The 122,947-nt window shown below is 45.9% G+C and overlaps 1 protein-coding gene across 4 annotated transcripts; it reads left to right on the forward strand.

Annotated features, from left to right (window-relative positions):
• Nucleotides 1-60,444: 60,444 nt before the first annotated feature.
• RPH3A (rabphilin 3A) lies at nt 60,445-121,690 on the forward strand (the record flags this gene model as incomplete). Of its 4 annotated transcripts, none has more annotated exons than XM_082852483.1 (20): nt 60,445-60,515; nt 64,557-64,568; nt 72,921-73,067; nt 90,026-90,155; nt 91,554-91,640; nt 94,023-94,188; nt 97,418-97,456; nt 97,556-97,708; nt 98,993-99,079; nt 100,786-100,848; nt 101,903-102,142; nt 104,324-104,403; nt 107,116-107,190; nt 108,759-108,868; nt 112,728-112,854; nt 114,877-114,933; nt 115,633-115,787; nt 119,005-119,086; nt 120,422-120,518; nt 121,560-121,690. In XM_082852483.1, 20 exons carry the CDS (start codon nt 60,445-60,447, stop codon nt 121,688-121,690), a joined length of 2,109 nt encoding a protein of 702 aa, XP_082708609.1. The 4 variants fall into 4 exon arrangements, with proteins under 4 accessions (XP_082708609.1, XP_082708610.1, XP_082708611.1 ...); XM_082852484.1 differs by having other exon boundaries at nt 97,556-97,684; nt 98,972-99,079; XM_082852485.1 differs by lacking the exon at nt 64,557-64,568.
• Nucleotides 121,691-122,947: the final 1,257 nt, after the last annotated feature.

A 122,947-nucleotide genomic window follows, 5' to 3' on the forward strand; every position in this document is an offset into this window, starting at 1 on the left:
CCACTTCCCCAGTCCAATGAGGGGCCTTGCTAAGGTCCTTGTTCATGCCACCATTCAGAAATGCAGTTAACGACGTGGTCAAATGGTCAGTGTTGGAGAAAGGCTTCTGAGGTCAAGGCCAGCTCTTCCACTCTCTGGTTTGCCTTTGGGCTAGTTACTTCACCTTTCAGTACTGCAGTTTCTCATTAGAAAACTGGCATGGTTAATGACAGCTCTTCCTTGTGGGGCTTTTGTGGGGATTGGATAAGATGTTACAATATTCTTCAGCCATAATGGACTGATGCAGGCTGCAACATGGAGGAACCTTGAAAACAGGATGCTGAGTGGAAGAAGCCAGAGCTGAAAGGTCACATACTTTGTGATCCCACTTATGGAAAATGTCCAGAATGGGCAAATCTATAGAGGCAGAAAGTAATTAGTGGTTGCCAGAGGCTGGGAGCAGGGAGAATGAGAAGTGAATTTCTGACAGGTACAGGGTTTCTTTTGGGGGTGATGAAAATGCTCAGGAATTAGATAGCGTTAATGGCTGCACAACCTAGTGAACATTTAAAAACTACTGAACTGTACAATTTTATTTTTTATTATTTTTATTGAAGTATGGTTGATTTACAATGTTGTGTTAGTTTCAGGTGTACGGCAAAGTGATTCAAATCTATCTATCAAAATCCATATATGTATCCTTTTTCAGATTCTTTTCACTTACAGGTTATAACAAAAGATTAGGTATAGTTCCCTGTGCTATACAGTAGGTCCTTGTTATTTATCTACTTTATATATAATGGTGTGTATATGTTAATCCCAAACTCCTGATTTATCCCTCCCCACCCCGACTTTTCCCCTTTGGTAACCATAAGTTTATTTTCTATGTCTGTGGGTCTATGAACTGTACAATTTTAAATAGTGAGTTTTATGGTGTGGGGATTATCTCTCAATTCAAACAAGCAAACAAAAAGATGTGGTTTATAAAGTCCCTAGCTCACAGCAAGTACTCGATGAATTATCTTTCCCCTGGGTTATTGCCGTGACCTCCTAACTGGTCTTTGCACCTCTCCCCTTGCTCCCCATCAGTGCACTCAGTGGTTTGTAAGTTCATGTCACTCTGGCTCTCTAAACTCTTCTGTGGCACCTGTCTTTCTGAGTAGAAGCCCAGGTCATTACAATGACCTATAAGACCCTACACCATCAGGCTCCTGGCTTCCTCTCTCATAATATCTCCTGGAATTCTTCCCTTGGTCTCTCTGTTCTGGCAGTATTAGCCTCTTGCTGCTCCACAAACACATGCTAGGTATGTCCCTACCTCAGGACCTTTGCACTTGCCATACCCTCTGCCTGAACAAATGTCCCTTAGATGTCTGCTGGGCTTGCTCTTCTGCCTCCTTCAGGTGATTGCTCAAACATTACCTTCTCAGTGGGACCTTCCCTGACCACTCACTGTATTTAAAATAGAAACCTCTTACCTGGGTGCTCCCTATTCACCTGCCCAGATTATAGTAGCACTTAAACATTTATTGCCAGAATGTCATGAGGGCAGGATTTCTGTGTGTCTTGTACACTGCTATCTCCCCAGCACCTGGCACCATCAGTACTCAATATTTTTTGACTGAGCAAATAAGTGTTAGTGCCTACTATAATTGCTAATAAACTTTCTGAGACTTTTGATCTTTTTATTTTCCTCTCACGAATGTGTCTTGCAGATTTCAACCTGCCACCGTTTTGAGGCTTCTTTCTTCCTTCCAGCGTAGTCCTACTGGGTGTTGGTTTTAGAGGTGTTTTAGAGGTAAACATTGTCCTTGTGGTATAATTATGAAGTTGCTCTAGAAAATAGTTTCATCTCCCTTTGAAGTGAATCCTCTTCTTCTTGAAAAGGCATTGGAACCCCCTACCGAATTCTTCACCGCAGCGAAATTAGTTTCCTAAAGCTGATGGGGAAGCTGATTTGTGTATTGCTGTCAGTTGGAAGGCTTTGAAATTAATTGTCTTAGCTAACCTTGTTGAGATCTAACCATGTTATGTTTAGTGTGTAAAAAGCATTATCTCCTCATTGGTGTCTGGTGGGATGTGGGTTCTGCCTTATTCTCTCTTCAGCAGCAGAATGTAATTTTTGTTGGTTTCAGAATTAAGATGGAGAGCTAAGTGGTTGTGGGAAGAACTCTCAGATTGGGAGGCAGATTTTAGAATTTCAATTCTAGAAGTATCCCTGAAGTAGACTGATCATATGGCTTGGGGTCAGGCTATCCCTTCTGGACCTTTTGGAGGGGGTACATCCTGAAATAATTTTAAATTACATAAGTTACAGTGAATACATTTTTATAAAAAATTAAAATTTACAAGTAAAGCCAGTATCGCCTTTGACCATGACTCTCCCATGTTCCTAAAGTATCCTATTTGTTAGATGTTTATATTTCCAGATAATCTTCTATGCATCTGTGCATTAATATGTATAGTATTGTTATATGAATGTGTTTTACATAAATGTACAATACTGTAAGATTGTAATCACAACTGGCTTATTCCACCCAACATGTGTCTTAAAGTTCTTTCCATGTCAGTACATATATGTGTGTTATATTTTTAAATAGCTTCACGGTATATCTACTGGTCAGCTCAGGCTACACAACAAAATGCCACAGACTGGGTGGCTTAAACAATAGACATTTATTCCTCACATTTTTGGAGGCTGGGAAGTCCAAGATCAAGGTGCCAGATGAGTTGGTTTCTGCAGAAGCCCTCTTCTTGGCTCACAGCTGGCCTCCTTCTCTCTGTGTCGTCACATGGCAGAGAGAGAGCAAAGTTTTGGTGTCTCTTCCTCATCTTACAAGAATGTTAATCCCACCATGGCGTCTCCACCCTCATGCCTCATCTAAACCTAATTACCTCCCAAAGGACCCACCTCCTAATACCATCACCCTGGGGGTTAGGGACCCAGCATATGCATGTTAGTGGGGGGGAGGGCAACAAACATTCAGTCCATAACAGTATTCCATCATACAGATATGTCATTACTTGCTTAGCCATTTTCTTTTCTTTTTTTTTTTACATCTTTATTGGAGTATAATTGCTTTACAATGTTGTGTTAGTTTCCGCTGTACAACAAAGTAAATCAGCTGTATGTATACATATATCCCCATATCTCCTCCCTCTTTTTTCTCCCTCCCACCCTCCATATCTCACCCCTCTGGGTGGTCACAAAGCACCGAGCTGATCTCCCTGTGCTATGCACTGCTTCCCACTAGCTATCTATTTTACATTTGGTAGTGTATGTATGTCCATGCCACTCTCTCACTTCATCCCATTAACCATTTTCTTATTGATGAATGCTGTACTGTAGTTCTGTCATTCTTAAAGTGAGGAAACTGAACAAGTTAAACTTTAAATCATTTCCATTATAACGTGGGTATAATTGGCATCCCATGTGGCCCAGGCTTTGTTCTGTGTCAGTTCAAAGAAATAACAGTTTGACCCACAAATACAGTTGAACACTATTTCATTTATTACTAGGTTGTCCAGGAAATCCCCAAAGGTAGTGGTGTGGTGTGGTATGGGCGAGGGTCAAAGTTAGAAGTACATTCTTTTTAGTGTATTGGTATGTTTGTTGTTTTCAGGTATTATTTTATTTTGGCTGCATCGGTTCTTCGTTGTTGCGCATGGCTTTTTCTCTAGTTGCGAGCTGGGGCTACTCTTCATTGCCGTGCGCGGGCTTCTCTTGTTGCGGAGACAGGCTCTAGGTGCGCGGGCTTCAGTAGTTGTAGCTTGTGGGCTCTAGAGCACAGGCTCAGTGGTTGTGGCACACGGGCTTAGTTGCTCCGCGGCATGTGGGATCTTCCCAGACCAGGGCTTGAACGCGTGTCATCTGCGTTGGCAGGCGGATTCTTAACCACTGCACCACCAGGGAAGTCCCAAGTATTATTTTGATTCTTTTGATTTCAGGTAGAATTGTGTTTATCCTTATGGAGGTTGGCAAACCAGTTTTCTTTCCATTTGAATGATAAATGCGCACGTAGATAAGAGGTATACATGGTTACAAATTAAAAGACAGAAAAGGATATGAGGTTAAAATCCTCCCTCCCACGTCTGTTCCCTAGTTCTCTTGCCAGAGACATGCACTCATTCCGGTCTCTTATATATCCTCTTGTCTATGAAAGCAAATTGGCTTAAACACAAATGGTGCCGTACTGAACATAGTTCGGACACTTGTCTTTTTAATTTTTTACCTATGGAAAAATTCAAACATAAACAGAAGTAAAGAGAACGATATGCTAAATCCCTCTGTACTCATCATTCAGCTGAACAATTACCAGCACGTTGCCCTTGCTTTTTCAACTATATTATACATCTTGGACCTGATTCCATTTCAGTTTGTGCAAACTTGCCTCATTTATTTTCATGGTTGCTTAGGATTCTATAGCAAGACATCCCATAATTCACTTTACCAGTGTCCTATTGATGGACATTTATATAGTTTCTAATCTTATGTCACTACAAACAACGCAGCAGTGAATATTCTTTTACATCCCTCTTTGCGCACATATGGGAAAAAAATCTGTAAGAAATTCCTCGAAGTGAAATTGCGGAGTCAAAGGCGAATGCATTTAGACTATTGATACAGATTGCCAAATGGCCCACTAATGGAATTGCATTAATTCTTGCTCTCACTTGTAGTATATGAGAGTGTTCATTTCCCCCCATGCTCATCAACATGATGTATTATCACATTTTTTATCTTTAAAATACTCCCTGGTTATGTCTTCAGCCGTGTTTTTCAAACCGAGAAGTGAGATCTGTTTAGTAGGTTGTGAAGTCAATTTAGTGGGTAGAAGTCAGCATAGGATAGAATAGAACATAAGAGAGAACATCCTTTTTTTTTTTTTTAAATGTTGAGCCTTCTTTTAATTAATTTATTTTATTTTTTATTTTTGGCTGTGTTGGGTCTTCGTTTCTATGCGAGGTCTTTCTCTAGTTGTGGCAAGCGGGGTCCACTCTTCATCGCGGTGCGCAGGCCTCTCACTGTCGTGGCCTCTCTTGTTGCGGAGCACAGGCTCCAGACGCGCAGGCTCAGTAGTTGTGGTTCACGGGCCCAGTTGCTCCGCGACATGTGGGATCCTCCCAGACCAGGGCTCGAACCCGTGTCCCCTGCATTGGCAGGCAGATTCTCAACCGCTGCGCCACCAGGGAAGCCCCGAGAACATCCTTTTTGATAAGGGGAAGTGTTGTTTTGTGAAACTTCTGCTTTGGTCACACATCTGGGTATATGTGTGTGTGTGTATATGAACTGGGTTGTGATGTAAAACATAGTTTTTACCATGGGTCTTCATCTAAAGAGTTTGAAAAAGATTGCTCTACAGTGATGGCGGCTACTTTCTAGAACAATCTTCTCTCATTCTCAACTCTCACTCTAAACTTAAAAAAAAGAAAATCTCCCAAATCCTCTCTTCCTTGCAGTTTCCCTTTCCCTTTCTTCTCTCATCCTGTCCTTTGAGAAAAATATCCTGATGCAAATTCACTTCAGCCCGTCTCCCTTCTGTCACCAGAGCCCACCTCACCTCATGTCAGGTGTGAGTTGATTTGTTTCACAAAAAGGAAGCTATTTACATTCAGAGTACATCAGCCTTTCTGGTGAGGAACTGTCCTGTACATTACAGGGCGTTTAGAATCCTTGGCCCCAGACACTAAATGCCAGGCACATCCTCCTAGCCCCTGCAATTAAAAAAATGCCCCTTCTCTACATTTCTGAGTTCCCCCTAGGAGACTGTACCATCCCCAATGGAAAGTCTTGCTGCCGGTTCTGGGGTGGTGGAAACAATGGCTGTAGCTGTACTTGAACAAATTTTCTCAGTCACCTTTGCTTTAAAGTCCTTCCTGCCTTAGAGCCTTCAGATGTGCTGTTTCCTCTGTTTGCAACACTCTAGGCCCCCAATTCCCGCCCCCACCCCCACCCCGCCATCTTGGCCATTTCCTCTATTTATCCTTCAGGTCTAAGTGCCACTCATTTCAGGAGGTCTCCCCTGTTAGAAGCTCTTTCCCTTCATCTCACTCTGCACAATTGCAGTGCTATTCTATTTCTCATTTATTCGGTATATGACCTGAATCTCCCTTTAGTGTTTATGCTCCTCCACTAGGGCAGGGACCCCGGTTGTCCCATCCACAGATGTATCCCCAGTGTGGTGTCTAATATCTAGAAGGCAATCCGTAGATATTTCTAGAAAGAATGAATTATATATGTTCTCGTTTAGTATCAGTGGAGGTACTGATGGACCAATGACCATATCCTAAGGGTATTGAATGACTCTGCCTCCTTTGGTGAGAGGCTCTTTGCCGTCTGCGAAATGATAGCTTGAGGAAATTCTGGTGAATTGTCCTAGGCAGGCGTATCAGCCAGGGGCATGGCAGGAACAGGCCAGAAACAGAGGCACATTCAACCCAGGAGATAAACCCAGGAGATCTATGGAAGGCAGGGTTTAGGGAATCTTCCAAATATTGTGCAGCAACTAGGGGGCTTGAACCAGCAGGAGGTTACAGCTCTAGGTATTAAGGGACGAGGGGAGGGACAAGTTACCTGAAGCTTGAGAGAGAAAGTTGTGGAGAGCTCCACCTGACAGGGGCAGGGTGGCATTTGGCTAAGGGACTTGGCCAACCCATGGTGACTCCACCAGAGGGGGGCATGGGAATAAATACGCCAGCTCTCTCTCCTCCTGTCCCCTGACCTCCTGCCAGGGCCTCCCCTTAGCCGAACCCAATGGGCAAGGGAGCCCAATGATGCAGTCTATATAGGTCAGCCTCCTGTATGCTCAGTCCGTACAGAGCAGGGTGGACAGGGGTGGAGAGTGCTCTGAAGGAGAAACAGAGTTGACTGGGACAGGGATTTTTCTTAGGGGACAGTAATGGTGTAGCCTTGAGAGGCCATGGAATAGAGTGGTTAAGAACATGGGTGCCAGGGAGATCAGCTCGATGGGATAGTGAAGGTGGGAGGGAGACGCAAGAGGGAGGAGATATGGGGATATGTGTATACGTATAGCTGATTCACTTTGTTATATAGCAGAAACTAACACACCATTGTAAAGCAATTATACTCCAATAAAGATGTTTAAAAAAACCCATATGATCATTAAAAAAAAAAAAAAAAGAAGACCATGGGTGCCAGAGGCAATGTTCCTGGGTTTAGATCCTGCTCTTCCACCTCCTAAGTGTGTCATTTCTCTCTGCCTCAGTTTCCTCATCTATAAAGTGGGAATAATAATGGTGCCCAGTTGTTGTGTGGGCCATCGAATGTGTTATATATAGCATGTCAAGTACTTAGACTAGTGATTGACACATGGCGAGTGCTCAGTAATTGCTAGCTCTTATTAGTACTGTCATTAGGACGTTGTTCTCCTAGGCTTGTACAGAAATTTGAAGAGGAGGAGAAAATAAATAAGACCTTTCTTTGAGGGATGGGGCTTTGCAGAAGCAAAACGAGGTAAAATATAATGATGGTGGAATTGGTTCCCTGGTGTGGAAAAGATCTTTCATTTCTTTTCCATTATGAGGCTTGACCCCAGCTTTGAAATTTTGATTGCTAGTACAAATTGAGTTTATTTATTTTTCTCACTTTCAACACTATCATCTTTTTTTCAGAAAAATAATCTATAGGCCGATGGAACATACTTGAATGGAGAGATTAAATTAGTTTTCATTTGCTACTTTGAAATGTTTTAATCCCCTGACGAGAAAGATTAAAGCTCTTTACAGAGGGGAGGGGTGTATTTTTTAAAAATTAATGTTGATGTTCAGCATTCCACAGAATCTTCCTTCATTTCCTGGTGTCAGTGGATAGAATCATTTTGTTTCCCACATTACTGCCAGGCCATAGTGAAAGGAGAAGCAGGGGTTGGGGGAGGACTGAGAGTACTGGAAAGGAAAATCAAATAACAAGTTTGCTTCATAAAGAAAGGCACAAGGGAAGGGAAGGATACCAAGAAGATGTACCAAAGCACGTCCTAACAAAGGAACCAACCATGCTGTGAAAAAATATATATCTTCTCTATCTTTAGATATCTATGGATTAATTAAACTATAGGGACAGATCTCTATAGAGATAGACATAGATATACAGATATATATATATAAATAGGTATTTTGGATTAACAAATTTTTAATAAGGGCAAAGAGTTTGGCATGAATGGAGAACTCTCTCAAGCATGAGAGTCAAGGTTTCAGACTGTCACTGCGTACAAAGTGTTATGATTATTAAATGTGAATAAAATATTTATGATGAGGGAACACTAAACCTTGCCCAGTTGCCAGTGCCCTGGAGACTTCTGAGACCACTGAGTTGAGAGTCCAGAGAACTGGCTTCACCCTTTGGAAATTCCTCTTTTGTTTGTCACCCTTTCAAAACATTGCGTCTTCTCAGCCTCGTATCTTGATTATACTGTGTCTACTGCTTCCCTTGCAAGGTTTGGGTTAATGAGTATGAAGATCCTTTGACGAGTATAAAAGTTGTATAAAGAACATAGTATATGTTTAAAGCATAATAATAAGCAAATTCATACAGGAAGATTTATTGTCTAGGTACAGTGTGCCAGGCATTGTGCTAGGCCCTGGGGATACAGGGGTAACTGACTACTTTGAGGGAGAGAGAGAAACAGTGCTTGATGTGTAAGACAGTTGATAGAGATTAAAATTTATTCTAAGATACTGTCTTGGAGGAGGATAGAGAAATGGATTCATTTTAGATTAAGTCCCATATGCATGTTAAAAGGGGAAGGTAGCCACTGAAAGAATAGAAAGAGTATATAACTTTCCTATTAGCAGTGGGGGAAATAGGAGGCAGGAGAGGCAGAGGGAGGACCATGCAAAAAGCAGGGTAAACAGAAAGCACAAAATAAGATGGTAGAGAAAAATTCAAATATCTCAGTAATCATAATAAATATAAATTGTCTAAACTTGCTAGTTACAAGATAGAGATCAGGGAATTCCCTAGTGGTCCAGTGGTTAGGACTCGGCGCTTTCACTACTGTGGCTCAGGTTCAATCCCTGGTCAGGAAACTAAGATCCTACAAGCCATGTGGCATGGCCAAAAAAAAAAAAAAGATTAAAAAAAAAGATAGAGATCAGAGATGGAGAGTGGGGAGAATCCAGTATATCTAACACATAAAAACAGAGAAAGGTTGAGTTGAGATATGTTTTTCCTCCTGGGGGTGGATTATAATTGTGTCCAACATCTTTTATCACTACTTTCATTTCCCACTTTCTCTAGGGACTTCATAATAAAGCTGGGATTGAGTTAAATTGGCTGGAGAGAAATCAAGGGTGGCAGAGAAAAGAAATGAGAGGGCATCTATTGAGTCAGGTCTGGGCTGGGTGGTTTTGAAAGGGAACAAACTTGTTTAGGATAGAAATGTTCATTCTGGTATAGACTATTAGTCAAACACTGAGACTGTGGTGTCAGACAGACCTGGACTGGGATTCCAATTCATTTAGTCATTCATTCACTCACTTAACTAATATTTATTGAATACCAGCTATGTGCTAAGAAATTTGCTGGGAAGTTGCTTTAATCTCTCCATGACTTAGTTTCCTCATTGTATCAGTTATCTCTTCCTATGCTAATGTTATGTAAGAAACAGTCACAAAACCCCAGTGGCACATAACAATAAACATTTATTACTGCTCACTATTCTGTAGGTAGCCTGGGTGGAAATGCCAATCAGGACAGGGCTTGGCTAGTCTTTCTGGGCTTGCATAGGGGCTATGGGTCTCGGGGAGCCGGCTGGTCACAGATAGCCTAAGCTGGGCTTAGTTGTGTCTCATGTGACCTCTCTCATCTTCCAGCAGGACAGTTTGCGTTTATTACTGGGCAGGAGTTCAAGAGACGAAGTAGAAGTTGCAAGGCTCCCTGATGTCTAGGCTCCTGGCATTCTATTGGTCAAAGTAAGACACAGGGCAAGCTGATTCAAGGAGTAGAGAAATTGTTCCATCTCTTGATGGACAGAGATGCAAAACATCATTGCCATGTGAAGTCACATTGCAAGGGCTGTGGGTACAGGGAAAGGAAGAATTAGGGCCATTTTTGCAACCAGTCTGCTACAAGCTTCTTGTTATGCTGAGGTAATATTAACACCTACTTCTTAGAGTTATTGTGAGAATTCGGTGAGACCATGCATACAAAGCAGCGATTTTGAGCCAGACTTGCTGGAAGGGCTCAGCAAATAATAGCCATTTCTGCTGCCGTTGTTGTTGGGATCATTAATGTTATTATTATTATTGATCTGAGTCCTCCTCATCCCCGGGCAATCTGCTCAGTGCAGTTCAGAGGTTCAGATCCCCGAGCCAAGCTTTGCTCCTGCATACCTGATTGCATTTCCGCTTAATAAAGGAGCAAGTCAGTTGATGGAAAATTTCCTTGATTTTGCGAACACAGACGCCACTGTGTGTTAGCATCCTTTGGCCATTAGCTGTCAAGGCAGCCAGGGCAGAGATCTATTTAAAGAACACGTAGGTGCCTTTGCTTTTTGCCATCAGGGAAAGAGACACATCTAAAACAGGGGCAGAAGGGTCCTGATATAAGACAGACCTTCGTTTGCCATCTGCATTTACTCAAGAAAGTGGAATTAATTGCCTAATGAGGTTTGGTCTCCTCATGTTAATTAATGATGCTGCAGCCAAATGTTAGTGGTTTGTTATTTGCTTTTATTTGCAAAGGAGAGAGATTGAGCCCCCAGTTAGAAATGCCTCACAGGCTGCAGTTTTGCTAAATTCTATAGTCCTGCTCACAATGCCTCAAGCAGGCTGGGTGCTCCTAGTTGAGGTAAGAGAAAAGGGATCATTGAGTCTTGGCTTTGTTGGGGCTCTTGTTTATTGCCAAGGAAAGAATGGCCAAGATGCTTTTCACCATGTGGGATAAACCTCAACGTGGTTGATATTATGGGCCTGACATCAGCCTCCTTTCCAAATGGGAGGCACCCGCATTTGCAAAAAAGAATCTACATGTAGGGAGAAGAGCAGAACAAATTTATTGATATAAACCTCCACATATTTTAATTTTTTTAAAGAAGGGAAACACCTTCTTTTGAGGTCTACCCCAAAACAGAAGAGCCAGAGATGAAATGTGTTTGTGATTCATCAGAAAACAGACAGGTTTTATTTCTCTTACTTTTAGAAGTAGCTGTCTAGGTACTGGGTTCTGTCAAATGAGAGAGGAATTATATTTGGAAATCCTAATTGTGGAGAGGCTTTCTTTAAAAAGCAGCCTAAAGCCAAACTGGCTCCCACTGATGCTTCTTTGGTTGTTTCTTTTTTTTCTTTAATCCTTCTGACACTCTGAAAGTAGTTCACACATGGAATTAAAGGAATCCATTTTGTCCATCCTTGATGTTTACTTGACTTTGTAGTTCCTCTCTAGAAGCTCCAATCTCATCTTCTGGCCCTCACTTTGAAGAGTGATGTCGGGAAAATTATGAATTTAATTTTTTTAGTTGGAACACTTAAATAGGCTAAAGCAAAAAAAAAACCATCAAAACAAAAAACAAGAAAGGAATATATTGGCTTATATTATGGACAAGTGTAGGAGCTTCAGGCATGGCTGGATCCAGGCACTCAAATAATAGCATCAGGAATCAGTTTCTCACATCGCTCTCTCTTTTTTTATTTTTTATTTTTTTTGCGGTACGCGGGCCTCTCACTGTTGTGGCCTCTCCCATTGCGGAGCACAGGCTCCAGATGCGCAGGCTCAGTGGCCATGGCTCATGGGCCCAGCCGCTCCGCAGCATGTGGGATCCTCCCGGACCGGGAGTCCTGCGACCGAACCTGCGTCCCCTGCATCAGCAGGCGGACTCTCAACCACTGCGCCACCAGGGAAGCCCAACATTGCTCTCCCTTTTGTACAGACTTCAGTCTCAGGCTGGACGGAGGCAGAGATTCCCTTCAGCAGGTCCAGACTTACATTCTACCAGCTTAGCAATCCAATGTAGAAGGTATGCCTTCTTCCTAAGGGCACTAGCAAAATTTCAGATAGGAATCTCATTGGCTTGCATGGGGTCACATGCCCTTCTCTGTACCAAACACTGGCTATTATGGCCAATCCAATAGACAAATTGGTCAGGCTTGGGCATGTGCCAGCCCCTGGAGTAGAGGGAGGCATCAGCTCCACCCAGACCTCATGGACCAACTGTGGGCGAGAAGTGATTTACTTGAAAGGCAGTCAGGAGCAGGGAAACGTGTGCTGCTCGGGCAACGGTAACAGATGATTTTGGGATCATGTGCTAGTCTGGGTCCTTCAGGAAGCAGACACCAAGACGGGATTAAATATGCAAGGATTTAATTAAGGGAGACACCTATGGGAGAAAATAGAAAGGGAGCTGGGAAGGCTTGTAGAACCATCAGACCCTGAGTGAAGGGGAGAGGGAAGGAAGATTCAGTGGGAGTGTCCTAGACTCCCGTGCATTGTAATGAAGTTTCAGCAAGGCGTCAGGAGGCCTCTCCTGACAGTCTCTGTCAGAGGAGTCCCATGTCTCCCTGATTAGGCCTGTTTTAGTATTTCTGCTGTGTTCAGTTACTGGCTGGGAACAGCCCATGAGAAGCGTGGCCTTGTTTGCACCAATGGATTTGAGAGCACAGCAGCTGGGGCCCTCAATCAATTACGCTTCCTGTAGCTGAAGTTCTATAAGGCACGTTCTCATGGCTCTCACAGATAATAACTCATATTTATAAAGTATATCATAGATTAAAAGGTGCTATAATAGGTCTTGGCTTAGTTAATGCCTGTGATACAAATAATATTGTCATCACCTTCTCCCATTTTACAGATGGGGAAGGTAATACAGGAGAGGTGATGATTTGTCCAAGGCGCTCCACTAGTTAGTGAAGAGCTGGACTCAGATCCTGACCTGCCTCCTTACCTATCATAACCCCTCTGCACTCAGTTGAATTGCATCCCCCAAATTCATGTCCACCTGGAACCTCAGAATGTAACCTTATTTAGAAATAGAGTCTTTGCAGATATAATTAGTTACATTAAGATGAGGCCATGCTGGATTATGGTGGGCTCTCAATCCAGTGTGACTGGTGTCCTTCTAAGAAGAAGAGATGAGGACCCAGCCACAGAAGAGACAAAGGGGAGAAGGCCATGTGGTGACAGAGGTAGAGATTGGAGTGATGTAGCCACAAGCCAAGGATTACCAAGGATTGTCAGCAACCACCAAACGGTAGGAGAGAGTCATGGAACAGGTTCTTCTCTACAGCCTTCAAGAGAGAGCATGGCCTTGTTGACACCTTGATTTGGACTTTTAGCCTCCAGAACTGTGAGAGAATAAGTCTGTGGTTTTAGCCAACCAGTTAGTGGTAATTTGTTATGGTGGCCCTAGGACACTGACACACCCTCTTAAAAGAACCTGTCACCCCTCTGGTTCCCCTCTCTGTTCATGCTGTGTGACTCTGCCCCCCACCCAGCACCATGGGCGTTTCTGATTGGATAAATCCAAAGCCACAGAGTCTGTGGTTAATTAGTAGAGGCATAGAAATGCTGGGCCAAGAAGGTTTGCGTCATATGCAAGTCCAAGGATAGTGTCTGAAAAAGAGACATAGTCATGTTGATACCGTATACCCCCTGATGGGATGTGATAAGAAGGGATTCTTGCTCAAAGTCCATAACTGCAGTATAATCATGAGAATCATCAAAAAAAACCCAAATTGGAGAAATATTATACAGAATATCTGATCAGTACTCATCAAAAGTGTCATGGTCATGGAACAAGGAAAGACTGAGAAATTCACAGATTGGAGGAGTTTAAGAGATGAGATGACTAAATGCAATGTTGGATCCTAGAATGACCAAAAAAGACATAAGTAAAATCCAATGAAGTCAGTGTTGTACCAATGTTAATTTCTTAGTTTTGACAAAATTAAAAAGTTTATTTAAAAAAAGAGACAAGAGACAGAGAAGCAAAAGCAAAGAAATACTTTGGGGCCACTCAGAGATAGAGAGAAACCTTAGTTTATGATGTACCTCTTTCAAATCATATGAGATCTGTCTAAATTTCATATCCTGTCCCTGGATATATCTGTCCATCCATCCATCCACCCACCCATTCATCCATCTATCTATCCATCCAACAAATTCTTATTGATTATCTATTATATATCAGATACTATTCTAGGTTTTAGGGATATAGCTGTAAAGGCTCTTAGGTGTCTGATCTCATGAAACTTATATTCTTATAAGAAGAACAGACTATGTGTCTACACAGTTTAATAATAAACCATCAGATGGTGATAACTGCTATGCAGAAAACCAAAATAGGCAATGAGGGGGAGGTGATCAGAGAAGGCCTCTCTGAGGAAGTGACTTAAACTGTACCTGACGGACAAGGAAACCTGCCATGCAAAGAACAGGAGGAAGCGCAGTCCAGGCAGAAGGAATGGCTGGTGCAAAGGCCCTGGGGTGGGAACAAGTTTGGGTGTTCGATAAACAGAACAAAGGCCTGAGGCCGAAGCATAGTGAGAGAGGGAAGGGTAGTAGGAGGTGAGAGCAGAGAACCACAGAGTGGGAGTAGGGGGCAGATGATACAGGACCTATAGGGCAGGTAAAATCTTTTTTTAAAAAAAGTACAGTGGGGAGATACCAGAGGGGATTTTAGGAGAGGGAATGACATGTTCTGGTTTGATTTTGAAGATATGCCTTTGGTTGTATGCAGAGAATCCACTGTAAGGACATAGGCTTGGAGGAGGCAACTGAAGTTTGCTGGTGAGTTGATAATGGCTAAGAGGCTGGAGATTGGACTCAATGAGATCCGTCTTTACAATAAGCCTCTCTTTTCACTCCAGCTACTTGGAGGGGTTTCTGTTTCTTGCAGCCACATATGCACTGATTATAACTCAGGTCTTCTGATGCCACATCTCATGTTTCCCCACTGTGCTGTGAGGTCTTCTGTAAAGTTAGCAAAGCCTTTTCTGTTAATATGTCTTACTTTTCTTAGTCCTTGTCTCTCCCCCCTTTTCTCCTCTCTGTGTAGCTAGAACTCTCATAATATTTCTCTTCGTGGGGCTCACTTTGGCCTGACCTCTGAGAAAACACCTCACGATCCCTCATTTTTCTCTTCTTTATTTAAAACTTACCTGTCCTAGGGCTTCCCTGGTGGCGCAGTGGTTGAGAGTCCGCCTGCCGATGCAAGGGACACGGGTTCATGCCCCGGTCCGGGAAGATCCCACATGCCGCGGAGTGGCTGGGCCCGTGAGCCATGGCCGCTGAGCCTGTGCGTCCGGAGCCTGTGCTCCACAATGGGAGAGGCCACAACGGTGAGAGGTCCGCATACTGCAAAAAAAAAAAAAAAAAAAACTTACCTGCCCCGTGTCCATTCAATCAAGTCTCTTGAGAAGGATAGGGTGATAAATGTAATCTCAATACATTGGAAAGGAGTATTTTTCCAGATAACAGTGGCGTTTCTGTGGTGATTTTTACTGCCTTCAGACTGAACAGGCATTCTTTTTATTTATTTATTTATTTATATTTGGTTGTGCCCAGTCTTAGTTGCCACAGGCAGGCTCCTTAGTTGTGGCATGTGAACTCTTAGTTGCAGCATGCATGTGGGATCTAGTTCCCTGACCAGGGATCGAACCTAGGCCCCCTGCATTGGGAGCGTGGAGTCTTAACCACTGCGCCACCAGGGAAGTCCCTGAATAGGCATTCTTTGAACTCTTACTATTTGCTGAGCTTTTTACTGGGTCCTTTCATGTGTTTCAGTCCCCTTTGATCTTTATAAACATCTAGGAAGGTAGATACCCTTACTCCCATTTTACAGGTGAGGGTGGAGAGGCTCAGAATCTCCTCTCCTTTTCCCTGCAATGAATTATGGCAATATCAGAATGGGCCAAGGAGGAGAAATGATTTTGTGCTTTGATGCCCCTTAAGGTTGACTAGAGAATGACATATAAATTCTTATGAAAAGTACCCTCTGGAACTTATCTGGTTCCCCTGAAAAAACAGTAGGCATTTTCAAATGCAGCCAGACTCGTGTCCCCTGTGGCTTTCTCTCTCTTTGTTTCCTGTGCTAGAAAGGGTTGGCGTGAGGTTCCTGTGTTTGCTGTCTGAATGAGCAGGAATGTCCCATGTGGCTGCATCTTTAGAAGCATCAGCTCTGGGGCAGATCTGCAGCTGACCTCCTCCACAACCATCACTCCCCATCTTTCCTCCAGTCCTCCTCTTCAGTGTGTTCCAGGTCCATGAGAGGGGCCCTGGGTGAATGGGTGGACTGAATTTCTGCTCAATTTCTTTGCAGTTTCCTGGGTGTGGTGATGATCGTGGAAGGCTCAGTGAGCTGTAGGCATCCAGCCCAGGGGAAAATCCTTTTATCCAGGAAATAAATGGCTAGCAAAAATTATGCCCTTTTTCATTCATTCATTCAGCTGTTTATTTAGTATTTATCCTGTTAGGTACATAAGACAGGTATAGTCCCCTGTCCTCAAGGAACTGCTATCTGGATGTAGCTAGCAACTCTGGCATTGATTTTCTGGGATGATGATCTAGTCTAGGTTCTTTATTTTCCAGGGTTGCTGTAATCATTAAACAATATCCTGCATGTAAAGAACTTAGCTAAGGTCTTAGGAAATTGCTGTTATCAACCTTCATAAATTCTGGGGGGATGATCAGGGATCAGAAAAGAGGAACTATCAGAGGGGTCTCCCTGGAGGAAGTGACCTTTGAGTCTCTAAGCTTGGCAAGAGCAGGGATGGTATTACTTTTGCATCCTTCTGTATCCCCAGCGTCTGGCACATAAGTTGGTTCTCAGCATGCTTGTTGAATGAATAAATGAATGCCTGGCCAGGACTTTGAAGGAGGGATATAATGTGCACGTAGAAAGACCTTTCTAGCATTTCTCTCTTCCCAGGGACCATATTTATTAATGGGGTCAAACCATATATACCATTTTGCAGGGTTTTTTAAGAAATAGGGAGATTACATCTTTTTAGGGTTATACCAAGACTATCAAGGTATGGGGCTGCTTCACCTCCCCTGGTATGGAATATGCCACATTTATTTAAATGACCCTCCTATTGTTGGACATTTAGGTTGTTTCCAATTTGTCACCATTATAAGCATTGCCGTGATGATAATCTCTGTACATTCATCTAATTATTTCTTTAGGTTAAATTTGTCAAGAGAGTCTCATGGGTCAAAATGGTAGGTGTATATAATTTTTAAGGTTTTGGACACATAGAGCTAGATCACCCTCCAGGAAGGCTGTGCCAACGTATGTTGCCACCTGCCAATCAGCTAATCTGATCGCCAGTCTGCTTCCTGAGAGACGGCCTCTCACTATTTCCATAGCACTTTTCACTGCCTTGCCTGCTTGGCCAAATGGGATTGGTGGGGAGAGCTAGCCTCTTCCTTTTTCAAGCCCGCTGGATATCTGTCATGTCTCGTTAGGATTACATAAATGTGATGTTGAGAAATCTCCTTGGAGGAGAGATGCTCCCCAGATGTTGAAGCAAGTACTGGAGTAGGGAGGGAGGAAAGCTTGGGACACTGAGAGGTTGGTCATGTGGCATGCCCCCCCCCCCCCGCCACCCATCCACTTCCCTGGGTTCCTGTGGAGGTAACCTTGTTCTGCCTCTCCCCACTGCACACACAGAACAGAAATAAGTGTCCTCTCTGTAGTATGCCTCTCACGCCTCTTTTATAGTGCTTGTCACACACTATTTTGTAATTTGGGGGACTCTTTTCTATCTCTCTGGCTGGCCTGTAGGATGGAGGGGTAGAATCTTATTCATTTCAGTATCCCCAGCATCTGGCAGAAGGTAATGATAAAAAACAATAAAATGAGGACAGTACTAATAATAGCAACAACTAATGTGTTGAGCACTTACTATGTGCCAGGCACTTTACAGACTGTACCAGACCCTTTGCATATTTTATCTCATTGAATGATTCCCATAAACCTATGCTGTAGGTATTATTATTATCCCCATACAGATGAGGATGCTAAGGCTCAGAGAGGTGAAGTGACTTGCCCAAGGTCACATAGCCAGTGAGTGGAAAAGGTGGGACTCAAGGCCAACTCCCTCTCAGTCATTCTGCTAGGTGCTTGCTGAGTATATAAGTCACTTCATGAGGAGACAGCTTTCCCTTTGCTCCCTCCCTAATACTAGCTAATGACTGGGAGACGCCAAAAGATATCTGTTCCCAGCAGAAGTGAGGAATCTGGTTTATTTATTTCAAGGGAAAAGCCAGACTGGGGTTTTGAGAGGGTCTTCTTAGAGGTGTGCTTTGAAAGACCTAACGGGATATAGTTCTGCCTCTCCTGACCTCCCCACCTCCAGTCAGAGTGCCTGGGATCCCTCCATTATGGATTCATGTGTTTTTTTTAAGTCAGAGCTTAACGCTTCTTATGAAAGTATGGATTCTTCTAGCAAATGTCAGTCTCCTCCACCCTTCACACCTTGGTGGGCGTCAGGACAGCTGAGCTTTTTTTCTCAAGCTGCTCTTCCTCACTCTACTCTTTTCTTTCCACTTGTCTGAATTCAACCAGCTCAAATCTCACTCCTCAGGCGAGTTTCCTGGCCTCTTCTAGCTTGTTCTGCTTTCTCCCTGTAGCCAGCAACTCTGGCATTGATCAACTTGGATGATGATCTAGCCCAGGTCCTCCTAAAATTGTTCAAAGCTAGCAGCATCTTGAAGATATGGGGCTCCTTGCAGAATCCCACAAACTGCTGGCATATCCCATTTATGATGACGAAACATGCAATTTCAGGTGGTCAGATGCCCCCTTCCTGAGATTACGGTAAGATAAAAGATACAAACATTAAACATTCTAAGAATAACTCGCTTATTCAGCATCGACCAGACATCACATTGGTTCTGGGCCCTGAGAACTTAGAGATACACAAGACTGAACTGTGTTCTTGGAATATTCAGTCTGATGGGAGAACCGATTATAATGTAGGCTGGATCCAGGGAGAAGGTTAGGCTATATTTCGGGAGCTCAGACGAGGGACAAACAAATGGTTAGTCTTTGATAAGTGTTAGTTATTTATTTGTTGTAGACCAGGAGCAGATTCTGGAGGGGACTTGGGTGCGCAAAGATTCTGCACGCTTCCTTGATTTTCTTGGCATTAGACCATGCTTCTGGATTTCCTGGAGTAACTGGGAAACCACACCCCTGAGAGATACAGTTGCTAAGGGGGTGTGTGTGTGGAGGGGAGGTTGGGTAAATCCAGCATACCTAGAGGACAGACTCAGGGCAGATAATGCTCTTCAAGTGCTGGGAATAAAAGAGAAAATCAAACTTATTTTTGCCTTACATTACAGCAACTTAAGTATACTTGAATAGAAGAAAACATTATGTCACTATTGGAAATACAATATTTTTTTCTAATGCACTTTAAAATAAATAAGTAACATTAAAACCTTTAAAAAAATGTGTCTATAGGCCACCTAACATCATGTTTTGTTTCTCAGCACAGCATGTGTCACCCTTTGGAAAACAGCTCTCTTCAGTAATAATCATCATCACAATAGTAACGATAATAAACAAAGATGATACACATAGGGCTTCCTATATGCCAGGAACTCTTCTAAGTGATTTACATACGTTAGCTAATTTGATCCTCATGACAACCATATGAGCAAGTACTGTTATAATCTCCGCCTTACTTATGGGGATACTGAGGCACAGAGGGGGTTAGTATGTGGTAGAGCCAGATTGGAACCTAGGTAGCCTTACCATAAAACCTGGCTCTTTAACCATTTCATTATACTGTCTCTGCTGATGCTCCTTCCTCCAGCACCGGTGGTAGTTTGGGGCTGGATGCTTAACTACACTCCTTGAGGAAGAAAGCCTCGTTAAGCACCCAGCACACAGTAGGTGCTTAATAAATGGTAGCTGCTACTTGTTGTTTAGAGGATACAACACTCATCCACTCAATGAAACGTCCTAGCCACATTGGTAGGTAGGTGGGAAAGGTGTTGCAGTCCCACTTCACAGTTGACAAAACTGAGGTTCAGAACATGCAAGTGACATGCCCAAGGTCACACAGCTGGTGAGTGGGGGAGCCAAGGATCAAGCTCAGAGCACCAGAAGGCAAGTCCAAGTTTCTTTCCCCTAGAAGTACCTTGCCTGATAACACTGGATTGACTGATTAGTAAATAATCCTTGTTGACTTATCGTAAAAGCTTGTTTCGCCAAGTCCTGCAACATCTTCTCTGTAATTACCCTATTTTCTCCTAAGGGGGCTAATGGGCTTTCCCAAGACTTGCCCCTTTCCCGGTGAGATGGGATCTGTTGGGGCACAAAGGCCAACCTCAGGGACACAGCAGTTTGCTCTCTCTCTCTTTAGCTCATTCTCTTTCTTTTTCTTGCTCTCCTGTCTCTTTGCTCCATCTGCTTGTTTTGTCTTTGACTGATCCCCTGTGATGAGTTGTGCTCCTGGAAAGCTGCCCTGTGACATTTCTTCTCTTTTGTGTTCCTGATGATAACATTTCCCTGGAGGCTCTTAAAGAGAAGAAGGAAGTGAATAAAGCATGTTGTGCCCTGGCAGTGCCATCCAGCGACAGAGCTTGATGGTCAGGCTGAGGCTTTGAGTATGAATCTTTCCTCTTGTACGGTCTCTTTCTGTGTGCACACATGTGCAGGTGCGTGTGCACGTGCACACACGTGCACATACATGTACACTGTATTGTTTAGAACAGGCAGTGTTATGATTAAAGCACTGGATCCTCTGGCCAAAAGGGAGCTCAGTCGTGATTCCTAAGGTTGATGTGCTATGGGCTTCTCTTTGTAGGGTCCTCTGGCAAGCTTGCTGTTGGTTTCCTATGGCTTCTGTAACAAATAACAACAAACTTAGGGGCTTGCAACAACACGGATTTATTATCTTACAGTTTTGGAGGGCAGAAGTCCTAAAATCAAGGTGCTGGCAGGGCTGTGCTCCTTCTGGAGGCTCTAAGGGAGAATCTGTTTCCTTGCCTTTACTAGCTTTTAGAGGCTTCCCTCATTCCTTGGCTTGTGGCCTCTTCCTCCATCTTCAAGGCCAATAACATAGGTTCTCTCTCTCAATCCTACACTCCATTATCACTGCTCCTCTCTGACCCTCCTGCCTCCCTGTCCCCTTATAAGAATTTTTGTGATTACGTTGGGCCCACCCAGATAACTCAGGGTACTCTCTTTATCTCAAGATCCTTAACTTAATCATACCTGTAAAGTGCTGTTTGCCATGTAAGGTAACATGTTCACCACTTCTGAGGATGAGGTTGTGGACATCTTTGGGGGCCATTATTCTACCCCACTTGCCAAGTGAAATGGGAACATTCTTTCTTTCTGGGCAAATTCAACACCATTTCTTTGGGAGACAGTAGAGCACGTGGGCCCTGAGATAAACTGTGCAGATTTGCACCCTGCTCTACCCTCTCTTCTTAGCTGTATTACGTTAGGCACATCACCTGGCCTCTTTGTGTCTAATTTCCTCATCTCTAAGATAGGCAAATAATGTAATACAACTTCATTTCACTGTTATAAGTCATGAATAGTGCTGGGGTGATAAAACATGTCACCTGCTGAATCATAAGCACCCAAAATAAATGGAAGAGGCAATTATAACTAGGATGCCATATAGCATAATAGTTATAAACTTAGAGGACCTTCGTTCAAATCCCAGTGCCACCACTTATGAACTAATGGGCTAGTTGTTTTAGGCAACTGAGTCTCAGTTTTCTCATTTGTAAAATGGAAATAAAACGATTACCATCTTAACACATAGGATTCTTGTGAGGATGAAATAACAGCATGGTGCACACAAGTCACCCAGAACATAGTAGGCAGTTTTGTTATAGTTATTACCACCATCGTCACTGCTTGTCTACTCTGGGGGTGATGGAGAGTCTTAATGGGCTGCCTCTGGCCTCAGCAGAGCAAGGACCGGACAGGGCAGCTTGCTGAATCCAAGGCACTGAGAAATCCCTTTGCAGTGCTCCATCCTTGAGAGGACCAGAGCCTGGTTGGGCTCAGCCTTGGGGTGTCTGGTTTCCAGGCATCTCCCTGCGGCAGAGCTGTCAGAGCTTACAGCAGCAGCTGGTTCTTTGAATGAAGAGTTCTCCAGAAGCTCTCAGAACAGAAGAGGGGTTTGAAGATGGTGAACAGGGAGGTAGCAAGGCTGGAGGCAAGATTCCCTGAGAAGGCAGAGCTAGTTCCTAGATGGCATGGTCACCAGGGAAGGTGCAGAGCTCTGGTTTCAACCATATTATTACTTTTTAATTTTGCTGCAAAGCTCTGTTCCAGTGAAGGCTTGGGCAGCTGCCCAGTATGCAAAACATTTAAAAGCACAACTGCTCAGGTTGAAACCGGGGTGGGGGAGGGGGGAACTCAGGCCTCATTTACACTCCAACAGGGGCCTCTTGGGTGGGGGGTGTGGGTGTGGGGGGGGTGAGGGGGGCGGGCAGTCTGAGGAAAAAACTAGCAGGGTGGCAAAAACAGAGGCCTTGGAGTCAGACAGACCCAGGATTTGCATCCCTGCCTGTGCCTCTCCTTGCCTGTGTGAGTTTCAGGGCTTTCCTTCACGTGTCTGAGTCTCAGTCTCAACAACTGAAAATGGGACAATAATAGCACCCATCTCGTAGTTATGAAGACTGGAAGTGGCAACTGTAAGATGCTAAATACAGGTGGTAGGTGTCTAGACATTTAGCAGGTTGTAGCTATTTTCATTCCCTAAAGGCGATCTGAATTCATGACAGACCCTCCCAGAACACGTGCCTAATGCCAGGGAAGCTGTGAGGTACGGGTAGAGATTCCTTGGGACTGAGAGCCAAAAGGCCTGGAACTAATCGGATTCTGATTCCACCACCAGCATCCTGTGTGGGCTTCTTGAATCACCCTTCAGATGTTTATTGAGGGCCTACCATATTACCTGACATTATGCTAGACACTGGAACACAGGACCTGGCATCTGAAAAGCCTGAGTTCTAGACTCAACTCTGCCACTTTCTAGCTCTTTGGCTATGGGCAAGTCACTGTCCCTCTCTGGTCCCCAGTTTCTCCATGTGTACAGTGAGGGCATTGAACCTATGTCAGAGGATCTTCCTAGAAAAGATTCAATGAAGTCCTGCCAAAAAATTGTAGAATGCATTTGAACTTGACTCTGAGAGAGACATTCTGAAGCATGGGCTTTGGAATCATACAACCCTGGGTTTCAATCCTGTGTCTGCCACTTACTGTATAAACTTATGCAAGATAATTAATTTCTTGAGTCTCAGTTTCCTCATCTGTAAAGTGGAGATAATCATAGTTCCCTCAAAAGGTCATGGTGAGGATTCAAGGAGATGACACATGTAAAGTTCCTAGCAGAAGGGCTGGTGTGTAGTTGATTCTCGATAAATGATAGCTGCCATCATCATCACTACCACCAGCATCGCCACCACCATCACCACAAGACCATCACCACCACCATCATCATGATCATCTATAAAGTGAAGCTCTAAATGGTCCCTAAGATCCTGACATTTTAAGTTCTACTTTTCAAGGTGGGGAGGGGGATTAAGTGACAAATGTGGTGGCTCACCCTGGGCCATCTAAGTGGGACCGTTTAGAGGAGGGTCCCCAGTAAAGAGGGTTCTTATTTACTTTGCAGAGAAGTTCTAAACAGATCTTGACCTATTTGAGATTTCCTGCCCTTTCCTCACATTAAGCAGGAATAAGACCCTTGATATCTGGAACATTGGAAGCCATGGGAATCAATTTCTCTTTGTATATTTCTCCTTTTAATGATTTTATTTTCTTGTCCATATAGTGGTTTCACTTCAGAAGATGAATCTGGGTCTTTTGGGGATAGGTCTTTGGCTATGGCTCAACTGTCTGATTTAGACCTTCTGTAATCTCCCAACTTCATCCCACTCAAACCATAAGCTGAAAGGTGAGGCTGGCACATACCATTCTGGATTGGCTGTCATTTCCTTTCTCCTTTTGTCAAGACATTTGAATCACAGGACAGGTTATGGATCATGGGATTATACCAACCCACAACTTGGGTGTTCTTATTGTTGCTTTTTAACTTCTTGCTTCCTGTCTTGAGGAAAATCAGATAGTCATGTGCTCATTTTGCAGATAAGACTTGGAGACGTTCAGTGACTTTTCCAAGGTTGTATGGGGGCTAGACTTGGTTCCAGAAACCTGTAAAGTGCTATTTCAACTAAGCCATTCTGCCCCATAGAAATTTCCATTTCCTAAGCCTCATCTTCCTGCTCTGAATTCTGAGGCATCTGAGGTATAGGTCAGAAATCTGCAGCAGTGTGGGTGAAGACAGGTCAACTGGGCTGATTTGTGGGGTGGGGGGAGAAGCCACTTTGAGGCTCCCACACTGGGGTCAAACTCTTTTCTGAGCAGAGCTGAGCAGTGAAGGTCTGGGGGCGTGTGTGGGAAAGGGGCTGTGAAGTTACAGCTTCTTTGCACCGAGAGTGAGCGACAAGATTAGAACAAGTGTGTGGTAGGTAGGCTGTCACTGACTTCACTGTGTGATGTTGAGAAGTCCTGTCCCCCCCCCCACCTCCCCTGGACTCTCCCCCTTTTCTGCTCTTACCATCCAATAACTTGACTTCGAAGCCTAAGGGTTCGCTTCCCGCCCATCCCATCCGCCGCCGCGTTTTAGCGCTGTCCGCGGTGCTGATCGCCAATCTCCTGATTGCCGTTTCGACCAGCTAGGATCTCTGGTGCGCCCAATCTCTCCTCGCGGCCTCCTACCTCTCTTTCTCCAGGCACCTCACACTTAAATCACGGGTGGAAGGCAGGCTCGGTTCCCCTTGCGCCTGGAAGCTGCTGCCCCCTCCCTTGCTCACACCGGGTTTTGCAGCAGTGGCGGCAGCTGCCACTGATTCCGGCACTGGGGAAGCAATTGATACGTCTACTGCCAGCAGCGCGGAGTCGTCTACGCGGACGACAGAGAGAAACAGGAAGAGAGAGAGAAAGAGAGGAGAGAGAGAGAGAGAGATTGATTCACAGAGCAAAAACCTTCATCCATGTGGAGGGCAGTCTGAGGGAGCCACTGTGTCCACTGAGTGGTCTGAGTTTCCTCCTCTTCTGGCAGTGGTATTTCTTTTCATCATGGACCTGCATGATTTAGGGGTAGTTGGTGTGTGTGTGTGTGTGTGTGTGTGTGTGTGTGTGTGTGTGTGTGTGCGCGCGCAGTTGCTTCGATTTTATTTTGGGAAGAGTAGGAGAGTCAAATGAACAATTTTCTTTCAGGCATCTCTGCTGAGCTTTCAAACCAAGTCATCCGGAGTTAGCATTTTCCCACCCGGCAGGGAAGAGAGGAGTTGGCAAGAATTTGGCTCACCCATTCCCCCTGCAATCCTCTGGTGTCTCGGTAAGTGATATTCTTCTCAACTGTGCAAATGGGCTAGGGGTATTGGAATCCCAGTTGCGAGGAGATGTGTACATGAGCTTGTGGGATAGAGGGCTGGTGGGAGGGGAGGGATGTTGAGGAATGACCACATTTGTTTGCCCACATTCTGCAGTGTTTGATCGCCTAAGCAACACCCCAAAGCCAAATGAGATTTCTGCTCACTGCCCAGGGTGAGGGTAAAATATGCTAATGTTTTAGGTAATGCGATCAAAATCGTGGCTTCTGCCCAATTTGTCTTCTCCCTTGCAGCAGAAGCTGTTGGAAGTAGCTGGCAGTTCTCTGAGTGAGTTAACCCTTTGTGGGGCTGGCCAGCCTGGCATGGGGGGGGATCGCTGGGTGTTCTGATCTAGTGGGTGGGCACTTTGACTCTGGATGAGAAACGGTCACCTAAGGCTGAAGGGTTCACCCTTGCCTAGGGTAACCTAGGCATAGCAAGTGAGTCTTGCATAGGACTGGGCTCAGAGAGTACCATCTTCCAGGGAGAGCTGAATAATTTAATTGTGGTGGTTTTTTCTTTTGCAAGCTTGGCTATTATAAGCTTCCTGAAATGAGAGAACTGGGAGACATGAAAGGACCACATTTTGCTTGGAATGAGTGGTCAGGCAGGCCAGAGGGGAGCAGTCAGCTGTCTGCTGGGCAGACAATGTTTTATTTTCACAGGTGGTATAACCTGTAAGTGATTGTATAGAGGGTGCACCAGCCCAGGGGACTTTATCCTTGAGTCTGTCTCAGAGTAGGGAAAGAAGGGAACAATGTTTGTTCAGACTCTGGGGAAGGGCTTCAGGCTCCAGGCTCCAGCTTCAGATCTGTTCCAGGGCAGACCATACCCTGCTCTAGTTTCTTTATTCTGATGGAATAAGCCTCACCAACCTGTTAGTGAGTGGGAAGGGGAGGTCCCTTGTAACTGAATCCAAAGCTCACATTTAATTTTAAATGCCTTTGCTGCTAATCTGTGACCCATCAAAAGGGGATTTTCTTTGCTTCCTGCTTTGATTACATCTATCTTTCTGGAAATGAATGTCCTTATTTTTAGCATCTTCACTATTATCTCATGGGCCACTTCAGTGTTCTGCACCCCCAAGGATTTCCTCTTTCAGTTCTTGGTCTTGGAGGTGGGAGGAATAAAATATCAGCCCCAGGGCTTCCCTGGTGGCACAGTGGTTGCGAGTCCGCTTGCCGATGCAGGGGACATGGGTTCGTGTCCCGGTCCGGGAAGATCCCACATGCCGTGGAGTGGCTGGGCCCGTGAGCCATGGCCGCTGAGCATGCGCGTCCGGAGCCTGTGCTCCGCAACGGGAGAGGCCACAACAGTGAGAGGCCAACGTACTGCAAAAAAAAAAAATCAGCCCCAGAGACTGGCAAGTGTAAGCAGAGTCCACTCAGACATTTTCTCCAGCCCCAGAGCCAAGTGGGGACACCAAAATCCCAGGGCATATGACTGCTCAGGAAAGATATGTGAGGCAGAGGGGGAGGGATGCTTGGTGGTTAGTACCAAAGATTTGGTCCTCAAAATCCTAGGCTTTCCTCGTCGGGTGACCTTGAGGAGGAAGTTGCCTTCGTTTCCTCCCTGGGAAGCCTAAGTGTGAAGGATGAATGTGGGGAAATTTGGTTCAAATCAGGAGCCACGGATCTGTCCATGGGCGATATTTAAAATATTGAACTTTCTATTAACGGGTCAGACTGGACCATGGCTGGGGCCCTGGAGTGGGGGATCTTAGGGGTCCCCTGCTGTGCTGAGTGTTAACTCTTTAATTGCTGGATTATGGGGAGGTTTAGGGGGACAGGGGAGTATCAAGGGAACCACAGGGGCCTCAGTGCAATATAACCATACAGTGCAGGGATATTAATATATATATATAATACATTATAGAAGAATATTATATATTATATATTAGGATATGTAATATATATATCTAATATTCTAATATATAATATGTAGAATATATAGAGTATATAATATGTAGAATTTATATGTTTTTATATATCTATATATAGATAAGTATAGTTGACTTACAGTGCTGTGTGAGTTTCAGGTGTACAACAAAGTGATTCAGTTATACATATATATTATAACAACTGGTTCAGCCATGCAGTGCATGCCAGCCCACCTGAGGTAGCTGGGACTGGGCTGTCCACACGTGGGTGTTTTTGAACATCTACTTGCTGCCTCCCAGCCTTACTTCCTTGGGGGTGGTTAAGATCCAAGAGGCTGCCCTCCCTCCTCCCTCATCACATTTGAATTGGTGCATTATGGTGCACCAGGGAAAGGGAAACAGAATCTTCTGGAAGGAGCCTTGGACTTGGATCAGGAGACCTGGGTTCCAGCCCCAGCTCTGCCCCCCCTTTCTGGGCCTCAGTTTCTCCATCTTTGCAATGAGGTAGTTGGTCTATGTGACCCCAAGGCCCCTTCCAGCTCTGAGGTTCTATGACTATGTGATGAGTGTGCATGTGTGTGCACACACTCACGGTTCTAGGAATGGTTAGCACTGTGTTTGGGAATTTATCCTATGTGTTGAGGAGGTTTTATTTGGGTGAATCAGGATGGGGATCAACCCTCCGAGAACTTTGCTAGTTCCTAGAATCCTATGCTGAGCTGGAGAGGGGTCTTCTTTGTTTATGGCTTCAGTTGCGTAGACACCCAGGTTTGGCAGCACTTGCAGTCCTTATAGAGATTTATCCCAGGGAGACACCAAGGACCCCTTTGAGAACCTCCACTCTGAAAAGATGCATATACCCTATAGCCCACCTGAGCACCTCAATTTCGGAACGTCTGATCTAGTCTGACCCTTCACGGGCCCCAGAGAGGGAAAGCAACTTGCCCAAGACCACACAGTAAGTCATTCACAGCAACATAAAAGACAAGGCATTATGCTTTCATTCCTGGCTCCAGCAGCCCCCACTCCCCCCACCCAGCCAGGGTGCAGGGGGAGGACTTTCAGCAGCTCCTTTCCATCCTGTGCTGGTAATCAGGAAGCATAACCGTGGAGACAAATGTGGACATTTCCTTTCTCGCTGGTGGGAGGGAGGCAGCGGCCAGAGATTCTGCAGTCCAGAGCGGTGGCCTGGGAAGTCAGTCTCCCCAGCTTGCTCTGCCTTTTCTCTTTTCTTGCTGCCTGTACACATCCTGGCTGCCTGTCTAAGGCTGTGGGTCTGGTTAGGGTGGTTTATTTGTAGGCTGTGGTATTTACTTTTATTTAACCCTCTCTTTCTTTCTCTCTCTCTCTGTGGGTCATAGAGAGTTTGTGACTTTCTAACAAAAACCACCATGACATATGGACCTGTCTTCTGTTCTTTATCGCCTTCAAGAGGGGAGCTGATCATGAATGCAGACAAATCGGAGTTGATGTAAAGGCGATGAGAAGCGAACAGCATGGTTTATTTCTGTTAAGCACTGTGGCTGTAACCTGGGATAAAAATAAATCTGGGACCCAGTAGTGGTGGGCTGGAGCTGATGAGCTTAAATTATTCAGCTGCCACCCAGGATGGAGATCCTTGATGTGCTGGGAGAGTGAAGGAGGCACCACAGAAATAGCCCCCTCTCCTTCCTGTTCCCCACCCCTGTCTGCTTCATTAACAGCCTTTTTAGCCTCCAGGGGCTGCAGTGTGGGTCCCTGGGAGCAGCCAGACCTGAGTTTGAATCCTGGCTCCAATGCTTCCTTGCTGTGTGACTTCAGGCAAGACCCTAAACCTCTCTCAGCCTCGTTTTCCTCAGGTGCAGTATGGTGGTGAAGAGTATGGGCTCTGGAAATAGATCTCTTGGGTTTAGATCCTGGTTCTAACACTTTATAGTTATGTCGTATCATCGCTCTGGGCTTCAGTTTCTCCATCTTTAAAGTAAGGATAGTAAAGGAACTGTGAGAATTTTGAGTTAATGTTTGCAGTGTGCTTAGTACTGAGCCTGGCAAGGAGTAAGTGTCCAACAAATGTGAGTGATGGAGATGCTGTTGGTGATGGTAACAGTGAAATCACCCCGACCAAAGTAAGACTGGGCTAGGATAGAGGAAGGTGAATCCTTTGTGCCAGGCATACAGCTCTGGGACCCAGGAGAAAGAGGACGTGGCTTGGAGACAGTAGACTTCCAGTCCCACTATTCCGTATGTGGTCTTTGTGCGTTGCTGAGGGTCCCCAGACCTCATTTTATTCACCCATGAAATGGGCATAATGACCTCCTTTCTTTAAGCCTGTGAGACCCTGAGGAAACAGGGCAGTTGTGAGTGTGGTGGGTAGGCCCTGGAGGAAGGAGTTCAGGAGGAGAAGCCCTCCTGACTACTCTGAGTCTTTTGTTCCTCCAAATCCTTGGGAGGCTTTTGCTGAATCATCTCAACTCACCAGCTCGGAGCCCGAGGATTTTTCCTAGGAGACCTGAGCTTTCCCTCCCTTCCCTGCTATGGTGCTTTCCCTGCCACGATGCTCCTGCATACGGCTCCTGAGATGCTACAAGGCGAGATCCTTGCAGGCCAAGGCTGTGCCGTCTTCCTTTTTGGAGTCAGATTTAGCACACAGCAAATGCTCAGCAATGACTTGCATGAATGAATGAATGAATGAAACCTGGGTTGACTAGTGAACTGGTCAGTTTGGGGAGGTGCCTTTGGCCTATGGTCCAGCAAGAGAGCTGCATACAGTAGGTGCTTAGTTACTGTTTGTTGATTATGATGAGTCATTGGTGAAGAGTTTAAAAGGGCTTGGCTTTCATCTCAGATCTGCTACAGGCAAAGGACTGGCCTCTCTCTCCTCCTGTCAAGAGTGTTAATTGACATTTATTCATGTGTCATACATTTATGGAGTACTTACAGTATGCCTGGTACCATGGCGGGCATTGGCAAAAAATAGTGACAAAGACATAATCCCTTTGGGACTTAGATAAAGTAAGCAGCTGCCTACAAAATGTGATCTTTTGGGGGGCTGGTACAAAGAGGGCTTCCTTTGTCACCCTAAAGCACTCAGTTCACTGATATGTGAAATTCCATCATTAAAGTTTCATCCTTTGTCTTTAGGCTTTGCTCTTGGATAAAGATGCTTTTGGGTGGAATAATGCATCCAGCCTTATTAGTCATTTACACTTCAGTGAGGAGGAGTTGTAAAATCCTCTCTGAAAAGTGAGGGGAGTGCTTTTTTTTTTATTTTTATTTTTGCGGTACGTGGGCCTCTCACTGTTGTGGCCTCTTCCGTTGCAGAGGACGTGCAGGCTCAGCGGCCATGGCTCACGGGCCCAGCCGCTCCGCGGCATGTGGGATCTTCCCGGACCGGGGCACGAACCCGTGTCCCCTGCATCGGCAGGTGGACTCCCAACCACTGCGCCACCAGGGAAGTCCGAGGGGAGTGCTTTTTGGGAATGGGGAGTGGAGTTTGCACATACTAAGCTTGAGGTTTCACCTGAGAGGGCAAAATGCAAAGAAAGACAAACACTGCTGGATTCACATTCTGCTGTAAAAAGCTCTCAGTGCTCAAGACTGATTCGCCTGAATTGGGTGGTTCATCTAACACAGTGGTTCTCAGACTGTGGTCCTGGCCACCTCCCCGCCCCCGTCCCCCTCCCCTCCCCTCCCCCTCCCCCTCCCCTCCCCTCCCCCTCCCCTCCCCTCCCCCTCCCCCCCCCCACCCCGCGGTATCGGCATCACCTGAGAACTTGTTAGAAAGGCAAATTCTTGGGTTATATTCTGGACCTGTCCCATCAGAAACTCTGAGTGCAGGGCCCTGGGATCTGTTTTCCTAAGCCTCCAGTGCTATAAAGGAGTTTTTGAAATGCAAAACACTTTTACAGGTGTTAGTTATAACAGTTCTGGGTGTGTTGTGAGCTTCAGAATTTTTGCCAAGGTCCCCCACCCTCATCATCCCCCGAGGGGCTGAGGTCTGTTGCCTCCTCAGCACACATCATTTACTTTTTGCTACTGGATCCCTCTGTTTCGCACGGGAGCACGAGCTGGACCTACCAGGGTTGACCCCATTCCCTGCTAACCTGAGTGCTCCAGAGGGCTGCTTCTTTCTCAGGCAGCACCCAGGGATTCAGGTTATAGGATGGCTCATTGTCAAGGCGTCAAGGGTCAGCCCTCCAACCTGGCCAGGGAACAGACCTGGTTCTTCTTAGCCCAACACAGCTTCCCATTTGGGCCAGGGAAATGTGGGATACCACTGTGCAGTGCCGAGGCACCAGACTGCCATATGCAATGTGTCACTGTGGTTTCTTCAAAGTAATTGTCTTGCCGTCATTAGTTTTAATGACATATAATGCACACTTAAATCTCATTGCAATGGAGCTGTGTCAGACTGTCTTAGGAATCCAGCTAGTGAGCAAGATAACATGCCTCAAGAAGCTGGGGTTTTGCCCACCCCTCTGCAATTAATCACAAGGGGAAATTCATATGACAGCATCATTTTGGTGTTTGGTTTGTGAAGGATTTATTTGCAGAGTGGAAGAAAAAAAAATTTCTCCACATCTCTTAATATAATCTTCTAAGTTCATTCACCTGCCTTTTTCTTTCTTCTCTCTCTGTCTCTCTCTCTCTCTCTCCCTTCCTAACTTCCTTCCTCCCTCCCTCCCTCCCTCCCTCCCTCCCTTCCTTCCTTCTTTCCTTCCTTCCTTCTTTCCTTCCTCTCTCTCCCTTTCTCTCCTTCCTTTCCTCTTCTAATGCATCTACACCATGACAAGCGGCAACTTGTGAATGGAAGCAGCTTTCAGTAGAGAATAGATTTGGTAAGCAGGTTTGGTGCCAGCCATTGATGATGAGGCTGCATTCCGGGGCTGCTGAGAAGAGAGATGATTTCTTGAAGTTTGTTGGGAGGCCCTCCATGCGAGATGCTGCCAAAAGGCATCTGTGTGGTCCATTCTGTCCCATAGCCTGTGCCTGCCCCCATCCCCTCCCCCTCTACCTGTCAGTTTTTCCTCTGTCACCATAGCGCTGTGTCTCTAAGTCTGTCTTTGTCTTTCTCTCTCCCCTTTTCACACCCCCAACCCATCCCCTTCCCCGTCTTTCCCATCCTTTAAAAATTCCCTTTCTTTCTTCCTGTGGTTCATCTTTCCTCCCCTTTTTCCCCCCTCATCTGACCTCTCCTGTCTCCCTTCCACTGGCATTTTCTCCCAATCTTTTTATCTTCCTGTCCTAACCCCTGCCCTTCCCCATCCCTTCTTTAGTCTTGTCCATGCAGATATACCAAAGTGACTTGGGAAGGGAATGCATTTGTGAGTCCCAAGACCCCAAGTCAGGCCTCCAAGTAGGATGACCAGCTGTCCCAGTTAGCCTGGGACTGAGGGGATTCTTGGCAGGCAGGACTTTCTGTGTTCAAACTGGGAGAGACTCAGGCAGACCAGGACGAGGTGGTCATCTTACTGCAAAATCAAATGCTTGGGATTCTGTGGAGCTTTCAAAAGGCCAGAGATGTGGCTTTCTGGGCAAATTGCCGGCCCTTCTGCTCTGGGGAGGGACACAGTGGTCTCTGAAGCCCTTCCCAGCCTTGGTGTGCTCTGCATGGCTCTGGGGCCTGAAGACTACCTGGGCATGCAGAGGCCAGTTGTCAGTCAAGGGCACAGGGCTGACTCCTTCCTCCTTCCCTACTTCCTTCCCCGGACAAGACTGACCACCCAGTCAGTTAGTTATGCACTTTTAGTCACAAGAGGGGATCCAGTGAGAGACTGTAGGTGGTTCTATGGCAGAGATTTGCAAACCTAAGCCTGTGTCAGAATCCCTTAGAGGGCTGTTAAAACAGAGTTTCTGATTCAGTGGGTGGGGCCCAAGAATTTGCATGTCTAACACATCACTCGCAGGTGATATGGATTCTGCTGCTCCAGGAACCCCACTTTGAGAATCACTGCTTTCTGCAAACTCATTCCCTTTCATTTATTTGCTCCATCATTCATTCATTCTCAAATATTTATTGTATACTGCCATGTGCCAGGCACTGGGGACTCAGCAGTGAATGAGACAGAGTTCCCTGCCTTCCTAGAGCTTGCAGTCTAGTGGGGAACAAAGGCAATAAACAAGGAAACACACAAATAAGATGGTTTTAGACCATGTTAAGTGCTATGAAGGAAATGGTATGACATGATCGAGAGTGATAAATGGTGGGGGAAGAGAGAGAATTTAGTTATTACAATTTAGTTATAAAAAGGATGGCCAGGGGAGATGGTAACATTTGGATTGAGAGCTGAGTTTCTAGAAGGAGCCAGCAGGATCCAGGCTGGAGGAACAGCAAGTGCAAAGGCAGAGACACCTGTGGTGTCTTGAGGGAATAGCAAAAAGGCCAGTGTAGTGGGATGAGGGGAAAGTGAGGGGGATGAGGTCGGAGGGCCCTGGGGACTGCAGGACCTGCCAGGGTAGGCAAGGAGTCTGGATTTTATTTCACTGGGAAGGGGGATTTAATCGGGAGAGTGACATGACCTAATTTACAATTTTGGTAATGATCACTTTGGTTTCTGAGTGGAGAAAGGACTGCAGGAGGTGGGGTGGAAGCCAGGAGACCGGTGATGGGGAGCAACGATGGCGCCTGGGCCAAGCGGTGGAAGAAAGACGGTGGTAAGATCCGGGGTGGAGGGCTTCGGCAGTAGCTCAGTCAGGTCAGATATGGGGGAGAGGGAGGAACCAGGGCCCACACCAGGGGATGGGACCCTTCTTGGCAGTGGTTCAGCGGTTGTGATTCTGGGGATGTGGAGAGGGGCCAGTGGGTTAAGAGGCAAGACCAACAGGGTGTTCAGAGGGAGGGGCCTTTCAGTGAGGTCTGAAAATTCCCTTCCCACCCAGTTAACGTGCACCATCCCCCCCTCCCCAGAGGAAAAGGCAGCGACAAAGCCTAAAACCAACAGAATGTGACAAAATGCTGGAAAAAGCAGACAGTTAAAATTGTGCCCTCAGCATCCTTCCTGGTGGGGCCCCAGCAGCTGGGGCTGTGAGCGCTTCCAGGTGGGTGCTCCAAGTCACAGAACACCTGGCTACCGGCAGGTAGCTGATTCCCATGGGGAGCTGGGAGCCCCAGGGTAAACATACAGGGTTCTGTAGGCTACTTCTCATGCTTTGGGGGAAGTTGGGTATCTCCCTCTCCCTCAGCTTCTGTCTTCACCCCGCTGCATGTGCCATGAGCAAACCTCTGGGCTCTTTGTTCTTCAGCACCACCAGTTGGTTGGCTCAAGCCAGGGGTGTGTGTGTACCAGGCATTTGTAAAACCTGACTTGCTTGTGGGATAGCCCAGCAGTAAGGGCCCCGCAATGACAGCTAAGACTCCTTGGGTTCAAATCTGCACTTCATCCCTTTCTAACTGTACAGACTTGGCCAGTTACCAAAGCTCCCTGTACCTCAGGGTTTTTTTCCAACTATAAAATGGGAATGCTGTTAATGACAACATGTATTTTATAGGGTTCTCATAAGGATCAAATTGGTTCATATGGGCAGAGATCCCAGGACCCTATCGTCACCATTGTTGTTATTTCATAGTAGCCGATACAAACTCGTTCTAAGATCTTTGGATCTGCCTAGTTCAGGAAGGCTCTTGGAGATCACTTGCTTATGCTAGTGGTTTCCAAACATGGATCTGGCCTGTTATAAAGTTCCCACTGGCCTTGATGAAAGAAGGAAAATTAGGCCTTTATAGATAGGCAAAATATTACCAGCTAAATTTTCCTAGAACGGATTTTCCTTTAGTCTGACATTGTCTTTTCTGCTCATTTAATGTTAAAATATGTTCTTTAAAAATGAAACATTGGCAATAGTTGATGGTAGTTTCTTTCTTTAAAAAAATATTTTAGTGCCCTTCCTTGGAAAGTAACAACAACAGCAACAAAAGTTGACAACCCTAGGGAGGGCTCCCCTAAAATTTGGAAGAGAATTTTACTCACTTGAGAAATCCAAATGTCTGGGCGCTAATTTTGCCTAGTCATTAACTTCAGGGGTTATCAAATTTTACCGTATTCAAGAATCTCCTTGGGCTTCCCTGGTGGCGCAGAGGTTGAGAGTCCGCCTGCCGATGCAGGGGACACGGGTTCGTGCGCCCGTCCGGGAAGATCCCACATGCCGCGGAGCGGCTGGGCCCGTGAGCCATGGCCGCTGAGCCTGCGTGTCCAGAGCCTGTGCTCCGCAGTGGGAGAGGCCACAACAGTGAGAGGCCCGCGTACCGCAAAAAAAAAAAAGAATCTCCTGGGGTACTTTTTTTAATTCTCAAGGCCCATCCTTAGAAATTGTGATTCAGAAGATTCGGGGTTGTACCCAGGAACCTGCAGGGTAAAGAGTTTCCTGACCGATTTGGTTGCAGCCGGTCCTTGGGTCATTCTGGGAGGAACGCTGCTCTTTCCCGTGGGTGAATCCTCTTCATCACTCCTAGGCCAATGGGCTTGAATGCCTCCATGGTGGTTGGCTCAGCACCTACAAAGTCATTCCACACATTGCTGGACAGGTCTGATCAGCATGATTGTCCTTCCTGGTGTTAACTTTGATCTGGCTCCTGTCCCTCCTGATCATTTTACCTTCTGGAGCCAAACTGAAGAAATAAAAATCCTAAGACAGAACCTAAGACAGAACATGATCCGTAAGAGTTAAGTGCACATTAGGAGGTGATTGCATGAAGCTATAAATCTGAGTTCGTTTTTGTTAGGGGGATAATTCAGAAAAGAATGTCTGGTCTTCTCTGCATTGAAGTTAGGGGTCACCTCAGTCAACATACAATCATTTTATTCATTCAACATACAATCATCACTATTCAGTTAATAGATATTTATTGACTATCTACTACCATGTAGGTCAGATGGCCCCAAATACAAGGTTGACCTTCAATTTCCACATTTTTCCAGTAAAATCAGTCCCTCCGGGCTTCCCTGGTGGCGCAGTGGTTGAGAGTCCGCCTGCCGATGCAGGGGACACGGGTTCATGCCCTGGTCCGGGAAGATCCCACATGCCGCGGAGCAGCTAGGCCCGTGAGCCATGGCCGCTGAGCCTGCGCGTCCGGAGCCTGTGCTCCGCAGCGGGAGAGGCCACAACAGTGAGAGGCCCGCGTACCGCAAAAAAAAAAAAAAGCAGTCCCTCCTAACTTGCACAAAATGGTTAGCCAGACTTTAAAAAATAATCTGTTAGGAGCTGAAAGAAAGAAAACAAAACCTATTAGGGATGTAGATGAAATGGTCAAATGTCCATTTATAGTATTTGATTCATCAATCATATTATACAAACATACTTAAAATCACATATTATATAAAATAATTAATCCATAAAAACTATTTTTTCTGCCACCGACACGTATTTTAAAAATAATCAACAGGGCTTTGCTGGTGGCGCAGTGGTTGAGAGTCCGCCTGCCGATGCAGGGGACATGGGTTCGTGCCCTGGTCCGGGAGGATCCCACATGCCGCGGAGCGGCTGGGCCCGTGAGCCATGGCTGCTGCGCGTCTGGAGCCTGTGCTCTGCAACGGGAGAGGCCACAGCAGTGAGAGGCCCGCATACCGCAAAAAAAAAAGAAAAAAAAAAAACAACAAAGCAGAAAAGTGAGGAAAGTTTTATAACTTTAATAAAAGTCATCTACTGCAAAAACCTTTTGTTGAAGAATAGGAAAAGGAAGAGATACCATTTGGAGCCTGATGGATGAAAAGTTTAGAAAGAATTTACATAAACTATTCCATTATTCAAAAAAGTAAATTGAGAGAGATAATGAGAGACACTTGACAGTGTAAAAAAAAATTTTAAGGACCTGGATAGAAGGTGGATTTCTGTTTTCTGAGGGATATTTGGTTGGGGGATCCTTATCTTCTATCTGGTCATTAGTAGTATTTGTCAGGCACTGTGTTCACTGTTGGGATATAGTAGAAAACAATTTAGAGTTGGTACCTTCCCTCAAGGAGGTAGACATAAATCAGTCATGATACAAATGGATGTATAATTAGAACCTGAGGCAAGGGTTCTAAAGAGAGGAACACGGTCTGTGAGAGCATGTGACAAAGAAATCTGATGTAATCTGGGAGGACTTCCCTGAGGAAGTGACATTTGACCTGGGAGCTGAAGGATGAATAGGAGTTAACCAAGTAAAAAGAGGAGAAAAGAACATTCATGGCAGTGAGAACAGCATGTGCCAAGGCCCTGAGGTGGTGGTATTCCAGGATCAAAGAAGGCCAGCATGGCTGGAGCACAGGTTTGGGGGGAGCACAGTGTGAGATGAGGTTGATAGTACCTGCAGGGCCATGGTATGGCAACTTGTCTTTATCCCAAGAACAATGCAGTTTCACAAGCAAAAGGATGACCTGATCTGATCTGTTTTGAAAAGGGCTCCCTAGTTGCAGCACAGGATTCACAATCAGGGGAGGAAATACTCTAAACTGACCCAGAAGGAGTTTCATGTATTGGCCAATCCCCCTGCACCCCACCCTCTTTACAGCACTGACTCCCTAGAAAGGAGGAGGACAGTGGGACCCCAACCAGGGAGAGATTATGTTCTGCAATTAACCATGGTGTGGGGTCCCTTCTTGAAAATGAGGGTGGTGAGAGTGGAGGGAGGAGGTAGGGATAGTTGCCAGTCTGCCTAGGTTTGAATCCCAGCTCTGCTGCTGTGTGACTGAGCAAGTTACTAAATCTCCCTGTACCTCAGTTTCCTCATCTGGAAAATGTGGATGACAATAACATCTACCTTCTGGGGTTGTCTTGGGAATTTAACAAGTCAATATATATAGTCTCTGCTTGGAACAGGCATGAGAGGTGCTCAATAAACATTAGTTATTTTTATTTTGATGGTGGTGATGATGATGAAATCTCAGAGCTCAACATTCTAAAGAGGGTACTCTTAATCCTTTCCACTCTCTGCCCGCCACCTCACTTCCTTTTGGACTTTACTTAGACATCACCTTCACAGTGAGGCCTTTTCGGATCATCTTATTTAAAATTGCACCCCCCTCCAGAATTCTACTTCTTCCTTCTTTATTTTATTTTTCTCCCTAGCACTTAGCACCATGTGACACATGATTTTACTTATTTATTTCATTTGTTGTCTATCTCCCCTCACTAGAATGTCAGGAGGATTTGAGTGTTTTATTTATGACAGTAAGCTCAATACACTGTATCCCACAGTGTCGGCACACAGTAAGTGCTCAATAAGTAGTATTTGTTAGATAAATGAGCACTGACAGTGTCAAGCTAATGCTCCTTGCTCTTGTTCGAAACCTGACCCACTCCCCAGGCTGCTGTAACTCATCCTATGGTTCATTAAACAGCAAAAGCAGTAAAAGAAAAAACAATCCCCATATCTTGAAAGGGGTGGGGGACAGTCAGGGAAGGTGTTGAGCCACCAGAGATTTTGGTGATGGGGAAGAAAGTGAAGGTCTTTTATAAAACCAGCTCAGCAGCCTGAGCTTTGTAACCTGATTAGTCGTATTAAGCCTTTGTCGACATCGACATTACCTCAGCCCTGGCTGTGGCAGTTGGTGGAGCAGCAGACTTATTCAATATTTAAGAAGACCTGCATTGCAGGAGAAGGGTTTGGGCCATGTGTGGAAGAACAAGCAGCAAATGCTCAGTGACAGTCTCTTAAGTGGTGGATTATTTTTAAAAGGAGAGAAATAAGAGAAGAAAAAGCCCCAAAGTATTCAGCCTCGCCCCTGGCCTTCCTTGGTTTCTGGTAACATATGCCCTGACCCAGAACAAAGATAATGCTGTTGGCAGAAGGGAAACCATGGACCAGGAAATTTGGTCTCCTGGGTTCCGTTTTTCTAGCACTGCACACAGGGGTGGTCCCCAGAGTGTGTGTGGCCCCTAGACCAGCAGCATAACATCACCTGGAACTTAGAAATGCAACTTTTGGGGCTCTGTCCCAGGCTTCCTGAATCAGAAACTCTGGGGCTGGGAAGTGGGCATCGGTCTCCTTTCCTGAGCCCTCCAGGTGACTCTGACGTACATTCAAGTTGAAGGTGCTCTGGCTGGAGGAAAGGGAGGCTGGAGAAAAGGGAGGCTGGAGAGAGTGTGGATCGGGGCACATGGTTCTAAGCTAGTGGTTCTCAGCCCCAGCTGCACATTATAATCACCAGGTGGACTTTCAGAAAGTATGATGTAGGTACCCACCATGAGCATCTTCTTTAGTTGGTTTGGTTGGGGTTCTGGAATCAGCATTATTAATTCCTCTCATCCCCCACCATGATTCTAGGGTGCAGCCAGGGATGTGACACTTTGTTCTAAGGCAGTCCCTCTGTTTACCACTGATGTGCCTTTGGTGAGTCATCTTAACCTTATGTGCCCTCATTTTTGGCATCTTTAAAGTGGGCCCTAAAACTCCTATCTTACATGACTTGCAAGGAAATGGTGATGCTTAAGAGGGATGCTATTGTGAAATCTTTGCAGTGTGTTAAAGTGCTATGCAGATAGGAGAGTTGATGAGGGTCTCCCGGGTTCTGTCAGTGCCTTTTGACAGTTCTTGACCACTTCTTTCTGGTTGCCCCATCAGCCCCCCTCATCATCTTGGGGATCTAGGGCCACAGAATGCTCACCCCCCAAGCTTTCTAAAAGATCACTGAGGCTCCTCAGTATGGAGATTACTGTACCTGGGAGAGGAAGGGGCAGCACAAGGTGCAGAAGGCAGAAAAAACAAAAGGACATGAGTATAAGTTCAAACCTTACAGGCTATGGTTGGCAATGAGGACTTTGTATTAGAATTATCATTACTCTGGATTGAGAGCTGCCAGTTACTGAGCATTTAATGTAGGCCAGCACCATGCTGGGAGCACTACGTGTCTGGTTTCAACCAGTTCTTCCATCGGTCCTGAGTAGAAGGTACAATGATAAGCCCTATTTTCTGGACAGGAAAGCGAGGGGCCAAGGTCCCAGGCTAGCAAGGGATAGAGCCAGGACCAGCCCTAGTGAAGTGTCTAGATTTAAATACTTCATATCCAATGAGTCCCTAAACTGAACACAGGTTGGTTTCCTAGGAGAGGTGATTATTGAGGAGAGGTTCTGAAGCACCAGATGAAATGACAGTGGTAGGAGTTGAACATCACCTTCTTTCCTCTTGCCTCTAAATCCAGACCCTTAACACAATGCCTCCTGCTGGCTTCAGTTCTAAGTCACAAGAGCTTGGTTTTTCACTCAGGGTTTCTCTGTCCCCAGGTCCCATGAAGCCTTCTTGGGGACACTGTCGTTTCCTTTCTTGATTTTCCTTGCAGCTTGGCCATGCAAAAACCAGACCCAAAACTCAGAAATAACTGCAAAGCTTTAACTCCTCTTTTAGAGAGAAATCACCTTCAAGTTTGCCTTGCTTTCCTGAAGAAGGAGCTGGAAATCAGGGCCAAGGGGACTCAATCCTCACTTGTCCTCAGCTTTGAAAGATGAGGACCATCCTACTCCCTCAAATCAGCCCTCATCAGTGACTCATTTTATTGCAGAAACTGAGCTGGCAGCCTGGCTGGAGAGGAACCATTTGCAGCTACCCCTGGCTCACTGCAAACCTTCCGCCTCTGAGCATGCTCTGCAGAGGCTAGAGATTGAAAATATACTTACCAACCCATTTGCTCCCAGCCCTGGTTTGTTATCTGATTAGGCTCCAGAAGGACTGTGTACTAGATGATTCCTGCAAGTTTTCCATCCCCTGTGAATCCCCAAGTCAATTTGTTCACTCACTCCTGGCTGGTTTCTATTCTTCTGCTTCACCTCATTCTGCCCCAGAATGGTGATGGTGTAGGAATGGGGTTTGAAATGCACCTTTGGTTTTGCATGGGAGAAACTGGCCAGGAAACAAGCCATAATGACAGTACTTTGTATCTCCTTGGCAGTTTTCCTCCCTAATTACCTCTTTGCATCAATTATCTTATTATCTGCCCTTTGCCTCTACCACACTTGAAAAATACAATAGAAAACAGACCAAACTACTAAGCATTTGTCCCACTTAATAGTCCTTAGTGCAAGAGGAAAAGTGGAAATGTAGGAGTGCTTGCTGATTAGTCTAGTATTTTATATATATTTACATATAATACATATGTATGTATATATGATATATAACATCATTACATATTATGTATATATTATTTATTTTATATATACAAATAACTTGTATATATGTATGTATGTGTATGTATATATCAATATATACATATCTGTACATATATAGGGGGAGAGAGAGAGAGTTGATGATCATTATTTGTAGTAGTTATGTTCTGTGAAGCACCATGATCACTGAATTAGCAAATACTCAACCATTGCTCCCAGGGGAAATACAGGGTTAGGTTCCTGCAAGCTTCTGGTCACACTGCATCAACCAGTCCATACATATCCATGTTTTATGTGTTTCTGTAAAAAAAACCTTATGTAATACTGATGGCAAACCTAACTCAAACTAATTCAAGTGATACAAAGGGACATCTACTGGCCAATGTAATCAAAGAGTCCAAATCACAGCTGAGGCGTGACTGGATCCCATGGCTCTAGGACTGAGTTCTAACCATCTCTTAATTCTGCTTTCCTTTGGGTTAGCCTCACTAGCAGGCAGGCTTTCTCCACCTGGTTGAACCTCACCAAGTCCAAGTTTGTATTTTCCCATCTTCAGCCCAGTAAGGAAAAAAACAGAGAATCTCCCTCCTAAGATGTTCCAACAAAAGTTGCAGAATTGAGTCTAATTGTCTTGTATTGGGTAACTAAAACAACTTTGAACCAGAAGAGGGGAATATGCTGATTGCCCATACCAGGGTCACGTGACTGCCCCATAGCTGGTAGTTGAGGTCAGCTCCATCAGAACCCCATGGATAAGATAGGAAAAGGATGGTTCACTAAAAGAAAATTGGAGCATTGATAACAGGAGAAGTTCCATTCCTCCATGGAATTTTCTGTCTTGTGGATGATGATTTCTGTGAACTATGGGAGGCTAAGCCCTGAGTTTCTGAATTCCAAGTACATTAAAATTTCAGAGAAGAGAGAGCTCAGGTGACTGTAGAAGGCATTATGGGACGGTGAGGGTTGAACTGGGATTTGAGGTGTTAAGTGGAGGAGCAGGAACATTTCAGGGGATGAAAAAGGCTTCGCAACACCGTACCATCCTGGTAGCTTCTGCTGCATGAACCTCAGGGAGAAAAGTGTGAGTCATATCATAAGAGGATGGTGGATCCCGACTTTTAGGAAGTGCATCAATTACTGGTTTCATCCCTACACACACACACACACACACACACACACACACACACACACAGAGAGAGAGAGAGAGACAGACAGACAGAGAGAGAGAGACACACACACACTTCCATGTATTTACTAAAACGGGGAGTAAAGTACATGTGCCGCTGTCTATGGTCTTGAACCATAGCTGTGGCCAAATCTCTGCTGACATCTCCCCAACTTTTCTGAGGAATGAGGGCTTCTAGTTTGTTGCTGCTGTTGTTTTCTGTCTCCATGAAAAATATGTGCTGTTGACACTGCCTGTGTCAGTCAGGATCCCAGCAGGAAACAGATGGCAATTCAAACTGTAATTTGAGGACAGTTTTTAAGAGGAACAAAGCATGAGCAGGATTAAGGAAAACCAGCCATGGTTAGTGAAGTACCCTGGGGCTAAGAATAATGGGGAGCTGTTACCACCCCTAGTTCTGAAGGGGGAGATAAATAGAATTACCAGAATCATGTGAGAGCTAGAGATGTAGTTATAGGCCAGGGCCTTCTGACCAGAGATGTGACCTTTGTCAAGCGAGGCAGCCCTGACTGCCCATGACAACACTGCAGAAAGGGAGCCCTGACCTCACTCTCCGACCTCCATCCAGTCTCCCCTAGTGCTCTGCATGAGAAAAATCAGAATGGAAGCCAGAGGACAAGGGAGTTGTTTGAAGTAATATATACAAGTCAGCCTTCCACAGAGTAGAAAAGCGTGGGTAGTAGATGTGGAGGGGCAAGCAAAAGACATGGCACACTATCAGTATCAGTTAGCTATTGCTGCAAAACAAATCAGTCCCAAAGTTAGTGGATTAACACACAACCATTTATTTACTTGTAATTCTGCAATTTGGGCTAGAATCAGTTTGGTGGTACTTCTGTAGGTCTTGCCTGGGGTCACTCATATGGCTACAGTTATCTGGAGGCTTGATAGCTATATAGTACAAGATGGTCTCACTCACCTGTCTGTTGATTATCTGGGCTCTTAGCTGGGAGCCTTAGTTTTCTTCCATGTAAGTGGACTGGATTTCTAACATGGTGGTAGGAACACTCCAGAGGGTAAGTCCCAATAGGCAAGCACTTATCAAGCCTCTGTTTGTGTCATATTTATTGACTTCCCATTGGTGAAGGAAAGTCACATGCTAAACCCGGAGTTAATGTGGGAGGGACTACACAATGTGGAGGCATGTTCACTGAGGACATCATTCCAACAGGCTACCGTGCTGCCGCAGTACAGATAGAATCATCGCCAGTATTTTACATTTGTGCTGCTGGCTTCATATCCTTTTGCCAGCTCATGCAAGTTCCTATTAAAAAAATGATTCTGGAAAGTGGATGTTGAGAGGGTGTGTGTGTCCATGTCTGCCCCAGTGCAATATAGATATTTCACTTACTAGAGTGAGAAGAGAAACTAGACCAGCTTCAGATGTAGTTTTGATATAATGTCTCTTGAGAAGGTCTTAAATCAGGGAATAGACGGTGGCTTATCTGGTGTAGCTTAAGGTAGGGTGTATGTGTGTGTGGTGTAATACATGTATGGTGTATGTATATCTCTGACATCTGGAATTTGAATACTGGCTCATTGTTTGTGACTTTGGGCTAATACCTAACCTCTCTCTGCTTCAGTTTCTTGGTATAAAATGGGGCTAATGATTGAGCTGAGGATTAAGTTAGGTAATACTGTGTTAAGTACCAACATGTGGAAAGCACTTAGCACTGTGCCTGAAACAGGATGAAGGTTCTATATTTATTAAGGGTTCAGTGAAGAAGGATGGGGAGGAGGAAGAAGACGGTAGGGGGTGATTTAAAGTCAATCAGGACTGTGTTTAAAGAAACCCTACTTCTTACTGGTTCTGATTCAGTCTTGGGGAAAGCCAGTGAACCTTTATAAACATCAATTTTTCTATCTGTAAAACGGACTCAGTGGTGTCTCTTTGCAAGTGTTGTATGAGCCAATGTATGTAAATCACTTAGTGTGGTGCCTGGCACACAGTAGATGGTAAATACCATTATAGCTGTTATTCTCAGCCTTTATATCCTGGAGATGTGACAAGGGTAACGTACTTCTCTCTGTTTAATTCTAACCATGTACCAGACACTCTTCTAAGCACTTTACAAGTATTAACTCATTTAATCCTTTAACATCTCTATGAAGTAGATACTATTATCACTATTATTATGAAGTTTTTCATACGAGGAAACTGAGGCACAGAGAGGTTTAGTAATTGTCCTAACATCCTACGGCTAGAAAGAGGCAGAGCTGTAATTTGAACTCTGGCCGCTCAGCACTTTTCAGCCTCTGCACTCCCCTGCCTCCAGTGATGAGGGACATAGCGCCCACCTGCCTGGTCATTGTGAAGACCGAGGGCTTTGTAAATTGCAGAGTGCTCCATCCATACTTAATGTTCTGATGGCTGCTTTCATGGGGACATAGGGAGAGGAACAGGAACTTTCAGGTTCATTCATGTTCTCCAGCCAGCACTGACCAAGATTCATTTTTCTGCTGCTTTCCCCCACCTGGTGTCAGGAGGGCCTGGGCGGGAGAGAGGAAGGGATGGAGCCCAGTCTTCAAGATTTATTATTCATGGGAACTTCCTGATGTGGTCTCAGATTTCTTAGAATCCACATCCCAGGAAAGTAGCCATGGCTGGACTGTATGAGGCAAGAAGTATCCTTCCTGGCCAGAGACCCTGTAACCTATGTTATTTTGGAGGGTGGGGTTCTGCAAGAGCCCCTGGGTGACACCTAGTGAGGGTTTACCTTGCGCCAGAACTAGCCTTGATACTGTCGGATGCTGTATTTTCCACTCCAACCTCTCAACAACCCTATGAAGTAGGTGCTGTTACAGCCCCCATTTTACAGACAAGAAAATCGACGCTCTGAAATGTTAAGTATTTTGCCCAGGCTCACCCAGCTTGAGTTTAGCTGGGGGTTGAATCCAGGTGTATGTGACTCCAAAGCCTGAGCTCTTGACGGAAGATTCTGTCATGACATTTGTACCATGGGTGAAAGTGAGGGTGGTGTGCGTGTGTGTGTGTGTTTTGGAGCTGAAGGTGCTTGGGGTGTAGGTGAAGTGGGTATGGGAGTGACTGGCGTAGATGTGGGTGTGTTGTGGGTGGGATGGTGCTGGGGGAGAGGTGAGCAGAAGCATGTGGAGTGTGTGGCGGACGGCGTGTGGACGTGTAGTGTGAGTGTAGGTGGGAATGAGGGCATGAGGACGTGTTGTCAGTGGGAATGGGCAAGTGTAGGTGTGTGGTGTGGGTGGGTAGGAATGGGGCTGAAGCAGGTGTGTGTGTGTGTGTGTGTGTGTGTGTGTGTGTGTGTGTGTGTGTGTGTGTGTGTGTGTGTGTGTTGAGGTGAGAAGACAAAGCTCTTCCCTGGGCTCTAATTGCCTCTTCTTCCAAGGATGAAGTGAAATATGCATTTTCCCAGGATAGGGAGCATCTAAGGCCAAGGTACTTATTCTTTCTGTCTGGTAACCAGAAACTGGCTCTGCTTGCTTGGTAAGAGAGCCAGACCAAGTCAAAGATGAAGAGCTTTGCCTGCATATGAAAGGAGAGTCTGTGAGCTTGAACCATTCCTTTCCAAATGCAGAAAGAGGCCATCTCAGAAAAGCATATTGCCCTTTTTACAACAGCCCCAATGAGTAGTTTTTCTGTTCGTGCTTGATTACCTCCAGTGAATGGGAACGCATTACTTCTCAAAGTAGCATATCCTCCTTTTGATACCTCTGATGGTTAGAGAGCTGTTCTTTACCTTAAGCCAGACTTTCTCTTACTGTACCTTTCACATTTTGGTGCCGGGTCTGACCAGGCAGCTTATATGAGTGGCTGTCCAGAGTAGTGGTCAAGAGTGTTGGTATTAAGGGGAGATACACCGGGATTTATACCCTGGTTGGCTCCACCATTCCTGGCTGGGACCTTGGGCATATTAAGGCACCCTTCTGAGTCTCAGGAGTGGAAATAACCTCATAGGCTGGTGTTGAGGATGAAATGAGGTGGTATATGGAAATTGCGCACCTGAAGGCTTGTGATGTTAATTTCTGTGCTACCCTGCCTTTGCTAAGTATAGACCCTCAGGGCAGGAGAGTGAGTTGGTCAAGAGCACAGGCTCTGGAACCACACTGCCAGGATTCTAAATGTGGCCCCATCATTTACTAGCTGTGTGACCTGGGAGAAGCTACCCAACCTCTCTGTACTCCAGGTGTATCACCTGTGAAAAGGGAATAGTCATTGTTTATTAGATCATTGTGAGGGTTGGGTGATTCAGTAGCCAGAACAGTGCCTGGTATATAGAAAGCACTCAGAAATTGATCACATACCCAAAGGAGTAAATGAAGAGAGTTTAATTAAGAGACTATTTATAGTCATGTGAAGGAACCAACAAGGTCAAGGGAAACCAGGGTGCTGAAACACCCCAGCATCCATCAAAGGAAGCCATCACCATCTCCAGGCCTGGAGAGGCAGGAGAAGGAACAGTTATGGACCCAGAAGAGAAAGGGTTATATGAAGAGGTCCTCCTGATGAGAGTTACCACCTTTAGTGTAGGGCCCCAGCCACCCCGTGGTGAACACCACGAGGGGTCCAGGGAAGAAGTACCCCAGCCGCTTGCTCTTTCTTCCCTCCAATCATCTGCAATCCCTCCAATTAGACAAATCCAACCAGAAACCAGAGGGTAAGGGAACCACTGATGCTGTCCACACAGGCCAACCTCCCAGGGCACAGAGTAGAGTGGAAGGGTGAATAGATCTGGAGAGTGAATGGAAGATACTCAGCAAAGCTATTTTTTATTATTAGTTTGGCACGATGATGCCACTTTTTAAAACCATATTTGCCATATAAAACCAGCATATGCTTAACCAAATATTATATTATTTGCACCAACAGTCAAGATAGCAGGTGTCTCTCTCCCACCTGCAAGAGGGAGGGGATATGGGGGTATGTGTATACGTATAGCTGATTCACTTTGTTATACAGCAGAAACTAACACACCATTGTAAAGCAATTATACTCCAATAAAGATGTTAAAAAAAAAAAAAGATAGCAGGGTGGTCCGAAGGCTCATTTATATAAGACCCAGGTCCAGGAATATCTTTGGATATTCCACCTGCTACCAAGTGACCCTGGCAAGCCAGGGCCTCAGTTTCCTTATCTGTAAAATGGGAATGCTACATCTCCCATCTGTGATTTGTGAAAATGCTCCTCAGATGAGAGGATGCTGTTTTTTTAAGGGGTAAATGCCCCTCTCTACCCTGAGTATTTCATCCCTGAGGCAGAGAAGGGATCAGGGTGACACCTGTGGTCTCTGTGGCATGAGGATAGTTAGGGCTGCAGATAAGTCAGTTCCAACTGAGTTTTAATCAGAATGAGTGTCACTGCAACTTGACCCTGGGTGGCAGCTGGAGGCCATTAAGCTAAATGACTTGTTTTAATACTCAGACCTGTCTAATCACATTTTCTTGTTTGGAGCCGAGTGTGTCTGTGCATGGGTGCTCAAGTGCAGAAATAAACCTGAGCTTTTCCTCTTCTCCTTACTCACCACAATGTGGTTGGAGCAGAGATAAGCTCCATAAGCAGCACAACAAAGGCAAGCTTCCACTTTATCAAGGAATCAGGTAATTGGCTGGACTGTGCAGGGAGCCCTGAAGAGTGTTCTGTTAACAGTGTCTGCCTTTGCGTTTTTTTGTTCAGTAGTTGGGTCTGTAGACTCAGGGCTCAGAGGGATTCATAACCCAGGGGAAGAAGGAAATGTTGAGGGTACCCCTGTCCAGCAAGAGACGTTCTCCCCAGGAAGATCAATTCTAGATGCTCTGCCTTGCCTTCAGTGTGTGTCATGTGTTTTCCACTGTGGACTCATTTCGAATGCATGCACTGTTGTGACTTACTCGCTGTGTGTCCTTGGAAAAATGACCTTACCTCTCTGGGCTTCAGTTTCCTGATCTGTAAGGCTGGGTAATAAAAGGTCTTATTTTCTAGGATGGTTACGAAGATCCAACAAGATGTTGCACGTGAAACACTTAGTGCAGTTTCTGGCCCCTAATGAGCACAGACAGGATGGGTTAGGTTGTGCTGTGGTAACAAACAATTCTCAAAGTTTCAGGGACTGAAACAACAGAGATTTGTTGCTCACTCATGCTCCCTGGATATGGTGGGTTAGCAGGGGGTGTCTGCTCTGCATTTGTCCTCACACAGGGACCCAGACTGAGTGGGGATGGGGCTTCATCTTCATTCATCCATGATTGTCAAGACAGGAAAAAGGGGAAGTGCTAAAGTGGGCACCAGCTTTAGAGTTTCCACCTGGAAACTGTTATTGGCCAAACAGGTCATGTGACCACTCCCAGCTTTCCATGGAGAGGGAAGGGCAGTCCTATTACATGGTGGAAAGCCAGAAATATTTAGTTATCAGCACTAATGACAACCATAGCACTATCAAATGACCCTTGCTTTAGTACAATTATATTGTCATTATCATAATAACAGAATATGTTTTGTTGTTGTTTTTATTTCTGTCATTCATCATTATCATGCTTCATGTACTTAATCTAGCTTCAAGAATCCTGAAACATTTCCCTCTAGTGCCGAAGTTGGGTTCCCATCTCTTTAAGAAAACATACCTGAGATTATTATTAATAATAACATAAATTAATAATAGCTCCCACTTGGCCCCAGACCAAGGACTTCACATATATCATCTCATTTAATCCTCACAGTTCTCTTTAGAGATAGGTCCTATTATTGTCCCCACTCTACAGATGACGAAACTGAGGCTCAGGAAGGTGAATTCACTTGTTGGACTCATAAATGGCAGAATGGACTTGGCCCCCAAATCCATACCCTAAGTTGCCTTGCTGAACTGTCTGCTAAGAATATGTTGTCTTAGACTCTGGATCTTTAAATGGGGAAGCAGTGGTTGTCTGGGTGGAGAGTGCTGGAGATACTATGCATGATCATTGTTGAAACCCACAGAAACAGGGGTTCATCACTGGGACCCATCCACTCTTTTCTGTCCTGTTTTCCCCTCTTCTCAGCTCTGCAATCACCCCAGGCTCCATCCTCATGAATTTCTCCATTCCCTAAATATTCCACATCCATTGAAGCCTCTGAGCCTTTGCTCACTCAGTTCCCTCATCCTTTCCTCCATCCTTCATGTTTTGCACACCCCAGCTCATCCTTCAGGGACCAGCCCCAATATTCCCCTTTTTGGGAACACCCACCCCACCCCCACCCCCACCCCCAGGCAGAGCCAATCCCATAATCTGTCTGCTCCCATGGCATTTTGTACATTAATAAATCTAAACCTTTTCTACACACACACACACACACACACACACACACACACACACACACACACACACACACACACACACTCACACTCACAATACAGTCCTTTTAGAGGAGGGAAGAAATTATTCTTTGTTTTTTTTTTTTTTGCGGTATGCAGCCTCCCACTGCTGTGGCCTCTCCTGTTGCAGAGCACAGGCTCCGGACGCGCAGGCCCAGCGGCCATGGCTCACGGGCCCAGCCGCTCCGCGGCATGTGGGATCTTCCCGGACCGGGGCACGAACCCGCGTCCCCTGCATCGGCAGGCGGACTCTGAACCACTGTGCCACCAGGGAAGCCCTATTCTTTGTTTTTAATTAATGCCAGCTCTCTCATCCCAACTTTTTATACTGCCACCTCATTTGTCTTATTAAGTACTTAGTTTTGCTTTTAATAGTGCTGTTTATTTTCACTGAATTTTAATTGTCAGTGCAGGGTCTCAGCAGACCTTGGTGAGGGTGCTTTACAAATGTTTCTTGTCCTCCTGCACCACCTCAGCTTTGGTGGCAGTGTCTCTGAGGTAAAGTAGGCGGGGATTCTGGGGGTGGCTGAAGGCAGGTGTGTTTTTTTTCCATACCTCAGCCAGTTCTGGTTGCCTTTGAGATTCCTGTTTGCTTCAAGGTAGCTGGTCTATGAAGACACATAGAGCTTAGGAGCGTTGCAATGGCAGAAATTCAATTCAAATTTGACTTCAGGAGAAAAAATAGGAACATATTGGCTCGTATGTTCAACATATGGTACCAAAAAGACCAGGATTGATTCAGATGTGGCTGGATCCAGCATTGTCATCAGGAATCAGTCCCTCTCCATCTCTCAGCTCTACTTTCATCCCTTCACAGACCTTTGCCATTTGGTGGCAAAAGTGACCAGTAGCAGCTCCAGGCTTCTGTTCTACCAGTTTAGCAATCCCATTGGAAAAAGGGTGCTTCTTTCCATATAGTTCCAGCAAAAATCTTAGGGCATGCCTTCATTGGTCCACATTGGGACATGTGCCTATCCCTGAACCCATGGGGCATCATACATTGATTGATCAGAGGTGGATCATTGGCCCACCTCTAGGGACCAGGTTTGGGTGCCCCCTCATCTGAGTCACACAAATTGATACTGAGAGAGGGATGGTTTCCCAAAGGAAAATTGGGGTGCTGTTACTCAAAAAAAGAAGGGATAAGTGCTGGACAGGCAAAAAACAAGAAATATCTACCCCAGGTGTCCACTGCAGTGTCTCACTCAGGCCTAAACAAACACCTGGAATTTAGACATTTGTTTTCCTCCCCAGCCCCACCCTCAAATAACACTAACAGGGGGCTTCCCTGGTGGCGCAGTGGTTGAGAGTCTGCCTGCTGAAGCAGCGGACACTGGTTCATGCCCCGGTCCGGGAAGATCCCACATGCCGCGGAGCGGCTGGGTCCGTGAGCCATGGCCGCTGAGCCTGCACGTCCGGAGCCTGTGCTCCGCAACAGGAGAGGCCACAACAGTGAGAGGCCCGCATACCACAAAAAAACAAAACAAAACAAAACAAAACAACACTAACAGTGACCTCCTTGCATAATACTTAAAAAGCATTTTATATTACCAGGCCCCTGCACATGTGTTAACCCTTCAGCTCTTCCCAACAACCCTTTGAAGTTGGCATGACAAAGATGGGAATTTTTATGTCCTTATTTTACAGATGCAAAAACTGAGGCCCAGAATGACTAAGTGATGTGCCAGGAAATGAATAGTGGAGCTAAGGTTGGATCCCAGGACTCTGGGTCCAAGGCCAGCAGTTGTTCTACAACAATGGGCTGTACTATCAGCCAGCTTTTGCTGCATAACAAAGAAAGCACCCCACAGTGGTTTAGAACAACAGCCTTTTTTTTTTTTTTTTTTTGATGTGGACCATTTTTAAAGTCTTTATTGAATTTGTTACAACATTGCTTCTGTTTTATGTTTTGGTTTTTTGGCTACGAGGCATGTGGGATCTTAGCTCCCCGACCAGGGATCAAACCCGCACCCCCTGCATTGGAAGGCGAAGTCTTAACCACTGGACTGCCAGGGAAGTCTCATAAGCCATTTATTTATCTCAAGATTGTTTAAGTCAGTGACTGGGTTGAGTTCAGCTGGGCAGTTCTTCTGGTCTAGGCCGGACTTGGATGATCTTGGCTGGGCTTGTTCACATCTGTGGTCAGCCTGTATGTTGGCTGGGCCTGGCTAGTTTATGATGGGGCCCCCCGACAAATGTGGCCTCTGTAAACTGCCAAAGTTGCAGAGCAGTGTGGAATGAGCTCTGTGCCTCCCTTAAAAACCCATAAGATGGGGACTGTCCTATGGGATTTCTTGAAGGCTCATGGCAGGAACCATCTGTTATTGCTATATGGTGATGGGAGACCCATAGGGAGGTGACAGTAAATTTGCTCTGTTTCAAGGCCAGGAGCACAGAGGTGCCTTCATCTCGAGCATCTCTCAGACCTGTCTCTGTCCTTGTCTTGGATGCCTGCCAGCTCAGCATGGAAGGAGTCAGGCCTTGTCATTCTAGCTTTGGCCTGCTTCAGTGGAGGCTGGGGATGTCCCATCTGGCTCTCGGAGCAAAGAGAAGCTAGCAGCAGCCTGCACCCTCTGGATGTAGCTGGACCTGTAAGGGATGCTGGGGCTCTGAGAGAGGGAGCTGGAATGGCAAGGCTTGCAGGCGTGTGGAGGGGCACTCAGCTCTATCAGTAGTAGGCAAGGCAGGAGACCACCATCTTTCTCTTTGCTGAACCAAGTGTTCTTGCCATGGCAAATGTGTATAGGAACCCTTAGTGCCTGGCAAGTGGTCAAAGCTGGATGCATGGTTGAGGCAGAATAGAATATATTCAGTTCACTTCTCAAAGCCCTTCTGTGGCTCCTACATCACTCAGAGTAGAAGCTTAAATGGTCCTAATGATCTGATGTCCCTTACCACCCCCACTGCTGCTTCATCTCCCACTTACCTCCCCCTTGCTCACTCTACTCCAGCCACTCTGCACTCCTTGTCATTTCTTCAACTAACCAAGCACATACTCACCCCAGAGCCTTTGCACTTGCTTTCCCCCCCAACTTAGAATGCTCTGCCTCAGATATCCACGTGGCTCAGTCCCTTAACCCACTTCAGTCAGGTCTTTGCTCAAATATCATTACTCAGTGAGCCCCCATCTGACCACGACCAGCTTTTTTGTTTGTGTGTTTTGTTTTGTTTTGTGTTTGCCGAGGCTTGCAGCTTACGGGATCTTAGTTCCCCAACCAGGGATTGAACCCGGCCCCCCTGGTGGCGAGAGCTCCGAGTCCTAACCACTGGACCACCAGGGAATTCCTTGACCACCTACTTAAAATCAAACTTCCCTCTCAATCACTGATCCTCCTTCCCTGTTTTTCTCTAAAGCACTCATCACCAGCTAACATGCTTTATATTTGACTTACTGTTTCCCCACTAGAAGCTAAGCTCCCTGAGGACAACGATTTTCCTTTTTTATTTGTTTTAATGCTGTATCCCCAGTGTCTAGAACAGTGTCTGGCACATAGTAATAGATGTTCTATAAATATTTTTTTTATTCTTCCCATTTCTCAAGAGAAGCTGGTAAACTGTATTATTAATTAAATTCCGTGCTTTTAAAATATTGGCTTAATTTTCCTTTTAAAAAATACTGCTTGGGCCAAACAAAAACATAATTTCAGCCTGGATGCTGTTCGTGGAGGCCCCCCAACCCTACTCCACCCTTGTTTGGTGCCCTTGGCGTAAGCTGCATTTCTCACGCCGTCAGACAGTCCAGGTGATTTTTTTCCAGGTTCTTTTTTTTTTTTTTAAACATCTTTATTGGAGTATAATTACTTTACAATGGTGTGTTAGTTTCTGCTTTATAACAAAGTGAATCAGTTATACATATACATATGTTCCCATATCTCTTCCCTCTTGCGTCTCCCTCCCTCCCACCCTCCCTATCCCACCCCTCTAGGTGGTCACAAAGCACCGAGCTGATCTCCCTGTGCTATGCGGCTGCTTCCCACTAGCTATCTATTTTACATTTGGTAGTGTATATATGTCCATGCTACTCTCTCACTTTGTCACAGCTTACCCTTCCCCCTCCCCATATCCTCAAGTCCATTCTCTAGTAGGTCTGTGTTTTTATTCCCGTCTTACCCCTGGGTTCTTCATGACCTTTTTTTTTTCCCTTAGATTCCATATATATGTGTTAGCATACGGTATTTGTTTTTCTCTTTCTGACTTACTTCACTCTGTATGACAGACTCTAGGTCCATCCACCTCACTACAAATAACTCAATTTCATTTCTTTTATGGCTGAGTAATATTCCATTGTATATATGTGCCACATCTTCTTTTCCAGGTTCTTAATTGAGCAGAGGTAGGCTGGACTCAGGCGAGGAGGGAAGGGGCAGGAAAAAAGACAGAGGGACGGAACTGACAGGGCACCGTCCGAGCTGGTGGCTGCAGGCTCTGCTGTGAAGCATCTGGTTTAATTCCAACACTGTGGGGCTGGGAGGCTGACTGTGGCATTGAACTCTACGCAGACAGCTGCAGCTCACACTGGTTCCCTGCAGCGCCCTGAAGTACTGCGTATGGCCCCTGCCAGCCCAGCCCAGGCCCACCGTGTCACTCTTAGACACCTGCTGTGGCTCTGAAGCTAAATGGATTTTCAGGGTTGTTTTTTCAGTTCAACTAAAACCAGCAGAAGACCTTGGAGGTTCTGGGGGATGGAGGCACCGTTCCTTAACAAACTGTGCTAAAGGGAGTCAGGGGAGAAGTACGTAGAACAAAATGTAGAGGGAGAAAGGCAGGGTTCTGGAATCTGGCTTTTCTGGGCTTGGGACAGGGTCTTCGTGTTATTTTAAGATGCAAGTGGCATAAAGATTAGTACCAAGCTGTGGAGGTGGGCAGATCTGGGATAAGGCCTGGCTCTGTGACTTACATGCAGATTTATTGAGTGCCCACTGCACTCATGGAGCTCTGTGACTTGTGTGAAGATTTATTGAGCATCTACTATATACCACACTCAGGACTGGCTGCAAAGTGAAAAATGCAGGGCCCCTTGTTCAAATATTATAAAGAATTTCAAGATGATGACAGCAGAGCATTAAGCCAAGTGTGGGCCTATCTAAGTACAGGGAGGGTCCTTCTAAGCTTAGGGTCCTTCTATGCATGGGGCCCTGTGCACCAGTATAGGTCACAGGGCCATGAAGCTAGCCCTGCATGCACTGGAGTTACAACTGTTGAACAAATACAGACCCGGGCCCTGCTCTCATGGATCTTACAGAATAGGTGGGGAGACAAACAGCGAATAAGTAAAAAATAATAATTGCAAATCACAATAACTATTATAAAGGAAACAAACAGGATGCAGTGAGAGTAAGTAAGGGGTAAGAGGAGGTGACTTAGAGAGTATAGTCAGGGAAGGCTTCTTGGAGGAGGTGACGTTTGAGCAGAGACCAGCAGAGTGTGAGCAGAAACCAGCCATGAGAGAGTGAGAGGAAGATGCTATCAGTTCAGAGAAACAGCAGAGGCAAAAGCCTGGCAGCTGGAAAAGCCAGCGTGTCTGGAGCACGGTCCAAGATATACAAGAGTAGCAGACAGAGGGTCATGACAGCTTTTTGAGGTCACGGAGAGAGTCTTAAATCTTATATGCAATGGACAGCCATTGAAGCACTTTATTATTTATCTTTTAAATAAGTCACTTATTTTTGAATAGCCAACATATCCACATGGTTGCAAATACAAAGGGGTATCATGTGAAAATTCTTCCCATCTCAGTCCCAGCCTTCCAGTTTCCCTGCATAGAGGCAAACAATGTTGTCCATTTCTTGTGTGTTCTTTGCAGAGAACTTTATGCAGATACAACCCCAAATCACGTGCACATATCCTACTTGCCCTTGTGCACACAGATGGTGTTGTTCTGGAATATTGTTCTACATCTTGGCCTTTCCACTAGACAGTTAATCTTGGTGATCAATCCATATCCGTCATAAAGCATCTCATTATTCTTTACAGCTGTGCAGTCCTCCACCGTACAGATGCACCAACATCCAGCTAGCCAGTGCTTGTTATTTGGCATTTAGATTGCTTCATTGACTAAAGCAGGTCATTGGGAAGCCCACTTAAACTCTCTGTGATTCAGTTACTCATCTGTGAAATGGAATAAGAAGAACATCTACCTTCTAAGGCTATTGTGAGGATTAAATGAGATAAAACCTGAAAGGCACTTAGCAGGTACCAAGCCCTTGATATTTGAACTAGCGATTGTTGCTGTTGTTGCTTTCATTCCTAAAAGCAGACTGTTCCTTGGGGCTCACACCCAGGCTGTGGGGGACCCTGTGCCCAGGAAAGACCTGAGCCTCTGGCTTCCAGGGGAGGCAATTATTTTATGCTTTCTGAACTTGCAGCTGCAGCACTAGATTTAAGCCAGGACTTTGACTCTGGTGGAGCCGAAGCATGTGATCTCTCAGAGTCTCCAGGCAGGGGTCTGGGTGGGCAGGTCTCTGTTCGTTGCTGAGGCTGAGGTGGGAATGCAGCTAGGAGCCAATGGCCATCAAACACTTGTCAGAACCCGACAATCTGAAGTCCAGGGAGGAGTGTCCTACAGGTGTGAACACAGTGGTGCGTAAGCACCTGGGCTTTGGAGACAGAGTTCAAGGACTGGCTCTGCTACTTGGTAGCTGTGTGATTTTGAGCAGGTGGCTTAACCGCTCTGGGTCTCAGCTTTCTTGCCTGTAAAATGAGGATAACACCACTTACCTAGGAGTAAGAGTATAAGGATAAAAGTTTCATTATTTAATGAAGCTATGGAATTTGGCGCATAGTAGATGCCCAAGAAATGTTAGTCCTTACTGTCGGATAAACTATGATCTAGGAGAAGTAGGAAAAGGGAGTTACCACTCTACAAGTGCTTACTGTGCATCAGGGACCGTGGAGGTGCTTAAACTCATCATCTCAATGACCCCAAGTTTCTGCTGCGGTCCTAGGGCTGGAACACACATTTACCTCACACACACACCTCTACCTCTGCTCCTGGGACCAATGGTTGGTTTCCCTCTGCTGGTCCTCCCTGGCTTCCTGTCCATTATGGTGATGCTTTCTCTGTAGTGGGCAATGAGAAAGATGGGATGATCTGAAAATGTCAGGGGCTCACCATTGGGCTTCCTCCGTTTCTATTAACTCACCCTTAAACTTGAGATCTTGGCTGGACTTCATGGAGTATTATTTGCAGGCAGGCAGGGGATATGTTAGGATCCAGCTCTGTCAGATTGGAAATGGTTAAGCAGCTTGCCTGGGGTGACATAATGAGCTCCGGGACCAGAGCCCCGCTTTCCTAAGATTCTCCCCTGTACTTTCACATGAAGTCAAGTTCTCTGGAAGCAGAACCTGAGACAGGTTTTTTAAAAAAATTTTATTGAAGTATAGTTGATTTGCAATGTTGTGTTAATTTCTGCTGTAAAGTGACTCAGTTATACATATATGTATATTTTTTCATATTCTTTTCCATTATAGCTTATCACAGGATATTGAATATAGTTCCATGTACTATACAGTAGGACCTTGTTGTTTATCCAGTTCTATATATAATAGTTTGCATCTGCTAATCCCAAACTCCCAATACTTCCCTCCCCCACCCCGCTCCCCCTTGGCAACCACAAATCTGTTCTCTGTGAGTCTGTTTTTGTTCCTTAGATATGTTCATTTGTGTCATATTTTAGATTTCACATATAAGTGATATCATATGGTATTTCTCTTTCTCTTTCTGACTTATTCGCTTAGTATGATAATCTCTAGGTCCATCCATGATGCTGCAAATGGCATTATTTCATTCTTTCTTATGGCCGAGTGATATTCCATTGTATATATATACCACATCTTCTTTATCCATTCATCTGTCAGTGGACACTTAGGCTGTTTCCATGTCTTGGCTATTGTAAGTAGTGCTGCTGTGAACACTTGGGTGTATGTATCTTTTCAAATTAGAGGTTTGTCCGGATATATGCCCAGGAGTAGAATTGCTGGATCATATGGTAACTCTATTTTTAGTTTTTTGAGGAACCTCCATACTGTTTTCCATAGTGGCTGCACCAATTTATATTCCTGTCAACAGTGTAAGAGGGTCCCCCTGTCAGTTAGTCATGGCCCTGGGCTGCTCCCTGCGGTGGGGGTAGCTTCTTAGATATCTCTGGACAAGGCAGCTGCTCTCTTTGGCTGAGGGCAATGCTCTGTAAAATGGGGCTACCATAAGCCCCTAGTTGCTAACACTCCTAGAGGCTGGGGGTGGGGTGGGAGCACCACCTGTAAAGGGCATCAACAATTTCTGCTATACCCACTCACCTCCACCTGCATCTCCACCCCCAGCTGAGATGTGGACCCATGACCTTCTTTCTCTGGGCTGTTACTCCAGTTGTTCAAATAGCCTTGATTACTCAGGCTTCCCTCTCCAGGCCCAGGCTGCTTGACCGGGACAATGAGCCCATCCTGGGATGTTACACTCTGAGAGGCCTGGGTGGCAAAGCTGAAATAACCAATGCTGTCCAGGGTGGCTTCTGGCCTGGAGGGACAGAGCTGGGTGGTTTCCATGGGGCGGCCAGCCAGTGAGTTTGGACTTTGCAGGCAGAATTTTAACAGGAAATGAGCTCCCGGTATGCCTGGCTGAATGCAGGAGAGGGTGGGCAAGCCACATTCTGCCTTGAGGGCAACAGAATTTGGAGATCAGAGTTCCTGGGAGGGGACAGTGTATTCCTTGTCCCAGCTCCCCCCGCCAGCCGCCACCTCCTGGGATCCTCCAAGGTCAGTGCTGCCTCTCTGCCTCAAAGCAGGAGGCGAGGCAATCAAATGAACGTTCGCTGTCCAGACCAAGGGCAGCTGAGGATGCTCATTACCGGGAACTGAAGCTCTCAGTACCAGCAGGGGCCAGGGGTTCCCAGGGGGCCCAGGGCAGCCTCATTCAGCTCTTGGCACAGGCAATAATGAGACGTTAAGGTTCTCTTCAGCAGATTTCCTTCACAACAGGAGTCATCTCTCCTTTCTTTCTGTTTTCAAAATGGAAACAATGAAATGGTCATATTAATCTGGGAAGATTATGTTAACCACCCGGGAGCAGATGAAATGGCTTTTCTCTAAGGGGCCTTTCCTTCCCTGTGTCCAACCATCAGCCCCCCGATCCCCGGCTTCACCCACACGAAGATTTAATAATTGCACTGGCTGTAGAATAGGAAAGAGAGTTCTCTCCCTGTTCACCTCCCAACTGCTCATCTATTCAGCTTCCTAGGAAAAAACACTGTGTTGTACCAAGACCTTCAGGGAAATCAGAACCCACTGGACACAGTAACCTACCTTCTAAGGCTTTTTTAAAAAATAAATTAAATGTGATCTCCATGGTCTCTTTCCCCTTATTCTTTTTAGAGATTTATTTATTATTTACTTATCTTATTATTATTATTTTTGGCTGTGTTGGGTCTTAGTTGCGGCATGCGGGATCTTTTGTTGCACCGTGCGGGCTCTTCATCGTGGTGCACGGGCTTTTGTCTAGCTGTGGCGGTGAGTTTTCTCTTCTCTGGTTGTGGTGCTCAGGCTCCAGGGTGCGTGGGCTCTGTAGGTTGTGGCACACAGGTTCTCTAGTTGAGACGCGTGAGCTCAGTAGTTGTGGCACGTGGGCTTAGTTGCCCCACGGCATGTGGGATCTTAGTTCCCTGACCAGGGATCAAACCCACGTCCCCTGCATTGCAAGGCGGATTCTTTACCACGGGACCACCAGGGAAGTCCCTCTTTCCCCTTATTCTTTGCTTAGACCCGGGGGAGGGGGAAGGAGGGGAAGTTCAGAAAGGACATAAGCTTGGCTGAGTTCAACTAAGCTTAGTGTTGATGGAGACTCATTCACGCATTCAACAAATATTTATTAAGTGCCTTCTATGTGCCAGGTGCTATGCTGGGTATTGGACATTAAGCAGAGAACAAAACAAAGAGTTCTGCAAGAGGCTTACATTTTAGCAGGGAGAGTCTAACTGTGATGGTGCTGTTTTCACAAGCTGTGATTTAACTTTGTGATGATCTCCCTAGTCACTGTGTAGAGCATGGACTGAAGTGGGCTAAGGGCAGAGGCAGAGAGACCGGTGAAGAGGCTCCTGTAGTAAGCCAGGCCAGGATAGTAGTGGTTTGGATCAGCATAGTAGCAATTTAGGCACAGAACATTGGGAAGATTCTGGATCTATTATGACAGTGAAGCCAGCATGACTTTCTGATGGCTTGGGTGTAAAGTATTAAAAAGAAAGCAAGCCAGGGATGACTGTGGCATTTGGGACCTCAAAACTCTGAGACATGGGTTTGTTTTCTTTTTGACCTGACCAAGTCCAAGTTAACTAGTACATGAGTCAGATGACTTCCTCTAGTAGAAAGACCCTGGATTGGAGTTAAGAGCTCTGACCCTCCCTCCTGGATATGTGGTCTTGCATCAACAATGAATGGGACGAACACAGATTAAAGGGAGGAAGTTCTTCCCTCTGATCCATTTCTGCCACAAGGGAGCTGTGACAGTTTCCCTCTTGGGGCCTGAAAGTCCCCATCTGGAAAGCGGAGAAGCTGGGTGAAGTTCCATTTCTTCTCTGTATCCCCCAGAGTGCTTGGCATAGACCAGGAGGCTGAGAAATAAAGGGTGATTGAATGACTGTTTGCATGATGTCCTTTCTGGGCTGTTGTTTTCCAGGAGCACTGGGCTTCTACCATGACTGACACCGTGTTCAGCAACAGCTCTAGCCGTTGGATGTGTCCCAGTGACCGACCCCAGCAATCAAAGTAAGTTGCTGGGTGTTCCTGGGAGTTGTTTGCTTTGGGGCAATGAGGTCCTGATCTACACTTGAAGGAGGAGAGGAATAGCAAGGAAAGAAATTTCTCTCCCTGGGGTGGAGGAAAAAGAACCTAGTGGGAGTTTATCGTGGAAACTTCACTGATTTTACTTCTTTGCAAGGTTGGAGTAACAAGATTAAATTCTGAGCTCCATGCCCTAAATGAGAGGTGGCTTGGTGGAATGGAAACAGCACTGACCTGGTGGTTAGAATCAGACTTGGTTCTGGTTCTAGATCTGAGCTACTCTGGGTGAATCTCTTTCCCTTCTTTGGACCTTGGTTTCCTCATCAATTAAATAAGGAAGTTGGACTAGATCAGAGATTGCAAACTGGCAGGCCACCAGCTGACTCTGACTTGCAGAAATGTGTTTTTTTTATTTTTTATTTTTGGCCTGATCATTTAAAAATTGGGAAATTTCACATAAAATAACTTCACATACTCTTTCCAGTAACTATTATACCTGAATCAGTGGTGTGCTGGGTCTGTACCATGGTGGTTCCTTAGAGCTGATGTTAAATTTTCAGGAATTTTGCAAGTCAGTTGTTAAACATGGCCAGTATTAAAAATTAAGTTGTATAGTTTTACAATTAAATTATATTAAACACAAAGGTGGTGAATACTTAACTTTAATCACTTCTTAATTTTTTTTAACATCTTTATTGGAGTATAATTGCTTTACACTGGTGTGTTAGTTTCTGCTGTATAACAAAGTGAATCAGCTATGCATATATCCCCATATCTCCTCCCTCTTGCGTCTCCCTCCCATCCTCCCTATCCACCCCTCTGGGTGGTCACGAAGCACCGAGCTGATCTCCCTGTGCTGCTTCCCACTAGCTATCTATTTTACATTTGGTAGTGTATATATGTCCATGCCATTCTCTCATTTCGTCCCAGCTTACCCTTCCCCCTCCCCATGTCCTCAAGTCCATTCTCTATGTTTGCGTCTTTATTCCTGTTCTGCCCCATCACTTCTTAATTATTTTACTATGTTTTGTTAGTCTCCATGTTATTTGTGCCTATGATACCTGTATGGTGAAATACTATATAATAGTACATTACTGCATGTTTCCTCCCAGTTCTGCATTTAGTGACATCATATAGGTACTTGAAATCAGCCACAGTGGGGCTTTTTCTCCAGAGGTTCAACTGTTAAACATTTACCAGCACACCACTGCCTGAAGACCTTTACAGTCTAAGTCTATTGTTTATCATCCCTGCAGATTTTCACTCAAAGGTCTTATTTTTTAAACGCTTGGTAATCTTTATTGTTAGCTCAATCTGTGCGAATCCTGGGGATCTACCATGGGAATATTTTCCTCAGAGAGATTTGCACTTGCTTCTGCCAGGAATCAGGTGTGCTGCTCACCCAGGATGTGACCTGAGCTCCCTTAGAGGGTCCTAGCTCAAAGTGGGGGTCTCAGATTCAGCTTCCTCACCTTGTTAGGAGCTCAGAGTCAGCCTCTGGAACATAATGCTGCTTTTTACATTGGCTTACTGCTCACAGCTCCCTGTTCTGGATTCAGTTTGCTGGGTTTTCTTTTTCTTTTTTAAAAAATTGCCTCATAAAGGGGTATAATTGATTTACCTCTAATAGTACACATTTAAAGTACAGTTTGATCATTTTTACACATATGTGCATACTCATTCCCCTTTGCAGTCTCTCCTTTCTGCCCCTCCCTCTCCCCACCCATCCCTAAGTAATTACTAATCTTCTTTCTGTAACTATAAATTAGTTTGCATTTTTTAGAATTTCTATAAATGGAATCATTCAGTATGTACTCCCTTTTTGAGAGATGTCTTCTTTCACTTCGCATAATTATCTCATGATCCATCCATATTGTTTTTCATATCAATAGTTTATTCCTTTATATTGCTAAATAGTATTTCATTGTGTGGATATACCACAATTTGTTTATCCGTTCACCTATTGATGAACATTTGGGTTGTTTCCAGTTTGGGGCTAGTACAAATAAAATTTGTATAAACATATACTTTCATTTCTCTTGAGTAAATACCTAGGAGTAGAATGTCTCAGTGGTATGTATAGTAGGTGTATGTTTAACTTTTTAAAAAACTGCCCGTTTTCCAAATTGGTTGTACCACTTTAAGTTTCCACCAGAAGTGTACAAGAGTTCCATCTCTCTTCCTCCTCACCAACACTTGATATGATTAGTCTTTTCCATTTTAACCATTCTAATGTGTGCATAGTGGTATTAGTTTTGTGATTTTAATTTGCACTTCCCTAATGACTAATGATGTTGATTGTCTTCTTTTGTAATTTTGCCATTCGTATAACCTCTTTGTTAAAGTGTCTGTTCAAATACTTTGTCCATTTAAAAACTGGGTCATTTATCTTCCTGTTATTAAATTTTCTAAGCTTTTTTTCATGTGTTGTAGATAAAAGTCCTCTGCTGGAGACACGTTTTGCACATATGTTTCTTGGTCTATGACTTGCATTTTCTTTTTCATAACAGAGTCTTGAAGAGGAAAAGTTTTTTTATTTTGATGAAGTCTGTTTTGTTTATTTGTTTCGAAGTAGGAGGGTTGTTGGAGAATTCCCTTATTTTCTAACAATCCTAGGGTCTTTTGGAATATTTAGTGCCCTCATATTCTTGAAGCAAAAGTCCCTGTCTATTTACTACTTCTACCTAAAACCTCCTCTAGTTATACAAGTTTTATAGTTTTGAAGACATTATTGAACTCTGTTGGTTTCCTTTTTGAAAGGAAACTTCTAGTTTCCAAGCCCTCCCCATGATGTCCTCTTGAAGCCAACCTTACTTGGCAGACAATATTCCATCAGCCAAAAATTGTCTCTGTAAGATAAACAGTTGCCTGAAGGTGAATGGGGTAAAATATTTATTTTATTTAAGAAATGTCAGTTAATTAAAACCCCATACATAAGAGTTTACTTTAGTCAATATGAAGCCAAACAATTTGCCTTACAATTAAATTAGAATTATTCAAACAGTCTGGATGCAGTTTCATTAAAGTGCTTCTGGGCTCCTGTGAAACATCTTGGCATTCTGAATGCATCCGGCTGGCTTGATTGCTACTGCGTTTTCTTCAGATGTTAAAATTATTTTCCAATAAATGCTAATGGGTGAATTATAGTCATCACACATGCTATCTAGTCTGCAGCAGTGATGATGTGCTAATGCAGACGCTTCAAATGTCTTCAGTAAATTAAGAAATCTAGTCTTAATTAACTGCTGGCTAACCAGATACTCTTTACTCCCTTTGTGATTTCTCTCAGCCTCCTTGAATCTAACGATGGTGTTTGGAACGCAGTTGTGGTTGTGTTTGAAAGAAGTGAATGTATCTGTTTCTTGCATCGGTAGGACAGGGCTTCAGCTATCTATGTTGGGGATACATGCGGAGAAATGCTGGTCTCCAATAGTTGATACTTCTCTATAGTTTTCAAGTCTGCAAGCCTGAGAGTGCCAGAGATCAGAGGTGGAAACTGAGGCACAAAGAGGAGATGTGACCTGCCTATGGTAGCATGTCTAATAAGTGAAGAGCCTGGTCTCCTTTTTAGAGTGGAAGGACTTGCTTCCCCAAACTGGGGCACTGCGAGTTCTGCTTTCGGATGATCCAGTCACGGTTCAGGGCTCATTGCCTACCTCAGTGTGCTCCTTATCCCTCAGTGTTTGAAACAACAGAAACCAAGAATGTTATCATCATTAAGTGATTCCTTTTTAGTGCCAAAAAACATTATTCAAATACATAAATGATCAGATTGGTTAATTAATAAGCTGAACTGATTGGTCATTTTAATCAAGGCTGTGGCTCATACAACCCTACATTGCTGCAGCCTTGTTTTAGATGTGCTGGAATAAGATAATAATGACTGATAACAAATGGAAGTAGGTCATTGTGATTTAAACAGAACTGTGCGGTTGTGGCATCCAGGCAGTGTTGATATTGTTAAGAGATTTTTTCCCCTAACTTTATTCATTTTGTTCTTTCTCTCCTTTCTTTGCCTTCCTTCAGTGATAAAGAACAGTGAGTATTTTGTAATACTTTTATTTTTCTGCAGACTGAATTTTATCTCTTTTCTGATTAAAGTGGCTTTAAAGATAGATGAAGAGAGATGGTTCAAAAAGGAACTAGCATGTTTTACATATCTAAAAACAAATTCAAGTTGTTAAAAAAAACACATACCCCTCTTGATAAAGAAAAATATGAAATTTCAAAAAAAAATCTTGGTAAAAGGTTGGAAAATATTCCTTGGGAGAGCCCTCAATTTAATTTTTGTTAGCAATTAGTGGGATTCAGCAAGCTTATTAACCGCCCTGTGCCTCTGTTTCTGCAACATTTTGCCTGGGAACACTGTTTTTATTTAAAGAAAATATTAACTCAAATGACTACTATCATTAATCAAAGATGATGATGAGTAGAACAGAGCTTGTGGGAAGTTATGTGCTATACACATGGTCTCTGTCACATCATGGAAGGTCAGCCTGATTTCCCAGTGAAATGCCTTTGACTCAGAGGTCCTATCTTTGCTCATAACTTTTGTTTTAAATTGGATTCATTTCCTAAATATGCATGACAGATTGGATGCTGGGTCTAACAAATGAACAGTCAGGCTGCAAAGCAGATGGGACTTTGGTTGTGTGTACACATTGGGAAACTATGGGAGGTCATTTTTACCTTCCCCTTGATGGGGAAGTGTTCACAGAGCCACAGCCAGAGCACCGAGTCTAGCCTCAGAACACCCAGGTCTGAGTCCTGCTCTGGGACTCGATGTCAGTGTGGCCTTGGGGCACTGCCCTTCACCTCCTTGAGCCCTGGTCATAATGTGGGTATGTTAACTCTGCCCTTCCACCTTCACTGGGAGGTGGTACGGTCAAATGAGATGCATGGGAAAGCTTTGTAAACCGTAAAGCACCAAAATCAGAGGAAGGTGTGGATCACAACCTTGCTTTACCCTTGTGTGTATTTTATATATATATACCTTGTATGTATACATTGTGTGTGCATGCATATATGTATGGTGTGTGTTCTACAGTCTCTGTGTTGGCTGGTAAGATTTTGGTCTCTTTATGAATATTGTGAGCATATCATTCAGACATGCTAGGGAGAGATGCTGAGATGTTGTGCGATTATAAATATGAACATCACAAGAGAGAAGTTCAAGACTTCAGAGGGTCCCAAGTGCTTCAGGCTTCCTGAATGCTGAAAGCTGAAAGGTAGGGTGTGTGTCCATCCTCCTTCCCTCCCTCCTTCATCCTCTCCCTCCTCTCCTCTCCTCTCCCCTTTCTCCCTCCCTCCCTTCCTTCCTTCATTAACAAGCACATATCATGCACTGTGCTAAGCACCAAGAATACAAGGTTAGCCAAAGTCTGAGTGGGGATGTCTAGAAGGGTTTACAAACAAATAGTCAGTCACCAACAAATACACTTTATAGTGCAAGGAGCTATAATAGCAGAATCACAGCGGCCAAGGGAGCACAATGATGGGCACCTAACCAAACTTTGGGGTCATGATGGGAGAGCTTCCTGGAAGAAGTAATGTGTAAGCTGAGACCATGTAAAGGAGGTACAAGATAAAGAAGAGACAGAGGAGTTCCAGGTAAGGGAACAGCATGTGCAAAGTCCAAATAGGAGAGAGAGCATGGGATTTTAGAAAAGCTGAATGGCACTCAGTCTGGCTTAAAAGATTACCAGGAGCCCGAGATCCCCTTAGCTTTCTGAAGGGAGTCGGGGAACCACAGCATCCTTTTGGCACCCTCTTTAGTCTGTTAGGGGTAAATTTCATCAAAAAGGGCCTTTTTACCAACAGGGCTTATGTAAAGTGTTTTGTGGTGTGGATGCTCCTCCTTCCACACTCTCCCCTTCAGGATTCATTAAAATCTCATTCACTGAGCTGTAAAGAGACTTCCTGCTGACACCTGCTTCTGTCGGCATCCTGGGGGAAGGGAGGGGATAAGAAGAAAGGAAAGAAAAAGGATTAATTTTCTGCACAGCACCGCTGTTTAATGCTTCAGAGCCTTTGTGCCCTGACAGCATTTCCATCATCCCACTCCTTTTGGGAGTTATAATATATTAATAGAGACATCCAGTGGGTATTTATTATGTGACTGTTGTGTGCATGAAATGAAGAATCAAGGTGGGAGGCAGGAAGGAGCTGGGAATCTGCCTTTTGCAGTATTTTAGGGGGAAACATCTGTGAGGGGCTTCCACCTGCAGTCAGGACTAATTTCCTTTTGTGTTAGAGGCCACTGGTGCTAGTTTGTTGGGAGAGTTCCTTCTGACCATCTCTAGATGCACCTAAACAAGTACATTCAGGTCACAGATGAAGCACGTCCAGAATGCTGGTGTCTCGAGCCTCTGACCATATTCTCCCCACACAAGAGAATTTCTTGGCAATTCTCTTCCCTCTTCTGAGTGTCAAGCATCTGGAAGATGAGCAGGTCAACTGCAGTGATCTTTAGACTTCTATCAGCAGCAAAATTCTTTCTTTGAATACTGTTTTATTCAGAAGCTAAATATATAAGACAGATAAAGAGTGGCGATGGATAAAGACCTGTCATGGCTGAAAGCATTAAACATACCACCGTGCAACTGTAAGTTAAAATAATACCAAACTGTAAAGTAGGGAGTTTAACAAGCTTCACTTTTTTGTTGCCACAGTAGATAGTGTGTCAGTTATCTTTTGCTGTGTAACAAACCACCTTAAAACTCAGTGGGATAGAAAAACGATGATTTATTCTCAGGGACCTGGGCTCAGCTGGTGGCTCTGCTGATCTTGGCTGGGCTTTCTCATGTATCGAAGGGTTGTCTGATCTAGGATGGCTGTGGCTGGAGTGACTCAGCTCTGATCCACATGCCTCTCATCCTCCAACAGGCGGTCCTGAGCTTTTTGTCATGGTGATGACAGAGAGTCAGAGAGTAAGTAGAAACACACAAGGCTTTTGCAGGCTTAGCCCCAGATGGCACAACATCTCTCCCCTGTGTTTTATTGGCCAAAGTAAGCCATAGTCCAAGCAGGATTCAAGGGGTAGGGAGAAAGACCCAGACCTTTTGGTGAGATCAATTTCAAAGTCACATGGCAAAGGGCATGGATACTTAGAAGGGTGAAGTATTGAGGTCACCAATGTAATAAACTATATCTCATGATTTTATTAAATATCAAAGATTAAATTCTTAAAAAAATTTTTTCTCTCACTCTCTTTTTTTTAAAACTGGCATCCTTGCTTTGCTAGTGTTGGGAACCCAGCACTGCCATCTGGGCTGACATGAGGATGGAGGGCCTGGTTCCCTGCCCACTCTGTCCATCTACGACCCACTCACCTGCAGCCCTTTGAGATCCCTCCAGGGAACTACAGACAATAGTTTGAAAACCATGGCTTAGACAGTTTGGGGAAATAGGAGGCAGGTGCCCTTCAGTGATTCTCCAGGAAGCATTGTCCTAGGTATGTGAACGAGAGCAGAGATGGGCCAGCCCTCTTCGCCCTGTCTCAGCCAGTAAGCCAGGGGTCACTCCTCATGCAGCTACTGAGGGTCAGGAGTAGCCTCTGAAGGTCCCCGCAGGAAACAGACATGAAATCATTCCCACTTAGCAGATCTGGAAACTGACATTCAGAGTGTCTCAGGGCCCTAGTACACACTGCTAATAAGCCACAGGTCCAGGATTCCAATCTTAAACCCCGCCAGGTCAAGGAGGGCTCAAGTTGGTGCACAGTAGGCCCTCTGGGTATTTACTGGACTGGATACAATGCTCTGAGTAACTTGTCCAAGGAGGCAACACTTTAGTCTCCACCTTTGGTTTTTAACGAGGTCCCAACACTGGACTCTGGTCTTAAGGACGTGGAGCTGGAATCCTGTGCCCAGAGGCCCTTGGCAAGGGTGCCACCGTCCTGTCACAGGAGCATTCCTAAGGCCCCCATGCTCACAGTGTTCTCCAGCCCAGAGGAGGCCCAGACAAGCCCATTTTCTCCCTTGAGAGCAAAGGCTTTGGTTTGAAAAACCATCTCCTTTCCCTCTGTTTACTTTTGGGATTAAAACATGAAAATCCACAGGAGGCTTTCGAGTCCCCACTGAGACCAATCAGTGACATTTTCAAACACTAGATGAACTGTTTGTCAACTGCGTGTTTTTGAGCAGAGGATGGGGGTCTGCAGAGGTGCCGGCAGCCTCTAGCAGGCCTTCTGCTCATCTGCAGATGGAGACAATTATCCTAGGCAGGCCTCCTGTGGACCCCCATTCCTGCTTATCTTTCTGCAGCCGTGCATTTCCTGTGCATTCTGATTCCAGCGAGTTGTGTGGTGGGGTGAGAGGCATTGGCTTCAAGTCTGACCCATGGCTGACCATACCCATGACCAGACTGTGAGCTGTGGGAATGTGCCCTTGAAAGGGTCTCCACTGGGTCTGAGGCCCAGCATCTCACCTGTGCTCTGTCTTGGTCACTGAGCTACTTTGTAGAGGCAGGAAATAAATGGAGGTGGCGATCAGAAGAGAATGAAGGAAGAAAAGAAGGGATGAAGGAAGGAAGAATAGGGGCAGTTGAGGCATCCATTTCCACGGAAAACCAGAGGGACCTGGGGAGGTGGCTGGATGAGGTTATAACTAAGGCTCTTCGGGAAGGATGGGTGGTCTTCATTATGCAGGAGTCCAATGTATCCTTTACAGTTAATGGGATGAAACATCAGGCTGAGGGATATTAGCACACTGTAAGGAAGATCTTTCCAACAGAATGGCATAGACTCCTAATGAGAGAGTGAGGTCTTCATCACGGGGAGCATTCAAGCAAGGCTGAAAGACCCCTGTAGGGAGGCTGTGCCAGATGGGCTTTCAGGTGATCCTCAGTGGCCCTCATGCCTTTGTGTAACCTCCTCGCCTTGAGTGCGTGCAGGACCTGGGATGTGTTTCTAACCTATAGAATATGACAAACAGGATGGAACATCACCCTTGTGATTACATCATGTTATATAAGACCCTGTCTCATTTGACCGGAGCTTGAGAGTCACCTTGTATACTTGATGAAGGAAGTGGCCCACAGGATGAAGTTGGAGAAGTCTGCTTGGTTAGGAATTGCAGGCTGCCTCCAAGACATGGAGGTGACTTCCTCCTAATAGCCAACAAAAAGCTGGGGTCCTAGGTCACATGGCTGCCAGGAAATGAATTCTGCCAATAACTCAAATTTGCCTGGAAGCTGATTCTTCCCCAGAAAGGCTCAGGATGAGAACCCAACCCAGCTGACGACTGATTTCAGCCTTGTGAGATGCTGAGCAGAGGACCCAGTTAAGCCATGCCTGGACTTCTGACATGGAAACTGTGAGATAATAAATGTGTGATGTGTAAAGCCCCTAAGTTTGTAATAACGTGTTATGTAGCAGTCGAAAATGAACACAGACAATATCAATGGGGCTTTGTGCCACCCTGTCTCTATCCTCCAGCTGGACTGATTTTTCCAGTTATCTAATGCTGCAGAACAAATCATATCAAACGTAGTGGCTTAAACAACAGAAACTACTTACTACTTCTTGCAGTTTTTGTTGGTAGATATTTGAGAGTGGCTTGGCTGGGTGGGTCTGGCACAGTTGTAGTCTTAACGTCAGCTGGGGCTGCAGCCATATAAGGGCTCGACAAGGGCTAGAGGATCACACAGCTGGCACGTTAGGTGCTGGCTGTTGCCAGGGGCCTTAATTCCTCTCCACATGGGCCTCTCCACAGGGATGTTTGAGTGTCCTCATGACATGGCATCTGACTTCCCCTAGACTGCATGACCCAAGACACCAAGGCAGAAGTTGCAATGTCTCTTGTGACCTAGCCTTGGAAGTCACCCACGGTCACTCCCATTGTATTTAGCTGGTCACACAGGACCAGCTGGGATTCTGTGTGGGAGGGGATGGCACAGGGAGGGTGTGAATACCAGGGGGCAGAGATCCTTGGCGAGCATCTTGTAGGCTGGCTACCATATTGATCTTCCTTCACCTCCTCAAGCACACTGCCCACTCTCTCAACTCCAGGCCTTTGCAAAGACCATTTCTCTGTCAGGCTCAGTTTCTTCCTCTGCCTTCCTCTCGCCAACTCTAGTTTATCTCTGAGGTCTCAGTAGGAGCCAGCCATACCTTTCTGCAGCCTGCAGTTTATGTAATTTAGGAGAGCCCTCTTCAAAATAAAGAAGACAAAAATATCTCTCTTTTACAAAATTTTCAGGACAGATGATCATTACGAGAGCTCTTCCCAGGGCCTTGGAAGGTGCCTGTGCTAACAAAGGGTCCCAAATTTAAGCTCCACCAGCATCACAGTAAATCCTCTTCAGGGTCTCAGAGTAGATGTCACTCCCTCAGGGCGCACTCCTTGGTCCCCTAGAATAAGTGACTTCTGTTGCTTCAGTCTTGCTGTGGGTCACACTTATAATCAGACATTTATCATCCCTTTTGGCCATAAGATATTGTGTCTTATTCAAAAACTCTTTCTGTGCTTACCCTCAGACACTATTCTAAATGCCATTGAAATGATAGTGACCCAGACAGGGTCCCTGTCCTCCTGGAATCCTACGTTCAGGTGGGGCGAGAGAGGCAACAAACAGGTAAACAACAAACTTCTTTCAAAAGATAATTTCAGTTAGTGATGGATACAAGTGAACCTGGGCAATGAGAGCTCAAGGAAGACCTCTCTGAAAGGCTGACATTTGAGCTGAGACCTGAATGATGAGAAGGGGGAGATCTGGGGAGATAAGTCATCCTGGAAGCCGGGACAGCAAGTGCAAAGGCCCTGAAACAAAAACAAGGTTTCAGTGTTCAAGATTGAGCAGGGAGGCCAGTACAGCTGGAGTGTAGTGAGAGGGGGCGAAAAGGATGGAGAGTCAGGTAAAGCACAGATTGGGTAGGACTTTGCAGATAGGCAAGAAACTAAGTTTTACTTTTATTAAGGTAAAATTCACTTAACATGCAATTAACCATTTTAAAGTGCACACTTCAGTGGCATTTAAGCACATTCACCACATTGTGCAACCACAACCTCTATGTAGTCCTGGGTTTTATTCTAAATCAATGAGAAGCCATTGGAGGGTTCGGGGAAGGGGATTTGAGTATGTTTAGCGTTTGTTCATCCCCTGGATCAGAGGCCCCTGATCCAAGGCAAGATGTGTTTCCACCAGAATTTCCCCAGGCTACCCCCTCCTTCCCTTTCTCGCAACAAGACTTGCCCCCAAGACATCTGCTTCCATTGCTTTCAAACTCTTCCTTCTGTGCTCTTCTGAACAAACGAACTAAGGTGGGAGGATGGAAGAAGAGACGGGAGCAGGGAGGAAGATGGGGCCTTTAATTTCCAACTTTGAGTGTCAAAAGGGAATTTCATGCCTGCTGACGTGATTAGAGCAGTGGAAGTAATAGAGGCTGGCAGCTAATGGGGTGCTGGCTCCAGGGGATTCATAGTTACTGATTTTTGCCCCAACAGGGACAAGAATTTCTAGTGGTGTTGAACCCTGCATTCCACTTGGGCGATGCACCTCAGTGCCCTGGGGTGCATCGCCCAAGGAGATAAGGTCCAAGGTCTATACTTTACCATAGACCACAGCGTTAGCTCTCTACCCAGCAGCCTCTGATCCTCTGCAGCGTTCAGTTCTCTCCGTACTGTGGAGGTTAAGTGTGCAGGCTGCCCAGGTCCGAATTCCACCTCTGCCACTTCCAGCCATGTGACCTTGGGCAAGTGGTCTAATGTCTCCTCACCAGAAAATAGACAATAACAGTCCTGCCTTGTGGAAATGTTGTGAGGATTAAATGAGAAAATGTGGGCAGCCAGTAGGTGCTACATCAGTATTTGCTTTTTTTATTTTAAAAAAAAAGATCAAGGAGAGCACAGGATGGAACCCAAAATGCTATAGGAGCTTTGGAGGCAGGAGGGCTAGATGTTTATGTGAAATCAAGAGATTTTTATAAAACTAGTTGACCACTAGTTTAAACTTTTTTTTAAGGACTCTGTGGCCTACACCAAATGTATTTGTGCCAGACAGGGCCTGGCATCAACCTGGGATCCAGGGCCTCAGACCAGCCTCCCAGAATTGTTTCCGCTCCTGCTGTAGAAGTCTACTGTTGAGATTCTTTTCCTGAGAACACCATTATCCTCCAGGTTTCCATGAACTTCCTGCAAATGCTACTTCCAGAGTGTCTGCCATGTGCTAAGCACTTAATAAACTCATCAGAACCTTATGAGGGAGGAGGTATGTGTGTCCTGTTGTACAGATGAGCAAACTGAGGCTCTGAGAGATTGGATTCTTTTACCCAGGGTCTCCCAGCAGGGATTTGAACTGAAGTTTACCAGACTCCAGGAGCTAGAGCCCAACCACCACTCTGCAACTGCTGACTTTGTCTGCAGCCTCACACCTTCCTATATTGCCTTTCAGGCTCCAGACGGGATGGTCTGTTCACCCCAGTGGTCAGGCAGACAGAGGGAGGAAGCAGGAAGAGCTGACAGATGAGGAGAAGGAGATCATCAACAGGGTGATTGCTCGTGCTGAGAAGATGGAAGAGCTGGAGCAGGAGCGCATCGGGTGAGGCCTGACGCCGTGCATCCGGCCTGAGAGCCAGAGACGCCAGGAGGCTGTGCTGCTCAGGGCGGGTGCGCTGTGGTGGGGCAGGGCTGCCCTCGGGGTTTGTGACCTGTGATGTGCCAAGCCACCCGCTCAGGCAGAACTGGAATCCTTGGTGCATGAGCTGTGAGAGCTGGAAGACAGAAAAGAGAACAGGGGAGAGAGTGGGCTGGGGGCTGGCTGGGGAGGGGCTTCTGGGCTGGGGGTGCATTAAAGATGGAGAAGGGAGGATCTTCTGAGAGGGGGATGGGAGATTGTCTCTGAAGGCTGGAGACGCGTGTGTGAGCACAGGTGTCATACCCATTCCAGCTGCATAGGAATATGTTCTAGAGACATTGGCCATGCAGGTGCCAGAACGATAGCCGAGGGTGAAGTAAGGGGGAGGAAGTGTATGTCAACGAGACAGTGCGTGAAAGAGAGAGCACATCTGAAACGAATTATAGGAGAGAATTGGAGAAATCCATCCTGAAGGGAGGCCAGCATGAGAGCGAGGTAGCAGAGGTTGGGTCTGGACTCTAAGAACTCGGCTTCCATCACAGCTCCCCCACTTGCCGGCTGTGGATCCTGGGCCATGTTGCTTCACCCTCTGAGCCTCAGTTTGCTCACTTGTAGAATGGGAGAAATAAAAGGAATAGTCCCACAGGATTGTTGTAAGGAGTAAGTGAAATGATGCTTGTATGGTTCCTGGACCAGGCCTGGTCGTACTTCATGCTTAATGAATGGTAGGAGGAAGGGAAAAAGTGGGGTTTGGAGGGCAGAGGTAACAAAAAACATGTATGGGATGTAAGAAGGTGTGTGTGTCAGAGTATCAGTGAGCCAGGACAGTGTTAGAGAGAGAGGGAGGGCTCTGTGGGCTTGGGAAGGGTGGAGTGGGGAAGTGAGAGGGGAGGAGTGTCTGGGAGAAGAGGAGAGTGAGCGTATGTATGGGGGGGTGGGCTCTTGGCGTGGGTGGAAACTTCCACTGCTAGGATGCAGGGAGGCCACCAAGGCATCCTCTAAGACTGAACCTCAAATGGGAAATGGGAGGAGCTGCTGAGATGCCACCCCTTCCCCAGACCTTTCTTCCAAGGGGCAGCCTTTGCCAACTGCTTACAACTGGTTTGGGCACTGGGGTGCCCTTTCATCTCCCTACCCAGCCACTCAGTGGGAGGTTAACAAGATTCTTGGATGGAAAATGATGCTGTGAACACACAGGAAGTGGGTGCCTTTGATTTGAGCCTCTGCAGATCATTTTATTCAGAGTGGGCTGGGGAGATCAGAGGTGCCATTGACAAATGACAAATAACCTGGCACAGGCGGAGTCAGCTTTGTGCTCGGCCCTCCGTCAGGTTCCTCAGTAGGTTGCTAAAGGGATGGGTCTTGAGGGGTCTGCTTATAGGGTTGAGTTTTTATTTTGCTTTTTAAAAGATACATCAGGAGTGAGGAGTTGTCCAGGCGGGAGGTCTGTGAGCATGTGTGTAAGTGAGTGTGGGAGTGTGTGTGTGTGTGTGTGTGTGTGTGTGTGTGTGTGTGTGTGTGTTCACTTCAACCAACAAGGAGCCTCAGCCTTGCAGGAAGGAAGAATATAGATGTTAAATTCTTGCTTGGAAGCAAGAATTTCCAGCCTTTTTCCTGCGGAGCACTTTCCACTAGCTAACTTTGAATTTTATACATTGATTATCTCTCTCTCCCCGTTAGATTATAAGATTCCTGAGTGTAGAGATTTTTGCCTGTTTTGTTTGCCACAGAATCCCCAGTCCTAGTACACAGGAGGTGTTCAGTAAAATATTTGGTGAGTGAGTGAGTGAACATGGTAGACAATGCTGCCCCCCAATTTCTTTCTGCATCTCCTGTGAACAAGAGGCTGGAGAGCTTAGAATTTTGTAGTCCAGGGTCCATATTCCCAGGGAAGACACTATGATTGGCTGCCTTATGTTTATATCAGATTCTGTCCTTGTTAACTGTGGCCAGAGGTGCTGGCTACATTGTGCAAGCGTGGCCACTAGGCTGCCTTTGGGTGTAAAGTTAAGGGGATCTCTGTGGACTGAGCGGATTCTGGCTTGAACATTCTAGAACAGGGCTGATGGGTTCCCTGCCTTGTCCCCCATGTCCTGCCACATTGCCTGACCTGGTGACATGGTGGGAGAGCACAGTGGTTAATCCCTGGGACCCCAGAGTCAGAGAGACCTGGCTTCAAATTCCAGCTCTGCCACTTACTCCCTGTGTGACCTTAGATAAGGCACTTTACCTCCTCCTCAGCTGCAAAATGGGGATAACGTTAGCACACATGTCCCAGGGAATGTTTAATTCACATTCAACAGATTATCGTGGTACCTGGCACAGAGTGCATGCTCAGTTAATGGTGACAATCATTAATGACAAATTTGCTGAGGAAACTTATTTTTTTACACTGGCCAAGGTCTCCGTTCTAGAATCATGCCCGAGACTCCTGTTTGGCAAGCCCCTGGCTTCCCCTGAAGGAGATTTCAGAGCCTTCCAGGGAAGCTGGGGCCAAGCCCATGGTGACAGAGTGTCCCTTTGCTGAGAGAGTATGTTTTCTGCCGGAAAGGAGAGGATAGTCCTAGAAGATTCTGGCTGAGGCCCTTTCCCCTGCTCCCTTCCAGCTGCCAGCCCTTGCTGGTAGCATGGCCAGAGGCAAGCCCATGCTATTTGTGTCTTATGACCTTGAACCTGCCCTCATTCCTGTTCTACTCACACTTCCCTGGGAGAGGATCAGAGTGAAGTCAGATGAAAGGAGAGAGACATATCAGACACGGATCGAGACTGAAAATGGGGCGCCATCAGGGCTCCCCCTCCAGAACCTGAGGCTCAGTTGATGAGCCTTGGGGGCTTCAGTTCTCCACTTGTCCAGTGAGGCGGGTCAGTCTGAGTCTCAGGATCCTTCCTGATCCGACTCTACAGTATTTGGGGGTGTCTGGTGAAGGACCCTGTACCCTGTGGTTGGCTGCACCTCTCAGAGCAAATGAGCTCCTTCTGGCTCTTCTAAGTGTTAAAACTGCAGATGTAGCTGTGTCCCCTTCTGGGTCTAGACACCAGCTCTGTGATGCTGAGTTTTCTTTTCTATTACCGAACAGTCATCTGGGAGACACGTGAAGTCATCGTTTACATAGTAAACAACCATTATAAATGGGTACCATTTAGTGATTGAGCACTTACTATGTGCCAAACATCAAACCTAAAAACTTCATATGGATTTAACTCATTAACTGCTCCTCTCAACCCTATCAAGTAGGTGCTATTTTGCAGGTGAGGAAACAGGCTTAGAAAGGTTAGGTCACTTGTCCAAGGTCACACAGAGCTAAGATATATGTCCCTGTCTGTCTGGCTCTCAGAACGATGTTCTAAACTATTAGGTATCTTTCCTGAAGGTGTGGCCTCAAATTCTTAGACTTTGCAGGACATGGACATTTTTAAAGCTCAGGTTTGGAGGGGGCATTTGGGGAGCTACAAGCTAGAATCCCTTCTGTGCTGGCCCAGTGATTCCTTCCCAGTGATCTTATTAACCTGTTTGTACCTCCAAAGCTGCCAGAACTGGTCTCCATGGTCCTAAGGCCATGGAGAGTTCCCTGGGAGAATCACCCTAAGGCGTCCCAGGAGGTGCTGCCTCCCTGGGGCAGTTTTGCTAGAGTTTCTGCCCCAGGGAGCACCAGATGATACAGTGGACCAGAGTTGGTTCTCACCTTGGAGCCTCTGCTTTTGCCCAAGGTGGTGTCTAAACCTTCACTGAGTGGTAACTCAGCCCACAACCAAGCTCTGCTCTCTTCAGCACCCTCAGAAGGAAAGCTGATGGTCAGAAGGGAAACTCATTAAAGAGCCTCATTTTGCCCCACATCCCTTATTCAAGGCTAAGTGGGATCTCAGAATTTATTTTGCATGACCTGATTGCTGTAGATTTTCTATACTAGTGAGGACACATGGCTTGCAAGAAAAGGAATTAGTTCCAGCTAGGTGGTTTCGGTTATCTATCACTGCATAACAAACCACCCAAAACTTACTGACTACAAGCATCAGTAGTATACTCTTTTTCATAATTCTGTGGGTTAAGAATTTAGACAGGGCTCTGCTAGGTTGATTTTTGCTCCATGTGGCATAGCCTGGGGTCACTCACTCAACTGCATTCAGTGGGTGGCTGGGTTGGACTGGAAGGGCCAGGAAAGCTCCAATCCTTTGTCTGTGCCTCAGTGCACTCTGCATGGCCCCTCTCTCTCCACGGAATCTTTCCTTATTCAGTAGTCTGGCCCAAGCTCCTTTACATGGCAGCTGACTCCCAAGAGAGCAAGGATGGAAGTCTCCAGGATTCTTAACAGCTAGGCCTAGAACTGGTAAGGCATCGCTCCACTGCAATCTATTAGAGAGGAGAAATAGATCCCATCTCCTCCTGGAAGAATGACTTATGCATCCAGGGAAGGAAGATGTTAATGGTGGTCATCTTTGGAGACTGTACCCCATTAGGCAAAAGGGAAATTTAATATAAGGATTCAGAGGTATCTCAAGGGATCCAAGGGCAGGAACACAGCCTAGTCTCATGAAAGGTCTGCTTCTCATCCCACATCTTAGAAAATATAATCTCATACTATACCTTCCTAGTTGTTATATTTCTTCTTAGTCCTAATTCCAAATTCCCGGGGAAGGAACTCTGATTGGTCCAGGTCACCCTGAGTGCTGCCCCTCATCCAATCAGCTGTGGCCAGAGGTGCCAGGCTATACAAACAAGGCTGCTGAGTGCTACTCCAGAGAGTGCAAAGGGCCTTTGTAAATTGAACGGACACCCAGGGGGTGTCCACAGGACTTTTAAAACATATTAAATATGGAATTAAACATTTGGGGAAATTTGTGTGTGCGGGTTTTGTTTTTGTTTTGTTTCCCAGTGGTAGGTTCCTCCATGTCTTTATCATATTTCTTTCTATCCAGAGCCTCTCAAAGGCATTACTCATATATTCTGCCCGCAAGGGGACAGGCAGCTTGGTGGCTTCCATTTGAGGTCAACATCCCTCAACAGATGGGCCCAAAGAAGTAATTAGGATTTGGCATTAACCTTGGTGTCCAGACACTGTGATGGAGGAGGAAGTGAAAGAGACACAGAGAGACCTGTCGTTGACAGAATCTGTTGGATTGCTATCACCTCCCCATCCCAGTTCCACCATCCCCTATAGTTTTGGCACAGAATTTTTCCAAAATGTGGACAGGGGGAGAAGTGAGTAATAATGATTGGAATTTGCTACATCTAATTAGGTAGGCATCTTTCCTGTGGTTTGACAAGCTGACAGTAAACCAGATCATAGTCTCCTCTTTCCAAAGGAAGATTCCCCTACCGCCCCGCCCCTTTTTTTTGTTTTTTGACTTGGAGTCCTAGACATTCTGTGGGTAGAACTCCTGGGGTATCCTGATATTATAGACATAGTCATCCATGTGTCTGTGTGCTTTTTTTTTAAAATAAATTTATTTATTTTTTATTTTACTTTTGGCTGCGTTGGGTCTTCGTTGCTGCATGCGGGATTTTCTCTAGTGGCGAGTGGGGACTACTCTTCGTTGCAGTGCACAGGGTTCTCATTGCGGTGGCTTCTCTCGTTGCGGAGCACGGGCTCTAGGCACGCAGGCTTCAGTAGTTGTGGCACACGGGCTCAGTAGTTGTGGCTTGCGGGCTCTAGAGCACAGGCTCAGTAGTTGTGGTGCACGGGCTTAGTTGCTCCGTGGCATGTTGGATCTTCCCAGACCAGGGCTTGAACATGTGTCCCCTGCATTGGCAGGTGGATTCCTAACCACTGCGCCACCAGGGAAGTCCCTGTGTCCATTTTTAAGAAGAAATATTCATAGATTTCATCAGGTTTGGGGGGACTCTGAACCCCCCCCCACGTTGAGAACCACTGAGTAGTATCTCAGTTTTCTCAGGGATTGGGTCGATGGCCTTCTAATGTCCATCCAGCCTTAATAATTTATGGAATCTGTTTGCACAAAATGAAAATGAAGTCTTCCTAATTCCTTAAGCAGCCCAGTGCCTGGCATAAAAGAGAAAGCAAATGAATACATATTGGATGAATTCTTAACCCAACTGACTAAGCCTCTCATTGAATGTTTTTAACCTCAGGATTTCCCGGACCTTATCTATAAAATGGGGAGTTGGACCATGTGGTCTCCAAGTCCCTCTAGCCCAAGGTTCCTGAACCTTGGCACTGTTTACATTTGGGGACAGATAATTCTTTGTGGTGGGTGCTTTCCTGTGCACCATAGGATTTTTTAGCAGCATCTCCCACAAACTAGGTGCCTGTAGTAACCGGGGCTGTTACCAAGCTGTGACAACCCAAAATGTCTCCAGACATCGCCACGTGCTCCCTGAGGGGCAAAATCACCCCCTGTTGAGAACCACTGCTCTAGCCTTTTTGTTGAGTGGCTCAAGAAAGGAAGAAGAAACAAATGAGAATTTCCCTGCAACCACACTCAACTTCTAGAGAAATAATAATAGCCCACCCTTACAAAGCACCATGTGTTGGCACTGTACTCAAAGCTTTATGTAGATTCATCTATGTAACCCTCACAACAACCCTATGCATTAAGCCGCATTATTATCATTCCCATTTTACGGATGAGACAACTGAGGCACAGAGTGGTTAAGCAACTTGCCCAAGGTCACACAGTTAATAAGCAGTACAACTGGGATTACAAACCCAGGCTGGCTGGCTCCAGGATTAGAGTCCTATTCTGCTATTCTATAGAAAGATAAACATTTATAGCCAAGCATTGTATTAGGAACTTTCAAATATGTTGTATTTCCTATAATCTCTCAGAGAGACAGACTATTGTCTTTGCTTCACAGACGAGATTATTGAAGTTCATGGAGGTTAAGACACTTGCCCAGGGGCACACAGCTTTTACATGGCCAAACCAGACTTTGAATCTGTCTTTCCACATTATCCTATTGCCTTTTGGCAGTGCAGGTAGGGATGGCAATTGACAAATGACTTCAGAGTTTCAGGGAAGTCAATAATTTACAGGGTGTCTCACATATTCACTCAGGTTGATTGGTTCAGTCTCATACTTCTTCCTACCATAGGACAGTTCACCCCTCTCCACCACAATGACCCTTGTGCCCTGTGGGCCTCAGCAGCACATTCTCTCAACTCTGCTTTCCACAACAGAAAAGGGCAGGTGGAGGGGTTAGAAAGAGCCCCAATTATAAGCACTGAAATGAAACAAAGGCTTCATTCTTCCAAGGCGGGTAACAGCGTCTGGGTAGCTAGACCTAGCCTCCGATCCCATCTCTGCCACTTGCCAGCTGTGTGCCTTTGGTAAGTGACTCCCTGTCAGTGTGCCTCGGTTTCCCCATCTGTAAAATGGGAGTGAATAATAGAACTGACCTCACAGGTTGTATGACTTAAGGAAAACAATGCACATGGAATGCTTAGCACAGCTCCTGATAACTGTTGCTATTATTGGGTTTAAATGACCCAGCTCCTTGCCTGACTGACTGCATTAGCCCAGTGGAGCCCTCTAGCTGTCTTTCTCTCTTGGCTCCAACTCTGACCCAGGGTGACCCACTTCCCCAAAGTGCTGAGGTCCAGACAGGAATCCCATTCACCAATCCATCAAGGAGAGAGATTACGATCAACGGCTCCCCAGGTAGTGACGGTAATAAACAACGGTGGGAATTAATGAGTCTGAACTGCACACACCCTGCATGCCAGCCGTGTGGCTTCATGACAGAGCAACTTAGTCATTTAAGGACAGGTTCCTGAGAGACCCTGGCATTGGAGTTCAGACCACCCCCCTTCAGAGCAGCCATGTCCCTGTTCACAGCTGATGGCCCAATCTAGGCTTCAGAAAATGCCGAGTTTAATAAACTTAATGGTAACATCCACTTGGCAATTAGGGTGACGGGATAAGCGGCATGATTCTGGAATTAATGGTGTGTGTGTGTGTGTGAGAGAGAGAGAGAGAGAGAGAGAAAGAGAAGTTGAGAGACAGAGAGACAGAGATAGAGAGAGACAGAGAGACAACATGACATCCACTCTCCTACTTTGCTGCATTTTACAAACCATTGTGTAATCATGCTCAATCACAGCTCTAAAGGCAGCTGCTCTGGCTTCATACCATCAGTGATGGAACCCCAGCTTTTCACCATTTCCCTCACCAATTCAGGAACCGGCACATAAAGCCATCACACCTTCACAGGTAGGGTGTCCTCAACTCTGCAGCTCGCCACGTTAAGCCCACTTCCTGGAGCAATTGTACATGCATTAGCCTTCCCTTCGGCATTCGTCAAGACACTGCGGCAATACTGGTTTGAAAGCTCAAAAGCAGTTGCCTGAATGTTTCTGAGGCCAGTTTGAACTTTTTTGAGGGAGCCTGGGCTTAACAAGTAAGCACTGTCTGAGCTGCATTTGGCTTATATCCTTGTCTGCAGAAGGCAGCCAACTAGGGCTTGGCTCCCTGCAAGAGCAGAGTGTGTACAGCCGTGTGTATGAAAGTGTGTTCTGTACATGGGTGCTGATCATGCACCTGTTCCTGTGTGGGTATATGTGCCATCCGTGTGTGTATTTAGAGATGGGCACACGAGTCCTGTCAGTTTCTAGTCACTGCAGCCCCTTTAAAAGCTTTAGAAAGACGGGGCTTCCCTGGTGGCGCAGTGGTTGAGAGTCCGCCTGCCGATGCAGGGGACACGGGTTCATGCCCCGGTCCGGGAAGATCCCACATACCGCGGAGCGGCTGGGCCTGTGAGCCATGGCTGCTGAGCCTGCGCGTCCGGAGACTGTGCTCCGCAACTGGAGAGGCCACAACAGTGAGAGGCCCGCGTACTGAAAAAAAAAAAAAAAAAAGAGCTTTAGAAAGACGGATTTCATGGGCAGATTTTAGCACCCTCGTTATATAGGAAAAAGATGTGAGTATAGGGAGCTATAAACGCCACAGATTTCCAGAAGAAATAATTAGCAGCAATCATGACTGAGTAGTTACCATGTTCTGGGCATTTTACAAACACTCCCATTAAAAAAGAAATTTTTTTTAACATCTTTATTGGAGTATAATTGCTTTGCAGTGGTGTGTTAGTTTCTGCTCTATAACAAAGTGAATCAGCTATACATATACATATATCCCCATATCCCCTCCCTCTTGTGTCTCCCTCCCTCCCACCCTCCCTATCCCACCCCTCTAGGTGGTCACAAAGCACCACTGAGCTGATCTCCCTGTACTATGCGGCTGCTTCCCAGAGTAAAATAGCTATCTATTTTACATTTGGTAGTGTATGTATGTCCATGCCACTCCCTCACTTTGTCCCAGCTTACCCTTCCCCCTTCCCGTGTCCCCAAGTCCATTCTCTAGTAGGTCTACGTCTTTATTCCCATCTTGCCCCTAGGTTCTTCATGACCATTTAACTCTCATTTTATCTTTGCAACAATCCTAGGAAACAAGCACTTTGTTTTCCCTAATTTACACACGAAAAACAGAGGCTTAGAAAGGTTAAGTAACTTCCTTGAGGTCACAGAGCTAGGAAATAGCAAATATGGACCCAGGCAAGGTCACTCCAGAATGGACACCCCAACACCTGCATCATAAGTGCCTTGTGGGACTTCCCTGGCAGTCCAATAGTTAAGACACCATGCTTCCAATGCAGGGGGCGCAGGATCGATCCCTGGTTAGAGAACTAAGATCCCACATGCTGTGCGGTGCGGCCAAAAATTTAAAAAAAAAAAAAAGTGCCTCTTATTTCTAAATTCTGAAAGTGTGTGTGCGTGTAGGTGTGGATGTGTGTGTGTATGTGTGGAGAGTCTATGTTTTCCTGGGGTTGTACTTGGAGAGGGTGATTAGAACCTCACAGAGTCCAAAGTCTGATTTGTCTGACGTCCACAGCAAGGCATGGAGGAATTGCCCAACCCTTGCTCTGGAGAGGAGGACTGGAATCTGATCTGGACCTGAATCAGGTGGAAATAGAACCTAGATGGCAGATGGGGCGGGGAATGTGGGTGTGGTGGGTAGAATAATGCCCTCCCCCACCACAAATATGTTCACATCCTAATCCCTGGAACCTGTGAATATGTTATCTTACATGGCCAAAGGGACTCTGCAGGCATGACTAAGAATCTTGAGATGGGGAGATGATCCTGGATTACCCAATGTAATCACATGGGTCCTTATCGGAGGGAGGCGGGAGGGTCAGAGTCACAGCAAGACTGAAAAATGCTACACGGCTGGATTGAAGATGGAGGAAGGGGCCACAAGCCAAGGAATGTGGGGCAGCTTCTAGAAACTAGAAAAGGCAAGGGAACAGATTTTCCCCTCGAGCTTCCAGAAAGAACACAGCCCTGCCTGCCAACACCTCGACTAAGTGAAACCCATGTCAGATATCTAATCTCTAGAACTATTAAGATAGTAAATAATATATGTTGTCGTAAGCCACTAAGTTGTAATTTGTTACAGCAACACTAGGAAGCTAACACACAGAGTGACTCCTTGAAGCTGGCTAGCGTGCAATGGCATCTCTCACGGCCTTCCTGCTAGTGTACACTTTCACCACCACTGAGTTAGACCCACTTGGGGCAGTCTTGTAGTTTTAAGAGACCTGGTCCAGCCCCATGTGTAGACAAAGTCCAGGGACCTGCCTGCCTCATTCTACCTGGAACCACTGCGGCATTTGAAACTCTCACTGCTCCGAGCCTCCCAAGGACTCCATTCCTATGTCCATATGTTGTCTCAAAATGGGGAAAGTTGAGTCTCCTCTACTTAAAGCCCTTTCATGCTGTCCCATCACTCTTAGACTCAAGACCCTGCATGGAGTGGCCCCTGCCCACCCTCCAGCCTCATCTTCTACCATCCAGCCCACCAGCCCTGCTAAGCATCTCTCAAGTCCCTTGCACATGCTGTTCCCTCTTCTTCCAGTGCTTTTCCTCACCCTCTTTACTGGGCCAGCTCCTCTTTATCCTCAGGTCTCAGCTCAACAGTCACTTCCTCTGAGGCCCCATCTTACTGTTCATGTCCCTCTCTGTGAGTTCTCATAGCTTCCCATACTTGTCCTTCAGAGCACTTACTCCGAGTGTAGTTATGATGATCGATGTGATCATTTAAGTAACATCTGAGTCCCCCACTAGAATGCCAGCTCCATGATGGCAGGCACCTCATTTGTTTTGCTCCCCCTTGGGTCCTCACTGTCTGCTGTCACACGGTAGGTTCTCCATAAATATTTGTCGAATGAATGAGTAGACCGTCTGCATCTATTGGGACAGCAAGGTCAGAGCAACTTGGGAATCCACTTCCCACCCCCTCCAGAGGTCATCTGTTGGTGCTCAGAAGAGGGGACATATAACCTTTCTGGTGCCTCTGGGAGCATCCTGGGAAATGGGAGATGCCCACCCAGCTTCACTGAGTAACCGTCAGCTCCCCTAAGCACCCAGCCTGGTGATATATGGGTTTCCTGGATTGAGGTGCAAGTAGGAGCCATAAAGTTAATCAGACGTGTAAAGACTTAACTAGAGAGTGACAGCCACTTACAATGTCCAGCTAATTGGGCCCTTAATGTGGAGACATTAGACAGGCAAACAAAAGTATCCTGCCATTGCAGACAGGTCTTCTCTTAGTCATTGAAGGTCCTTCAGTTTCAAAACACAAGGGGAAATCTTGATGTTTCAGCCTCAGCATCTGAGAATCCCTGAATGTTGCCCATGGCAGGAAGCTTGAGGTGCGTCTCATCTAACCCCTCACATTATTGTCTGGGAAGAGGGCACGCAGAGAACAAAGCCTTTTCAAGGTCATTGACTGGATAAGAGGTAGGATTCAAAGCCATGACTTTTAACCCTTGGCTTACATGTTCTCTGTCTTCAGAAATGCACTTTATTGTCTAATGTAACGTAACGCATGTTTCTTGTAGAAAGTTAAGAAAGTATGAGGAGTCCAGGTAATTGGTGCTTTAGGAAAGGGGGTAGCAGAAGCTTTATAGAAGGAAATTAAAATTATTCATAATCCCACCACCTGGTGATAATCCCTGTGAATATTTCAGTGTGTTTCCTTTCTAATTTTTTTTTGTCCAGTGCACACCATGAAGATATTCAGATGAGCATGATCACAATTCTACATCCTGGGTTTGGGGGTTTTTTCCCCCACTTAACATAATAAGGAGAGGATTTTCTCATGTGATTTCTCCCACTGCTTCCTTCCTTACTGAAGCATTTCTCAAAGTGTGGCCAGGAATTCACCAGCATCAGGATCATATAGGGAGTCACTTCAAAATGCACACACTGTGGACACACCCCAGTCCCATAGAATCATTGTCTGAATGTTGAACACTCTCCCCAGGTGATCTAGATGGACCATACATTTTGGAAACATCCCCCCATGCCGTGGCTCTCAACAGGACTGCATGCTGAAATGCTGGTATCCGGGCGTAACCAGATCCATAGCTGAGAAGTTTTAGAGCTGGGGCCCCAGGCATTGGTATTTTAAAAAAATTCTTTCTGGGTCATTAACATGGGTTGAGGGTTGCCGGCATCTTTCGTAATGCACATAGGTCTCTCCTGCCAAGACTGGTAACAATAAACATTCCTTATGGGGTGAAGAAACTGAAATGTTTTATCACCAGTATAAAGACCCATCTGTGACTCATGGTCTGCCATGACGTAATTTGGACTTAACTTCCTGCAAAGTTTTATTTCCAAGTTTATGCTACTTGGCTGTTGGGGCCCTCCCTGTTGAGGCCCTAGTATTCGGGGCTGCAGAGAGGATGTCCAAAAGGGCGGGCTCCAGGAACCCCCCGCTCATCCTGATCTTTGAGCAGAGAAGGAAGGTCTGCCCATCCCCACTCCACTTCCTTCTCTCTTTATTGGTCTGGACTGAATTCACAAGTAACAAGGGTCTCTACGTTGAGAGATGTGAATAATGATCTTCAATCTGTTGTTTTTCCATGCCATTTGCTGCCACTGATAGAAGCTAATGAGACGCTCCCTGTACAATGCGTGTTAATGGGGGCTTTTGGAGTTGAGGATCGAATGGTGGAAGGAACAGGCATCTTGGTAGGGATGCTAGAGTGTGGGTTTGCAAGAGGTGGGTGACTCCACACCCTTATTTTCCAAGAGGAGACAAGTAAGCCTCGTAGGTTTCCTGAGCAAAGTACACTGCAGTTTATAATTGGGTCATCTATCCCATGCTGTCTTCCTGAGCTGGGTGGGCAAAGCTTGACTTGAGGCAGAAGGCCATGAGGGGACTCCAAGGAAAGCAAAGGTGGTTCACTGACACAGAGAATGAGATTCTAGCCCAGGCTGAGTGACCCAAGTGACTCTGTGCCTTGGGACCCCCATTGATAGAATGAGAAGAACAAAATCTAACCACTTTCTGGCTAGGTCAGTCCATGAAGGAGAAAATAGGTGAGAACAAAGGTGTGTGCCAAAAAAAGAAAGAAAAAGAAAATACATATCACTGTGCAATTTCCATCCCCTGCCCCCGTTAGCTTACCTCACTGTCTCATAATTCTGTGGCATTGAAAGGCAACCTGAAATTCATCTGCTCCAGATGACTTCAAACTGTTTCTTTAAACAATGGAACCAACTTTCCAAAGGAAATCTAATTCAACAACTCAAACAAATGAAAGAGATAAATGCAGACATGCTCTGGACGAAATGGGGTTTTTTGGTTCCTCAGAATCACTCCCACCATACCTCTATAGTGGGTGGCCCCAAAATGGTCTCTGAAGAACCCCTGGGGCGCCATAAAGCACAATTTGACAACCACCAATTTAGCCCAACACCTTCCCTTTTACAGATGAGGAAACTGAGGCCCAGAGAGGCAAAATTCAGGGCTAAAATCCAGATTTCTCAACCCTATGTTGAGGATTCTTTAGGGGAACAAGATGATGGCACAGCTGTTGGGTGTCTTGTCCCGACCTCTGAGAAGTCAGAGGCAGGTGAGATAGAAGCAGCTGGGGTGACTGCACGTGTGCAACTTGGTTCCTACCAATGATGGAGGGTCCCTTGGTATGGGCAAAGCAGGGGAATTGAGCAGGGTGGAGGTTGGACTGTTCAAGAAGGTCCCCATGGCTCTGCTTGGCAGTAGTGGCAGTGAGGTCTGATTAAGAACAGGAACTATAGCTGATTCATTTTGCTGTACAGTAGAAACTAACACAACATTGTAAAACAACTATATTCCAATAAAAATTAATTCTTTTAAAAGAAGAAGAAGAACAGGCACTCGAGAGCCAGACTGCCTGGGTCTGAGCCCAGGCTCTCTCCACCTCCCCGCTGTGTGACTTGGATACCTCACTTAACCTCTCTGTGCTTCACTTTTCTCATTTGGAAAATGGGGACAAGAATAGTCTTTAGCTTATAGTGCTGCTGGAAGGATTCATTAAGAAAATCCATGTGGAGTGCTTATCTCTGTGCCTGGCACATTGAAATTGCTCAGCAGACACTGGCTGCTGGTGTTCTGAGACTGAGGACTGGGCGCTCCTGGTTTGTGCTGCCTCCCATCATCCTATAAAAGCAATTTCTAGGGAAAATGTGGGGAGGGTTGGGGTAGAGGAAGAGGAGGAGGAGGAAGAGAAGAGCGTGCTGCCTTTGGTTCTGCACATCCTGCCTCTCAAAGCAGCTCTGTCCAATCTGGGTCACAGCAGGCGCTAGAGCCTACAGGCTGCTTTGGGCTCCTCTGTTGAATGGAACACAGAGGGAGAAGCTGCTGTTTATAACACAGCGAGTAGCATGCTTTGAGGGGATGGCAGGAGCGAGGAGGACCTGTGGGGAGAGTCAGCATCAGGTGGTGGCCAGCAGGTCTGCCAGGGACTTTCTGGAGCCTGTGATACCCACAGCTGATGTCCACAGCTGAGAGCCAGTGCGTGGAGGGGGTGGGCAGGGTCCGGCTCCATCTGGGTCCACTGGCTGTGGCTGGAACAGGAACAATAAGGTTCTGTTTGAGGAAAAAGCAAAGAGGTGACTTGAGGCTGGTGGGACGGGTCAAAAACAACCCACCTGAGATCGAAGGAGGATGCCCCCACAGGTGTAGTCATTATGTGTAGCCTTGCTATTCAGAGTGTGCCCTTGGGCCATCGTGTGGAATCACTTGGGAGTTTTCTAGGAATGTAGCACCTCAGGCCTCACCCCAGACATGATGCTTCAGAATCTGTTTTAACAAGATGCCAGTGTGACTTGTGTGCACATTAAGTTTGAGAAGTGCCAGTGTAATACACATGATACCTGGCTTCCAGTTTTAGCTCTGTTACTTCCTAGCTTTGTGACCTTGGACAAGTAATTTAACTTCCTTGTGCCTCACTTGCCTTAGTTGTAAAATGGCTTCTTAATAGTGCCTGTCTCTTAGGGTTGGGTGCCAAAGCACTTCATACCATGCCAGGCCCATAATAAACACTATGTAAGTATAAGCTGCTATTGTGTGTCACTTGACATTCAACTCAGCTTACTTTTGCTGGAGACAAATTTGGGAAGTGGCCTGCCTTCATTCATTCATTTGTTCATTCATTCATTGGTTCGACCATCATGTATGAGCACTCACTGTGGACCCCAGGTACCGTTCTGTTCCTGAGGACGCAGCAGGGAACAGGACAGACAAGATCCCCAGCCCAGGGGAGCTCAGAGTCTAGGAAGGCAGCCAGGTATGGACTCACAATTAACTAATTACTTAATGTAGACAATTCCACAATTACTTACAAATGTGACAAGTGCTATGCAGAAGGGTTGCCAAAAAAGTAAATAAAATGGATGGTTGGAGAAGGCTTCTAAGAGGAGGTGATATTTTAACCAGAATATGAAGGATAAGGAGAATCTAGGCAGGAAAAGTGTGTGTGTCTGTGTGTGTGTGTGTGAGAGAGAGGGAGATCACAAATATGTGTAATGAGGGAGTGCTGCGTTCCAGGCACAAGGACCAGAATGTGCAAAAGTGCTGAGGCAATTAGGAGAACTAGAACTCAAAGAAGGCCAGTGTAACCAGAGCAGTGGTTCTTAAACTTTTGTCAAAATCCCCTGGAAGGCTTGTTTAAACAGATTGCTGCCCCACTCCCGGAGTCTCTGATTAGGGTTGTTGTGGAATGGGGCCCAAGAATTTGCATTTCTAACAAGTTCCCAGGTGACACTGATGCTGATGGTCTGGTCATCACACTTAGTGAACCACTGAGCTAGAACATTTAAGCAAGACCAAGAGGGCGAAGAGGTTTGGGGTTTCATCTGGGGCCAGACCACGTAAGGTCATGGAAACCTCATGGAATGAGAACCAACTAAAGGTTTTAAAGGGAAGTGGGAGTGCCATGATCAGATTTATGTTTTAGGAATATCACCAAGGCTGTGATGGGGAGAACAGACGGTAGAAGGCATGAATGAAGAAAGCATGGAGACTCAGGGGTTAGTCATCCAGGGGAGAGATGTCAGTGGCTTGGTTGAGGTGAAGACGGAGAGAAATGGGTGGATTCCAGAAGTGTTAGAGCGTTAGACATGATAGGATTTGGTTGGGTCATTGAATGTCTGGGAGGAGGGGCTCAGGAAGACCCTGTAGGTTTCTGGTTCAAGCAAGTTAGCAGATAGTGGTGCCATTTCCTGAGAATGGGAGCAGGTTTGCTGGGGATGAGGATGAAGAGCAGCCAGGATGAAGAGTTCAGTTGAAAGCACAAGTTTGAGACCCAAGTGAAGACGTCATACAGACCATTAGATAAACAGATCTGGGCCTCCGAAGACAGTTTCTGGAGGAGGTGACATGAGAAAAGACTAGATAAGGTTCTTAATCTGAAGTTGGTAGAATAGATGGGCTTTGGGGATGTCGGAGGGGTTCCGTGATGTTCTGAAAATATATCAGAATGTATGTGCCTTTTTCTGGGGAGGGGTCCAGTAGTCATTATCAGATACTCAAGAGTCTGTGACTCAAAGAAGGTTAAGACCATCAGCCAGATAATGAGGGAGAAGCTGGTGGTCCCTGGTCCTTTGAGGTCCGTATAACCCTGACTCTGCTTCCAGGCGCCTGGTGGACCGTCTGGAGAACATGAGGAAGAACGTGGCTGGGGACGGGGTGAACTGCTGCATACTGTGTGGAGAACAGCTGGGGATGCTGGGCTCTGCCTGTGTAGTGTGTGAGGACTGTAAGAAGGTACCATCGCCCTCCCCTTCCCTGCTTCCCCGCTCATCACATGCATAGGGGCTAGGCCTGGGCTCCAGCCTTTGGGGGCCTTGGGTCTTGGGGATGGAGCTTGGATCGGGAAAGGTAGTTGCCAGAATATGATTCCTTCTGGGATGCTCCCGTGCCCAGCTGTATTCCGAGGTAACCCTGATCCTGGTTCCTCCCCTAGAAGTCACTCTGACCCTTCTGTCTCCTTGGAGCTTAGCTCCATCCAGGATGAACTTGGGAGACTGAAGTAGGACATGAACTATGGTTGAGCCTGCAAGTATCCTGGTTGTGGCTTAGCAAGTTATAGGTCAGGCTAAAGAGCATGCTGGGGGAATTCCCTGGCGGTCCAGTGGTTAAGACTCCACGCTTCCACTGCAGGGGACACGGGTTCAATCCCTGGTTGGGGAACTAAGATCCCGCATGCTGCACAGTGTGGCCAAAAAAAAAAAGCGTGCTGGGCTTGTGTCTACATGGAAGACACGTGTACATGGAAGCCCTACCCAGCATTCTCTACCCTGGGGTACAGTTCAAGCCACTTAGAAAGCCCCTCTCTAGCCAAGTTAGGCCAAGTTAGACTTTGGTCTTCTTAAGCATTCACTTTTGAAGGGGAGTCTCCCTGTGCTCTCTCCACCCTGCACCCTCTCCTCAAGCTGTTAGAACTTGACAATTCCAGGACAGAAATACAACTGTCCTTGGGTCTGTCTGATTCCCAGGAAAGGAGTTCAGGGGAGTGACCCAGCTGGAGATATCCATAATGTCACTTGGCATCTCCTACTTGGGGTCCCATTTAGCATTTAGAATGGAATATTGGGGAAAGGTTATCTACTCCAAAAAACTTGCCTTCTGTAGTTGACTAGATAGTGAGAATTTTGTGACCTATTTGTTTTGACTTCCAGAAAACTCAGCCAAAAGTATAATGTTCCATCATATAGTCATGGCATTTACTCAGATAACGTCTTTCTCCATAAGGAGTTGAACCTGTAGTCATAGTCTAGGGTGTCTCAGATTCATTTGGGAAGGAAAGAAGAAATAAAGTAATAAAATGGATATACAGTCTCTCATGATTAAAAAATCATGTCAGTGATCTCCCTTGTATGGATGTTGAAAACTCCAACCCCACAGGGACTCTTGGAGAATCCCTTCATCCCGTGCTTGGGAATGACTCCAGTTCTTGTTATCAAAAATCAAGACTCAGATTGGAACTTTATTCTAACTGGCCTTGGTCATGGAAGGGACGTGAGGAAAGGAGAGTTCTATTGCTTTATGTCCATCAAGGGAGAATAGGGCTTCATTGCCACCATTGCCAGCCACTTCTCCTGATCACCAGCAGCTCCAAGCCTGGCATATCTGAGTGTGCACTGGGCTATGTTTTGTCCCCAGAATGTCTGCACCAAGTGTGGGGTGGAGACCTTCAACAGCCGCCCACACCCTGTGTGGCTCTGCAAAATCTGCATCGAGCAGAGAGAGGTGAGTGGATTGGTCCCATTCAGCTCCTGGAGCATCCTCCCTCCTTTGTACGGTTCCCCCTTCCTTGCTATAACCAGGGGAGTAAGGTGGCAGTTGGGGGGCTGGGGAACCTGTTCAGGCACATGTCTTAAGGGATTGGTATAAAAGGAACCAGCTCAGCTGTGAACACTGGCAGGACACAGTATTTGAATGAATTTCTTTTCTCACCTCTCGCTTCTGTGACTTTTCCTTCTCTCCCTTCCTGCTCTCTTATTCATTGCCCTCTGACATCCATTATTCCCTACTCCCCATTTCTCATCTTCTGGGTCTTCCCCTACTGCCACCTTCTCTTTCCCTCTACTTCACTTCTTGTCTCACACTTTCCCTCATTTTCTTTTCTTTCCCTGTACAGATCTTCCTCAACTTACAATGGGGTTGCGTCCCAATAAACCCATCGTTACGTGGAAAATGCATTTAATACACCTAATCTAGTAAACGTCATAGCCTAGCCTACCTTAAATATGCCCAGGGCATTTACATTAGCCGACAGCTGGGCAAAATCATCTAAGACAAAGCCCATTTTATAATAAGTGTTGAGTATCTCCTGTAATTTATTGAATACTGTACTGAAGGTTAAAAAAAAAAAAAGAGGGGCTTCGCTGGTGGCACAGTGGTTGAGAGTCTGCCTGCCGATGCAGGGGACACGGGTTCGTGCCCCGGTCCGGGAAGATCCCACATGCCGCAGAGCGGCTGGGCCCGTGAGCCATGGCCACTGAGCCTGCGCGTCCGGAGCCTGTGCTCTGCAACGGGAGAAGCCACAACAGTGAGAGGCCCGCATACCGCACACACACACAAAAAGAATAGCTGCATGGGTACAGAATCATCGTCAGTGTACAGCTGTTTCCCATCGTGATCGTGTGGCTGACTGGGAGCTGTGGCTCCCTGCCCCTGGTCAACATCACGAGACAGTATCCGATCGAGTATTGCTAGCCCAGGAAAAGATCAAAATTCAAAATTCGAAAAGGACTTCCATGGCAGTCCAGTGGTTAGGACTCCGAGCTTCCACTGCAGGGGGCGTGGGTTCGATCCCTGGTCAGGGAACTAAGATCCTGCATACTGCATTGTGTGGAAAAAAAAAAAAAAAAAAATCAAAATTTGAAGTATCGTTTTTATTGAATGCATATCGATTTTGCAACACTGTAAATTCAAAAATATCATAAGAAAACCATTGTAAGTCGAGGGCCGTCTGTACTCTCCTCCTCAGAGCTCTTTTTTCCCTTTCATCCTTATCTCCTCTGCCTTTTCTTCTTTCTCTCTTTGCCTCTCACCCTTCACACTTCTTCCTCTGCACTGTCTTCACTCTATCTCTGTTTTTTTCTCTCATGGAATCTTTCTCTTGCCTAGGCTTGCTTTTTATTACCCACTTTGTCCCAATTAACTCCCTTCACCTTTTCCCAATTTCTTCATCACTCATCTTCTGCTGCAGATTCCTGTCTTGGAGACTGTTGCAAGGACCATATTTCCCTCAATATCAGTCAGGGTTCTGGGAGAACAGATGGCACAGTCCATCAGGATTATCAAGGAAGCTTTGATAAAGGTGCTGTTTGCAAGGGTCTGGGCTTGGATAAGGAAGATCAGCGAGGCGTGGTGAAGCTCGCAGCACCAGCAATAGCAGGGTTGCTGATACCACTCCTGAGACTGAAGGAGTGGAGGAGGGAGCAGTTACCAGACTGGACACTGGGTATCAACCAGCAGGAATATAGCCACTGCCTGCCTAGCAAGGTGGGAGCCAAGGGACTCAGTACCCTGACCTCACTATCTTCTTTCTGCCGATCCCCCACTGATGCTCTCCTTGACCAGATCCACCTGGAAGGTAGAGATCAAGAAATTCCAGTTACTGTAGTCCTTACTGGTCAGCTTCCTGGGGCACAGAGCAGGGTGAAAAAAGATGTAGAACCAATCTGAAGGGGCAACAGAAGATGTCCAACACACTGCCCCAGGTGGAACGCTAATCCACAAGGCAGGGAAGAAGGCCAGAGGTCTTGGGGAGGGTGTACGTGGATCATCGTCTTTACAGCAGCCAGTGTAGTAGGGAGCACAGCACATTTAAGAGGTGGGAGACTTGGTGTCCGTCCACTCTCTGGCTGTGTAACCTTATACCTGTTCATAACCTTTCTGATATTCAACTGTTTCCATCAAGAGATTGGTTATTCTCTATTGAGTGTTCAGGGATATTGTGTGAATCAAATAAGATTCGTGAAAGCTGTGTACTGGTGAGAAAATGCACTGCCTATTGTGTCAGTGCTCTGTGAGCAGGGAGAAAAGTGAAAAATTGGCTCTCGTGAAGGCAGGAGCGATAGGGCTTGGCTGTTGTGTCTTCATGTTCTACCTCTCCTCCCCCAGGTGTGGAAGCGCTCTGGAGCATGGTTCTTCAAGGGCTTCCCCAAACAGGTCCTCCCACAGCCTATGCCCATAAAGAAGACCAAGCCCCAGCAGCCAGCCAGTGAGCCCGCTGCCCCTGAGCAGCCCACCCCTGAGCCCAAACACCCTGCCCGGGCTCCAACTCGAGGTAGGAAAATATAGCTTCTCCTTTCAGAACCAAGGACGGGTCTTGGCTAACTGGTCTACCTGAAGGGTGCCCTGACATCATGTTTGTGTTTCTACCCAGTTGGTGGGCAGCCAGCCTCTGGGCTTGGGTCTAGGTCCCCTGTGTCTCCTTCACAGCTCATCACAAACCTTTATCAAAAAGATAGTTCAGGGAACTCTCCAGCAATGCCAGGCTGCCAAAAGACTTTGTTGTCATCCCTGATGGAGTATTGAGAGGTATAACAGAGGTGGAAATCAAAATTAGGAACTGAGAAAGACTCCCAACATCAAAATACACGCTGGAGTCTGGGGGGCGGGGGAAAGGGGGCTTGCTGGGAAGGCCTTCTTTGCTCCATTTTCATTAAAAATGAAAGATGAATAGCAAGGAAATTAGTAAAAGAAAATTACCACTACTCTGGACATTACCACTATTATCTAAGTATTATTATTAATTATTAAAATGATGGTAAAAAAGGGAGAGACAAAGCAATAAAAAGAAAAAATATGACCCCAATGAAAACACATTTTAATATATTAAGGCCACTAAGACTGACCAGATAAAGCCCTTGCAATACTTTCAATTAGCTAAGTGATAAAATCTGGTCTGAATGACAGTTCTAGAGTTGAGCACAGTCAGTGCTTCTAAAAGGAAGGTTATAGTTGAAGGTCTCAAAAATTGAAGTGTCCAACTATAACTTCTCAAGGTGCCCGCTACAGTGTCTGGCAGTCAAAAGGCACTCAACAAATACTTTCATCCTGGCAAGCCATCAGCAGTTTCTGCTCCTTGCAGAGACTCATCAAATTGTCAACCTATACTGCATCCCTGAGAAGCCCCACGTTTCCACCTCTAGAACATCTTTCTTCCTGGTTAAACATTACTCCCTCTAGGCTGAGAAGACTGCGTAGCTTTACTGTCAAGACCTTGAACATGGGAGCCCAGGAAGACCTGAGTTTGAATTCCAGCTCTGCCATTTACAAGTCATGTGAGCTTGGATGAGTGACCTAACCTCTCTAAAACTCTTTCCTCATCTATAAAATGAGATTAATAACTCACTGGGTTATTTTGAAGATTAAATGAGATGCTACAGGCATACCTCATTTTATTACACTTCGCTTTATTGCACTTCATAGTCACTGCCAGTTTTTATACACTGAAGGTTTGTGGCAGCCCTGCATCAAGCAAGTCTGCCGGTGCCATTTTTCCTGCTCGCTTTGTCTCTCTGTGTCACGTTTTGGTAATTCTCACAGTATTTCGAACTTTTTCATTATTATTATATTTGTTAGGGTGATCTGTGATCGGTGATCTTCAATGTTACTATTGTAATTGTTTTGGCTTTTTTTTCACAATAAAATATTTTAAATTAAGGTATGTGCATTTTTAAGACATAATGCTGTTTCACACTTAATAGACTACAGTATAGGGTAAACATAACTTTTATACGCAGTGGGAAAAAATTCACGTGACTCACTTTTTTTGTGATATTCGCTTTATGGCAGTGGTTTGGAACTGAACCTACAATATCTCCAAGGTATGCCTGTACATGTACAGTACTTTGCAGAGTGCAGCACTTAGTAAATGTTGGCCAATAGTACATAATATTAATCACCTATACACAGACATGTACACTTACACACATAAATGGTATGAATTAGCTTATTATATAAACTCTAGTCAAAACAAATGACTCTGAAAATATTCACCTCATTGGAAAGAAGTAACATCACCTGCATTGCATAGCAACTCCTAAACAATTGTTGGCAATAACATCTAGTGCTGGTGAATATGTGGAGAAATGATGGTATAAACTGTTGGTAAGACTATAAGTCACCCCCAGCCTCTTCAAAAGTAATATGGCAGAGGTTATTAAAATTTGAAGTGTATATACTATTTGATCCAACAGTCCCCCTCTGGGAATATATTTAACAGCAAGAAAAGTACCCATGTAAAAGACATATGTATAATCGTATTTATTGCATCGTTGTTTATGGTAGCAAAAATACTGAAAAAAACTAAGCGTTCATTAACGGGGTAATTGTTGAATAGATTATGGTATATCCACACCATGGTGTATTAAGCATCTTTTAAAACTGAATGCTATAGGGACTTCCCTAGTGGTCCAGTGGTAAAGAATCCACCTTCCAATGCAGGGAACGCAGGTTCGATCCCCAGTAGGGGAACTAAGATCCCACATGCCATGGGGCAACTAAGCCTGTGCACCACAACTACTGAGCCTGTGTGCCTCAATGAGAGAACCCGTGTGCCGCAAACTACAGAGCCCATGTGCCCTGGAGACTGCGCGCCACAACTAGAGAGAGAAAACATGTCGCAACTAGAGAGAAGCCCGCGTGCTGCAACGAAAGATCCCGTGTACTGCAACTAAGACCTGATGCAGCCAAAAAAAAATAATAAAGAAAATAAATAAAGTAAATAAATATTTTTTAAAAATTGAATGATGTAAATGTATATTGTAGATTTGGAATTATACCCATGATACGAGCTTTCAATATTCTCTTCATGAACAGTTACGGAACACCTAGTGAGTTCCAGGCTCTGTTCTGTGCCCCAGGGAATCAGTGAATGGAACAGATAAGATCCATGCTCTCATGCAATTAAAATTCTAGTGGGGGAAACAGATGCTCAACAAACAGCAAATGCAAATACAACATAATATCAGGTAGTGATAAGTGCCAGGAAGAAAAATGAAACAGGTAGAGGGGATAGAGGCTTCATGTTGGACAGAATGGCCAGAGAAGGGCTGTCTGAGAGATGATATCTGGGGAGAAACCTGACCAAGGTGATAAAGAGGGCTCATAGAATCTTCGGAAATACCGTGTGCAAAGGGTTTGAGGTTGGAGCATGCTTGGTGAGTTCTGGGGAAATTCAAATTAAGTGAACAAAGCACATTCTAGAAACAGTACGTAGCCCATGATCCCAATTTGTTTGCAATGGAAATAATGTAAAATTTGTAGATAGGCTCTATATCAAAGGGGAAGTTGGGAAAAGAAAGTTTTAATTTTTTTTTTAAAGTTCTTGGGAATGGTGGATGGGCCCTTTTGTGAGCTCCTTAAGTGTCAACTCTCCAGAAGACATCAAATATTGGGGATTTGCCAAATAGTTCATTTGGGTTTTTCCATAGGATGTTACAGAAAAACCCAGGTGAACATTTTGGCCAACCCAATACATACTTCTCATCAGTTTTCTCTCTCTCCAGGTGACTCTGATGACAGGAGGGGCCCAGGTCAGAAGACAGGTGGGTTCTGCCGACTCTGTCTTCTGCTTTTGAGACAGGAGTCCTTTTCCCCATTCCTCCATTGCCTTTTCTCCCTTCAATTCATGCTTTTCCTTTCAGGCCCTGACCTGGCCTCTGCTCCTGGGCAAGGAAGCTATGGGCCTCCTGTGCGCAGGGCCTCCGAGGCACGAATGAGCTCATCTAGCCGGGACTCAGAGAGCTGGGACCAGAGCCACGGCGGAGCTGCTGGTGACCCCAGCCGGGGCTCAGCAGGTGAGAGAGATGGGCAAATCCAGACAGGCTTCCTGGATGAGGAGAATCAAAAGGAATGGGGAGAACAGTGGGTTTTTTCATTTATTCATTGGCGCTCGGTAGGCATTCAATGAACACTTGTTGAATGAGTGAGTGAGTGAATGAGTGAGTGAGTGAGTGGATGGATGGATGGATGGATGGATGGATGGATGGATGGATGGATGGATGAACAAGGACCCAAATGAACAAGCAAATGGAAGTGCTAATGCAGGACCCTGGGACAAGAATTTGTAAGCCCCAGCCAGAGGTGGCAAAGCACTTTCTGTCATGATCATTCAAGCATCTCTCCAGTGAAAAATATTTGGATTCAGGAAAGGTGGGATCTAGCCCAGTGAGGTGAGAGAAGACAGGGTATTCTTCTAGGAATGTCATACTTTCTCAGTACCAGGAACTGCTGTGTATATCATCCCCATTTGATCCCCCAGCAGCTCTGCAGGAGGCAGTAGCATCTAATAGTCTCAGGTAGACTCTGGAGACCAAATGCCTGAGTTCAAACCCTGGCTCGGCTACTAACCAGCCAAGAGACGTTAGGTGAGCTCCTTAACCCCTCTGTGCCACAGTTTCCCCGTTTGTAAAATGGAGCTAATAAAGCACTCACCTCAAAGGGTGTAGAGATGAAATAAGTTCTTATAAAAATGTTAATCAAGTGGGTAGAGTTGTTGCCTCCATGAAGCATCTGCAGTTCAGAGAGGATAAGTGACCAGCCCAAAGACACACAGCTTATAAAAGAAAAATCTGGGATGCAAAGCTAGGTCCATGCGAAGATAAGAACAGTCTTTCAATAATTATAAAGTAATATCAACATCTGCCAGATGTTGAGTGTTTACTACATGCCAGGCACTGTTCTGAGCATTTTACATGTATTGTATTATTGTGTCTCCACCACAACCTTATGAGGTAAGTACTGTTATCCCCATTTGATGGATGAGGAGACTGAGGCCCAAAGAGGATAGGTCATTTGTGCAAGGTCACAGATGTCGGAAGCAACGTCACAGAACCTGAGCTTTTCAACATCCATGTTGTTGCAGTGAGTTGCCCAGGGGCATCTGAGTATTGGAAAGAGAGAACACACGGAGGGGAGGAGAAGAGGGTCTGAAAGAGCTGGAAGTGTCAGGGGGCTGCATCCAGTTCACACCCAGAGGACCATGCCTCATGCCGGCTGACTGGTCCCAGGCTTCTTCCTGCTTTGACTGTGTGTGAGTGTGTGTGTGTGCGATATGACAGGCTCTTTCCTTTCCCCTGCAGGTTTGAGACGGGCCAACTCAGTGCAGGCCTCTAGACCCACCCCGGCTTTGATACAGAGTCCAGCGCCCCCCCAGCCTGGGCAGCCAGGTACGTGCCACCCACCCACCCGCCCAGGCTGTCACTCAGCTGTGACCCCAATACCTCCCACCCTTGCTTGCGGAACCCGCTGGGCTTTCTGCAAAGCTGCAGCCACCACCAAACCCTAAACTCTTCGAAGACCTTTAGAATGAATAATACTCTAGGCTGGGAAGCTGGTGGGGGTGGGAGGAAGGGTAGCATCATATCTACCTAAATGCAAGAAGTGACAGTACTTCATCCCTCACTGTTTCCCACCTTCTGACGTCATCACTCCAATTTCACAATTTTTACCACATGCACCTATGATCTGCCCTCTTATTTCCTTAATGTTTTCTTCAAATTGACCTCCTTTAAGAACATAATTGAGAGAAGTTATCATAAACTCTTTCAAGGAAATTTTAAGGACTTCAGACTTTAAGGAAAAGGCAAAGGTTTTCAGACAGATATGTGAGATTCAGGAAGAAATGGTGGGCAAAGAGATTAGTAATGTGAGAAAATCTGAACATATATGGCTTGTGTAAAACAATGGAAATAATTCCTAATTGGTGCAGTTAAAATCTGTTATTTTAAAAGAAACCTGTAATAATGGCATAAGTGGGAAACCAGTATTCCATACCAGAAAAAGAGAGTATATTAGTTTGCTAGGGCAGCCATAACAAATATCACAAACTGGGTGGCTTAAAATAACAGAAATGTATTGTCCCACAGTTCTAGAAGCCAGAAGTCCAAAATCAAGGTGTAGCCAGGGTTGGTTCCTTCCTTCCTGTCCCAGCCTCTCCTCTTGCTTCTGGGGGCCTCGGGCATTCCTTGGCTTGTGGATGTGTCTTCACATCATCTTCCTTCTATGCATGGGTCCCTGTGTGTCCAAATTTCCCCTCTTTATAAGGGCATAGTCATATTGGATTAGGGCTCACCCTAATGACATCATCTTAACTTGATCACCTGCAAAGATGATCAAATATTCACATTCACAGGGACTGGGGGTTAGGACTTGAACATTTTTTTGGAGAACACCATTCAACCTATTGTGGGGGGCTGTTATAAAAATTAATGTACTGAAAATACATTGCAGGTGCAATGACATTCTCAGTACTCTGGCCTGCTGAAGGTTCGGAGCCTGAGGCCTGTCCTCTTTTGCTCAAAAGGGACATTTACAAAGGTTAGAGAAGTGTTAAAGTAGCACCTAGATGAGACTTTTCCCATGACGGGATCAGTATGGAAAGGCAATGGGAACCCAGAATGACTTTCTCACTCTGTCATTGGATGTTATTTCATGCCCCATCCCTGTGGCTCTCCCCCACATCCCAAGCTTCGGAAATGTAGTTATATAGAATCCTCTGGACCAGTAATGACCCCGTAATAATGGTGGACTCAAAGCCTGGACTTGCCCGTTACCTTGCAAGCGATTCTTGCTCCATTTGTTTGTCGACCTCATAACAGCCAACAAAACATGAAGAGCAGGTAATACCTGCTCATCCCCACTTCACAGAGGAGGAAGCTGAGGCCCAGAATGGAAGGATTTGGGCTTGAAGCCAGGGCTTTCCAACACCAGAATCCCCCAATGGGACTGTTCCTGCAACCCTGGGTACCTCTGCACATCACCTGCTGCCCCTGGGCCTGTGTCCACACCTGTGAAACGAGGGGTCCTCAGGGCAAATACCCAAATGATGCCGCCTTCTCTATTCCAAACTTCTTTCTCTCTTTGCCCCACTCAGGACCCCCAGGAGGCAGCAGACCCAGTCCCGGGCCAGCAGGACGTTTTTCAGATCAGAGACCAGGCAAGTGTTTGCCTCTTTCTGTGCCTGCGCAGGTGACCACCTCTTCCACTGACTGAGAGAGAGAGAGAGAGCAGGGGCTGCCAGACATTGGCCCATTCTGCATCCTGAGACCTATCTGATGAGCTCTAAGGGAATTCCCTAATTCTAAAACTCTAGAGAGTCTGTACTAAGATTAGATAGATAGAAAATGACAATACATACAGTGATTAAGAGTATAAGCTGCCTGCATTCAAATCACTGCTTCTTTACTTCCCAGCTCTGTGACCCTGGGCAAGTCACTTAACTTCCCAGAGCCTCAGTTTCCTTATCTCTAAAAGGAGAATAATCCAAGGACCTACCTCACAGAGTTGCTGGGAGGATTAAGTAAAACCAATACATGGAACACCTTAGCACGTGGCCTGCAATGTATGAAGACCACGCCGAGTGACAGTGATTATTACACATGATATATATGCAGCAGCACCAATCACTACAACAGATTCATTGCTTTCTAATGCACCAGCTACTGTGCTAAGTGCTGTGCACATACTAGAAAATTTTTTAAATGATAGCTAATACTATTTGAGCACCTTCAGGTCTTAAAATTCCCATCTTACAGGTGAGAAAACTGAGGCCCAGAGATAAGTAATCTTGCTCCAGCTGAGATTCAAATCCAGGCTGTCTGGCTTCAGAGCCCATACCAGTGAGGGCTCTCAGTGAGGTCTGTTTTGCTCATGGAACTTGTTATAAAACATAGATTCCAAGGCCCCACCACAGGGCCTGCAGATTCTAGATGGAGCCTGGGAACCTGCATTTTTGCAAGCCTTCCTTGGGTGGCTTTGACAAAGGCAACATTCTGAGAACCGGTGAACGGCATGATGTGGCCCCCCTGTCCACTGGAAGTGGCAGTCCCCCATTGCAGGGCAGTGGGTGATTCTGGCACAAAGCTCGCCCAGCACCTGGTACACAGTAGGTGCCCATCACTCGTGGTAATGCTGCAGCATTTGTCACTGCTGTCGTTATGACACAGGGACTCAGCTGCCTCTTTCCCACCCTCTCCCCATCTCCCCTGCAGAGGTGGCTCTGAGTGACCCCGCCTGTACAGGGGCCACCGCCCCACCGCGAGAGGAGAGAGTGGGGGGAGTTGGGGGCTATTCGGCAGTTGGAGCCAGGGAGGACCGAGCGGGCCACCCACCCTATTCCCAAGCGTCTGCTGCTGCTCCCCAGCCGGCCGTGGTCCCAGCCCACCAGCCCCCACGCCCAGCGGAGGAGGAGGAGGAGGAGGAAGCCAACAGCTATGATTCAGATGAAGCAAGTAGGTGACGCGTAACGGAGGGGTGGCTGGAAAAGTCACTTCAGCGGTCACCCCCAGGGAAATAGGAATGGCTCTGGGGACAGCTCTGTACATCCCCAGCCCCCCAATATGCCAAACCTAATAAACATATTTACCAAGTTATAAAAATACAAATTCGTGTTACTAAATTCACAAAATGACATCAGCTTTCTAAAGTATAAGCGCATCTATTTTTTCACTGTTGTAAAAGACACATAACATCAACGTTAACCATTTACATAATTTTTTAAGAGTGCAATTCAACTATATTCACAAAGTTCTGTTTGGTGGTTCCATAGAACTATCATATGACTCAGCAATTCCACTCCTAGGTGTATATATAGATAGAAATCTATTTTAATTGTTTCCTAGACTCTTTGGTGTGTGTCTTCTAAAAAGTCATTTTTTAACCATGACTTTAAAATTTCTGACACTTCCTCTTGCATCCATCCATTCAATGATTTATAAAGTGCCTGCTCTGTGCCACACACACACACACCAGTGGCGCTTCTCCTGGGTGTGGCTGGGAGCAGCAGGGGAGAGCTGGGGTGGCCTTTGTGAGCTGCAGGGAAGCATAGATGGGTTGTGTCTGGACCTGATGCATGCTGTGGGGTTGGGGGAACGTTCTAAGAGCTCCTGGTCAGATGGGGAGACTGGACCCACTCAGAAGAAATGGACCAAGGGCTGTAATCGGCGGGATGGCTTTGGCCCATCGTGTCACCTCCCCTCGTTGTAAAAGGGAAAGCAAATACCACCTCCCATGCAGGGCTGAGGGGTCGTAAACTGAGGTACCTGCTGAGAAAGGGCTTCATAAACCAGAAATCATTATTATATAGTGCGAAACACACGTGAGGAATTATTATTATATGACATGCACATCTGAGGTAATAATAGTCAACACTTGTTGAGCCCTTATTTTGTGCCGGGCACTTTTCTAACTGTGTTACGTGCACATGCTCAACTTAATTATCCCAGTGAGCCTGGGAATAGTTGCTTTTCCTATTCCAATTTCACAAATAAGGGGACAGAGGCTCGGAGAGGTTCAGGGACTTGTCCAAGTTCATATGGCCAGTGAGTGGAGGGACTGACAGTCTCATTGCTGCAGCAGGCCAGAGGCCAGACCTGGAGGGAATATCAGCTGTCCTGTCTCTCACAGGGGTCATGAGTCTGCAGGCTCAGGGGAAAGGAGTCTGAGGAGCCTACCCCCACCTCGCTGGCTGGGGGCTGTTTCTGCCCTGGAAATGCACCATGTCTATCCCACCTTCCTGGCTTTCCACATCCTGGTCCTTCTGCCTGGAGCAGTGGCCACTGCTCCTTCCATCTGCCTTAAGTGTCTCTTTGCTGACCTGCCAAGCCTAGAAGATCCCTCCCAGCCGGTGTATGTCCCTGTTAGGAGCTGTCCCTAGTGATTTATAACAAGCCTGTCTCTGTATTCAACTCCCTCCCTCACTCATCTCTATATTTGACAAGTATTTATTGAGCACCTACGAGGTGCCCCCAAATATTCTAAGTGCTCGGGTTACCATGGCAAAAAAAGAAAAAAAATAATAACAGACAAGATGGCTGATCTAATGGGACTAATATTCTAGTGGAGAGAAACATACCAATGAGTTCATTTCAAATAAAGACAGAGCACCGTGAAGGAAATAAAATAGGGCGAATGACCATGAGGGTGGCTGCTTTAGATGGAGCAATCAGGGAGGGTTTCTCTGAGGAGGTGACATTTAAGCTGTGATGTGGATAATGAAAAGGCACTAGCCATGTGAGGATCTAGAGAGAGAGCATTCCAGACAGAGGCAACAGCAAATGCTGAGACTCATTTATTCCTTCAGCAAGTAAGTGAGCACAAACTGTGTGCCCTGCACTGTGCCCAGCGGGGACATAGCAGTGAACAGGGCAGTCACAGCCTTGCCCTCATGGGACTCTCAACCTAGCAGATGGAAGTCATTAAGTAGGCAATTGCACAAATGATTAACTGATCACAGGTGTGCTGAGGGTTCCAAAGAAGAGGAGGGTCTACCAGGATGGGGAGTCCAGAGGGACTGAGTCTTCCTCTCCTCTGTAGGCTCAATGGCTAGCCCAGACTGGGCACACGGTAAGTGCTCAGGAAATGTTTGTTGAATGAATTAATGTCCTCTTGGTACCTGCCTCTGTCTTCTTCAGCCACCCTGGGTGCCCTGGAGTTCAGCCTTCTCTACGACCAGGACAACAGCTCCCTGCATTGCACCATCATAAAGGCCAAGGTGGGTAAGGGGGCCAAGCTGGGGACCACTTAGGATGTTCTGGCATTTCTAGGGGACTTGGGGAGGGCATGGGTGACCATGTCTGTCTCCTGTCATTGCCTTGTCTATCTGTGACAGTGACAGTGATGAGGAAAGAGCAGGAATTAGCCACAGCCAATTCCTTTGCAGGGAGGACTTCCTCCGGGGAAGGTCCCAGAGGGGTTTCACTTAACTGCAGCTGCCTCCTGGGAGTGGAGGAAACCAAGCTTCAAGGGCAGAGCCAAGATCTGCCCAGCCCCATCCACACCCTCTGGAGGGGATCTCAGAGGTGTCACCTGGGAGCAGTGACAGCCTAACTTGACAGCTGACATGCCACTGAACAGCTCCTTCTATAGATGGGGCTGTCAAGCTGGAGCTACAGACTGAGTCAGGACTTATTGTTGCAGATACAAGGACAGTAATCTGGGTTTCTGGGGTGGGGAGGGGGGGCGAGGCAAACCAGATTGGAAGAGAATCTCCATGCTACAGGCTCCAGGGGCAGTGAGCCAACTTTACTGCAGCCCGCAAAGAAAGCTGGATGATGCCAATGCTAATCCCAGGAAGTCGTTGACCAGGATCTCCCCCTGCCCCAAGTCTGGTCTATAGAAAATAACAAGCAAGGTTCAGGAACCAGACTTCCTGGGTTCAAATACCAGCTCCGCCCCTCCTAGCTGTGGGATTTGGGGGAAGTTAACCTCTCTGTGCCTCAGGGATAATAATAGAGTCTCTTCCATGAGGATGTTGGTGAGTGTTACGTGGAAGGTGGCGGGGTGTCCCAGTTTGCACAGATGGTCCCCAGCTATGCCTGTTGCCTTGATGAAATAATTAAGAACTCTCCTTTCCACTCACAAAATGTCCCAGTTTGGATGATCAATAATGTATGAAATGCTTAACACAACTTCTAGATCAACGTACCCAGGTCACTTCTTCAGCAGGCAGTTAGATGCATTTACACGTGCCCTCCAATAGCACAGTGAGGTAAGGCCCTACGTTATCTTATTTCATCTTCATAGGAACCTCTGAGGAAGAGATTATTATTAGCCCCATTGTACAGATGGGAAAACTGAGGCTTAGAAAGTTAAAGCCTGAGGCCACTCAGCTGGTAAGGGATAGAGCTGGATTTGAATCCATATGTAACCATCTCCAGCTCCAGAAATGGGAGAAAGCCACACCATTACAGCCCCCTTGTGACAGGGGTACAGAAAACTCAACGGCTCAGGGGCTGGGCTGGTAAAGAGATGAGAAAAACATGTGAGACATTAGGGAATGGTAGTAACTTTGGTAAACTAAACTGATGTGAGCAGGACCCAAACAAAGATGTTCAAGTTCAAATTTGAAAAACACAGCGTCTGCCAATTTGTAACCTCCCAATCCAAACAGACATTCCAGACATGTTTATTAAGTACCTACTCTGTACCAGGAACTACCCTAAATGTTGGGGAATATTAAAATGAGCGAGAATAGACTGTGCCCTCATGGAGAAATGGACAAGAACCCAGCACTATAGCATCTCCTGAGTATAGTATACCCTCTGGGGCTTTCTACAAATTATTTCTTCCCATTTAATCTTCACAACAAACCTATGAGGAAGGTTTCATCATCGTTCTCATTTTATAGATGGGGAAATTGAGGCACAGAGAGATTAAGGGACTTGCCCAAATCACACAGCCAGGAAGTGGTGGAGCTGGGATTTGAACCAGTGTTGTCCAGCTCAAAAGCCTATGCTCTTACCTTCTAGGCTACCCGGCCAGATTTCCTCCTTGCACCCCACTTTGTGGCCTCCTCTCCCCACCTAGTAGTAGCAAATGTTGTTCATACTGAACTTGTGCCAGGGCCAGAGTTCAGCCTTCACAGGTGAGATCTCATTTTACCCTCCAAGAATCCCATGAAGCAGGGTCTATGATCAGCCCCACTGAACAGCTGAGGAAACTGAAGTCCCCGGAGATCACAGGGCACGATACATGGGATTGGGGATTAGTGCTGTGAGAGAAGAGAGTGGGAGCCCAGAGATAAGACACCTGCCTCAGCCAGGGCCTAGGGGGATGGGCAGAGCGTATCTGAGCCCCGGGAATTTTGGAACTGCTCATGTTAACAAGCCCAGCTTAACTCCTACCCCGGACAAACTGCTCTCCCCCACAGTGACTCATTTTAACCATTTTAGCCATTTTAGCCAGCTCTGTGAGGGGGGCCAGGCAGAGATTGTGATCCCCATCATACGGATGGAGAAACTGCGGTCTCAGAAGTGAGTGCAAGGGCCAGGGCCAGAACTCAGGCCTCCTTTCGCTGGCCTTTCCTCCTCTCCCACCCATTCTGGGACATGTCCTCCCATCCCAGCAATAACAATCCAGCCTTGTTGGAGCACTTCCTGTGTGCCAGGTACTGTGCCAAGCACTTTACCGGTGGGATCACGTTTAAATCTCACCAGCCCATGAAGCATCCCATTTGACAGGTGAGGAAAATGAGACTCAGAGAGGTTAAGAAACTTGCCTAAGGTCACACATCCAGTAAGTGACTTGGCCAGGCTTTAAACCTCGTCTGCCGGATTCCAGTGCTCATTTCAAGATACTGCATTTCCCTTCTCTTTCTTTGCAAGGGGAAGCACACAGGATGGGGTGATAGCTGTGCCCATTGCCTGTGATAGCTGAGCGCCCAGCCCTCCCCAGGCCCTCACGCCACTGCCTTCTTCTCTTACAGGGACTGAAGCCCATGGATTCCAATGGCTTGGCCGATCCCTACGTTAAGCTGCACCTCCTGCCGGGAGCCAGCAAGGTACCATATGGCCTGGGCCTCTTGGCAAGGGGGGCACATGGGCTCTGGAAAGCACCCAAGGTTCCCAGCTTAGAGCCTAAAATAGCCCTCCCCAAACCCCCTCTTCCCTGATTGGCAAAGTTCTTGCAAGGGGTAAGGGATGGGCCAGAGCCATTCTCCTTCAAGAGGCAGGGGCTCTGCTCATTTCTCTAACTCAGAAACCTGGAATCCAGGAGAGAAGCAGATACCCTGATTATGCCCTTGACCTGCTCAAACACCTTCAGGGCTCCCCAGTGCTGACCATGGTCCACCTCCCCCACCCATTTTTTGCCCCAGCCAAACATCTCTCAACAGAAATGACTAACTCTTTCCAGATAACTTGAGAAAAGGTTCTATTATTAAGAGAAAATTTACCCCCATCCCTTCCACCTTTCTGGGAGGGAAAGTGAGATTAATTCTCCTTTCTTTGGATTGACCCACTCAGAGCACATGGCTGGAAATGGACATGTGCCTTCTTGGGCTTTATTTTTTGCTTTGTTGTGTTAATTTGACATGGATGTCCTAAAAACAAGGCTGCCTATATACTTGGTTACATGATCTTAGAAAAATGCCTTTCAAAAATTTCTGCAAGGGCTTCCCTGGTGGCGCAGTGGTTGGGAGTCCGCCTGCCAATGCAGGGGACACGGGTTCGTGCCCCAGTCTGGGAAGATCCCATATGCCACGGAGCGGCTGGGCCCATGAGCCATGGCCGCTGGGCCTGCGCGTCCGGAGGCTGTGCTCCGTGGCGGGAAAGGCCACAGTGGTAAGAGGCCCGCATACCGCAAAAAAAAAAAAAAAAAAATCTCTGCAAGTATCAAATGCCCCATAAGACAAAAAAGGACACACACACACGCACACGCACACGCACGGGCACATACACTTTATCTCTTTTTTTGTTTGGATCAAGGAAAGACAGTCCCACCTGGCCATGGCCAAACTTGTTGGCCACTACTCCTTCTGACTCCCCAGCGACGTTTGCTTCTCCTTGACCCACTTCTTTGCCCACTCCTAAATCCAAACCTGCTTTGCCAAAGAATCCAATCAGTCACTTACATGTTAGAATGAATTAGATTTCGCACCAGGCTACCAGGTGCGTTTCTAACCTTCTCTCTTAGAGTAAAATGAAAAATTTTGTCCTCTCTAAGGAATTTCAGGCATGGAGGATGCTATCTGGGGAAACAGAGGGGACCATCCCAATATCCCCAGAAATTATTTCTTCACTGCCTAGGAATGGGAGACTCTCATTTCTGCTTCCCTGGCCTAGAAACAATACTTTTTCTCAAAGAAAAATATCTTTGCTTTCTAATCTTTATAAAGAATTCAAAGAGGGGGCCCAGTACCTGGAGGGAGGGCTGGCCCAGTATCCAGTGTTGGTGATGCACCCTAGAGGATGACCCCACTCCCTGAGAACATGCATTTGGGAGCAACAGAGCCCCTGGACACTCCTGAGGGAAGTGGACTCCTAAGTCACCCACCCATCGCAAATGAGCCCAAGGGATGGAGCTGCAGGGCTGACTCCCCACTGAGACAGATGTCTGTCTGGGTTCTAGTCCAACAAGCTTCGTACAAAAACCCTGCGGAACACCCGAAATCCCATCTGGAATGAGACTCTGGTCTATCATGGCATCACGGATGAAGACATGCAGAGGAAGACCCTCAGGTGCTTGCCGGGAGGGTGGGCAGAGAGGGGCCTGAGGCTGGGCAGACTGAGGCATGCGTGGTTCCTGGGGGCAGCGCTTTAAAACATCTCAGAGTAGTTTTTTGTTTCTTTTTTTCTTCTAAAAAGCAATATATATTCCTGATAGACACTTTTGGAAAATACAGATAAGTGAAACTGTTAACATCTTGGTGTCTGGACATTTGGGTTTAGCATGTGTGTATATTGGTGTGTATGTGTTTGTGTGTGTGTGTGTGTGCGAAAGTTTTTTTTTTTAATAAAGTTGAGTGTTTTTAAAAGTGTTTATAAAAATGGACCATCCTATTAAGTAATCAGCCAGTTTCACTTAACAATATACTGACGCCACTTCATATTCTTCTACAGTGTATTAAAATGCATTTTAAATTATATAAGTAATAAATGAGTACATTGTTCTTGTAAAGAATTATTGAGAAAACAAAGCTGCTTTCAAATGTTAGTCCCCTCCCTCAGCCTGGGTTGCCTTTCTCCTTCTGTGAGTGTGTGTATATTCATTATATACATACATACACTATATATATATGTGTATATATATATATATATATATACACACACGCACACACTGTCGTTTACAATATAAGAAATATCATGTTGAATATATCTGGAACGTGTCTTTTTCCTTAACAATATATCTTGGGGCTGTGGCCATGAGAAGACATTTAGATCTACCTAATTTTTAACTGCTTCAGAGTACTCCATAGCATGGGTCTATCACAGATTTTTTTAGTGTTTTATTATTAAGTGTTATGAATATACAGAAAAATATAGAATATAATAAAAACAAATACCCATGAACCCAATACTCAGTCTTTCAAAAATCTTAATATTTGTTGTATTTGCTTCAGCTCTTTTTTGTAAGGAATAAAGCACTACAGATGCAAATTGAAGCTCCTTTTGTATACTTCATCCCCCACCCCTTTCTCTTCTTTCCTCCCCAGGGCGAAACACTATCCTGAATTCTATGGGTATCATTTCCAAGTGTGTCCTATGCTTCAGCTACTTAATTATGTATCTATAAACAATATATGGTATTGTTGGCATGTCTTAAAATTTTATGTAACTGTTTACCACTTTATCCAGTTCCCTGTGGACAGACATTTAGATAGCTTCTACCTTTTTTCTATTACAAACAAATTTGCGATGAGCATTCTTCATGCTTCCTTGTGTTCATATGAGTATTTCCTTAGGACAGAAACTAAGGAGGGATATTTGCTGGATCACAGAATATGGGGTGTGGGTCTTTTTAATTTGGCAAGGCATACAAACTGGGCTGTTCCAAGTACATTCCTATCAGCTACAATATTATTTTAAGGAAACATAAACATTTTTATTGCAATGTAATAACATCCATTTAGAAAAGTGCACATAGAAAAAGTGTACAGATGGATGAATTTTCACCAAGTAAACACACTGGGTTAAGAGAACAGAACATTCCCAGGCTACAGAAGCCCTCCCCTTGTGCCCCCTTCCAGTGAGGACCTTTTCCCCCAGGGGATTCACTACCCTAACTGCTAACAGGAAAAATTAATTTCATCTAGTTCTGTACTTTATACAAATGAAATCATACCACATAATTCCTTTATGTCTGTCTTCTTTCAGTTAATAGTATATTTGTGATACTCATCCGAGTCGTGGGTACTTGTAGGTTGTTCTTTCTCATTGCTATTTAGTATTCCATTGTGTGAATATAACACGATATTATTTATTCATTCTACCGTTAATTGACATTTGGTTGGTTTTCTGTTTGGGGCTATTACAAATAGTGCTGCTGGGAACATTCTAGTAGCTATTTCTTGCATACATTTCTGTTGTATATACAACTGGGAGTGTAATGGCTGAGCCATGGTGTATGTATATGTTTAGCTTTATTAGAAACTGCCAGTTTTCCATAGTGATTGCACCAATTTACACTGCTACCGGCAATGTCTGGGAGTTCCAGTTGCTTCACATCCTCATCAACACTTTTCCATTTTGGCCACTCTGGCGGGTGTGTAATGGTGTCGCATTGTGGTTTTGCATTTCCCTGATGAGCAATTACAACATTATTTTCAATGCATACTGTTACATTTTTAGGGTTACTTCATAATTTTCTTGAGAAGTCCTCCCATTATAGAATACTTATGTTATTTCTGCTTTTTCACAACTATAAACAAAACTGTGGTAAAGATCTTTGTAGTTACGTATTTTTTCACTTATGTCTTCAAGGTAAATTCCTAGAAGTGGCGTTACTAGGTCAAAAATGGTGATTATTCGTGAGTCTTTGGAGACATACTGTCCTGCAGAAAGGATGGTGGTGTTTACACCCCCACTGGCTGAATGGAGACAATTTCTTTCTCCAGTTGTGTACAGTGTGGGGCTCAGCAGGAGGGTGTTCTGACCCTTCAGAACTTTGAACCTTGTTCAACAAATGTTGAAGCAAGAAGTAAGAAGCAAGGTGCTGTTAGTTCCTGTCTGTCCCCCATGGCCAAGAAGCAAGGTGCTGTTAGTTCCTGTCTGTCCCCCATGGGGGGAAAAGTCCTTTCTTCCTCTTAGTATATGTCAGGATGAATTATCATGCCTCGATTGGTCCTTTTGGCCTCCTGAGGGACCTTTCTCATGACCTGCCCCTTTTTGTGCCTCTGGTCTACTCAATGCTGTGCAAAGTAGATAGCAAAAGACAATATAGTGTTGTGGAAATCAGGAGCTTCAAATTCTGGTTCTGCCCCTTACTGGGGAAAAATTATTCAACATATCTGGGCCCCAGTCTCCTCTCCAAAGTGGGAAACTCAGAGGTCTGGGGGGAAAAGGAATTAAATGAGAAGAGTCAGCTAAGTTCCTAGCCTAACTTTGCAACAGATGATGCTGAAATGACCATAAAGTAGATGTAAAGGGGGCTGAACTTCATTAATCATCAGGGAAATGTATTGGGTTGGCCAAAAAGTTCATTTGGGTTTTTTCTACAACATCTTATGGAATACTAATAAATTCATACTACAAGGAGATACTATGGCCCACTCAGAATGGCTAAAATTAAAGACCGACAAAATCGAAGTTAGAATGAAGAGCAACCAGAGCCTGCATAAACTGCTGGTGGGAGTGTAACTGGTGGAATCACTTTGGAAAACTGTTTAAAAGTTTCTACTGAGGTTAAACGTGTGTGTAGTCCATGGCTCAGCAATTCTGCTCCTAGGAAGATACCTAACAGAAATATGTATCTATGCATATAGAAAAGACATGAACATGAATGTTCCATTGCAGCTTTATTCATAACAGCTAGAAATGGCTCAAAACCAAATGCCCATAATTAGCAAAATTATTACAACATATTTACACAATAGAATACTATACAACCAAAAAAGGGACAAATAACTATAGACATGGATGAATCTCACAGACATAATGTTGAACAAAAGAAACCAAATGTAAAAGGGTATACATCTGATTTTATTTAAATGTAAGTCAAAAACAAGACACTGAATCTTGCCAAGAGAACAAGATAGTGATTATCTCTGAGGGAGGTAGTGACTAGGAGGGATCATGAGGGTCTTCTGGGAGCTGGAGTGTTCTATATCTTGATCTATCTGAGTGGTAGTTACATGGGTGTATGCAAATTCAAAAATCCAACAAGCTAGAAATTTAAGATTTGTGTATGTTATTGCTTGTTAAGTTATACTGTGATCAAGAAGAAATTAGAAGTACCTGGACTAGTGCTCAATAAATATGAAGTTGTATTATTCCTGTGCACATTACACGTTCCTTGCCAGCATCAATCAGAGCTCTTGGTACATAGTAGGAGCTCAATATATGCTCTTCTTTCTTTCTCCATCCTTTATGTCAATCGCAGGATCTCTGTCTGTGATGAGGACAAATTTGGCCATAACGAGTTTATCGGTGAGACCAGATTCTCACTCAAAAAATTGAAGCCCAACCAGAGGAAGAACTTCAATATCTGTCTGGAGCGGGTGATCCCGGTGAGTGCCTTTGCCCCAAGGGTTCAATGGGGAAGAAGAGTTGGAGAGGTGGGTGCTGCCTTCTTTTGGGGCTGTAAAGGATGTGATAGATCTGTAGGGTGCCAGACAGGAGAGGGACTTTGGCAGCTGTTGGAGGGAGGGTGAAGATTTCAGGTCAGAACATGGGGGTTGCATCCTGGCTATGCCTTCTACCAACCCTGTGTTAGCATCACTTCTGAAGGTCAGAGTGGTGTGGCAGAGTGGCCTGCCTGGGTTCAAAGCCAGCTCTGCCGTTTCCCTGCTCCCTGGCCTTCACCAAGGGTCTGAACTATTCTGGGCCTCAGTTTTTCTTGTCTCTAAAATGGGTGTTACAACAGCACCTGCCTCATAGGAGGCAGAACCTAGTACCTAATAAGCACTCATAAATTAACTGTTGTTATTATAGTAAATAATACTGCTTTAGCCACCTGTCAGTCAAGAAGTCATAAAGAATCATAGAGATACACAGGAGGCAGGATACCATAGCGCTTAAGAGCATGGGCTCTGGAGCCAGACTGGGATTGAGTCCCAGTTTCTGCCACTTACAGTATAACTTGAGTCAAATGACTTAACCTATCTGTGCCTCAGTTTTCTTGTCTGTAAAATGGGATAATATAGTACCAACCTCATAGGGTCTTTTAAGGATTAATGTAAAAGTACATGTAAAGCATGAAAACTGTTATTGTTAGATGTGATACTCACCTTTTGAGAAAGAACAAGAACCAAATCGAGGTTGTCCAATTGGGCTACACCTCAGAATCAACTAGAGATTTTAAAACCAGAGTTTACAAAATAGATTCTGTGGGGGATCTCCCTGGATATTCTGACTTAGCAAGATAGGGTGAGACCTAGCAATCTGTATTTTTAGACATAATCCAACCTACCCTTTTTTACATCTGAGCCACCTAGGGCCCAAAAAGAGGAGCGAGTTGCCAAGGTCATACCGCAAGTCAGGGACCGTGTTCTCAGGCACCAGCCAGAGCCCAGCTTTCTTGCAATGACCTGCGTGCCTGCTCCCCCTGGGCAGTGGGCCAGCGCCCCATTGGGAAGCCGTGGGGGGTGGGAGGGGGACTCCTGCAGCATCCTCCCACCAGATGGCCAGCCTGAGGATGGACTATCTGTGTGCTGCACCATATTTTATAGCACAGACAAAGGAAGACAAAACAGGGAGAATTGCAAGGAAGAATTTACACCGAATGCCAGGCTCCCAATAAATCATTAGATGTGCCTAGGAATGAAGCCTTTCCTCTGGGTCTTTGCCTGGTAACAGTTGGCTCTTCAGGCTTTGTCATCCTTCCGTCACTCAGTGAGTCCAGTTGGTCAGCTCCTGGGTCTGCCATCTCACTGTGATGGACGCAGCCAGCCTCAGAGGCACAGAGGTGGCAGGACAGGCCCGCACTGGCCCCACAACCCTGCTGATCATCTCCTTTGCTCTTAAACCTCCCACCACCAACTCCCCTCTTATGCCCCACTAAGGACAGGGACCTCGTAAGCTCTGACCCCTCTCCTCTGGACTTCAGTTTTCCTCATTTCTGAAGTGGAGAGGTTGGATTTAACCAGTGCTTTTCACATTGTGTTCCCCAGAGCCTTAGAATCCTGCAAAAGGCCTTAGGAGCCATGGGGGAAGAAGCACCTGGTGGCCCCTGTGCCACTTCATCCAGAGCAGACAAAATCTTATCTGTTTTGTGTATGGGCTACTTTGCCACTTATTGGTTGTGGCAAGTGGTTTAACCACTGTGACCCTCAGTGTCATCATCTGTAAAATGGGGATAGTAATACAACCCACGTCAATAGGCTGTTGTGCATTAACATGGTCTCTCAAATGGTTAATGTTATATACATTTTAGCTGAATGGGGGAAAGCTGGAGGGCCACAGAAGCTTGGAGAACCCATCCTCATGGCTCTGGATGCCAGTGGAGGGGAGAAGGTGTTTCTGGTTTTTCTTGTGTAGGGAGATGAGCCCCATTGACAATGTTATTTTTCCTTTCTGTCTCCTTCCTCAAGATGAAGCGTGCTGGAACCACCGGGTCAGCCCGAGGCATGGCCCTTTATGAGGAGGAGGTGAGTGCTGAGTGGGTGTTGAAGCCACAGTCGGGGTCTGGCATCTCCCTTTTCTCTCCCTCCCTGGCCCCTTTCCCACTCTTTTACCCCAAACCACCTGCCTGTTGGTTCACCATGAGAGGTGCCCTTGCCCAAGGCATTAGAACATGAGACCAGGAGCATGCTTTTCACACCTGGAGCCCCCAAGGTGGGGGAAGCCCCATCCTCTCATAACCGAGAAACACCCTTGACCTTGGCAGAAGCTCTGCTGGCAGTTCTGCTGCACTCGAGCAATGCCACGCTCCCTCCATGGGGATGTAGGGCAGGTTCTCTGAGCTGTGTGTCTGGCAGAGGCTGGAGTTTGGCTTCACAACCATGCCCTCGGCCCCAAGGACTGCACTTTTGAGAAAACTGGGTGGATGGGGGGAGTCTGAGCTGAGTCACGTTGGAATCAGGGTCAAGCTCAGCCTATGATCAGAGTCAGGGTCAGTCCGTGTCTAAGAGTAAAGCCATTGGCCCCCATGTGCCTAGGACTGGGCCCCGTGGCTTTCATCATTTGCTCCTCCCTGGAGTCTGGGGTGTCTTCTGTCTGTAGTGCTGATTGCACTAGCACTGGCCCACCTCCTCCTACTTTCCACAGACTCTCTCTTTAATGATCGCCATCCACGTTGCCCAGACCCCTTCCCTCCTAGGCCCACACACCCTCTTCTCCTACTGCAGCAGGTGGAGCGTATTGGTGACACAGAGGAACGCGGCAAGATCCTGGTGTCCCTCATGTACAGCACACAGCAGGGAGGTCTCATTGTGGGCATCATACGCTGCGTGCACCTGGCGGCCATGGACGCCAATGGCTACTCAGATCCATTCGTCAAGCTGTGAGTCAATGTCTGGGGACTATAAATGGGCCCCAGAGGGGGGTCCTAGATCCTTGCAAAGAGAGAACCAGAGAGCTTCCCCAAGATCATTGTACATTGAGGCCCAGAGAGGGCAAAGAACCTGCCCAAGGTCACACAGTGAGACGGATGCCCAGAACCGGTGAGTGTGAGTCTGGAGTCTCAGTCAGCCTGGTGTGTCACCCACCCATGTGAGAAGTTTTGTGGCTCTCCTCCTGTGGGAGAGGGGTGGTCAGCAAGGTTACAGTAATCCCATTTGTAGCACCTGGGAATCAGCAACACATCCCTCCAGAGTCCAGAGCCCCACCACCAAAGAAGCAACCTGACTTTTTCTGGATTCAGTCTGGAAATGCTCAAAGAAAAGACCTTAGGCTTTGGGGTTATTCCAGTTATCTCAGTCATGGGGAATAAGAGAGACTTTGTGTTCTGGGTCCTCTGAGAAGATGCCAAGAGGGGATTAAACAGAGGAGAAATGCCTGTGTGAGGGAAAGTAGGGGGAGAGTCAGGGGAAATGGGACAGCAGTTAGACGGCCATTCGAGTCTGACCCTAAGTGAGGGGACAAGGGAGGGAGGGATGGGTGGAAGCATCCCAGATGCAAGTTCAGCAAAGCCATCAGGAAGTCCTCAAGCCAAAACTGGCCATCACATGAGGCCCATGTCTCCTAGGAGTAGGCCTGCCATAGGTATCCCTGCCATGTTCGGTAGTCAGCTGGAAGTGTGGCTTGGCACAAACATGGCATGGATTTCCAAGCGCGGCAGCTGGGGCCTTGGTCATTTATGTTCCCTGTAGTTGGAGGTCCTTCAGGCACATTCTCCAAGCCGCCATTGAATCAGACATGGGATGCACCTCCCATCTCTGCCAGCTACCAGCTATGTAACTGTAAGCAAGTTATTTGATGCCTCTGAGCCTCAGATTCTTCATTGGTAAAGTGGAAAAAACAAGTCCACTTATTTCCAAGAGTGGCCATAAGGCTCAAATGAGATACCATATAAAAGGAATAAAATTACGCCTGGTACAGAAACATTTAGCTACTCTGAATAGAATTCTGCCTTGCTTGTGGCAGTAAAATGTGTGTTTATGTGGTTGTTGTTGAGAGCCTGAGCTCTGGATCCAGACTGCCCGGGTTTGAATCCCAGATCCAATAGTCTTCAATATTCTCCAGCTGTGTGACCTTGGGCTCATGCCTTAACATCTCTGGGCCTCTATGTCCTCATCTATGAAATGGGAAGAGTAGTATTGGTCATTTGGTCCTGTCCTTCAAGAAGCAGACACCAAGACTAGATGAGATGCTAAGAGATTTGCTGGGGAAAGCGCCTGGGAAGGAAAATTGAGAGAGAGCTGGAGGAGGACCATAGAGACAACAGGCCTGGTGCACGTCTGCTTCCTGGGGGGTAGTGGGGGGATGGTTGGGCAGGAAGAGTCTTAGACTGCAGTGCAGTTCTGTTAAGTTTCAACCATTGTGGTGCGGAATCCTTGAGCGCAGTCGCCCATTAGAGGAGCCCCGCATCTCCCAGAAATGGGGCTGCCTACTGTCGCTGCTGGCTCAGGTACTTGCTGAGAGTAGCCTGTGGGGAGCATGGCCACATGAAAACATAGTGGTGAATTCAGAGCCCAGCAGCTTGTCAGTCTCCCCCTGCAGTTGGAGATCTGAGAGATACATTTTCATGGAGTCGGTGCTCAACAAATACCTGCCATTATTGTATAAATAATTACTATCACTATCTTACTCATGGCAAAGAGTGTTTATTAATGATCTCTCCAACCTGGGAGACACTCCTTCCCCCATCCGCACTGCCTCTGACAATAGAAATCAATGCTTCCCTTAAGGTCATGGCTACAAATCAGGCCACAGTGGACTTTGCTCCAGATTTTCTTTGAAAGAGGATTTTAGTTAACAAAAGAACACACATGTCTGGAACGCGTTTGATTTCTAGGAGTAATTTTGTGTAATTTTCTAATTTTCCCACATGGTCCAATAGAGAACATTAGCTCCTGGGCTCCTGTCCTGTACTCCACTGAATCCCAGACACATGCAAATTGTTTTTCTTAAATAACTCTCCCCACCACCCCTTCTCCCACCTACCCAACCCTCCAGAAGAAGTAGAGTTGCAGTGGTCACCAGTGAATCAGCTGCCCTGGTGGGCATTGTAAAAAAGAAAACAGGAGATCATTAACCAACTTAAGATCCAACAAAGTTTTTTAAAGTCAGAATTGCCCTTTATTTTTGTTCAGCATCTGGTACCTTTCAAATCCCCTTTTGTATCTCTTCTTTCAGATTATCCTCAAAAGCAGTTCTGTGAGTGAGAAAGAAAAGTTTGCCTTCTTTACAGATTGGGACGCTGAGGCATGCCGAAATTACACTCATGTTGAGAGTTGCACAGCTAGTGACAGCTTGCATCAGAATCCAATTGTCCTAACTCTTAAGAGTTTTTAGCCCATTTTATTTATTCGCCCAGAAAATGTTGATTGAGCACCTACTACGTGTCATGCATTGTGTCTACACTGGGGGAAGAGCCTTCTAGGCAGAAGAAATAGTATGTGCAAAGGCCCTGGGATGGAAAGGAGAGTGAATGGGGTGTGGGGTGAAGCACGTGGCACAAGATCAGGCTGGACAGGAGCAGGGACCCAACCACGTAGAGCCTTAAGGCCACATTAAGGATTTTGAACTTCACCTTTAGGTCAAAGGAGAGCCATGGAATAGTTTTGAACAGGAGACTGATCGTAATCAGATTTGCTTCTTCTCCCTTTTGTCCATATCCTCATCATCTCCCCAGGACCTGGGGGCAGCTTAAGAGATAATCAGTAGTGAAGCCCCAGGCACCGTCTTCCAGGTTCTCAATGATCCATTGGGAGAAAGTCCTAGCTAAGAGCACAGACTCCAGAGGCAACAGCTGGGTTGAGTCCCCAGCTGTGTGACCAGAGGCACATGTCTCAACTTCACTCTGAACGCTCAGTTTCCTTATATGTAAATGGGTGGTTGTACCATCTAGGGTTTGTTGAGGATTAAATATGCATAAGGTGCTTAGGTAATGCCTGGCACCAAGTAGATGCTCTGATGCACATTGGTCATTATTAATGTTGATTCACTTTCTGATCTGTTCATTATTCTCCTGACACTGGGAGGACCTTTGGGGTCATTAAGAGGCTGTTCTTATTCATTAAACTTCATCCATAATAGCCTCTCATGTCTCCTCTCAGCTGGCTGAAACCAGATATGGGAAAGAAAGCCAAACATAAGACTCAAATTAAGAAGAAAACGTTGAATCCTGAATTTAATGAGGTAAGGCTGCCCCATTTTTTGCCATGCTCTGGGATAGTTCCTATATGTGAGGGAGGAACAAATTCCCTGCTAGAAAGTTGTAAAGCACAAAAAAAAAAAAAAATTTTTTTCTTACATAGATCAGCTTGAATTATCTAAAGAAGGAATGAGTTCCTCATCATTGGAGGAAATCAAGCCTAAAACAAAAGCCTATAGATTTGGAATGTCATAGGGAAGATACTGTATTTGGAGAGAGAATGAATTAATGTCTTTTACCAATGTCTTTACCAACTCTAATAGTATATAATACTGATATTTGAGCAAATAAATAGGGGCAGTTGTCCCCTTTACCACCCACCCAGTTGGCACTGCCCTCTCCCTCTCCCTCTCCCTCTCCCTCCATCCTCAGTGCATCCAGTCCTGCTAAAGCCACTATCTAGATACCCATTGAATGTGCTTATTCCTCTGTATTCACACTGTTGACTTGTCAGGCATCTAAATACTCAAATGTTGAGCACTAGGTTAGGTCCAGCCACACAGCTCTTAGACAAAGCCATAAAAGTGGTGATGCAGAAAAACAATTAAAAATAAAAATAAAGTGGTGATGTAGGAAAAAAAACCTGCTAACATACAAAGTTGGTTTTTACCATATGTTATAAAATGGAAAAAGGAAGCCACAGTACAGTATATTCATATTATATTTCTATAATACAATATTCATATATTTCATATGGTATAAAATTCATATTAATTTTTCAAAACAGACACCAGTATGGTCACACATGGGGAATGTTGACAGTGGTCATTCTTGGGTAGATAGATAACAAGTTTTTGGTTATGGGTTTTTGTGGGTTTTTTTTTTTTTTTTTTTTTTTTTGCTTCCTTGTTCGTTTTAAAGATGAACAGGAATGAATTTTGTGATTAGGCAGAAGAGTTATTGACAAAATCAGATTATCTGAAAACATAGGCACCTAACCCTCAACTACCTTTAATCTCTGAACAATGGAGAGTGAGGAAAACCACTTCAGAAGCTATCAGAATGGAAGGACTGAGTTCATGGCTATCTGCCTTTAAGGAAACTTGACCAGGACCAGCCCTCTTAGAAACACCCCACCAGTCTTCTCAACTTCAAGCAGTGTCATTGAAAAGAGAATTATAGGGTCTGGGGGGCTTTATTATACGGAGTGTTAGTTGAGAGGGGTTCTTCAGGCCTGGGGTAAAGGCCCCTTTGATTCCAGATACCCAGTACAAGGTCCTCCTCTTGGTCCATGAACCCCTAAGACTCAGCCTCTTAGCTTCCGATGCCGAAGGCTCAGAGAACCCTGTCACTCACATGTCTTCCTCTGCTGCATCTAGGAATTTTTCTACGACATCAAACATAGTGACCTGGCGAAGAAGTCACTGGACATCTCAGTCTGGGACTATGACATTGGCAAGTCCAATGATTACATCGGTGAGTGCTCCCAGCTCCCGGGGAAAACCCTATCCTCTATCCTCCCAGGAGGGGGGAGCCTTACCCAGGGATGCACAGGGTTGAGGGCACTGCTTTACTTTGGTAATTACATTGTCCAAACGCTAAGTCGGGACCCATGGTCCTCACTTGGGTCCAATTTGGCTTACAAAGCTGGGAAGATTGGATCACGATTGGTTATTTGCTGAACAAATCACCTCCAGCAGAATAATTAAATTACAGAAGAGTGGAGCGTGTGGCCTCTGCAGAAAATAGGGTGTAGGGCTTCCCTGGTGGCGCAGTGGTTGAGAGTCCGCCTGCCGATGCAGGGGACACGGGTTCGTGCCCCGGTCCGGGAAGATCCCACATGCCGCGGAGTGGCTGGGCCCGTGAGCCATGGCCACTGAGCCTGTGCATCCGGAGCCTGTGCTCCGCAAGGGGAGAGGCCACGACAGGGAGAGGCCCGCGTACCGCAAAAAAAAAAGAAAAGAAAAAGGAAAAGAGAAAATAGGGTGCAAAGGAAGTCTCCTTAATCTATTTGCAAGTCCAGAATGAAGGTTCTCCTGTTCCCAGTCCCCCTCCAAATAATGAGGTGGAGTAGGAGTCATTACAGGTGGAGTAGGGAGGGAATTCCAGACAACGGATACAGCAAGAGCAAAGATGTGCAGGCAGGATTGAGCAGGGTGATGAAACTGACTCTGGAAATAGATGATGAGTACCAGAAGTAGTGAGAGAGAATTTCAGTGAGTGGATTGATGACTTAAAGAAGGTCTTTAAAAATAGACAATGAAGTTGTGACTTGATGCCACAGTAGGGAGCCATTGCAGGTTCTTGAGTAGGTAGTCTGTAGGCAGAGAAAGCCAGTAGTAATAATAACATCATAACCACAACCTCCAGAGAGAATGGATCCCAAGTGGCTGGAGCGGGGGTGGGTCACTGCTTGGTGGCAGTTTTTCCCCAACTAGACACTTGGGTCCAGAATGAGATTCCCATGCATCCTTCCACTCTGACTGCCTGCCCCTATCTTCCCATCTTGTCCTCCAGGAGGCTGCCAGCTGGGGATCTCAGCCAAGGGAGAGCGCTTAAAACACTGGTACGAGTGTCTGAAAAACAAGGACAAGAAGATAGAACGCTGGCACCAGCTACAGAATGAGAACCACGTGTCAAGCGATTAGGATGGCGCCCAGGTCCCCACCTCCATGCCCCAGCCCATGCCCCGTCACCCCACAGCCTGTCCCAGCTGCCCATTGCACTCTGGTCTCTCTTCTCTACGCCTCCCCCAACCCCATCACTCCTGGAGCCTGCCTTTGAAGTCTCCCCCGCACCCTTGGACATTGCCACCAAAAACCTCCCCTCTCCTCAACACTGCGATGCGGGCTCTGAATGCAGCCCCTCTCTGATCCCTCCAGGATGGAGCCATAGGGATGGGGATGGGGAGATTTTTCACAAGGAGGTTGTTAATTTAACAACCTCTCAGCCTGGGTAAATTACAGAGGCTCTTCATCATTTAGGACTGTTTTTAGACCCTCCTGGCCTTGGACACACGCACATAACACACACACACACACACACACACACACACACACACACACACACACACACACACGCACGCACAACTTGTTTCCTATGTCGACATCCACCTATACCCTCAGTTGTCAGCAGAGCCAGACAAGGCTGTGAGGATAAGCATTTGGGCAGAAATAGAGCATCTCAGGTCCCTCCACCTCTTCACATCATACACCCCAATTGCCACAAAACAGACCCCCATGTTTAAACTCCCCGGTGACTAGGAACACACCCTCCCGGCTCCAGGTGCATCAAGAAGTGACCATGCAGAATACCCAAAGGAACTGGGTGCCCCCCCCCTTTCAGGATGTCCCCTATTTGCTTCCTAGCAGAAACGAGCTCCCATTCTCTACCACCCACCTCCCCCCCTCCTCGTTCCCCTTCCCTTAGCCCAAGGCCACGTTCACCGCTCCCTTCCTCACCCTCTCACCTCTTCTCTCTACTCCCACCTCTTGCCCCTCCTCCTTTCTCCCTCTCTGAGGGGGTAAAATAGCAAAAGCAGAAAAGTGTATCTTAACACAGCCTCACCTCGCCGCCTCTCCTCAGCCTGACCAGCAAATGCTGAGAAGCTGGCAAATCCCTGAGCTTCCATGTAGGTCTGAGCTTCTACAACCACCCACTTCTCCCCTTGGCAGAGCCGGGTGTCCTCGGGCCTTGGGCTGCTGCTGGCGCTGCCCTGGGTGCATGGCAGCATCCTGCAAGCTGTGTAGACACCCCGTAGAGGGGCTTTCTCAGCCCCTGGCCTCCCCAAGTGGGCGCAGAACGTGCTTAAACCAGAGGTCTGGGTTCCAGGAGGCCTCTCCAAAGCCCCTCGCCTTTCTCCTTCCTTTGCTCTTAGCTAAATGAACAAATGACCCCCACCCCCA

Source organism: Leucopleurus acutus (genome assembly GCF_964270905.1).
Source record: "Leucopleurus acutus genome assembly, chromosome: 13".
In the NCBI taxonomy this organism is placed as follows: Eukaryota; Metazoa; Chordata; class Mammalia; order Artiodactyla; family Delphinidae; genus Leucopleurus; species Leucopleurus acutus.